This window comes from Spermophilus citellus (genome assembly GCF_964194105.1).
Source record: "Spermophilus citellus genome assembly, chromosome: 9".
NCBI lineage: Eukaryota > Metazoa > Chordata > Mammalia > Rodentia > Sciuridae > Spermophilus > Spermophilus citellus.
Window position 1 is genome coordinate 49,227,642 of NC_138191.1, and position 125,266 is coordinate 49,352,907.

General features: G+C 35.3%; 1 protein-coding gene, 1 long non-coding RNA gene and 1 pseudogene across 5 annotated transcripts; 2 read left to right on the forward strand and 1 right to left on the reverse strand.

The window, feature by feature from the left end:
- Positions 1-46,690: 46,690 nt before the first annotated feature.
- On the reverse strand, positions 46,691-84,297 carry LOC308656412. 2 transcript variants are annotated; one of them, XR_014023721.1, is made up of 5 exons: positions 84,162-84,297; positions 75,524-75,608; positions 70,300-70,354; positions 69,999-70,040; positions 46,691-46,975 (listed from the first exon to the last, which is right to left on the reverse strand). It is a non-coding gene; the product is annotated as an uncharacterized lncRNA (long non-coding RNA). The 2 variants fall into 2 exon arrangements; XR_014023722.1 differs by lacking the exons at positions 70,300-70,354; positions 75,524-75,608 and having other exon boundaries at positions 84,162-84,285.
- Positions 84,298-84,395: 98 nt separating this feature from the next.
- Positions 84,396-121,635, forward strand: DPH5 (diphthamide biosynthesis 5). Of its 2 annotated transcripts, none has more exons than XM_081307458.1 (8): positions 84,396-84,549; positions 84,733-84,881; positions 91,316-91,440; positions 98,273-98,381; positions 106,633-106,753; positions 112,314-112,353; positions 115,847-115,950; positions 117,358-121,631. In XM_081307458.1, exons 2-8 carry the CDS (start codon positions 84,747-84,749, stop codon positions 117,579-117,581), a joined length of 858 nt encoding a protein of 285 aa, XP_081163584.1. In that variant the 5' UTR covers positions 84,396-84,549; positions 84,733-84,746; the 3' UTR covers positions 117,582-121,631. The 2 variants fall into 2 exon arrangements, with proteins under 2 accessions (XP_081163584.1, XP_081163585.1); XM_081307459.1 differs by having other exon boundaries at positions 84,420-84,566; positions 117,358-121,635.
- Positions 113,089-115,838, forward strand: LOC308656411 (2-iminobutanoate/2-iminopropanoate deaminase-like; annotated as a pseudogene). Its single transcript has one exon. The product of its transcript is annotated as a 2-iminobutanoate/2-iminopropanoate deaminase-like (transcript).
- Positions 121,636-125,266: the final 3,631 nt, after the last annotated feature.

The window sequence follows — 125,266 nt, forward strand, 5'->3', positions numbered from 1 at the left end:
AAAAGGAATAAAATGCACAGTAAAAAAAAAAAAAGTAAAAAAGAAACAACGAAAGAAAGAGGAAACTATCAGCAACACCCCCCCCCCCCGCAAAAGGTTTCTTTTATAAGTGGGTTGGAGAAGAGGTCATGGCTAGTTCCTTTATATACAGATTATCCTTTTGATGATCTAAGGCTACAGAAAGAAATATTGAGCAATAACCTACAACATTCATATAGGAAATGGAGGAAAATATTGTTTATGAAGTTTGTTCATATTTAGGTTCCTCAGGAAACTGAATAATACTGAAATTTGAGTGCACTGGGGCATGAACCCAATGCAAAGTGCAGCTAACAGTTTTAGATTCAGCTAGCCAGGATACTCGAGTCAGCCACTCGGATTTTTCTATGTGCAGATTTTTTCAATCAAGCTTTTATTGTTTCAGCCTGTGAATGAACTGCTTGATTGTTTGAAGACTGAAAGTCATACATTATTATCCATCAGCTATTTCAACACTACAGGTATTAAAACAATTATCTCATTAAACTCCAGAATGTTTTAAGGCAGAAAAATTCTTTATCTACTCTTCCTTCCAAAATCATCTTCTTGTAGGCAGAGGTGAACGTTACCTTATTGAATAAACAATAAATTTTCTTCATGCTTATGCTATTATCTCAGTTGTAGGTGTGAAAAAGACATTCTATATTCTACAATGGGGGTGGGAAAATATTTATCAAATTTGGCGAATAAAATGTCAAATAATATACTTTATGATGAGGCTTCTAAAGATTTGTGAAGGATATAATACAGAGCATAAAAAAATTGCATAATAGTAAAGTAGTCCATTGTCTAGTTCGGTTACCTTGCAGAGGTAACACCTGACACGTGATTTTGTCCTTTATGAACCTACATTAAGTTGCAAGAAACTAGCTGAGATTAATATCCTGAACAAAAACAGAACTGCATGAAAAATCAAGCTATCATTGACTCTATTCTATCTTGTTACCTATCTGTTAGTGTATTCATGCAGGCACCTACAAAGAATATTGGATGTAGAATCTGAATTGAAACTTCTCCAGCCCTTTTTTACCTTATCTAATAAATAGGGAGTAACACCACATATGATCTCTTTGGTGGGGTCTAGTTATTCACGGCAAGTAACAAGCTTCCAGAGACTTTCTGAAAAATGTCTAATTTAAAGGATTGGGGGTCTAGCTCAGGTGTAGAGTGTTTTCCTGGCATGTAGAAGGCCCTGGGTTCAATCCCCAGCATCAAAAAAAAAAAAAAAAAATCAAGACTGACTCAAGATCTGTATTAGTTAAGATTAGGTTTGGTTTGGCAGCAAATGACAGAAAGCCTTCTAAAACAATAGCTTAAAGAAGAGGAAAGTTTATTTTTGTCTAATAGAACATAGAGGAAATGGTTCATAACTGGCTAATGCTCCATGTTGTCAGGAACCTAGACTCTGTACATCTTGATGACCTATACTCTAAGGCTTTGACTTTACAGACCCAACATGGCAGCATCACATTCCAGAGAAGAATAGCAAAAGGATCAGAGATCAAGGGAGAAGGGAAACACACCTCACCACCTCCTGTGAAAAACTGCCACAAGACATTTCCACTTACATGCAATGGGTCATGCCTGGCTGCAAGTTAGAAATGCTATGTCAATTGCAAATGGTCACAAATCGAAGGTCCTACTACCATGGAAACAACCAATGAACAACTAGCATCTTCTGCCACTTGACATGTAATTTAATTATTTTAAAGTTAAGACATTTTCTTCTTAAGTGGGTGGGGAAAGAATGGACTGGGAAATATGCCAGAAAAAAGTAAAATGAAGCTGCTTTGTGAGTATTTATCACCATTTTTTTATTTTTGAAAATTAGTGAACTCAAGACTTCCAGTTTCCAATTTCACATGTAAGGAGCTTAAAAATCAACTTTGTGTTCTAACAAGTAAAAATCTGAATAAACTGAAAAATCAACAACTTTCCTTGGGCCATTAAGAGAGAGAGGTCACAGGGCAAACTGCTATCCCCAAAATTGGGAGAGAAAGAAAAGGAGATATAGAGAATCATGATACATATCAGAGCAGAAATATTCATAAGAACTAGTGCTAGGACAGAAAACCATAAATTGTAATTGAAAAATTTTGGAAGCTAGGCATGAATAGTTCTGAGAATTTAAAAATCTGGGGAATTTAGTCATAAAAGGATCCCCATGTTATTATGAATTTTATCATCAAGAGGTTGACTAGGTTATTGAGTAAATATTAGTGAAAAATCCATTCAAGTTTCTGGGAGGAGGAGAGGAAGAGAAATCATTTTGGTACATACCAAAGTACTCTGTTCTTCTTAACAAGATTTGCCCTCAGGAGAAATTGTCTAACCAAAGCCTAATCTAGTTGGTTTTATCAGAACCTAACTGATCTGGGGGAAGGAAAATACTCAATATGTGTCTGCTCTAGCCATCCTATCCCACCTAAGGTGGGGTAGGGGACTGAGAAACATTTGTGATATTCCCAAATCCATGGGAATAGATTCCCTCAAACACTGAGATATAATCATAAGATCATACTATGCTCCCCCTTCCCCAACAGCTCACCACCACATTACTAAAGTAGTATTTACAATAGTACTTCCTTTTACCCTGTACATCATGGCCAGCTATTAAGAAAAAAATAACAGGGCATACTATATTGGTAACTTTTTAGTTACCAAAACAAAATAATGGGGATGATTGCTTATGAAGAAGTTTTGTTTTATTTAGCTCATAGTTCCAGAGGTTCAAAGGCATAGTGACTGCTCTCAGTTCTGTTGAGGCACCTCTCAGCTATATCACACTGTAGTACTTAACAATGGCAGCAGCACATGTGGAAGCAAACAATCAATATTGCCAATTAGAAAGTCAGACTGAAGGGGACCAGGATTTTATATCAACTTGCTGTTGTGTGAATTCACTCCAGGAGATCAATATTCCCTTCCAAGGGGAGTTGCCCCAATGATCTAAGGACCTCTAATTAGGCCCCGCCTCTTAAAGTTTCCACCCCCTCCCAATACAATCACCCTAAAGACTAAGTTTCCAACATATGAATCTCTGGGGAGACAAATAATACCTAAACCATAGCACATACTAAAAGGCAAAAGCAAAGTTGGAAGAGACAAAACAAGCAATAGAACCAAGTATGGTAAGGCCATTGGAATTCTCAAATAAGAAATTTAAAACACTGTAATTTAGATGTTAATAGTTGTAATGAATAGATTACATGTACAAGAGCAGATGAATAATGCAAACAGATCAAATCCTGAGAAAGAACATAAAAGAAATGCTAGATATAAATATATATATATGAGAAATTAAGAATGCTTTTGGTGGGCTTACTAGCCAGAAACATATATACATAAAGAAGTATATCAAGGAAGCAATATGTACAATTAAAATACAAACTTTTTTCTTATCCTTAATTGATCCAACAGGTAAGTTTGTTCAAAACAATTACAGCAAAAACACATTTCTCATTTAGTTAATACCATACATATGCTATGTATGGTATTAACTAAATGAGAAGAATGACAGTAATGATACACAGGATGGGAGGGAGAAATTAGGATTATTTTGTTTTAAAGAACAAGTACTACCCATGAAACAGTGTATTTTTATTTAAAAGTGGGCTTGGATTAATTCTAAGTGTCTTTTGCAAACTCCAGGGCAGCCACTAAAAATATATATATTTTAAACATAACTGATCTTCTAAGGAAGAAGACAGAATAAAACCATAAAATGTCCGATTAAAATCACAAAAGGCAGAAAAAGAATAACAGACAAAAATAGGAACAAAGAAAAGGGACAAGAAGAAAATTATAAAAACATAAATAATAATATCATCATATCAACAATAATTTTGTCAATGACCTAAATATCCCAAATAAAGAACAAAGATTTTCAGGGTAAAGACCTGACTCTATGTTGTATACAAGAAATCCACTTTAAACATAAAAGCACATATAGATTAATATTAAATGGATAAAGAAAAACATGCCATGTTAAACCTAATAAAAAGAAAGCAGTCTTATCTATGTTAATTTCAGACACAACAGACTTCAAAGCAAAGAAAAATATGAGAGATAAAGAGGGGTATTACTTAATGATAAAGGGTTGATTCTTCAAGAGGACATAACAACCCTTAATGTGTATGTACCTAACAACAAATCACCAAAATATGTGAGGCAAATATTGATAGAAGTTCAGGGAGAAATAGATGAATCACTAGTACAGTTGGAAGACAGAGAGATCTCTGTCAGAAATGCAAAAATCCAGCAGGCAGAAAAATCAGTAAGGAAGCAGTGGAACTCAACATCACCATTAATCAACTGGATATAACTGACATCTCTAGTTTACTTCATCCAACAATCATAAAATATACATTCTTCTTGATCTCATAGGAAACATTCACCAAGCCAGCACATTCTGGACCATGAAACATACCTTAACAGATTGAAATAAAAAGAAATCATATAATGTCTGCTACCAGATACAATGAAATTAATGGTTTAATTAATAACAGAAAAATAACTAGAAATTTCCCAAATAAATATTTCTAAATCACATAGGGGTCAAAGAACAAATCTCAATATTTTAAAATATTTAAAACCAATAACTTATTGAAATTTGTGGAGTGAAAGCAGTACTTAGAAATTGGTAGCACTGAATGCAGATAGGAGAAAAGAAAAAAAATGTAAAAGCCAATCATTTAAGCTTTTATCATAGAAAAAGAAGACAAAATTAAATAACTAAACCTAAAGATAGCAGAAGAAAAGAGACAGTAAAAAACAGAGCCAAAAATACAATGACATTGGGAAAAAAAGGAAATAAATAGAGAAAATTTAAAAAACCGAAAGCTGGTTCTTGGGAAACAGCAATACAGTTGATTAAACTCTAGCTAGGTTAACTAGCAAATAAGAGAGGACAAAAATAATATCAGAAATGAAAGAGGACATCATTACAGATCCTATGGACATTAAATTGTTAAAAGGAATATTATAAACAACTCTATGCTCACAAATTTTATATCCTAGATGAGCTGGATCAGTTTCTTGAAATATACAATTAACCAAACATCACAAAAGAAGAAATAGACTACTTAGACCTGTATCTACTAAAGAAATTGAAATAATACTTAATAACTTTCCAAAGCAGAAAGCACCAGGCACAGATAGGTTCACTGGTAAATTCTATCAAACATTTAAGGAAGAAATTATACCAATTCTCTTAAATATCTTTTCAAAGAAATAAGGAAATTGAATACTTCTTAACTTATTCTGTGATGCCATGTTATCTTAATATCAAAATGAGAGAAAGATGTTACAAGAAAATTCCAGACCAATTTCTCTCATGAGCAAAGGTATAAAAATCCTCCACAAAATATAAGCAAATTAAATCCGACAATGTGTAAAAAGATTTAGACACCAAGAGGGATTTATTCTAGGTATTAAAGGTAGTTCAACATAGAAAATCAATTAATGTAATCCAGCACATCAACAGCCTAAAGAAGAGAAATTACACAATTATATCAACAGATGAAGAAAAAAATATAATCAAATCCTACATTAATTCATGATAAAACTCTCAGTAAACTGAGAATATCTTTTTTTTAAGGAGAGAGAGAAAGAGAGAGAATATTTTTTGTAGATGGACACAACACAATGTCTTTTTTAATTTTATTTTTAATGTGGTGCTGAGGATCAAACCTGGATCCCGCCCGTGCTAGGTAAGCGCTCTATCGCTGAGCCACAATCCCAGCCCTGAGAATACCTTGTTAGAGAATATGTACAGGAAAAAACCCTACAATGAACATCATACTTATGGTGGGAATTTAAGAGCATTTCTACTCAGAAAATAAAAAGTTAAGAATATTTCCTCTCACAACTTTTTTCCACATCAGAATGGAATTCATAGCTAAGACAAGGAAAGGAAATACATATTATACAGATTGAAAAAGAAATAAAACTGTTCATAAATGAAATGAGTATCTACATAGATTATCTGAAAGAACCACCACCAACAACAACAACAGCAACAAAAACCCAGAAAAAAACAAAATCTGAAGTTTGCAGGATTCAAGGTAAATATACAAAAGTCAATTGCTTTCTTACAGATCAGCAGTGAACAATGGAATTTGAAATTTAAAACACAATTCCACTCACATTTTCACCCACCAAAAAATGAAATGCTGATGTAAAAATCTAACCAAATATACAAGATCAATAAGAGAAAGTGTACAGAACTCTGATGAAAGAAATCAAATAACTAAATACATGAAAAGATAGTCCATACTCATGAATAGGATGTCTCAATATTTTCAAGATTCTAGTTCTTTTCAATTTGACCTATAATCCCAATCGAAATCTCAGAAAACTATTTATGAATATCATCAAATCTATTTTAAATTTTATACAGAGAGGTCAAAACACAGGATAGACAACATGATATTGAAAGAAAAGAATGAAGTTTGAGCAGGGACATGATCCAACTTCAAGAATTCCTTCAAGCTGCAGTAATTAGGACAGTATGACAGTGGTGAAAGGGTGGACAATCAGATGAAAGGAATATAATAGCCCAGAAATAGACTTATATAAATATGGGATCTTTGACCACCGATATTTGACAATAGAGCGAAGGCAGTGCAATCGAGAAAAGAAATTTTTCTTTCTAACAAAATGGAACTGCAACTGGACATCCACATGTAAAACAAGGAATGCAGAAATAGACTCTATACCCTTCATAAAAATTAACTGAAAATGGATCAGAGACTTAAATGTGAAACACCAACCATAAAATTTCTAGAAAATAACAATAAAGAAAAATTAGAGGTCTGGGGCTGTAGCTCAGTGATAGAGCACTTGCCTCACATGCATGAGGCCCTGGGTTCAATCCTCAGCACCACATAGAAAGAAAGAAAGAAAAATAGAGGTATTGTGTCCATCTACAACTTAAAAAAAAAGAAAAAAGAAAGAAAAGAAAAATTAGACCACCTGTTTGGTAATGAATTTTTGAGATTACACCAAAAGCACAATCCATGAAAGAGAGAATTGATAAGCTGTACTTCATAAAAATTTTTTTTAAAATGCTTGTGAAACACACTAACAAGAGGATGATAAAACAAGTCAAAGATTGAGAAAAAATATTTTCAAAAATTCTCTCTTTCTGATAAAGGATTCTTATCTAAAATATACAAAAAAAAACCCTCTTGAAATACAAATATAAGAATTCAAACAATCCAGTTTTTTAAATGGACCAAAGAGCTCAACAGACAGACATGATACTCCAAAGTATGGAACCTTGGCATGCTGAGCAACTTGAACTGAAGGGAATTGCAAGGGTGTCAAAAGCAAAGTCATTCTGAGCTTCTTCCACTCTGCTTTTTTCTACTCCCCTTTCTCCTCCAAGGCAGGCCATAGAAACTAGAACTCTTCTCCCTCAAAGTAAGTCATGAAACTTAGAAAGGTCACTCTCTGACTAAAGTCCCCTTAGAGGAGGTCATGAGACTCTCATTGCAGAGAGCTCCTGCCCCCACACAGTGTGTGTGTAGGGGGGCTCTGTAAAGAGGCCAAGGAGAATGTGAGCAAAGTAGACTTGATAAGTCCTCAGGTTAGATCATTTAGTTCTCAGTTTAGACTATTAGATCACACCCTTTGTGTCCAATTATGTTTCTCCACAACTATCCACTTCTTTCAACAGACTTAGTATAAAAATACAGTTTTCCCTATGTCTTCAGATCTTCATTTCCTTATGAAACTTTTTGTGTCACATAAAACTTTTATTAATAAATTGATATGTGTTCTCGTATTAATCTCTCTTTGCCAGTGTTACTTTTAGACCTCACTAGGAATCCCAGGAAGATTGAGGAAATTCTCCCCTATATCATCAAGAAAGATATACAGATGGCAAATCAGCATGTGAAAATATGCTCCACATCAAATGTCCTCAGGGAAATGCAAATTAAAACAACAATAAGAAACTATTACACATCTATTAGGATGACCCAAATTCAAAACACTGACAGTATCAAATGTTGACAAAGATGTGGAGTAACAGGAACACTCATGCATTGCTGGTGGGATTATAAAATGATCATCCAGTTTAGTTTGAAAGATAGTTTGACACTTCATTACAAAATTAAGCATACTATTACCGTAAGATGCAACAATTGTACACCTTGATCTTTACCCAAATTGGTATTTCTGTTCCATGTTTTAATAATGACAATTATTTGCAATTAGTGTGTGTTAATTTATGGTCAAAAAAGTAAAAATAAATTTTTAAAAAAGGAGAAATTTATGTCCTCATAGAAAATCTATACACAGATATTTATAACAGTTTTATTTATAATTACCAATACTTGGAAGCAATCAAGATGTCCTCCAGTAGGTGAAGAGATAAACTCTTAAAAACTCCAGACAATGGAATATTATCCAGTACTATTATTCAAAAATGAACTAATATGCTTTAAAAAGGCATGCAGGAAACTTAAGTGCATATTATTAAGTGAAAGAAGACATCTGAAGAGGCTATATACTATCTAATTCCAACTGCATAATAATCTAGAAAAGGCAAAACTATGGAGACAGTAAAAAGATCAGTGGCTACTCGAGTTTGGCAGGGATGAGGGGAGGAAGGGATAAATTGGTAGAGTACAGAGGATTTTTAGGGCAATGAAAATATTCTATGATATTATATTTTATGGTGTAATATATATATTATAATGGTGTAATAAGTCATTGCAAGTCTTCTCAAGTCTTAAAAACATTTTGCTTTTCTTTTTGTGCCAGTTTTCCCAGCGGTGACTGTCAGAACAAAAGAAAACATTGGATTCTTAGTGATAAGATGGAGTGGTTATTTCTCTTTTTTGGCAGTCAGCATGGGCATTTATATTGAGAGCTTACTAATAAGAATTTTCTTTAGCAGTGTAAATGGTGTTTGAAAACAGAATATTACTCGCCATCATATCCACTCACTCTTCCACCAACATTTTTCTCTCTCCTATAATATGGAAAATACTTACGGGCAGTAGGCAGTGAAAAATGAGGAAAGCACCTTATACACCCTTGAATTCACACAGAAGCTTGGATAGGCAACAAATTTCCTGTAACTTGGCATTCTACTGTCAACAGGAGTAATCGTTTTCAGCTAACCTCATACTTTGTTTCTTCATTCATTTAATAAATTTGTTCTGTGCTCTAAAATAAGTACCAAGAACTGTTCTATACATGAACTTTTATGTAAATACTATTCTCAAAGAGCCTGTAGTCTTTTTGGGGCTCACTGAGGCAGAAATTGTTAGTCTCCTAAGTAATTCCATCCTCCTTTCCTCTCTTCTAAAAGAATATGGAAGGTGGAAAGGTGTGATTCCTTTTCTACACATGTATTTAATCAGAGTTTTATGTGACACAAGAGCCTTCAGAAATAAAGAAAAGACACAGGGAACGTGGTCTATTTGTGTGTTAAGGTTTAATGGAGAATGGGCAGTTTGCTGGGGCTGTAGCTCAGCGGCAGAGCACTTGCTTAGCACTTGTGAGGCACTGGGTTTGATCCTTAGCACTGCATAAAAATAAACAAATCAAATAAAGGCTTGCTGTCCATCTACAACTAAAAAAGATTTTTTTTTAAAAAAAAGAATGGACAGCTTGGTAGAAGTGTGATTGGAAAACAAGGGTATGACCTAATGGTAACAAACTGGGGGGTGAAACTCAGTAAGGCTTGTCTGTCCAGATTCTTCTTACTGTCTTTATGGGCAGCATTCCTTCCTTCAGGGTATGAACAGGACCCTCTCAAAGGAGAAAGCAGAGTGTGATTTGTTACGTTTTGGATGCCTTCAGGGTGAGGGGTTCTGGTTTCTATGACTCACTTTGGAAAGAAATAATTCTGGTTTCTATGACTTGCTTCAGGGGACAAAAAAGGTTAGAGACAGGAGAGCAGAATCCAGAGATTTTTGCTTCTGAGAACTTCTTATCTATTTTAGTTCAAAGTACTCAACATGCCAAAATACCATACATTGAAGAGTCATTTTCTGGGCACCAACAAAGTCTAATTGTTTTCTGGGTAGCAACGTTTCCAGCCCCAGATAATGAATCAAGGTTAATCTAAGCTCATGGTTCCCAAACTCAAGGGTGCCAAAGTAAACTATGGGAGTATCACGGCACATTCAAATTTTCAAAGTAAACAGTAGACTCAACACTTTGAATAGCATGCAAACTCCCAGCTTGGGGGTATCTCAGTTTCCACATTAGAACACACTACAATATATTCCTTTAGACTATGTTATGTCATTGCAAAACTGGATTTTCAGTGGTTGCTGTGATAAAAAGGCAAGGATGGCAAGAAATAAGGGTGGCATTGTTCAATCTGGTTCCAAGGTTTGAGAACTTATAGCATGCCCACCAGGTGTATATGTATATTCCCTTAGTAACTAGTTATTTAAGTACAGAAAAGGGCACGACTTATTTTTTCAATTTGTGTTTTTTCCACATATCTATTATGTTGAAAAGTAAACTTTCATGAAAAAATTACTGTGAACCAAGAAAGTTTGGGGAATTTTGGTCAGAGTCAGTCATGTCAATGCTGTTTCCTGTTTCTCCCCTTTCCTTGCAGCTAGGGGTTACTATGACCCAGTTCTAGATAAAGCAGAAGTCTGCTCGGGTAGAGCAGGGGAAGAAGGTCTGAAAGAGCATTTGCTTTCCTGATAATTGGGGATGACAGCTAACATTGTTTACTATCTTCTAATAGTTCTGTTTCTCTAGGAATAGAATCTGCTGAGTTTCTAGCCTCCTTTTCTATTTCTTCTGACCAACTAAACTCTAACCAAAAGTATACAATAGAAATGATGCATTCAAATTCTGGATCATACTCTTAAAAGGAATGGGCATGCTCTCGACTTCTAGTCCCTTTCTTGCTAAACCCCAGAGAATTTAAAGTCTCAAATACACATTGATGATCACAGCAGAACTGAGATAAAAGTGTCAGGCTTACTTATTTAGAATCTGTTCTTTTTATATACTATACTCATGAGGTATTGAAATTTTTCACTGTAATTTTATATGCTACATTCTATGTTAATTTGATAAAATCTATGATTTGAAGCTACATTATTTATTCAAAATGATAATAGGATAAACTCAAATTGTTCTAATACACAGATCATAGCATTTTTAGCAGATCAATTGAGTCGCTTAAACTACTAAGTTTAAGGACTAGACCCTAACTTGTGATAGGTGCCTCTACAAGGTACAGGTCATGTGACATGTGGGCAGTCCTATTACTAGAATCAGAAAAGAAGCAGAGCTATTGCTCTTTGAGGATTCTCTTAATCAGGGTAGAAATATGAAAAAAAATATTGCCTTTTATACTATAGGATACAGGGTATTCTGGATCTGCTTAACATACTACAACACAAATAAACATAACATCCAGAGACATAAAGATAAATGAACAACTTTAAAAATATATAACATAACATATACATCTTTAAAAATATATAACAACATTTCTATTAATCATCTGTTATGTTCATATTCACACCATATTACAAAATTACTTAAATACCTAAAATATAAAAAGAAGAGTTATTGAATCTCCAAAGAAATGATGATGACTAAAGATGTCTACAGGGCATGCCTGTGTACTCTGCACCAAAACCACCTACAAGTCTTGACATCCCTGTATGGTACTTGCTAAGCAACAGTCAATGAGCCACAACTGTGGTGATCCAGAGATCCTCGTGTTTTCCCGCACTGTCCCAGATGGATTCTCCCAAGAGAAATGTACAACCGCATATTTAGATATGCACCACCTTCTTTCAGTGGCTATACCACAATTTCATTGGAGTCACCACCTTAGAAAGTACACCAGAGAAACAAAGAAGGAAGATGATCCAGGGGATTACACTTTAATACTTCCCATTACCTTTGGATCTCTTAAGTCATTAAGATGATTTCTTCAAGTAATTAGTTTTTTAAAAAGAAGGTTGAAAAATGAATATGTATATGTGAATTTATCTAACATCTAAGTGAAAAAACAGGGACATCCTGCCTGTGTCTTTATAAAAAAAGAAGCACACATGAGATTTAATGAAGTTCATGGAGGAGGAAAACAAAGGTATATTTAAAAGAGACACAAAGTAGAAAGCACCTAAAGTTGTTTTTTTTAATTTATTTTTTATTTATTGTCATATTTGATATATGACAGCGGAATGCATTACAATTCTTATTACACATATAGAGCACAATTTTTTATATCTCTGGTTATATACATAGAATACTCACACCAATTCGTGTCTTCATACATGTACTTTGGATAATAATGTCCATCACATTCCACCATCATTAATAACCTCATGCCTCCTCCCTTCCCCTCCAACCCCTATGCCCTATCTAGAGTTCCTCTATTCCTCCCATGTTCCTGCTCCCTATCCCACTATAAATCAACCTCCTTATATCAAAGAAAACATTTGGCATTTGTTTTTGGGGGATTGGCTAACTTCACTTAGCATTGTCTTCTCTAACTCCAACCATTTACCTGCAAATGCCATGATTTTATTCTCTTTTATTCCTGAGTAATATTCCATTGTGCATATATGCCACATTTTTTAATCCATTCATCTATTGAAGAGCACCTAGGTTGGTTCCACAGTTTAGCTATTGTGAATTGTGCTGCTATAAACATTGAGGTGGCTGTGTCCCTGTAGTAAGTCCTTTGGGTATAGACGGAGGAGAGGGATAGCTGGGTCAAATGACGGTCCCATTCCCTATTTTCCAAGAAATCTCCATACTGCTTTCCATATTGATTGCACCAATTTGCAGTCCCACCAGCAGTGTATGAGTGTACCTTTTCCCCCACATCCTCGCCAACAATTACTGTTGTTTGTTTTCTTAATAGCTGCCATTCTGACTGGAGTGAGATGAAATCTTAGAGTGGTTTTGATTTGCATTTCTCTAATTGCTAGCTGATGATGAACATTTTTTCATATATTTATTGATTGATTGTACATCATCTTCTGAGAAGGGTCTCTTCAGGTCCTTGGCCAATTTATTGATTGGGTTATTTGTTTTTGGTGTTTAGCTTTTTGAGTTCTTTATATACTCTAGAGATTAGTGCTCTATCTGATGTGTTAGAGGTAAAAATTTGCTCCCAAGATGTAGGCTCTCTATTCACTTCACAGATTGCTTCTTTTGCATTGGAGAAAAGATAGCCTCTTCAACAAATGGTGCTGGGAAAACTGGAAATCCATATGCAACAAAATGAAATTAAACCCCTATCTCTCACCATGCACAGAATTCAACTCAAAATGGATCAAGGACTTAGGAATAAAACCAGAGACTCTACATCTAATAGAAGAAAAAGTAGACACTAATTTCCATCATGGGGGATTAGGCCCCAATTTCCTCAATAAGACTCCTGTGGCGCAAGAATTAAAATCAAGAATCAATAAATGGGATGAACTCAAACTAAAAAGTTTCTTCTCAGTAAAGTAGTTTGTTCAGATTACAATAATCTTAATGATTTCTTTCTGAAAATCATTAGTGTATGAACATTCATTCTCATAAGTGAGACGTAATCCCATTAGAATGAAAAGAAGCTCTGGGCTGGGGATGTGGCTCAGTGGTTGAGTGCCCCTGAGTTCAATCCCTGGTACCAAAAAATAAAATAAAATAATAAAAAATGAATGAAAAGAAGTTCTAAGTGGAGGAATAAAAAGGTGTTCAATGACTGTGCTGAACATCCAAGTACTGAGAAGCTGAATACTTGATTGACTGACTGAATCTTAGCACTAATGCTCTCTTCCCTCTTCTCTCCCCAGTATCCTTCCTTCCAATCCTGTAAATGAATCTAGACATTCTAACTTTCTACATTTTGAAAGAGAGGGAGTACTCCAGGACATAGCTTCATTTATTAATTTAAAAAAATGTTTTGCAGTGAGCAGTTTGCTTTTTGGTTTTAGTACCTTTCCATTTGCTTGCTAACCTGTCATGCACCTTGTGGCATTCAGTATCTGAAAAAAGGTAAATAAGGTGAATCCTAGGTGGGAAGCCCTCTATTTAATGATTAAAGAAAGAAATTGTGTAAGACTTTTTTTACTTTTAAAATTTTACCCACATTACTAATAGGAAAGTATTAACCCATAATAATTACCTAGAAAATTTATAATTTAGCATAAAATATAAGAATTCCATAAACAACTATAAAACAAGAATGACGATAGGAGATGAAAAGATTTTATAAGGTTAAGTGAGAAATGAGTTATAGGACACTTGACCAAAAGATTTCCCCTCCCATTTGGCTAATTCACCTCCTAGCACCTAGTTTTCTTCAAACTCATCAGGGTCTCTGAGAATTCTATTTCTTCCACTATCTCCCTGCTTTTATCCCTTCTCTCTCTGTACTTTCATTCCAATCCATTTTTAAGCCCATGTGTCATCTATCACTCTTTTATTAATATCAGATACTCCTGTTCCATTATTCACCACCCAATGTGGCTTCCCACACTGTTCTTCTCTCAAATGTTCAGAGTTCATTCCCACCTCATGACCTTGCATATATTTTTTCCCTCTGCCTAGAATACTCTTTCAAGATCTCCAATTCCCTTAATTTCCTCCTACTTCACCTAGCTAGTTCCTCTTCATTCTTCAGATCTTTATCTAAAACTCTTATCAGGGAGGCCTGTAATTATTTCCAGCCTAAGTTATATCCTTCTAAATATCTAGCAACAGTCCCTAAAAACCCATGAATGAAATGAGTTAACAATTCTGCTTTGTATTGGATTATACATTAGAATGGGTACCAATTCTGTCCTAGTCATTGCTGAATCCCCCAACACTAGTGTATCACTTCATATGTTAGGCATTTAATATCTGTTCCATGAATGAAAAATGAACAGAGAGAGACCCATACATTATCTGAGGCCATCAAGGAAGTCTTGGTGGAAGAGGAGGCTTGTGAGATTTATTTTGAAATATGTAAACAGCAGTGATAGGCAGTGGGAATAGTTGGTGCTAAGGCTTGTAGACAATGGAGCCTGTGGGTGTTCAGGGAGGAGTGTGCAGGTCACTTGGGCTATAGATGACAGGCTATAGAGAAGAGTGAGAAGAGATTAAGCTGGAAAAGACAGCTCAATGTGGTGCTGGGAAAGCCTGTTCTGTATATCCATACTTAATTTCCTAGTTGATAAGGAGAAAATGAAGGACTACGGTTCTTGAGCTAAATGAAAGGGGAAAGTAAATGCATATCGGAAACTTTCTTTTGAACTCACAGTAACACCACAGGCAAGAAATACATTTCTAAACTGGACTGCTAACTTCAGGAAATAAATAGGAGTGAAAAAGCAGGAGTAGGAAGAATTATATGTTTAAGGTAGAATCTATGGAAGAAAAGACAAAATATTTAAAATATTTGCAGGGAAACAAGGGAAAGAGATAAATTGGCATACTTCCTGAAGTTTCTGTGAGAATAACCAGAATGATAGGATAATCTGGATTAAGGGATGGTGAGGGGAGGGAAATGATGAGCATATTTTGCAACACTGTTGAGTTCGTTTAAAAAAAATGATCTAGAATATTGTATCCTTGGGATAAACACTGCAAATCAGAAGTTGAAGATTAATGCAGAACTTAAGCTCTAGTAAGATTTTATATGTACGTTCCTGATAATTCCCTTAATCTGTTTGCATGATTTTATTTATTTTTTATTGGTTGTTCAAAACATTACAAAGCTCTTGACATATCATATTTCATACATTTGATTCAAGTGGGTTATGAACTCCCATTTTTACCCCGTATACAGATTGCAGAATCACATAGGTTACGCATCCACGTTTTTACATACTGCCATACTAGTGACTGTTGTATTCTGCTACCTTTCCTATCCTCTACTATCCCCCCTCCCCTCCCCTCCCATCTTCTCTCTCTACTCCATCTACTGTAATTCATTTCTCACCTTTGTTTTTTTCCCTTTCCCCTCAAATCCTCTTATATGTAATTTTGTATAACAATGAGGGTCTCCTTCCATTTCCATGCAATTTCCCTTCTCTCTCCCTTTCCTTCCCACCTCTCGTCCCTGTTTAATGTTAATCTTTTTCTCATGCTCTTCCTCTCTGCTCTGTTCTTAGTTGCTCTACTTATATCAAAGAAGACATTTGGTATTTGTTTTTTAGGGATTGGCTAGCTTCACTTAGCATAATCTGCTCTAATGCCATCCATTTCCCTGCAAATTCCATGATTTTTGTCATTTTTTAGTGCTGAGTAATACTCCATTGTGTATAAATGCCACATTTTTTTATCCATTCATCTATTGAAGGGCATCTAGGTTGGTTCCACAGTCTAGCTATTGTGAATTGTGCTGCTATGAACATCGATGTAGCAGTATCCCTATAGTATGCTCTTTTAAGGTCTTCAGGAAATAATCTGAGAAGGGCAATAGCTGGGTCAAATGGTGGTTCCATTCCCAGCTTTCCCAGGAATCTCCATGCTGCTTTCCAAATTGGCCGCACCAATTTTCAGTCCCACCAGCAATGTACAAGAGTACCCTTTTCCCCACATCCTTGCCAGCACTTGTTGTTGTTTGACTTCATAATGGCTGCCAATCTTACTGGAGTGAGATGATATCTTAGGGTGGTTTTGATTTGCATTTCTCTGACTGCTAGAGATGGTGAGCATTTTTTTCATGTACTTGTTGATTGATTGTATGTCTTCCTCTGAGAAGTGTCTGTTCAGGTCCTTGGCCCATTTGTTGATTGGGTTATTTGTTATCTTATTGTCTAATTTTTTGAGTTCTTTGTATACTCTGGATATTAGGGCTCTATCTGAAGTGTGAGGAGTAAAGATTTGTTCCCAGGATGTAGGCTCCCTATTTACCTCTCTTATTGTTTCTCTTGCTGAGAAAAAAACTTTTTAGTTTGAGTAAGTCCCATTTGTTGATTCTAGTTATTAACTCTTGTGCTATGGGTGTCCTATTAAGGAATTTGGAGCCCGACCCCACAATTTGTAGATCGTAGCCAACTTTTTCTTCTATCAGATGCAGAGTCTCTGATTTGATATGAAGCTCTTTGATCCATTTTGAGTTAACTTTTGTGCATGGCGAGAGAAAGGGATTCAGTTTCATTTTGTTGCATATGGATTTCCAGTTTTCCCAGCACCATTTGTTGAAGATGCTATCCTTCCTCCACTGCATGCTTTTAGCGCCTTTATCAAATATAAGATAGTTGTAATTTTGTGGATTGGTCTCTGTATCCTCTATTCTGTACCATTGGTCCACCCACCTGTTTTGGTACCAGTACCATGCTGTTTTGGTTACTATTGCTTTGTAGTACAGTTTGAAATCTGGTATTGCTGTACCTCCTGATTCACACTTCCTGCTTAGAATTGCTTTTGCTATTCTGGGTCTTTTATTTTTCCATATGAATTTCATGATTGCTTTATCTATTTCTACAAGAAATGCCATTGGGATTTTGATTGGCATTGCATTAAACCTATAGAGAACTTTGGTAATATTGCCATTTTGATGATGTTAGTTCTGCCTATTCATGAACAGGGTATGTTTTTCCATCTTCTAAGATCTTCTTCTATTTCTCTCTTTAGGGTTCTGTAGTTTTCATTGTATAAATCTTTCACCTCTTTTGTTAGGTTGATTCCCAAGTATTTTATTTTTTTTGAGGATATTGTGAATGGGGTGGTTGTCCTCATTTCCATTTCAGAAGATTTGTCGCTGATATGCAGAAATGCCTTTGATTTATGTGTGCTGATTTTATACCCTGCCACTTTGCTGAATTCATTTATTAGCTCTAGTAGTTTCTTTGTAGACCCTTTTGGGACTGTTAGGTATAGAATCATATCATCTGCAAATAGTGATAATTTAAGTTCTCCTTTTCCTATCTTAATACCTTTAATTTCTTTTGTCTGTCTAATTACTCTGGCCAGTATTTGGAGAACTATATTGAATAGAAGTGGTGAGAGAGGGCATCCCTGTCTTGTTCCAGATTTTAGAGGGAATGCCTTCAGTTTTTCTCCATTTAGAATGATGCTAGCCTGAGGCTTAGCATAGATAGCTTTTACAATGTTGAGGTAAGTTCCTGTTATCCCTAGTTTTTCTAATGTTTTGAACATAAAGGGATGCTGTACTTTGTTGAATGCTTTTTCTGCATCTATCGAGATGATCATATGGTTCTTATCTTTAAGTCTATTGATGTGGTGAATAACGTTTATTGATTTCCATATATTGAACCAGCCTTGCATCCCAGGGATGATTTCTACTTGATCATGGTGCACGATCTTTTTGATGTGTTTTTGTATCCAATTTGCCAGAATTTTATTGAGGATTTTTGCATCTAAATTCATTAGGGATATTGGTCTGTAGTTTTCTTTCTTTGAGGTGTCTTTATCTGGTTTGGGAATCAGGGTGATATTGGCCTCATAGAATGAATTTGGAAGTTCTCCCTCTATTACTATCTCCTAAAATAGATTGTAGAGTATTAGTATTAGTTCTTCTTTAAAGTTCTTGTAAAACTCTTGTTTGCATGATTTTATACCATAAAAGTTATTTTTCTAAGAAAGTGCTTTAACCATAAGAATAACACAGTGTGCCTTCTTGGAGAAAAAACTGTACAGAAAATTTGAGACAACAAGCACCAACTAACTTAACTTCCTCTTTCAACTTAAAAATATTTTCATGTTAAAACAAATGTATCATGGAAGATAATGCAAGATTCACCCAGATTTTTAGATAACATGCTCAAAGAAAAGGCATGCTTAGTTTGGGGTCTGCCTTCCTTACCCCAACCTTCCAGCCTTCGATTTATTTACTCTGCTAAGTGAGTTCCCTAAATATCCTGTCCATGTCCATACAACTAGTGAGTGGTAGAGCAAGAATTTTAAACTAGATCTTTCAAGACCCTGCACTCTGAACCATTACAAGGTACACATATTCAATAATTCAATGGTCTTTGAATTTCAGCTAACGTTATATTTAGCATCAGTCACTGGTAAATGATAGCATAAGACCTTGATGTTTTTCGATAATGAACTAGTACTGGTTCCCAAAATGCAATCAGAGAAAGTGATTTTTCATGGTGCTTTAGAGAGGGGAAGATGGAATCATCATATAAGAGAAGAAAATATTAGTGTGGTGTTAGCGGCCTACTAATTAGAAGGCCATGTTAAACATGCTTAAAAGACTCAATCCATCCTTCACAGGATTTAAAACACAGTAGAGACATTATTTTCTTGTTCAAACCTCAAAAGAGCAGTTTAGAAAGTCCTTCACAATCTGATTCTAAATTTCCAGCAACTTAATTCCCATACAAAAGTTTTCCTGAATAAGTAAGCCAAGACTTCAGGATAAGTGAGGGTTGGTCAGATTGAAAGAGGGAAACGGCTAGGAGGGAGAGCACACCAGGGAGGAACATGCAGAAACAACCTCACAAAGGAAGGACAGCCTCGTTAGGATCCTTCAGAGCAATTCCCTTTAAGGACAAGCGAAGTCAAGGAAGAATGACTGCTCAGAGCCAATCTGTGCTTAAGTTCACTCTTGGAAATTGTATTAGCATGCATCCTAGCACCACTACTTATGCCCTTTACTGACTTCCAAAGGTAAATGTGGAAAGCGATTAATGCATTTAGCTAACAAATTAATAACTTTTGAATTCTCATCGTATTTTAAAATACGATAATGAATAACACAAAGACTTTCCTTTTAAAGCTTTGAAGTAGGCGTTAGTATTTTTAAACATTAGTAACCATAAGAAGCAAATTATTTGAAGCACTCCATTTAAAAAATGCTGTTCCATGCATAAAATGGGATAGTACTATATTATCGAGCCATTTTTTAAATCTTTTAGAAAATGTACTTATTTAAATACGAAAATATGACTAATGAATATAGAATTATATAATCACCAAAAAAGGTTCTAGAGTTTGTATAATGGTCTCTTGGCTTTTCCTCTGCTGATATTGGCGCCAAAGAAATTAGGTTGTAACTAGTGTTTCTCTTTGTGGCTGGAGAGACATTTCCAAGTACAGAATGAATGGAGTTCATTCAGAGGCCTTGCAAATGGGCTGTGGCCCCTTTTTATGCATAATGGGCCCATCAAAGATATTCAGGACAAAACCAACTTTTTAGTTTTTAACTGGTTGACAAGGCCATCACATTTTAAAAGGAACTCCTTTAAAATGCTAGGTTTACTCAGATTTATCTGTTCTTTCATCACAGTTTCTACATAAGAATATTAAGGATGCCAGACAGTCTCCCACTCAGGGAAGGCTGCTAGATTTTTTTTATTATTATTAATAACAGAGTAAAGCATATGTTGCTTAAAACCTAAATTGCAGGGGACACACTTATAATAAGTCACACTTATTCCAATAAACCTAATTTTTGTTGTTGTTACAATGGTACCTGAATACATCAGGACTTAATATACTTTTTTAAACTGGATTTTTTAGATGGCAAAACGTCACAACTGTTGGGAGAAAAGAGGTTGTAACCCATTTCCTCCACGCCCTCTTGATACTTGACATTGATAATTCCTGTGGTCTTTGGCTTATGCAGTATCCTGTCTCCTTATGACTGGACTTAAGATTGAATAACTGTCATCAACAATACATCATCAAATTGAAGGTTTTATTTTTTTGTTAGATGTAATCATTTTGTCAACTTACTCCTTTTTTTTTTTAACCTCCTGAAGGAGTCAAGTTCACAGCTGATAAAGCAACAGAAAAGTAAGCTGAAATCTAATGCTAGGGCTTCAGTACAAAGTCCAAAGATTTTAATGTGAAAGGAAAGGGATTTCAAATTATTTGACCCTCAGGTTCAATACGCAAAGGTTAGTTCACTAGTATTTTTTTTCTCTCTAACTTAGCAGGAGAATTAATATATTCCTCAATTGATCCAGGGTTTATCTCTCCTCCAAGTAATTTGCAGGTTGAATTACAAAAGAGACACAGTAACCCAGTGAGAAGAGAGTAATGAGGTAGAAAGGAGACAGGTTCTTGGCATCTGCTCACACTCCAGCCTGTATTTCTGCACACTGACTCAGGCCAGACCTAATACAGCATCCAGTGGTGACTGGGGAACCTGTGTCCTCCCACTTCCTTTGCCAGAAGGAGATCATTAATGCTCCTTCACACTGTGTATTTTTGAGGCATTTGATAGAAGCTTCTTCTAATAGAGATATTAAGGTTCAAAATTCTAAATTTTCTTAAAAAAATTTAAGCTGTAGATGGACACAATACCTTTATTTTATTTATTTATTTTTATGCAGTGCTAAGGATCACATCCAGTGCCTCACACAGGCTAGGCCAGTACTCTACCACTGAACTATAACCCCAGTTGGAGTGGGAGGTGAGTGAAAGTGGGGGGGAATGCTGAGGAGTGATATTAGCCAAATGATATTGTTACATTGTGGGCATGTATAAATATGTAACAACAAATCCCATCATTATGTACAACTATAATGCACCAATTTTTGAAAGGTATAATGGAGCTGAAAAATTCCTGTCGATCACCTGGTGACATCATAGCCATTGAAACTTCACATCGCAATGTGTGTAGTATTTGTAGTGATGCTTTAAACCAGCCAACAGTGGTGCCAGTCATGGAAAAGAATAGTACATACTTCATAATAGTAATAAATTACCATGTTACTGGGTTATGTATCACTATATTTTTATTCATTATTTTAGAGTATATTCTACTTATTAAAAAAAAAAGTCTTGTGACTTTGGCAGTAGCCTCCTACATCTCAGGTTGACTGTCTCTTAATGGTATCAAGAGGCCAGGTTGAATGATTGATCTCTATCAACTAGGTGTATGTAAATACATTCTATGATGCTCACACAATAAAATCACCTAACATTGCATCTCTCAGGATGTGATCCCATTGTTAGGTCATGCAAAACTGTTAATCACAAGAAATGAAGTCACTTTGTTCATCTCTCAAGGGTTGCATGGCCACTCTTACATCTCATCTTTGCTTCTCTCTGTCAGCTGTTTCCTCTGCTTCTCACTGTGGGCCCCGGCCTTACATTACATTACATTATGGGACATTTAAGCAAAAAGTCAATTACCCTGTTTGTTTGTCATCTCTGAATTCACATTCTCAAGAGAAAATTTTGGTGGCTTAATTTGCCCGCAGATTACCCATAAAACATGTTGTAATTTGTCCACCATCTCTTGATTTCAATTTCCAATTTAAAAAACAAAACTGTTTTCCAATCCTAGAGTTGGAATTCTCAATCAACTTGGCTTAAATAGATTCTAAGGAATTTGAATCTTGAGTGGAATGCCTGGGAGTGCCCTAAATCAAAGGATGCATGAGATCTCCATGCTCAAGTCCTCAGAATTGTCCTGGTTCCTAACCTCCCTATACATGCTTGCCCAGTGATCTTTTGATTCTGCAAGCTGCTCTAGTTACTTTCCTCTATAAAGATACATAGGCATTCACCTTTTTCTTGCAACCAAATATCCTAAGTGGCTAGATTTCCTTTTGGAACTTTAATCAGCTATGGACAACTAGAGATCTGGGCAAAACAAATAAATCTACAGGAGATGCCAAATATAGTTAGTAATCTAATATAATCTATAACAGGGTAGATAGTGGTTGTAAGAGTGGGACTTGTGTCTATATCTCTATATTTTTATCAGGATATAACAAACCTCATTTAATTTATATTCACTTTAAGTCAATAGGCATTACAATTAGACCTTTTCTTAGTATTTGGTGAATATTTAAATATGTAAACCAGCTAAAACTTTACTCTCAAGAATTACCCAGTCTGAGTAAAGAGTACATGTACACACATAATTGAAATATAGAGTAGGTATGCTGACTGTTATGACAAGATGAAATAAGAATACAAAGAAAAGAGCAATTAATTTGGGTTATAGCATTAGTCAAACAAGTCTGTCTGTAGAGAGACTCAAGTATTGTGTTGTTAGCCACAAATACAAAGAAGAGAAGGATCCATTTTCAGGAACTACAGCACTTTGAGGTCTTGAGTAACCTATGAATTGCAAAAAGACTCCCCAGTCTTATACGAACTTGAGAGATACCGCTTTCTCACTTTTAACCTCACTAAAGTATAGGTCTAACAGCAGAAGTCCTCTCTCACCAGCAAGTGACTCTTTGCTCTCTAAACCAAGTCCTGGGAAAATAGAAAATACCTTCTCATCAGTGCCTCATTTCCTCACTAAGCCTATTCTCCATTCCTGAATTACATCAACAGGGAGGAAATCTGTGTAAATGACCTCTATACCTTTGACATAAAAGAAAGTGTCATTTTTCTCAGATATGGAATCTGACGACTCAGCACAAATTCTAGCCTTGAGTGTATCCACCAATCATACTGAGTATCCACTGAATGAGCAATGACCCAGAGATTCCAGTGTAATCCTGTCTCCTCACCTCCTGCACTGACCCTGTAAGATTGGGATTCTATACAGGATGTAGGCTCTTTCGCCTAAACACTGGTTATTTTTGACAGTCCTCCCTCTGGTTATGATAATAGACCCAAGTTCAATAAGCAATTCTTTCAGAGTTTGACAATAGCCTCCTTACTCTGGAGAAGGTATTTCAAAGTTTTTTTTTTCTAAAAAGTGCCCAATAGTAAATATTCTAGGTTTTAAGGACCAAAGGGTCTCTGTCAAAGTATTCTGATTGGCATTGTATACAGTAAAGCTGTCACAGACAACACTTAAGCAAATGTGTGCCCAAGAGCCCAAGAGGCAGTACAGGACAGTGATTAAGAGGGCTAGAGAGGAGTCCAAGACCCATCTCTGGCACTTTTGGCTATGCAACTTTGAGAGAGCTATTGAACTACTCCTTGCTTCATTCTCCTCATCTGTAAAACAGAAACGACAATGGTACTGTTATCATTAGTTCCCTATTCTCCCCTAAGTGTGTCAATTGAATGAATACTTACTTACTATCCAGTTTTTAAGTCTGAATCCTTATGGATGAGATTTTCACAGAATATGATTAGTTTATTTCTTTCTTTCATGCTTTTTCTCATGTTCATGCAACTATGCTACATAAAATAGCTTCAAAAATAAGCCCAGTATTGTGATATGTTAAATGATATTTTATAAGGGAGCAATCAGTGATCATCACAATATAAAATGAACAAGGAAATACATCAAGATGGCTTTCATTATAAAAATGTTATTTCAAAAATATTACCTCTCCAATTTTTCTATTAAATTTGATTTAGCCACATGGCTTACATAAGTTATAATAACAAAACAAAGCCAACTATCTTGATCCATTTAAAGTATGATTATTTCAGAATTGTGATATGATTACCATTTAAACAATGTTACATTGTATATTTAAACAATGTTACATTGTATATACACATATCTGCCTATCTAGTTTAAAGGTAGAGAATATATTGAGATGATAGGAAATCTCTTAAGTAAGTTTGGATGTCCATTTACCCTTATCACCATAATTGATTATAATAGTTTATGAGAATCCATTTCTCACAATAGAAACTCTCCTACTGTTTCTGGAATGCAAAGATATCTAAATTGTCATCTTAGAACAACATACACATAGATAACACACATTTCTTTAGGGGGTTCATATCATGCTGAGTGTTTTGCCCAAGGGAGTTGTGTGCTATAATGATTGAGAATAAGAATGCTGAGAGCCTGGATTCAGACTCAGGTTCTGGAACTCAAATGCGTTGACTCTTTTTTTTTTTTTTTTTTTAATGTCAGGGATTGAACCCAGGGGCACTTGACCATTGATCCCCATCCCAGCCCTTTTTATTTTTTATTTTGAGACAGGGTCTCACTAAGTTGCTTAGGGCCTTGCTAAATTGCTGAGGGTGGCCTTGAACTCTGATTCTCCTGTCTCAGCCTCCCCAGCCACTGGGATTACAGGCATGTACCACCATGCCTGACTCAACTATGTGACTCTTGATAAAGTTCTTACACTAAATGTATTATGTATTTAAATGAATTATGTATGCAAACTCCTGGAATTTGGTAGGCACTCAGTAATAGTAGCTAAAAATAAAATAAAATAATATGTGCGTGTGTGTGTGCGTGTGCATGCATGTGTATAAAATAATGCTAAAGTTTAAAAATTAAAATCCTCATAGAAAAGACTTCAGTGGGAAAGGAAACATATACAAAGGACTAGATAGACACCAGAAAAATACTACACTTCTGGAAATTAATTATTTTATTAATGCTTAGCTAAGCTGCCCCAATACATTTTCAGTTCAAATGTGATATTAAATGCTACTTTGTATGATGCTCTACATTTGATTTTAAATAAATAATCATGCTTACTAATGGAATTTGAGATTGTTACTTTTTAAAAAAATGTTTTTAAATAGTTGATAGTACTAAGTTATTTCAAAAATATTACCTCTCCAATTTTTCTATTAAACTTGATTTAGTCAAATGGCTTACTAAGTACTAAGTTGAAGAATTAGCTTTTGTTACACAATTACAAGATCTGTTCATCACAAAATTATTGTTAAAACTGAATGTGTTTGTACAAATGCTCAAAGTGTGGACAGCTGTCCAAACGATAAGAACTTTATGTATCAGAACAGGTGTTGTTATTATCCCCTAAATCCGTAACACACTTGTTGTTTTATAAAAGATTTGGTGGGAAAAAAAGGGCTTGAAAACAAAAATGAATAAGTAAATATTCCAGTAGTAAAACAGAGCAACAAATTTCAACTCCTTCTTTGCGCAAGAATCAATGCTTGAAGCCAGGCATGGTGGTACACATCTCTAATCTCAGAGGCTCCCTAGGTTGAGACAGGAGGTTCACAAGTTCAAGGTCAGCATCAGCAACTAAGTAAGGCTCTAAACAACTTAGTGAGAACCTGAGTAAAAATAACTAAATAAAAATTTAAAAACCAGCTGGGGATGTGGCTCAGTAGTTAAGTCTCTCTGTGTTCCATCCTCAGTATTCACCCCCTCCCCTACAAAAAAGAACCAAGTCTTCAATGAGAAGTTAGAAGAAAATGATAGGGTATTTGCACTGCTTAGAGGTATTTTGGTACACCTAATAATACCCAATTTTGGATATTCATTACAATTAACCTAGGATGCTCAAGGCACTGTTTCAAAGAATTTTCTAGTTGTAAATCACAATGACTTACAAATTTTTAGACTGTAGGTTACTTCAGGGCAAGGATCTCCTTGCTCATCATGGTTCTGCTTATACCATGAAACAAACTAGGCACTGAATAAATGAAAGATCATAGCATACTGAAGACCTACATCTACCAGAAGAAAGACTATACCTCAATCACAGGCATGGTCCTATCTACCTAAAACCAATGGCCAGATCAAAAGCAGTGGTTCTGACCTGGAGACAACTTTACTCCCATGGGATCTGTGGAAATATCTGGGGTCATATTTGGTTGTCACAACTGTGGAGATGCTGTCACAGATTGGGTAGAGAACAAGAATAACCTATAATACACAGGATAGCCCTCCCACTACAGTTGCCCATCTCCAAATGACAATAGAGCTCGGGTTGAGAGTCCCTAATGAAATAGTTAACGGAATATTCATGATGGTTTTGGCCAGGCATCCAGAGCAGAACTCACTAAATCATACCTTGTTTAAAGAAGTTTCCATTGTAAGATTCAAAAGAAAAAAAGAGAGATTCACTTGAGTACTCATTTTCCAATGGAAAGGTGTGAGCAGAATGAAAAACCCTCTAATTTCAGCTAATAGCATACTGAAGACCTACATCTACCAGAAGAAGTGCTTATTACCACATATAATATTTAGGAACTATGGAGGAACACAAGTGATAATGGTATGCTAACATATAAGAAGTCTCATTTTACCGAGAAAACAAGTTGACTTTTAATAATGAGACATTTAAAGAGAGCAAATATTTAAGGGTTAGATTTGTACTCAATACCTGACATGAGAATACTGAAACAGGAAAGGTAAAGGTGTCAATGATAAAGATAGCTAGCAGGGCTGGGGATGTGGCTCAAGTGGTAGCGCGCTCGCCTGGCATGCGTGCGGCCCGGGTTCGATCTCAGCACCACATACAAACAAAGATGTTGTGTCTGCCGAGAACTGAAAATAAATAAATAAATATTAAAAAAAAAAGATAGCTAGCATCTTTTGTGTGCTTCCAGCCTACCACAAAAATTTAGTACCTGATAAATACATGTGTTCTCAATTAGCTGGCAAACTCCATCAATTTCAGAAATTGAGAGTTCCAGAATGATATTTTTTACTCACTTCGATAAAAATGTATTACAGTTTCTCTTTCACATGTCCCCCTTCTCCGCTAGACTTCTCTGCTTCTGGAAGCAGGTTCTCTTGTCTTACTCATTATCAGGACTTACTACTTTCCCACCAGATAGACCAGTCATTAGAGATTTATCAAGTGAAGAAGGAACAAACATAGGAAGACTATCTAAAACCCTCTCAATTCTGAGGAGCTGTCACAAGGCTAGTCTGTGAGCTCTTGCATAAGCAAGATCTCTCATTCATCTTTGTGTTCACAGATAATAATTAGTGAAGAGTCTAACAAATAGCAGCCACTTAATTAGAATATTTTGAATTGAATTTTTCTTGAACTGTAACTATTCTTAGAAGTTTTCCAAGATGAGGAAACATGATGTTTTCCTTTACATAGATCTTGACTCAGAAAACACGGTTACTCCTTTTTTGTCACATGTATTTGTTTACCCCTCTTGTATGGTCTCTGCCATTTACTTGTTCCGCTTTGATAATAACAATGAATGAATGGCAAACAAGGTCAAAGGGAGGAAATATGTCACCTTTGCATTTTTTTTTCACTCAGCTACAAATGTTATCAGTGTGAGATGCAGAATGGGTTACATAAGTAAAGACAAGTATTCCTTTCCAATCTGACAGGCAGATCTACAATTTCCTATTAGATTGTTGCCTTATCTGGAGGGCCATCCTGTGGTGCTATGGTGGATACTGTGGGGGAAAAAAATGAAGAAACAAAAAGTAAAAACAAGTTCAATGTGTTGAGGCAAAAGCTACATTTCTATTGTGGGCTTCTTATTCCAAATACCACTGTCAATCAACCCTCCTGATGTTTTATCCACAAAGACAAAAATTACATCTCTTCTCCTTTTAAATCACTCACACATACTCAAAAAAAGAAATGTCATTAAACCTCAAGAATCAAGCAAATTGGCATAACGCAGCAACTCTAAAGCACTTGCTTGCTGTTATTTTGGTTTAGAAAGATGTTTACTTCATTCTCTTCATGAATTAATATTTACTAAATTCTCTCATGTTCATACCTATCTATCATATCTATCATATATCACTCTGAAAAAAGTTAAATGGAGAAATTTCTGTCCTCTGAGTTCCTGTGGGTTGTAAGAAGGAGAAAGTAGAAAGAAGGTCATATACTCTCCCTCTCAAAAAATCAAGAACATGGTATCAATTATTATTGTAGCCTGACAATAGCATAGATCTGACCAAACCAAATGCAGACCTTCAAGCATGAAGTGGGCGAGGAAACGTAAAACATCACCTTCCCAGTTCTTTCAACACAAACAATTCTGAATTTGTTGATCCAAAGATGAGAGAGAAAAAAGTCTCTCAGCTAATCTCTCACATCTTAGGGTCAGTCTGTAACAAGAGATCCCTTCTCTGTCCGCTAACCAGTGGGCAAAAAGGCCCCAGCATGGGCAGCCAGAGAGCTTCGACACATGCAGAGCACTTGCGACCCTTCTTGTTTTCTTATTTTTCCTGTTTTCATTGGCAGAAATTTTTCCCTGCCCAAAGCAGAGCTGCAAATGAAAGCAGCTGTCCCAAGTGGAGGAAGTTCAAAGACCAGAGAAAAAAGAGAAAGGAGGTAGGGGTCAAATGAGGAAAACAACTGAGGACAACAAGAAGACTCTTGGCAACTCTGCCTGGTACAGAAGTCTAAAGCAGAAAGCATATTCAAGGACAGATGGACCGATGGCAGTTAGGGGCAAAGCGGTGCACCAATCGGATTTCAAGTGACTGAGCAACTGACGATATTTTTACACAGATTTGAACACTTGTAATGCTCCCGGAGCAAGAAATATTTCCAAATATTTTTCTCTGAATTTTCAGAAGTCACTTTTTTTATATCTGTCATATATTCACTCATGTCTCTGAATCATGCAAGAGAGTTAAATCTATTTGAAATTATTGAATAAATTTTCTTTGGTTATAGAACTTAGAAGTTATCAAGAAATATATAGATATGGTTGTTTTGGAATACAGGAATTAGTGTCCATCTAGCATTTATTTTTTAGCCACAAAAATTAGTGCTTCATTAGATATTGAAATTGAATCTTGAAATTATTACAAAGGGATAATAGTTATAACATTGCAATTAATTACTTTCTTTTGGAGAAGAACTTAAAAGCAGTAAAATACTTTATAAGACATTTCAGAATACAGTTTAAAAACAGATTTAAAAAAACATAAAATACTACACTATGTTTTAGGATTTTTAGATATGTGTTATGAAAAACAATTCACTCATAATTCAGTGCTAATATATGAATTCTAGAACGTTGGAATTCCAAAACAGATTGAAAAACTCAATGGAGTGGACAGATTCTGGAAGGCAATTTGTTTGAATATATTTGCAAGTTCAAGTATCTACATTTTTAGCACAAAACCTTTTCTATTTCCCAAGCTTCTTTAAAAACACATACATTTACATGTAAGAATGACTATGAAGTGAGATCTAAAAATGTTTACTCTATGTAAAAATTTCATAAATGTAACTGTAGAACAGTAAACACTTTATACAGAATGACTGCCAAATCTAGAAGCCTTTTCTTTCAGTCAACACTTTCCCACCGTGAGAACCATTTCTCATTAACAACCAAATTGTTTTCAGATGCTGTGCTATAAGGGGTTTCCTTAGAAACCATTTGGTAAAAGACTGTGGCTTTCTTCCATAGAAATCTCAAGCAGTGAAAAGGCAGATTTTCTGGCATAAATCAAACCCAATTTCTAGGGTTCACTAAACCCTTTCTCCTCAAAATAATGTTTTGTGACTTGATCTTAGCAGTTAATAGTACATGTAGGAGAGCTGGTGTGAACCAGTTTTAAATAAATTTTATTCCATTTCTTTTGTCATTCAATTGAAATCACTTCCAGGGCTTGTTATACCTTGATGAAGGTTTAACTGCACAACTAATGGATAAGATAATATATTATACTGTGTGGCAAAATCGGTAATTTTTTTTTCCACCAAGTGAACTCAAGTGAATTAATCTTTATTTTTGCAGACAATGCTAGCTGCTCTGATTTTAGAGTTGTTTTTTTCTTGCAAATATATGATTTTAAAAGAAACTGGTACAACAAGAAGTCTCTGTGTTAAAAATGTAGATATTTCAACTGGCTAGTATATGAAAACATATTTCAACAATGTTGTAGGAAGTTTCACTCATTCATTCAATAAAATTTTACAGAGCACCAACAATTTGTGATTCTGGAATGAAAAAGAGAAATAATGTCCGTTTCTCATGGAGATAATGATCAAATGTGAATCCTTTCTCCTTTCCCAATTTCCTCAAATAATCATGTGATTCTCAGTTCTATCATCATTCAAGTGTTTAATGAACATCTACTGCATATAGTTATTTGTCATATCATCTTATAAATTTTATAAATCTGCTTCACCTAATTTGTGAGCTCTTTGAAGAAAGAGCCTTTGTATATATTTATGTTCCCAGTACCTCGTATAATTCCTGGAATATAGTTGGTACAAAATAAATTCGTGTGGAGTAAATGATTGAAGTAAACTAAAATATTCTAGTTAACAGAACAGGTTTTCTCAATTTGAAAATTATCAATAATACACTATAGCTTACAAATATTTCAGCATTGTTTGCTAAAAATTTCTGCCATGCTTAGAGAAGTAAAAAAAAAAATGAAAAACCTGAGAAATAGTTAAGTTATTCTAAGAAGCCTGGCAAGTACAGCCCCATGAAATTAGCAGGCAAATCTTTCCCAAAATCAAATTAGAAATCATACAGAACAATCCATCTAAATTCAAAAAATAATTCAAAGTAGAACTCAGTCTCACTAGTTAGTTATGAAAGGTATTGTGACAATTTGGTTTGGGGATCATGTGAGTCAGCTTTTTGTCACTGTGATCAAAACACCTGACAATAATTAGAGGAGGAAAAATTTATTTTGGCTCATGGTTTCAGAGATTCAACTCATGGTCAGTGGGACTTTATTGCTCTGGGCCCAAAATAATGCAGAACATCATGGTAGAAGGACAAGATGGAGGAAAGTTGCTCACCTCATGGCAGACAAGAAACAGAGAGAGAATGGGGAAAGGCTACAGGGAAGCTGAGCCATTCCAGGGCACAAGGCATCTACTCCAGCCATAGCCCACCGGCCTCCAGTTACCATTCAGTCTATTAAAACTAGGATGGGATGATTAGTTTATAGCTCTCGTAATCTAGACATTAAATATCTGATTAAAATGAAATTGAGAATATTCTATTAATTTTCCTAGTTATTATGCTGTCTCTTAGTTGTTATATTGTTACTACTTTAATTTTACTAACTTTCCTCTTACCCTTATACACAAATACACACATACACGTGGACATGCCCATTTACTCTGGTAAAAGCCTTCTTTTCAACTCTGCCAGGGAAATCATATAAACCTTTTAATCCAGCCCTCTGAATTCCTTTCCTGGTCCCTAAATTTTATTAATCATCAGGGTGTTTTAATTTCCAACCTGATATTGCTTTTAATTTCAAACTGGCTTAGAATCCTCACTCAGTACTCATTCATATATTTCAGGATCTCATTTCTCATGTGTATTATATCACTCAACCCTTGAAATGTTGAAAAGACTGTCAAACTCAGATTAAGCGAAACTGAAGGTTTGTTAAGACTTCAGGACCAAGGGCTAGAAGTGTAGAGGAGAGGTTGGGACTGAGGATGACCAGCCCATTTTACTTTGCCTGAGATTATCCTAGTTTGAGCACTGAAATTTCCAAATCCCAGGAATCCTGAGACTTGGGCAGAAGGAGACAATTAGTCACCTTGTGGATAACAGTGTGAAAGTAACTGAAATGTTAGGACCTGATCTTTTCTGGTAGTCAATAAACTACCTCCAAAAGAATGGTAAGTGTAGCCATAATTGTGAGACAAGTCAGAGTCAATGGGAAAAAAATTTATTTGGTGAGGCAGGACAGCACTGCTTGTATAGACAGGAAGAACTGAGCCCAGTGGTCTGGACTGGGTTAACACGGTTTTAAAGGCATCTGTGGAGCAACAGGTAGAGGGCCTTTTGTGGGGAATTCAGTCCAGGCTCCATTAATTTGCTAGTATTGGTGATGGCAAAATGCTTTCTAACCTGATAGGAATGGGCTTGCTGGTGGAGTTTCTGCTTATTATCTGTGAAATACAGTGGAAAACAAACACAGATGAAATTAAGACTCAACAGGGCTCAATGGTACACAGCTAAGAAGAGGCAGAGCTAAGTATTAAACTTAATTCTTTTTAACCCCAGTCTGTTGCTCAGGCAACCTTTAAATAAAAGATTATGATATAGGGCTGGGGATGTGGCTCCATGGTAGAGTGCTTGCCTAGCATATGTGGGGCACTGGGGTCAATCCTCAGCACCACATTTAAAAAAATTATAAAATAAAGTTTGAAAAATAAAGATTATGATACAAATACTATTCATAAAAATCCATTCTTGTATAGTAGTGGTATCAATGGCATTCCTAATTTCCCAGATTATTAAATTATTTTTTTATTAAATTTTTTGAAGGGAAAACTATTTTTTATTTATCTTGGTATCCTTTCATTAGCAAAATATTCAGAAAAGAATAAACTTTTGATAGATATTTTTTAGTTAAACAAAATTCACATTCTATTTGTTTGTTTTACTTCTTCTTCTTCTTTGCTGGCCCCGTGGACTATTCTTTAAATCTATTCAAACAAAGCCCATCTTAAGTTCTAGAATCTTTGACTCTTGAAGTCACAGAAATTTCTTCCTCGTCTGAAATCCATCTCAGCATTTTATCTTTTCACTTATTTACCTCTTATCGTCTGGCAGGTATTACTATCTACTTTGCATCCTTCACTTTTATACTTGCAGGAGTCAGCCAATCAATACTGATAATTTGAAATCCAGAAGCAAAAGCCTGTCAATAAATATGTTTTCTCAATCAACAATTCAAAACAGGAATACAATTCTAACATTAGTTAATTACTGTAGTCTCAGTGTTGCTTAGAAGTGTACAAAAGAATTCCTTTTGCCCTTTATTAGGGACTAAGCTCCACCACATATGAGACTTCGGAGACTGTCATCATGTTGATAAGGTTATCTTTACAAGAACAAAACACTTCCTGGTAAAAAGAGATTCTAAGCATTCTCTATAAGAGAAAACTATTAATAGACACTTGATATCAAGCTGCTAAAAATGAAATACTTGTAATGAAATCTAAAAAAGACTAATTGCTTTTTAGGCAGCAACATTGCAACAAATTAGATTGTGACTACAGTAAAGTTTACACCTTCATTATTTCTTTTTTGTTTCTTTATTCATTTAGCCATTTTTATATTTAAACTGTTATTTAGTATCCAGAATATATTTTGCATTTTTACCAAATATATGTGTAATTTATAAATATCTAAAGTATATATGTAGGTTATATTTATATTTATGTATAGATACTTAAACATGTATACATAGGCAAACATGCATGTATTATCTATGTATAATATGTACATTTTATGTGTATTTTTAAAATTTATTTTTATTCTAATTTGTTGTATATGACAGCAGAATGCATTACAATTCATATTACACATATAGAGCACAATTTTTCATATCTCTGGTTGTATACAAACTATATTCACCACTTGTGTCTTCATAGATATATTTAGGGTAATGATAGCCATCTTGTTCCACCATCTTTTTTACCCCCATGCCTCCTCCCTTACCCTCCCACCACTTTGCCCTATCTAGGGTTCATCTAATCCTCCCATGCTCCCCCTCCAACACCACAATGAATTAGCCTCCTTTTATCAGAGAAAACATTAAGCATTTGAGTTTTGGGGATTGGCTAACTTCACTTCGCATTATGTTCTCCAAATTCATCCATTTACCTGCAAATGCCATGATTTTATTCTCTTTGGTTGCTAAGTAATATTCCGTTGTGTATATATATACCACATTTTCTTCATCCATTCATCGACTGAAGGGCATCTAGGTTGGTTCCACAGTTTAGCTGTTGTGAATTATGCTGGTATAAACATTGATGTGGCTGTGTCCCTGTAGTATGCTGTTTTTAAGTCCTTTGGGTATAGACCAAGTAGTGGGAGAGCTGGGTCAAACTGGGTCCCTCTATTCCTCCCAGTTTTCCAAGGAATCTCCATACTGCTTTCCATATTGACTGCATCAATGTGCAGTTCCACCAGCAATGTATGAGTGTGCCTTTTCCCCCACATCCTCACCAACACTTATTGTTGTTTATATTCTTAATAGCTGCCATTCTGACTGAAATAAGATGAAATCTCAAAGTATTTTTGATCTGCATTCCTCTAATTGCTAGAGATATTGGACATTTTTTCATATATTTGTTGATTGGTTGTGTATCATTTTCTGAGAGGTATCAGTTCAGTTCCATGGCCCATTTATTGATTGGGCTATTTGCTTTTTTGGTGGTTAGCTTTATGAGTTCTTTATATACCTTGGAGATTAGTGCTGTATTTGATGTGCAAGTGGTAAAAATTTGTTCCCAAAATGTAGGCTGTCTGTTCACATCACTGATTGTTTCTGTTGTCATTTATTGATTCTTGATTTTAATTCTTGTGCTATAGGAGTCTTATTAAGGAAATTGAAGCCTAATCTGACATGATGGAGATTTGGGCCTACTTTTTCTTCTAATAGGTGCAGTGTCTCTGGTTTAATTCCTAGGTCTTTGATCCACATTGAGTCAAGTTTTGTACATGGTGAGAGTCAAGGGTTTAATTTCATTTTGTTACATATGGATGTCCAGTTTTCCCAGCACCATTTGTTGAAGAGGCTATCTTTCCACCAATGTATGTTTTTGGTGCCTTTGTCTAATATAAGATAACTATAGTTATGTGGGTTAGTATCTGTCCTCTGTTCTGTACCATTGGTCTACCAGTCTATTTTGGTGCCAATACCATGTTGTTTTTATTACTATTGCTCTGTAGTATTGTTTGAGGTCTGGTATAATGATGCCACCTTCTTCACTCTTCTTGCTAAGGATTGCTTTAGCTACTCTGGATCTCTTATTTTTCCAGATGAATTTCATTACTTCTTTTACTATTTCTATGAGTAATATCATTGGGATTTTGATTGGAATTGCATTAAATCTGTATAGTGCTTTTGGTAGTATGGTCGTTTTGACAATATGAATCCTGCCTATCCAAGAACAAGGAAGATCTTTCCGGCTTCTAAGGTCTTCTTTAATTTCTTTCTTTAGCAATTTGTAGTTTTTATTGTAGAAGTCTTTCAGCTCTTTCATTAGGTTGATTCCCAAGTATTTTAATTATTTTGAGGCTCTTGTAAATGGGATTTGAGGATTTGTTGAAGCCACCTTGCATTTCCCTTTCAGAGGATTTTTCACTGATGTACAGAAATGCCTTTGATTCATGAGGTTCATTTTGTATCCTGATTCTCTGCTGAATTCATTTACTAGCTCTAGAAGTTTTCTGGTGGAATTTTTTGGGTCTTCTATGTATAGAATCATATCATCAGCAAATAGGGCCAATTTGAGTTCTTCTTTTCCTATGTGTATCCCTTTAATTTCTTTTGTCTGTCTAATTGCTCTGGCCAGTGTTTCAAGAACTATGTTAAATAGAAGTGGTGAAAAAGGGCATCCCTGTCTTGTTCCAGTTTTTAGAGGGAATACCTTCAATTTTTCTCCATTTAGAATGATGTTGGCCTGGGGCTTAGCATAGATAGCTTTTATGATGTTGAGGTATGTTCCTGTTATCCCTAGTTTTTCCTGTGTTTTGAACATGAAGGGGTGCTGTATTTTGTTGAATGCTTTTTCTGCATCAATTGAAATGATCATATGATTCTTATCTTTAAGTCTATTGATGTGATGAATTACATTTATCGATTTCTGTATGTTGAACCAACTTTGCATCCCTGGTATGAACCCCACTTGATCATGGTGCACTATCTTTTTTATATGTTTTTGTATTATATTTGTCAGAATATTATTGAGAATTTTTGCCTCTATGTTCATTAGAGACATTGGTCTGAAGTTTTCTTTCTTTGATGTGTCTTGTTTTGCCTGGTTTTGGAATCAGGGTGATATTGGCCTCACAGTATGAGTCTAGAAGTTCTCTCTCTTTTGCTATTTCACAAAATAATTTGTAAAGTATTGGTATTAGTTCTTCTTTAAAGGTCTCATAGAACTCAACTGTGTTTCCATCTAGTCCTGAGCTTTTCTTGGTTGGTAGGCTTCTGATTGGCATCTTCTATTTCCTTGCTTGAAATTGATCCATTTAAATTATGTATATCATCCTGATTCAATTTGGGCAATTTGTATGTCTCTAAAAGCTTGTCAATGCCTTTGATATTCTCTATTTGATTAGAGTACAACTTTTCAAAATAATTTCAAATTATCTTGTGTATTTCTGTAGTATCTGTTTTGATATTTCCTTTTTCATCACATGTGAGTTATTTGAGTTTTCTCTCTCCTTCTCTTTGTTAGCATGACTAAGGGTCTGTCAATTTTATTTATTTTTGTGAAGAACCAACATTTTGTTTTTTTCAATTTTTTCAATTGTTTCTTTTGTTTCAATTTCATTGATTTCAGCTCTGATTTTAATTATTTCCTGTCTTCTACTTTTTTGATGCTGATTTGTTCTTCTTTTACTAGGGTTTTGAGACGTAATGTTATGCCATTTATTTGTTGACTTTTTCTTCTTTTTTTTTCTTTCTTTTTTTTATTGGTTGTTCACAACATTACAAAGCTCTTGACATATCATATTTCATACATTAGATTTAAGTGGGTTATGAGCCCCCAATTTTACCCCAAATGCAGATTGCAGAATCACGTCGGTTACACATCCACAATTTTACATAATGCCCTATTAGTGACTGTTGTATTCTGCTATCTTTCCTATCCCCTACTATCCCCCGACTTTTTCTTCTTTTAAGGAATGAACTCCATGCAATGTACTTTCTTTCCTCTTAGTACTGCCTTCATAGTGTTCCAGAGATTTTGATATGTTGTATCAGTGTTCTCATTTACCTCTAAGAATTTTTCAATCTCCTCCTTAATGTCTTCTGCAACCCATTGTTCATTCAGTAGCATATTATTTAGGCTCCAGGTGTTGGAGTAGTTTTTATTTTTTATATTATCATTGGTTTCTAATTTAATTTCATTGTGATCTGTTAGAATTCAGGGCAGTATCTCTACTTTTTGGTATTTGTTAAGAGTTACTTTGTGGCATAATATATGGTCTATTTTAGAGAAGGATCCATGTGCTGTTGAGAAGAAAGTGTATCACTTGTTGAAGAATGAAATATTCTGTATTTGTCAGTTAAGTCTAAGTTATTGATTGTATTTTGAGTTCTATAGTTTCTTTGTTCAGTTTTTGTTTGGAAGATCTATGCAGTGGTGAAAGAGGTGTGGTAAAATCACCCAGAATTATTGTGTTGTGGTCAGTTTGACTCTTGAACTTGAGAAGAGTTTGCTGGATAAACATAGATGCTCCATTGTTTGGGGCATATATATTTGTAATTTTTATGTCTTATTGGTGTATTGTTCCCTTGATCAGTATGAAATGTCCTTCTTTGTCCCTTTTGATTAGCTTAAAGTCCACTTTATTTGATATGAGGATGGAAACCCCTGCTTGCTTCTGCAGTCTGTGTGAGTGGTATAATTTTTCCCAACCCTTTGCCTTCAGTCTGTGGATGTCTTTTCATATCAAATGAGTCTCTTGGAGACAGAATATTGTTGGGTCTTTTGTTTTTGTTGTTGTGGTTGTTGCATTTGATCCAATCAGCTAGCCTATGTCTTTTGATTGGTGAGTTTAGGCCATTAACATTCAAGATTACTATTGAGACATGGTTTGTAGTTCCAGCCATTTTTAAAAATTTTTGTTATTTAACTTGACTTGGTTTTTCCTTTGATTAGCTTATCCTTTAGTGTAATATCTCCCTCTGCTGATTTTCATTTTTGTTTTTTTATTTCTTCTTCATAGAATATTTTGCCAAGGATGTTCCATAGTGCAGGTTTTTGAGCTGTAAATTCTTTTAACTTTTGTTTATCATGGAAGGTTTTTATTTCATCATCAAATCTAAAGCTTAATTTACTGGATACAAATTTCTTGGTTGTCATCCATTTTCTTTCAGAGCTTGATATACATTGTTCCAGGATCTTCTAGCTTTCAGAGCCTGGGTTAGAAAATCTGCACATAACCTAATTGGTTCCCCCTGTATATAATCTGATTCCTTTTTCTCTTGGCTTATAATATTCTCTCCTTAATCTGTAGGTTAGGCATTTTCATTATAATATGCCTTGATGTGAATTTGTTGTGATTTTGTACATTTGGTGTCCTGTAAGTCTCTTGAATTTGGTTTTCCAATTTGTTCTTTATATTTGGAAAATTTTCTGATATTATTTCATTGAATAGATTGTTCATTCTTTTAGTTTGGAACTCTATTCCAATGACTCTTAAATTTGGTCTTTTTATGCTATCCCATATTTCTTGAATGTTCTCATGGTTTTTTATCATTTTCACTGTGTGGTCTACATTCTTTTCAAGATTATATATTTTGTCTTCATTTTCTGAGGTCCTGTCTTCCAAGTGTTCTAACCCATTGGTGATGCTTTCAGTTGAGCTTTTAATTTGGTTTATTGTTTCTTTCATTTCAAGGATTTCTGTTTGGTTTTTGTTTAGAACCTCTATCTCCCTATTGAAGTAATCTTTTGCTTCCTGTATTTGCTCTCTTATATCATCCTTTAATTCACAAAACCTTTTCATGTTGCTCATATGTCTTCCTTCCTAGCTCTGTGGATCTGAAGCATTACAATTTTTACCCTATAGGCTTATAGCGTAGAGTTCCAATACCCCACCTGTGAGGGGAAGAACAATGTTAATGGATCCCAATAGAAACAAAATGCCTCCTAAAACAAATAGTTTTTATTAAGACATGTACAGTTTGATCACCATGTACAGAAATGGTGAATTCAATTATTATCTACCATATAATCAGTAGGTTTGTAAAAAGATTTACAGTTCCTGATGGTAGACAAAGAACTGGGGGTGAGGTGTAGAAAGATATGCTGAGGAGGCAGGAGATGAGGTTATAGAGTTATATCTTAGGAAGTTTGAAAGAGAAATCTAAAGAAGAAGGTTAGTAGCAGGAGAATAGAGAGGTAGTAATTTGGGGTAGACAAATAAGAGGGAAGACAGTAGAGTACATAAGATAAACACATATATATATTAAGAAAAATAGAAAATGTTAAAATAGTAAAAATTTGAGAGAAAAACAAAAAAAGGAGGAAAAAAGAATATATAATACAACTCTAATATACAATTCAGTCATCTCCGTCCTCAATATCCTGATTCATACAAAGTACTTGGTTTTCACATCAGTTGGGGATGTGAGGGTGGGAGAATAAAGAGGGAGAAGAAAGAAAAAAAATTGGAAGGAAGAAACAAGGGTTGTTTGGGTTGGAAATCAGTATCTTTCCTGTTTCCCTTCTCATCCAATAGGTGGGGTTGTCTGTTCTTAGTTGGTATCTCCGCCCTAAGATGGTGGGGGTTACCAGGGTGTGAGGGTTGGTCTTGGGTTCAGGGCACCTGGAAGTGGGGTAGCGCACTTTCTGGTCCCAGTGGGAGACTGCACCTCAAGGATCTCTTTTTGGGGCCTGCTCCTGTGACATGGGTACCAGGTCTTATCTCCTTATCACACTTGTAGACCTCACAGTTCTTGCCTTCTAAATTGTCTCTAGAGTGTATCTCCCTCACCCTCTCCCTTTCTACTTCCTAATCAGGAACATTTCTCTCCAGGGTCTTGTGTGTGGTACTCTGGTGACTGTGCACCTGACACAGAGGGCTGTTTGGTATTGGGCAGTCACTGGGGATTGGGCAGCTGCTGGGGATTGGGGGGAATTAGAAACTATGGGTACCTGGCTATCCGGTGTTCCAAACTGGTAGTTGCCCCAACTATAGATGGTGATAGAGGTGACCCAAGATGGAGGTGGCTGCTTTCATCAATGGGGTGTCATTCTGTGGCATGCAGTGTTGCGGCTGTGGGCTCCTCAGAGCCTGTGATGTCCCCAGGTGCAGGCAGGCTATGGCGAGTAAGGGCCTATGGCAGTAGCCATGAAGTCCCAAGATGGAGGCAACTCGGGGAGCCCCACGTTGGTAGATGGGGGTCCACACGGGAGTGGAGGCAGAGTTCCTGTGATGGCTGAGTGCCCTTCGTGGGAGTGGCATCTGGGAATTCTGCGTGGGTACTGATGCCAGTGGTCCCGCTAAGGCACCCGTGACACCTGCGTGGGCAAGTAGTCGGGAGTCAGGAGTCCTGCTCTAATGCCGAGGCCTGGGCCCTGTGCTGCAGCAGCTGTGGAGGGGTCCTCTGTCACTCTCAGTGAAGCAGTATTCCCACTAGTTAAGACCCTGGTCACAGAGCGATGTAGAATGCTGCCTCCCTCTGGCCTGTCTTGGATCCTCTTCTACATCTTCATTATTTCTAAGTGACAGAGTTGGGTAGCAGGGAGAGGAGACCATAAACAAAAACTATGCCACTTAATAGTATAAAAGTAAAATGAAACACATGTTTTTTACTTTTTAATAGAAGTTTTAGCTTAACTTCTTTCTGTTTGGAAATCATCAACACCTCTAACTGCAAAAGGAATTTTTTGCCTTAACCCAAACCCTTACTAAACCTTATTTTTTTATTAGTTTTATTTTTTAATTATTTTTATTTGTTCTGATTAGTTATACATAACAGCAAAATGCATTTCAATTCATTGTACAAAAATGGAGCACAACTTTTTACTCCTCTGGTTGTACACAATATAGAGTCATGCCATATGAGCAGTCATACATGTACCTATGTAATGATGTCCATCTCATTCCACAATCTTTCCTGTCCCATGCATCCTCCCCTTCCTTCCCTCCCCTTTGCCCAAAGTTCCTCCATTCTCCCCATACCCCTGTCCCCATTATGGATCAGCATCCGCTTATCAGAGAAAACACTTGGCCTTTGATTTTCTGGGATTGGCTTACTTCACTTAGCATGATGTTCTCCAACTCCATCCATTTACCTGAAAATGCCATAATTCTATTTTTTTAATGCTGAGTAATATTCCATTGTGTATATGTATCACAGTTTCTTTACCCATTCATCTGTTGAAGGGCATCTAGGTTGGTTTCACACTAAACCTCATTTTTTCCACAGGGCTGGTATGTAACTAAGAATTAATTTCATCTCTGTCAGCATGATATATCTAAACTAAGAATCACACCAAGACCATGTTTTCTGATTCCTGCTTTGTTGCTTAAAAAAAAATGAATATTCTGGGGCTGAGGTTGTAGCTCAGTGGTAGACCACTTGCCTAGCATATGTGAGACACTGGGTTCAATTCTCAGCACCTCATATAAATAAATGAGTAAAATAAAGGTCCATCAACATCTAAAAAAATTCTTAAAAATTAATATCCCAATTCCAAAACCTTAAATCTATATATGAGATAGATTCTAACCATGCTTTTAAAACACTGATGGTAAAAACCAGAGGCAGAATTAGTGGCAAATGAATGAGGCACAAGAGATTAGTATTCTTGGAACAAGACCCTTCCAAGTTTCTGAGAGAAACCCTAGCAGTGTACTTAGTGATCACATACTTTTTGTATAATTTGTAAAAGTAGGATACACTAATTCTGAAAAGTTAAGACCAGTGTCTCTTTCATTACAATTTCTCTATTATCTTGTCTCATTTAAGTTTCTAGAAGTAGTCACATGCATCTTGAGATCCAGCAACAAAAAGGTTGAATTGAAGTATCCTTGTTTGGTTTTAGTGGAATAGGCTTATGTGGTTTACAGAGTCTTATGTCAGGTAAAGTATAACCAGACAAGTGAGTTCAAGACTGGCTTCTAGCAATACTCCTATCACCCTGTGAACTAACTCATTCAGAATCATGACACAAAGATGAAGGTACAGAAGTCATATTAAAGTATGAATGTGTCCCACCAAGTCTAGCACTATAATTATGTGTTTAAGCTGAGAAGAAATTCAACAGAGGTTTTCTCAAACTGGACAACAATTCCAAAATTTTAAAATATATTACTAATAACAAGTTATAAAATTAAAGAAAAACAAAGCTTTTCTTCTATCAATAATCAAATTAGGACTTCTGATTGTACACATAAACTATTACCTGCTATTATGGTCTAAATGTTCATGTCCCTCCAACCCCCAAGTCATACACTGAATCGAATCAGCAATGTGACAGTAGTAGGAAGTGGGCCTTTGGTAGGTGAATAGGTCATGAGGAGGGACCCTTCATGAGCTTTGTAAGGGATTAAGGCCCTTACAAAAGGAGCCCCAAGGAACTGTCTTGTCCCTTTCACTCAGAGACCACACAGTGAAAAGGCATCTTCTATACAACAAAGCCTTTTTCAACACTAAATCTGATGGCACCTTGATTATGGATTTTATAAGTGCTTTTATAAGTCACTCAAATTCTGGTATTTGGTAATAGCAGCAAAAACATAATAAAACCCCTGACATTGGCATTGCCCTGCCACTATAAACAAATAGAAAAACCACACAGCATTTATGAAAAAATAATTTTCAGATATTGCATCCAAAATAAGCACAGAATTGTGATCTTTGAAAAAGGGTCATGCATTAGTAGTGGGATTAAATTAGTTCCAAAGTAAAAAAAAAATAACAAAGTTTAAACGCAAGCCTCGAAAGAATAAAACTGATGTTCAACTTATTAACTGCACACCAGAACAAATCTAGCACCGTTTAAAAGAAAAGCAGCAAAATCTAGTAATGAATCAGTAAAATTCACTTGTCTGGTATCCCATCAGGAAGTTAGGTATACAAAGAAATTATAATCATGACAAGGAAGAAAGTTAATCAATTGGAAACATAACTAGAAATGAAACAGATGATGGAATGAGTAGAAAATGACCATAAAACAGCTATTTTAAGTATTATAAATATGCTCAAAGATGCAAAGGAAGATATGGAGATGATGGGGAAAGAAATAGCAAGATATAAAAACTATCCAAATGCAATATACAAAGATAAAAAATGCATCCGGGTGTGGTAGTACATGCTTGTAATTCCAGCGACCCAGAAGTCTGTGTCAGGAGCATCAAAAGTTTGAGAACAGCCTCAGCAACTTTGTGATGCCTTAAGGAATTTAGTGAGAGCCTGTCTTAAAATAAAAATTAAAGGGGCTGGGGATATAATTGAGTGGTTAAGTGTTCCTGGGATAAATCTCTAATAAAAAAAAAAAGCAATTTCTGAAATGAAGAATATATCAGAGAGAATACCAAGCATTCTAACTTATGAATAATTAGAATTCAAGGACAGATATAAAAATTTATAAAGGACATAAACATTTTTGAAGAAGTAATAGCTAAAACTGGTACTAATTTGATAAACCTTAGAATTATAGATTCAAGAATCAAAATCATTTGAAGCAGAAGAAAATCGTGATCAAATTGCTAAAAACTAGTGACAAAAAAAAAAATCTTAAATGCTCAGAGGAAAACAGATATTGTATTCAGAGGGACAAAGAGAAGGCTGACAGCCAATTTCTCATCAGAAGCCATGAAAGCAGAACTTAATGGAAAGATCTCTTTAAAGTACTAAAACTAGAAAACAAAATAAAACTCAAACTACAATTATAACCCAACCAAAATTTTCTTTCAAAAATGCAGGCAAAACACTGATTTTTTCAGATGAGCAAAAGCTGAGAGAATTCACCACAGCAGAACCACATAAAAAGAAATGTAAAAGAAAGTTCTTCTGTCGAGGAAAATGGTATCAGACAAAATGGTATCAGAGGGAAGCAGCTCACATGGTGATCCTGAAGCAAAGAGAGAGATTCCAGTCTCCAGATACAAATATATATATATATACCAAAGCCACACCTTAATTCTCACCTCCTCCAGCCATACCCTACCACTTCAGTTACCACTCAGTAAGCCCTTAAAAGGGGATTAATTCACTGATGGGGTTAAGACTCTCACAACCCAATCATTTTTCCTTTGAACTGTCTTGCATTATCTCACATGTAAGCTTTTTGGGGACTCCTCACATCCAAACCATAACAATGCCTAAAGCTAAAATAAATATATTCATTCTTTTAAGTACCAATGGAAGATTGACCAACAAAAAGCATACTTTGGGCCAGGAAACAAGTCTCAATGAATTTTTAAAAAATTAAAATAAATAGGCCATTTTTCTAACCAAAATAGCCATTAAACTAATAATTGATAACAGAAATACCTAAAAAAATTTTCTACATATTTGGAAATTAAACAAAACTCTCCAAAATAATGTTACAGAAAAAAATAATAAATAATTTAAAAATACTTTGAACCAAATAAAAATGAAAGCACTAAAACTTTATTGGCTATAGCTAAAGATTATAGGGAAATTTATAGTATTTGATAGTAATATTTAAAAAAGAAGGTCTGAGGACATGGCTCAGTGGTAGAATATTTACCCTAGCATGCATAAGACCCTGGGTTCCATCCCCAGCATTAACAACAACGACAACAAAAAAACAAATATAGTATATATATATATTATATATATATATATATATTATATATATATAATATAATATATATATATATATAATTATATATTATATATAATTATATATTATATATAATTATATATTATATATATAGTCTCACATACACACATATATACATACACACACAAAATAAAGTATAAATCAATAACTAGCAAATAAGATAAAAATCAATAAAGAAATTTTTCTAACAAGATCCATCACAGGGCTGGTGTTATGGCTCAGCAGTAGAGTGCTTGCCTAGCACATGCGAGGCTCTGGGTTCGATCCTCAGCACCACATAAAAAATAAATAAATAAAATAAAGGTATTAAAAAAAGATTGAGCACATTAATAAATTTTAAATGGACTGATCTGGGGAAAAAACAACTCAACAAGTATGAGAAAAGAAGAAGAAGATATAATTATAGATCCTACAGACATTTCAGAATTTCTCTATTTCATTATTCCAGTCACTGTTGTTCCAAGTCATGTCATTGTTTTGATTTTTCTATTTCTCACAGAAATCAGTCAATTATTAGGTCCGATATTTGCAATGTTTTTCTTATTTGTTCAGTGATTTTCCATTATCAAAAATATTTTACCACTTGAATTTTCAAACTTATATAACAATTTAGTAATGTTCTAAGTTCTAAGAGAATTACATTTGTTAGTTATTACTTAAGTCAAGAGCAGTTTTTTGAAAAACAATGCTAATGAAATCTACACATTACCACCTACTAACAAGTCACAAGTACACAGATCTTCATTTATATGCATGCATATCCAGTCCAAGAAATACCAGTGCAAGGATTCCCATGGTTCCTGTGAAAACAGCTGACAGCCTGAGCAGCTCCTTTCCTGTTTGAAAATGTGAGTGGCTTCCTTTTAGAACAAATGCCTGAAATAGTTCCTGCCTATTGAATAAGTCATACAGCATTTTTTCCCTTTCTCTGCTTAATTTTCTTTTTTCTTTTTTTCTTTTTTTTAAAGAGAGAGTGAGAGAGGAGAGAGAGTGAGAGAGAGAGAGAGAGAATTTTTAATATTTATTTTTTAGTTCTGGGCGGACACAACATCTTTGTTGGTATGTGGTGCTGAGGGTCGAACCTGGGCCGCACGCATGCCAGGCAAGCGCGCTACCGCTTGAGCCACATCCCCAGCCCCTCTCTGCTTAATTTTCATTGGAACTTGAAAATTACAGAAATTTTGTTTTCACCTGGTTGCTTTAAAAAGGATAAAATGGTTTTTGGTCTCAACACAGACCTTTGCAGAAATTGGGAGCACAGATGACTGTGTTGATTCCAGGAAGATTATCCGGGTTCTAATCCCAGTGCAGTCACTTCCCAGGTGGGTGTTCTTAGATGATGTAATCTCTGAGTGTCTACTTCTGGACTGTTACATGAAGAATTAAATAAGTTTAATATAAAAGCATGGCATATAGAATCTAGTATATAATTCTTTTTCTTCTTGACTCTGTGTAACCCACCAAATTGTTCTGAACAATCCTTTTATTTGATACTGGAGATTGAACCCAGGCTCACTTAACCACTGGGCCACATCCCAATCCTTGTTTGTGTTTTATTTAGAGACAAGATCTCACTGAGTTGCTTAGGGCCTCACTAAGTTGACAAGGCTGGCTTTGAAATAATGATCCTCCTGCCTCAGCCTCCCAAACCGCTGGGATTAAAGTTGTGTGCCACTGCGCTCTGCTGAACGATTATTTCTTAATCTGAAAAAAGGACAAAAATTGATTACCTCTGAGGTCCCTTACAACTCTAACTGCCAGTTTTTATGAGCATATAAAATATAAGCCTTACATTATCACGAGAAATCACTTTTGTTCTATTATATTTTTATTTGTTATTTAACAAAGCTCAACAATGTAATAACAGTTCATTCTCTGAGAAAGTATTATTTATTGCATTTTAGTCTTTTTTTTTAAGTTGAGCAAACCTATAAGATAAAAAGCTAGAAAGGAAGGTTTTATGTAAAAGTGTATAATCTGAATATATTTAGTCTCCATGAATGCATATTTTATTCATTGATTTGTTTAAGGAATAAAACCAAATCAAGAGTCACAGAAACAAAGCCATTTCGTTATCAGGAAACTTGACTTATTTAAGCTCTGCTCCATCATGAAGATTCCACAAAAGATAATCTCAAACTGAATCCAGCCACCTAAGAAAGAATATGAAGTTAATGTTAACATTGACAAAGCTTTAAAATAAATATATAATCATAGACATACACATTTTTCTATGGGCTAAAATCCAAGCACATAAGTATTTTTTTGTTAAGACCTTTTTTTTTTTTTTTAGAATGCTTAACCATTTTTTCCCCAATTTTTAAAACTGCTGTTACTAGTACAATATAGTTATACATGATAATAGTGGGGTTCATATTGACATAATCATCCATATATAGAGTACAATTTGCTTCATTTTCAGTTTCCAAGCTTACTTTTAAAGAGTGTGATATTAGTACTGGGGATGTGGCTCAGTGTTAGATCTTTCTCCTAGCATGCAAGAGGCTCTGGGTTCAATCCTTAGTACCAAAAAAAAAAAAAAAAAAAAAAAAAAAAAAAAAAAACCATAACAATAACAACAACAAAAGTGCAAAATTACAGATTCCAACACCTCTGGATGAAGTTCTCTAGAATGATCTAAAATGATATTTTCTGTAGAAAAATTATACTGACTTTGAATTCCAACATGTTGGAGTCCATTTTAATTGTAAGAAATTATTTTAGAATTTGTTTTGAGAGAGAGAGAAAAAAAAAGAATCTGTTTGAGAAATATATAACTGACATCTACAGTGTAAAACTAGACCAAACACTAAGGCAGATGCTCTTTGAGAGAATGTGTGATTAATAACAGTCATTTCTTTCTTGAACAGTTATTGAAACTGCAAAATGCAGTCTGTCCTCTTATCTCAGAGGAACAGTTGTCCTATCTCCTTTCCAACTAACCTCCACCCACCATTGTACTTGATAACCTTCCTTCACTCACCGACTTTTGCCTAAAAATATGCTTAAATTTATAACTATATCAATATCTGTGTCTATCTCTATTTCTGAGTTTATCTCTATCCCTAGATAACTTATTACCATTTTTATCTTTCTCAAAGTGGTTTTTTTGCCTCAAATTATGATCCTATTTTTCTTTCTTTTTTACTAAAAAATATCCAGAAAAAAAAAGCAATTTCTGCCTTAATATGTCACTCATTCCTTGGTGCCCTGAAGTATAGCTTCTTCCTGCATCACAACTCTGAAGTAACTTTGTAAGGGATGGAAAAGTGCCCCCTTCAAAATTCATGTCTTTCTGGAATCTGCGAAGGTGACCTTATTTGAAATTATATATGGAATTATTATAGATGCAGTCAAATTAGGATGAAGTCATACAGTATTCAAGGGGGCCCTAAATCCAATGACTGGTATCCAAATAAGAAGAAAAATTTGGACACAGAGACACAGACACACAGAAGGAGAGTGGGTATGTGAAGAAGGGGCAGAAATTGGAGTGACATGGTTGTAAGCCACAGAATGACAAGCAAAAGAGACTGCCTGAAACCACCAGAAACTAGGAGGGGCCAGAAAGGATTCTTCCCAAAGGCGTTAGAGGGAGTGATTCCCCCTAAGCCTTTGATTTCAGGCTTCTGCCCTCCACAACTGCAAGAGAATAAGTTTCTGTTGTTTTTAAGGCACCCCATTTAAGGTAATTTGGTACTAGAAAACTAGTACATTCTCCTCATCACGATATCTAGTCCATTCATGTTCTTATTTTTCTTGGCTTAAGCAAGGCTAAACCTTACTTTTTATAATAAAATTGTTGCTTTGGATTTTCAGATACTATTAACTTCTTCATAAGCTCCTTTCTCTTTATTTTGGGCTTCATCCAAAGTACTTTGCCTTTCTCTTCATTCTTTCTCTTGTAGTGACCACTTCTATTTCTGTGATTTCAATCACTGCTTCTATACAGATTGCTCTAAACCCAAATCTTCAAATGTGACCTATCTTTTGAGGTTTGAATCCTCCATTTTCAATCACAGTCATTTTCAAGTTCTGTGTTTTATATTTTTTTGTAGGCACTTTTCTAATAAGAGCTACATTATTGTGCATTAACTTATTTTGTATTCTCAACAAACCTGTAAGGCCATTGCTCTTACTATTCCCCAATTTAATGATGAGAAAGCTAAATGAGTCATTGAGTTGTTAATCTGCCCAAGTTCTTATGGTTAGGAAATTGTTAATTGGGATACAAAACCAATATGGTGGATCTTAAGTATCCTTTTGAGAATTTGGTGAAAATTATCATCATTCTTCCTAGAAAAATATACAAGAAGTTTCCAATAAAGTTTTAGAGAGTTCATAGATCTGTTAGGAGTCTATTTTTGATGCCAGGTTAAGAACACCTATATTGGAAAGAACTGAATTGCTACAGAAACACTAAAGGAAAATATAGCTGAATTTAATTGTCTAATTTTATAGATCAATTTTATTATCTAGGAAAGTATAATTTCTACTTTCAGCAAATAAGTTCATCTTTCTCCTAAAGAAAATGGTGAATTTCATGCTCATGCATCATACAAATGTAATGAATGATTTCAAATGTGGAAGGGAAGACAAATTATTTGTAAGGAATAATTACACAGCAATGCAATAACTATTGCAAGAACAATAATCTTTATGGATTTGTGGAGGATGATATAAAATGCTGGGAGGGAACAAGGAAATGAGGTTAAAAATATTTAAATCAGGTAAAAAAAATTCATGCAAGGGATGACTGAGGGGATTCTAACCTAAGATGGTAGAAGTATCAGAAAGGAATTGATTCAAAGGTTACTAACAAGGGGCTGGAGATGTGGCTCAGCGGTAGCGCGCTAGCCTGGCATGCGTGCGGCCCGGGTTCGATCCTCAGCACCACATGCCAACAAAGATGTTGTGTCCGCCAATAAATAAAATTTTAAAAATTCTCTCTCTCTCTCTCTCTCTCTCTCTCTCTCTCTCTCTCTCTCTCTCTCTCTCTCTTTAAAAAAAAAAAGGTTACTAACAAGGAAAAAACTGTCCAAGTTTAGAGGCTGATTAGATCAAGATGAAAGAGGAAGAATCAAGAATAGCTTGGAGATTTCTATATAGGATGATTAGGTGAAGAAATGCAATTGAGATGGTAAATAAGAAGAAAAAGGAGTTGAGGTAGGGCACATTGGATTTAAAATGGTGTTGAGGTATCATTATAGTTAGAAATATGATTAGGACTTCAGATAAGAGACTGGTAAATATTCTGGAGTTAAAAAATATATTCTGGACAAGCTGATAAAATGAAGTGAATTATAAAGAGACAACATGATGAATAAAATGCTGCAATCTTTTTTTTTAAAGAGAGAGAGAGGGGAGAGAGGGGGGAGAGAGAGAGGGGAGGGGGGAGAGAGAGGGGAGGGGGAGAGAGAGGGAGGGGGGAGAGGGGGGGAGAGAGGGAAGGGGGGGAGAGAGAGAGAGAGAGAGAATTTTTTAATATTTATTTTTTAGTTTTCGGCAGACATAACATCTTTGTATGTGGTGCTGAGGATTGAACCCGAGCCGCAAGCATGCCAGGCCAGGGCGCTACCACTTGAGCCACATCCACAGTACCTGATGCTGCAATCTTGACAGACATTTTCTTTTTCTTTAGGAAACTTCCGTTTTGCTCTTATTGCCTTCCAACTGATTACATGAGGCCCACCACATTATTTATTTAAAGTCAACTGACTTCAGATATTTACCATATCTACAAAATATTTTCAAGTAACACTTAGATTAGTGTCTGATTTGTGTCTGATTTTGATACAATGGCCTAGTCAAGTTTCTACCTAAAACTAACCATCAAAGAAGTGAAAACAGAATCCATAATTCAATGGGAAAACAAAGTATGCAAGTATTCAGAGAGGGAGAGAACTTGAAAAATGGTTCACAGAAGCCACAAATGTAGAGTTCTCCAGAGAAATAGAACCAATGGGGTGTGTATTAGTATGTACACATACATATGTACATGTATATTTTTACAGAGATTTATTTCAGGGAATTAACTTACATGAATGTATGGGCTGGCATCCTGAAACCAGGCTAGTTAGCAGACAGGAACCTCAGAAACTCAGAAGTTGAAGTAACAGTGTCACTGTTAAGGTGTCACATTACATAAGAGCCTAAATCTGTTCATGGATTTTGACATCTAAGAATTCTGGTGACCTAGCAAGATCTGTTTCAGTGGAGTTTAGGGAAAGAGGTGAAACTGCAGTGGGTTGAAAAACGAAAGGGGATTGAGGAAGTAAAGGCAGGATTGCAATATATTTATAGCAACAATAATTGAAATATTCCAAAAAGTATTTTTCCCTTCCTCCAGCTGGAGCTTCTCCAGTACCAAATTTTTTGGATCTTCTCAAATGCTAAAACCACTCCCCAAGGGGCTGGCCTGGCAACAGGTGTAGTCATGGCTATTTAGATGCCAAGCATTATGGAAATTAGTTTCGTGTCACAGATGACAAAATGGGCATTACGATAGTAATATTGGTAACACTTTTAATGCACAGGAAAATTTCTAGAAAAGTCTTCAAATTTTTTACAGAAAAAATGATAATATATTCCTTATTAAATATTACCTAATATACCAGAATCTTTTCTGATATACAACTATAATATAATATAATCAGTACCTTTTGGTGTCAGGAAAGAGGCAAACTGTCCATCACATGCCTAGTTTAACACACTATATTACAGAAAGATCCATGAGTGGTCATATTTTTAGTTTGGCTGACTAAAGGCAAGCACGCTTAATAGAGTGCATATAGGACAAATGGGTGTATAGGATTATTTAAACCATGATAACTAAATAGAACTTAAACTGGTTGATTACTGAGGTAGACATTATTTTGTCTTTAGTGAAGTGAAAAAGAAATATCATTGGGAATAAAAATAGCATCTAAAGTACATGAGTTTCACAATTGGTAGAAATTAATACTTTTCAATGAGATCATAATCTTTATGCACGTTTTCTCTCTTTTTTTCCATAGCTTTATTGAGGTAAAATTGAAGTGCAATAAAATGCACATATTTGGAGTATGCAATTTGGTTTGTTTTGACATGTATGTAACCAATACAATCAATATAAAAAGCATTTCCATTGCTTTTTTATAAATTTGAAATAATGTAGACTGTGTTTCCTGTATGATTTATTACATTAGAAATCAATCACCTTAAGATAAATATAATCCCACCCCCAAAGGTCAACTATTTCAAAAGTAAATGGCACATTTATAAATATCTCAGAGGTCAAGGAAGAAAGCACAATAAAAGTAAATAAAAAGTGTTTTGAACTAAGTGATAATAAAAGCTTAAAATATCAGGATCTCTGGGATGAAACAGTACTCAGATGAACATTTATGACTTAAAGCACTTCTATCAGAGAGAAGATAAAATAACAAATCAAATTATTTTAAATTATGTAGTAGGAATGAAGCAAAAAATAAAGAGGAGCAGAAACATGTGACATAGAAAAAAATTATATAACTAAAATTTTATTTAAAAAGAAGTCTAATCAAGAAAAAAGCAAGAACACAAAAATTAATATCAATGAAAATGGAGCTGTCAAAATAACCCTAAAGATGCTAAAAGTATATTAAGGTAATAAAACAATTGTGTTATAAAAAATGCTTTTATAACATGGTCTATATTACAGAAAGATCCATGTGCTGCTGAGAAGAAAGTGTATTCAGTCATTGATGGATAAAATATTCCATATGTCAATTAAGTCTAAATTATCAATTGTATTTTTTACTTCAATACCTTCTTTATTTAGTTTTTGTTTGGAAGATCTATTCTAGAGGTGACAGAGGCATGTTAAAGTTACCCAGTATTATTGTGTTGTAGTCTATTTGATTCCTGAAACTCAGAAAGGTTTGATGTACATAGATACTCCATTGTTTGGGGCATAAGTATTTAACAACTGTTATGTCTTGTTAATGTATAATTCCCTTAAGCAGCATGAAATGGCCTCCTTTGTCCCTTCTGATTAAGTTTGGCTTCAAGTCCACTTTATCTGATAGGAGGATAGAAACCCCTGCTTGTTTATGCAATCTATGTGAGTGATAAGTTTTTTCCCATCCTTTCACCTTCAGTCTGTGGGTGTCTTTGCCTATGAGGTGATTCTCTTGAAGGCAGCATATTGTTGGATCTTTTTCTTAAATTCAATCTTCCAGTCTGTGTCTGTTGATTGATGAGTTTAGGCCATTAATGTTCAAGGTTATTACTGAGGTATGACTTGTATTCCCAGTCATTTTGGTTTATTTCTAGTTTTTAATTTTAATTAATTTCTCCTTTGATTGACTACTCCTTTAGTGTAGTTCCTCCCTTTGTTGGTTATCACTTTTTTTTTCATTTAATCTTCATGGAATATTTTGTTGAGAACATTCTGTAGTGCAGGCTTTCTAACTGCAAATTCTTTTAACTTTTGTTTATCATGGAAAGTTTTTATTTCATCTTCAAATCTGAAGATAATTTTTTCTGGATATAGGATTCTTGTTTGGCATCTATTTTCTTGCAGAGCTTGGTATATGTTATTCCAGGACCTCCAGCTTTGAGGGTGTGGGTTGAGAAATCAGCTGAAATCCAAATTGGTTTCTCGCTATACGAACCTGATATTTTTCTCTCACAGCATTTAAAATTCTGTTCCTATTCTGTATTTCTGTATGTTAGGCATTTTCATTATAATGTGACTTAGTGTGGGTCTATTGTAATTTTGTATATTTGGGGTCCTATAAGTCTCTTGTATTTGATTTTCCATTTCATTCTTCGGGTTTGGGAAACTTTCTGATATTATTTCATTGAAAAAAATTTTGCATTATTTTGGTTTGTATCTCCACATCTTTGTCTATCACAATATGTCTTAAATTTGGTGTTTTCATTTATCCCATAGTTCTTGGAAGGTCTGTTCATGATTTCTTAACATCTTCTCTCCATAGTCAACTCTATTTTCAAGACTATATATTTTGTCTTCATTACCCAAGGTTCTGTTTTCCAAATGGTCTAGTATGTTGGTGATGCTTTCTATTGAATTTTTAATTTGGCTTATTGTTTCCTTCAAGGATTTCTGCTTGTTCCCCCCCCCCAATCTCTGTGTCTTTATTGAAGTGATCTTTCACTTCCTGTATTTTCTCTCTGACTTCATTTCTTATACCATCATTTATTTCACAGATCAGTTTAACTATATACATTTTAAACTCTTTCTCTGACATTTCTTCCACTGTGGTGTTGTTGGATTCTGTTTTTGGAGTATATTAGTTTGTTTTGGGCAACTTGTTTCCTTGCTTTTTCATGTTGTTTGGCTACTCATCTAAGAGTATGGATCGGAGGCAGTAGAGTTTCTATCCTGTGGACTTATAGTGTCCCTGAAGTTTTCCAGTACCTCACTGTTTAGGGGAAGACAAATAATAACAACAACCAACGCAAACAATATACAGTATTAACCAAATCATTCCTACTATGATGTCTACAATGTTAATTATCACAATAAACAGAAGTGATATGATCAGTTATTGCCTGAAATAAAAATAGCAAGTTTGCAAAAGGGTTTATAATTTCAGGTGGTGGACAGGATGTGATGATTATGAGGGAAGAGGCAAGAAAAACTTAAAAATTAAAGGAAGAATGAAAGAGTAAGCAATAGAGATTGGCTGTTAGCAGAAGAAAAGAGAGAATAAAGGGTAACAGGTAGGAGGAAAATATATATAAAGTAAAAATTTAAAAATATTAAAATAAAAATAAAAGAACATAAAACAAGAGTAAAATATACAAATGAAACATCCTAATTCACAAAAAAAAAACTAATCCATGAAAAATAATTGACTTCAAAAATGCTAGATATGAGGGAAAAAACATGAAAATGTATAAATGTCCATGTACCATTAAGGTCAGAATTAAACAGAAAAAAAGAATTTTAAAAAAACCATCTCCCATGCCCAGTACTTGCTGGGCCACACAGGAAGACTGCAGGGATATCCCCTGGGTTCCACTCATATAGTGGGGGACCCAATTCTTAGTCCCCTACGTTGCCTCTGGACCCCACAATGACTGGTCTCAGAATCAGTCTAAGTAATCTTTCCTACTTCTGCACTTCTGAGTTCCTGGCCAGATGCATCTCTCCCATCCAGTCCTGCAAGGAGTCAGATTAGAGGGGGAAGGGTAGAGCTGGGTGAGTTTCCATGACCAGTTGTCCCCTGTGTAAACATCTCTCCATGTTTGATTTTCCCCTTAAGTGTAAGCACACTCCATGTCATGCAATGTATGTTTACTGAGTCTGTATATTAGGCCAAATTCAGGTTTGCCAGGAACCAGCCCCCTCAGCTGCCAGCCCCAGTGCAGGGGCTGCAAAATGTTTCTTTCTTAATCCTCTGCAAGCTGCCTGGAGAGCTGGTCCCTTCTTTCCCTGAACACAGATATTGGGCAGCATGTCTTTCAGGTTTGCTGGGCAATGTCCTTGATCTCTAAATGCTCCATACCCAGATACACCTCGGGCCTCCCAAAATGTGGGTTCTTTTAATTCCCTTATCCCTCCACTATGATCAAGGAAGGATTGCTCTGGCTGGTGCTTCTGGCTCAGCTGTGGCAGTGGCTGTACTACTGGGATTTTTTTTTCCTTAGTTTATTATATCCAACCTCCTGAATCTCTGATCTGCTTTGAATGTCCAGTTTTAAACTCCAGTAAAGTCCCCCCACTTTTTTATATTTTCCCACTTGCTGAGAAGCTGCCTGTCTGCTTTCTTGGTTTTACTCCATGGAGCAGCCAGGAAAGTGATCTCCTCTATTCTGCCATCTTGAAAACCTCCACTTGTTTTTCCTTAACTAAAAATAAATCCATAAATTATTTGGGCTTTCAACTATTCTCCAAAGGACTTTTTCCAGCCTTCAGGAGAAAGACCATTGGATCTCGGAATTAAAAACAATTAAAAAAAAATTCCTTTCTTAACACTAGTATTGGGGTAGAGTACCTTCATTTAGTTCACAAATCATAATACATAGGGGTTTATTTTTGATGAGTACTATTATTCAATAAATATTTTTGTGGAATCAACATTCAAATGCAATGGTGAATGAATAAGTGCCCTATTATTATTTCTTATTAAAAATGAAAGACTAAATAATACAAAATTATTTGAAAAAAGGAAGAGAAATATTTTTTGAAGACAAAAGTAAAAATCACTATCAGAAGTACAATCAAGGTCATTGTAATGTCATGTGTAACTAATTAAAACAAATTTTTAAAAAAGAAAATATAATTAAAAAAAGAAGTACAATTAAGGGTAAAGCAAGTATCTCTGTAATAAATAGCAAGAGAACACCTTAACAAGTGGAAAGATGGAGAGAATGCAGAAAGGGCTTCCTTTTTTTCCCCACAGTTTTTATTAAGGCATTATAGTTGTACATGATGAAATGTTATTATATATCCATATATGCACACAATACAACAAGGGGCTTCTAAATTATAGCTGAAACTGTTTAAAGATATCACCACCAGAGAGGACAAGACTTGGCCTCCAAAGGAGTATATGCAATTTGTTTGTGCAGTGGCAGGCAGAATCAACTATTCTTCCCCTATTCCCACCCTCATCAGCAGTAGAAGGCTCTGAACTTACCCTTACCTCAAACTCTTGTCTATTATCCATTTGTTCATGTCAAACAGCTTAAAAGAAAGTTTTGAGTGTTTATATGTATAAAAAAATACACACACACACACACACGTACTTTTAGGCAAGCAGAACTGATAATTTATTTTAGTCTTTTTCTACCTGTAGTCAACCAAAATTTACTGAGAATCATGTGCAAAATACCATGTTAAACATGGTGAAAAGAGGACAAAGTTGTAGCTACAAGAAAGAAATCATAAAATACAATCTTCCTTAATATTATTATTAATTGAATTTGACCAGGCAGTTCTTCACCTCCAATCTTTGTCTGCTTGGTTTTGCAAATGAAAAGCAAGATAATAATCAAGTCCTCTGACATTCAAGGATTCACATCTAACTCTACATTGGTCATACCCACAGGTAGACAGGATAAAACAGTGGTAAAAAGCTTTGAGTAGCCCAGTGGTAGGGTGCTTGCCCAGCATGTGTGGGGTTCTAAGTTTGATCCCCAGTATGGCAAAAAATTAAGTAAATAAAAATTTAGACTCAAGTGGAGTCTCAGGTTCAGATCTCAGACCTAAGCTTTCTGGGTTTTATTTTTCTTATTAAGAAGCTAAACACATATAATCTCATAAGGATGCCAATTAGATAAGAAAACTTATTTGAAGCATCTAGTATGCATCTAGGATCGGGAAGACAATAAGTAAAAGGCAGTGATCATTATTATTAGTACATCTCGTCTAAACCTCTCATTTACTAGATAACATGGAGACTCAAAAAGAATGTTTAAGGCTAGCTTGAACACTTTAACTGGGAGAAACAGGCTTCACTCTAAGAACTAAGCATTTCCAGAAACTGTGCTAATTCAATTTTCATATATTTCACAATAGTCTAAGCTTTAAAAAAATTAATCAGTTAACCTCTTTTACTAAAATAACAATAGTCCACAATTTTCTCTACTTCATTTCCAACACCTACACATCTATCAGTATTGTCTCAGAAACAATAACTATGCTAATTTTTTCATTTGCTTTTCACTGGAACATAGGTTTTTGTTGTTGTTGTTTTACTTTGTTTTAAAGCTAACCTTCATAGTAAAATATTCTTGTTTCAGTATACCTTCAATTGTCTTTGAGTGGACTTTCCCTTTTGTCCTTGTTTCTCTGTTTTTATTTTTGCTACTCCTTACCACACTATAGAGACACAGCTCTTTTCCCTGCTTTCAAAGAATATATTGTGCTGACTTACCTTCACTCTTCCCTGTGGCTCACCTCTGTTTCTTAGTATTTATTGATGGAACTGTAGCTGAACTGATCAATGGAGCAGCTGCTGATTTTCATGGTACCGAAAGGAAACAGATCAAGTTCAGAGATTACTTGGGGCCTGTGGCTGGCAGTGGAAGAAGGGGCAGCCAAGAAGTCAAGGCCCTTGGGCCCCTCTGGAGTGATCAATCCATCAGACCCTACAGGATTCCAGTCTATAAATCTTAAGCTGCTTTTGAATCCACTCCTCATTGATATCTGAAAGAAGGTACTGTGGAAAGAGCTTAAATTTTGAAATAAAAAACCTTGGTACTACTTTACTTGCTTTGTGTCTTTAAGTCTCCTTCTTCAATAATAACAATTTTATTTGTGATGTGTGTTGAAAATCAAACCAAATTAAGTCAACAGCTTAAAAAAAGTAAATGGAATGGCATACACGTGCCTCACACGTGTCAGGCAAGTGCTCTACCACTGTGCCACAACCCCAGCCCTAAGTTACATATCCTTTCTAAAACTCGGTATTCTATCTGTAAAATGCAACTTAAAACTATTTACCAGGATTAAGGTTAACTGAAATAATGAACATAAAATTCAAACAAATTTAAAAAATAAAATAAAACTATATTGTAACAGGCTCTTAGAAAGTTTTTTTCCTATGATCCTGCTTTTGACTTGACAGTTCTGTATTCTTTTAATTTAATGATGAACATTTAATTTCTGATGAAGGCATACTGGAGAGAACATGAATGAGTTATTAAGATATTTTTAGACAAGTTGATTTGTCGCGACCCCCTTGCCCGCAAGGAAGACGCAACAACAGGAATCTTCTTTCAGCCGTTTATTCAGGTCCTTGATATTTCTTCTTCTTCCTTTCGGATGCCTCTCCCAGCCTTAATAAAGCATCTCAAGCCCCAATGCGAAGCTGCCACGTGGAGCTTTCTCATAGGGTGTTAAAAAACCATGCGCCAACTCTCCCAAATAAGGAGTTGTTTGTTACAGACCACAGCGGAGCCAGCGCCATCTTGTAATGGCGACCACAGTCCGCAGAAACGGCTCACCACAGTTCCCCCTTTTGTTTTCCAAAAACAATACAGGCGAGAGTAGAGGTCCTATCCCACTGTGCAGAAGTGGCTGCATAGTATGGCTCAGCCCCAAGGAGGGCCCTTCCCCAGATCTGAGGCCATATCAGCCGACGCCTTTTTTCGTGGGACGGGGCGTGGACGCGTCTAACCCGCATGCAATAGGACATGCTCTCCTTGAGGTCCACTCCAAGGATCACTCAAGTGCAGTGCCTTGCCTCGCATCCTGTATCGTGATGATGGTGGACGAAGGGGGATGGCTGAGGCTGAACTGTGGCTGTATAGAAATACGACGACAAACAAGTTGGCAACACCCTAAAAGAAAGGCACGGGTCTTAAGGCGATAGAAAAGCACTAGTGTGGAAACCCATCTGCGTGCAATGGCAGTAAAGCCGGCAGAGTGCAAGGGCTTTCCAACACTAAGAGAATAACAAAGAAAGACATGTCGATCCCAGTGCAATGTTCATAAAACTTGGGGTGCAACGACCATGTCAAAGATTTACTGTTTAATCTGCGCAAGCCAGACTTGAGATGAGATGCCATTTTCTAAAGCTGCAAGAGCTTGTATGATCATAGCTTTATCTGGACCAATTTCCGGCCAAATATTCGCCAATGATACGGGAGGCATTCCTGGAATCATTAAATCATGAACCGGCATCGGCATTGGCCAAGCCCGTGCCGCTGCCCACCACTGCATTGGTGTCGTCCATGTCATCGGCACCAGCACCAGAGCCAGAGCACTCAGCAGAATGAAGATCCTCATCACGGGGTTGCTATGGTATTTCTTGTTGCTGAGTAGCTGGCGTCAAGACTCTTCTTGTCAGGCGTTCAGGGACCCACAATGGTTCCATGCTATCCTGGGAAAAAACACATACAGATCCTCGTGCCCATGTCAGCACGGGGTCGGGGCCGTTCCATTGGCCCGTAAGAACATCTTTCCACTTAACATAGCCAATCACAGAGGGCTGAGGGGACACATGTCTATCGGCCGCAGAGCGACCGTGAATATCCAAATTCAAAAAATTAATGGTAAAGAGAGCTAAGGACAGGCGTTCTTTAGGAGTATGTTCAGCTCCTATTCCCCCCTTTTGTTTTTGTAAAGTTTCCTTTAAGGTGCGATGAGCACGCTCAACAGTAGGCTGCCGCATAGTGGCAAGCACACATAATTGGAAAGGTTTATCACTCTGGAGCCTGCATAAAGTAGCATGTTGTATAGCTTCTTCTACTGTCATAAGAGCCGCTCTAGCCTCTTTAGTGAGGCTACGAGGGGAAGTAAGATCTGGATCACCCCTAAGAGTAGCATACAAAGGCTGTAGCATAACATTAGAAATATGTAAATATCCTCGTATCCAATTAATATCTCCCAGCAGTTTTTGATAATCATTTAGAGTTTGGAGATCCTGAGTTCGTATGGTGATTTTTTGTGGTCGTAATTTGCCATACCCAATTGTTGCTCCCAAATACTTAATAGAATCCCCTGTGATCATATACCTCAAGAGGGAATCCTGTCTGTTGATTAGCAAATCTACCTTGCCCCAAAAGCATGTCCTTATCCCAATGAGGATGTCCCGCCGCATGGTTTTGGGCGGCCTGTTCTATTGCGCCCTCTAACACAAATGTTCTCCAGTCCAAATATTTACCTGGGGAAACACAAGCCCGAACAAGGCTAGCCCAATCAGAGGGAGTCATACAGTATCTAGACAGACTCTCCACCTGAGTTAGTGTGAAGGCGGCATCCACCCCATAAGTGCGCACAGACTCCGCCAGGGTCTTCACAATTTTAAAATCTAAAGGCTCATGGAATCTTCCCCTATTATCGTCCTGAAAAACTGGATAAGCAAGACCCATCTCAGCGTGAACAGCCCTCCATGTTTGAGCATGGAAAGCTCTCCCCGAAACACCCCCACCATACGGCGGTGGATCCGGAGGATCACATTTCTTGAGCCCCTGCTTATCTTTGCTCCCTTCTCCTACAGCTAAACTCCCTAGCTGGCGAGACAGCCTCCCAAGCTCCTCCTCCTCATTCTCCTCTTCCTCTGACCCACTTTCACATGGAGGTGTGCGCAGCGCACTGAGATCTGGATACAATCGCCTCTTCCCCTGTTTCACGCTCCGCACACTTCCATCCTCCCGAGATACCTCACTTCCTGCCGTCTCTGATTTCTCCTCATGTAATTGTTCTAGAACTTCCTGTCCTTTAGTAAGTGCGTCATGACATCTGTCCTCTGTGAGGCAACTACGGACTATTCTCCAAAGGGGTATCACCCCGCCCTCTAATATGCCCTGCTCAGAAGCAAAGTCAAGATCTTTGCCTAATTTATCCCAACTAGGTATGGTAAGGCTGCCCGAAAATGCAAACCACGGTGCAGCAATATCTATCTTCTGTAAAAATCTCTGTAAAGTACGATGCTTCACTTCCAGGCCCTTGGAACGTAACAGGCCATCTAGGGCCAGGAGAAGCGGACTTGAAGATGCGGCACCCATGACACAACAACAAAAGAAACACAGAAAACAAAAGACACAGACGACAAAAGAAACACAGAAAACAAAAGTGAAAGTACACATTGCAGCTGCAATAAAATATGAGGCTCTCTCTTTCTTTGTAGAGGAGCTGACCCCGCTTTGGTCGCGGATCCCACTTACTGGGACTATCCCCGCTTTGGTCGCGGGTCCCACTTACCTGGGACTATCCGGTGCACCACCCCTGACGTCTGAAAGTTCTGGTTCCCGGGTTTCGGCACCACTTGTCGCGACCCCCTTGCCCGCAAGGAAGACGCAACAACAGGAATCTTCTTTCAGCCGTTTATTCAGGTCCTTGATATTTCTTCTTCTTCCTTTCGGATGCCTCTCCCAGCCTTAATAAAGCATCTCAAGCCCCAATGCGAAGCTGCCACGTGGAGCTTTCTCATAGGGTGTTAAAAAACCATGCGCCAACTCTCCCAAATAAGGAGTTGTTTGTTACAGACCACAGCGGAGCCAGTGCCATCTTGTAATGGCGACCACAGTCCGCAGAAACGGCTCACCACATTGATTTTCATTAATAAAATAAATTATTCTAGATCATATCACATAATGTCATTTTGAAATAAACTGCAATATATGTAATAATGAGGTATTAATAACTAAAAAGTTAAGAGATTTGTTCTGAGTTAATCTTATAAATGCTTTGTTTATATGCTTTGGTATACTGAGTTTTTGTTTAGTAAATTCATACAGTAAAATTCACAAACTTTAATTGTAGAATTGGAGAGGTTTTGACAGTATATACACCCTGGAACCAGAAACCATTCAAGACTATTACCCCAGAAAGTTCCTGACAGCACTTTTCCAGTCAAGCCTCATGCCCTATAGATTTGCCTGTTTTAAAATTTCACATAAAAGTGATCAAACAGTATTTATTCCTTTGTGTCTTACTTCTTTTGATCAATGTTTGTGATATCTACCATCTTTCGATGTGTGTCAATTCATGTTTAAAATGCTTATAGTATACTATTCCATTCAGTTTATGCTGTTGACCTAATTTTAAGTGTCACACCAACTTCTAATGTGTATATGAATGAATTCCAAATTCTTTTAAGTTCTTTGTTAATGATCATGGTTAAAATAGACAAATGAACAGAAATTGTGAATATAATTTTAGTTTCCATGTTTTATTTTAGATGGTCTAAGGCTATTGTATAATAAACAATGTCATAGGCCTTTGTCTCTCTCTGATTCCTGAGAGGTAGCCCCTAAATCCTTGAAATTTCCTCATGAAAGGAATGTCTTTATTATTTATGGTGGGCTAAAAAATAGTTCATTATTTTTAATAACTTATTTTCATTGACACATACTAATTGAACATATTAATGGAGTTCAGGAAGGTATTTTTATACATGCATACAGTGTGCACTGATCAGATCCAACCTTCCTTTTTCCAACCCTGTTCCCATCATACCCTTCCCAATCTCTAATAACCATTGTTCTACTTTCAGATCAACTTTTCATATGAGAACATGCAGTACTTGTCTGTGTCTGTCTTATTTCACTTACCATGATGTTCTCCAGTTCCACACATTTTGCTATGACAGAATTTTATTCTTTAAGGCTAAATAATACTCCATTGTGTATATATACTATGTTTTCTTTATCTTTTCAAATGTTGATGGACACGTAGGCTGATTCCATATCTTACCTATTGTGCATAGTGCTGCAATAAACATGGGCATGCAAGTATCTCTTTGGTATGCTGATTTCATTTCCTTTAAATATATATCCAGAAGTGGGATAGCTGGGCCATATGATAGATGTATTTTTAGAGTTTTGAGAAACGCCTATAGTGACTCATTTATATTCCTAACAGTATATGAGTACCCTTTTCTCTTAATCCTCACAAGCACTCACAAGCATGTTGTTATTATTCTTTTTTTTTAGAGGGAGGGAGGGAGGGAGGGAGGGAGGGAGAGAGAGAGAGAGAGAGAGAGAGAAGAGAGGAGAGAGAAAGAATTTTTAATATATTTTTTTTTTTTTTTAGTTTTCGGCGGACACAACATCTTTGTTTGTATGTGGTGCTGAGGATCGAACCCCGGCCGCACGCATGCCAGGCAAGCGCGCTAGCGCTTGAGCCACATCCCCAGCCCTTGTTATTATTCTTATTATTATTAATAATAACCATTCTAACTGGGGTAAGATGGTATCTCATTATAATTTTGATTAGTTTTTCCCTAATGGCTAATAATAATGAGCATTTTTTTCACATATTTGTTGGCTATTTGTATTTTTTTTAGAAGAATCTATGTAGATAATTTGCCTATTTTTAAACTGGAAATTACTTGTTTTGTTATTGAAGATTTTTTTTCTCATTATTTTTATTGGTGTATTGTAGGTGTGCATAATGATAGGATTTGTTGTTACATATTTATACATGCACACAATATAACAATGTAATTTGGCTAACTCACTCCCAGCACTTCCCCTCTCCTTTTCCTCCTCCCATCCCCTGGTTCCTTGCCTCTATTCTGCTGATCTCCCTTTGATTTTCATGAAATCATTCCATATTACTTTTCCTTTTTCTTCTCTACTTTTCATATATGAGAAAAAAACATATGACCCTTGACCTTCTGAGTTTGGCTTATTTTGCTTAACATGATGATCTCTAGTTCTATCCATTTTCTTTATGGCTGAGTAAAACTCTATGCTATATATGTACCATATTTTCTTTATCCATTCATTCACTAATGGACACCTAGGTTCATTCCATAGTCTGTTCTGAATTTATATACTATAAACGTGGGTGTGCATGTATCACTCTAGTATGATGACTTTAATTCTTTAGGATAAATACCAAGGAGTGATATACCTGGGTTATATGGTGGTTCCATGCCTAGTCTTTTGAGGAGACGCCATACTGATTTCCACAGTGGTTGTACTAATTTAAAATCCCACCAACAGTGTAAAAGTGGTCCTTTTTCTCCATATTCTCTCCAGCATTTACCTATATATGTGTATATATGTGTATGTGTGTGTGTGTGTGTGTGTGTAATATGTATACACACACACACACACACACATACACATACATAAACTGTAACTTCCTCCTTCCAGTAGTATGGCCTTTCTTTCTTTCTCTTTCCTAATTGCTCTGGCTAAAGCTCCTAGTACTACATTGAATAAAGACAGTGAAAGTGGACACCTTAACTTGTTCCAAAGAATTCAGAGGAAATGTTTTCAGTTTTTCTCCATTCAGTATGATGTTAGCTATGGGTTTACTACATACAGTTTTTGTTATTTTGGGGTATGATCCTTCCATACTTACTTTGCTCAGGCCTTTTATCATAAAGCGACGTCAAATTTTATCAAATGATTTTTATTTTTCTCATTCTATTGAAATGATCACTTTTTTTATTCTTCATTCTGTTGATGTGATGTATATTGAAACATCCTTGTAGCTAGGGATGAAATTGATTTGATAGTGGTGAATGAACTTTTTTTTTTTAGAGAGAGATAGAGATAATTTTTTTAATATTTACTTTTTAGAGAGATCTTTTTTAATATTTATTTTTTATTTTTTTTAGTTTTCAGTGGACACAACATCTTTATTTTATGTGGTGCTGAGGATCAAACCCAGCGCCCAGCGCATGCCAGGCGAGCACATTACCGCTTGAGCCACATCCCCAGCCCAGTGAATGATCTTTTTTGATGTGCTGTTGATTAAATTTGCTAGTATTTTGTTGAAATCTTTTTCCTAATGTTCCTAATACTGGATATTGGCCAGTATTTTCATTATTGTTGTGTCCTTGTCTGATTTTGGCAACAGAGTATAGAATGAGTTTGAAATGATTCCTTGCATTTCAATTCTTTGGACTATTTTGAGAAGAACTGGCATTAGCTCTTCTTTAAAAGTTTGGTAAAATTTAACAGTGTTGCCATCTGGTTCTGAGCTTTTCCTAAAGATAGTTTTAACACAGTGTCTCATGATAGAGGTTAGATAGGTCAGAAAGACCAACCATTTTGGGACTTTAAGCCATGTAGTAATAGCCTGATTGACGGGAAGAAAGGATATACAGAGATTGAGTTCAACTGTATGGCCAATGATCCAATCCTATATACATAATAAAACCCCATAAAAACTCTGGACACCAAAGATCAGGTGACTTCCCTTGGTTAATGAATGCCACATATCAATGTTTTCAGGAGTGTACCATGCTCTTTCTTTATGGGGGGAGAACATGTAATCCTCACTTTCAGTGCCCAGATTCATTGGTTGGTTCTGATTTGTACCCTTTTTTTGCTATAATGAAACTACTATAATTATAGTGTTCTCCTGAATTCTGGGAGTTGTTCTAGTCAATTATTGAAACAGAGGGGATCATGGGGACTCCCCAAATGTGTTTCTAGCTAATCAGAAGAAAGTGTATCTCTGGAAAGCCCTAAGCTTTGCAGCTAATATTAGAAATGGGGGCAATACTTCAACTGTGCCCCTAAACTATGACATTTGTCCAACTCTGGGAAGTGTCAGAATTACATCACAAAGTCTTTATCACATTTATTGTAACTGGTGGTCACATGTATCTCGAGCTACTTCCATATATCTCTAAGTTCATATATGAATTGTGATCATTTTTGTTTATTTAGTTTTTTTTTAATGTGGTGATAGGATAGAATCCAGTGCCTCATGCGTCCTATAGTTTACAGATAAGAGCAAGCGCTCTTATCACTGAGCCACAACCCCGGCCCTGAATTGTGATAATTTTTAAAGGACAGACCTACTTTGCATCATATAATGAGGCGGGGGAAACAATATAATCGTATATAGAGTATTTCTGAAGGAAATCAAATATCAAGTATAATTTTCATTTAACAAAGTTTATTAAGTATATTCCAGAGGCATAGTCTAGTTGCTGAGATACAAGATAAAACACAATTCTTGTCAGGGAGATTACATACAGTACAGCAAGACTCAACACAAATCATTACCAGCACCACTTAATAAAGATATTGTGTCCGTCTACAACTAAAAATATTTTTAAAAATTAATCAGTGCCATAAAAAAATGACAGAGGAAGGATGACAATGTTAGATGAGTGAACAGGAAAATAAAGCAAAGACATGGCAGTCACACATCAGGACTGAAATATGAGAACAGAGCAGGGGATAGTGAGAAGGAAAGGTAAGATGGGGAAAGAGGGTAGCATGCAAGGTGGAGAGTGAAATGCCTCCTAAGACCTGCTCTAAAGTTGGCCAGTACACAAGGGAAACAAGAACTGTGGTTAGACAGAAATACTGGGGCCACATTATAAAATGGCATTGTTGTGGTTTAGATATGAGGTGCCCTCCAAAACCTTCTATGTGAAGCAAGACAAGAATATTCAGAGGTGAAATGATTGGGTTGAGAGACTTAACTCATTAGTGAATTAATATGCTGATGGGATTTTTTAATATTTATTTTTTAGTTTTAGGTAACACAATATCTTTATTTTACATTTATGTGGTGCTAAGGATGAAACCCAGTGCCTTGTGCATACTAGGTGAGCACTCTACCACTGAGCCACAACCCCAGCCCCTGCTGCTGGGAATTAACTGAGTGGTAACTGAAGGCAGGTAGGGTGTGGCTGAAGAAGGTGGGCACTGGGGGTGCCTTTGTGTTGTATATTGTATATCTGGCAAGTGGAGTCCATCTTTCTCTCTCTGCTTCCTAATGTGATGATGTCTTGAGACACTTTCTTAAGACACATTGTGTCATACACTTACATATATTTCATCTCTAACATAATTGAAAAGCAATGAAAGATTTCAAATGCAGGAATAAGATAACCAAAGATGCTTCAGAAAATAAACATTTGGGAGAAGTGAGGAAGAGATTAAATATCTAGAGACTAGGATCAGCCTTAGTGATGAGGCATTTGTGGAGGAAAACAATAAGGCCTTGGAATTAGGACAAAAAGAAGAATTAAAGTAAAACTGGATTAGATCTCATTGAATTTGAAAGGATAACTAGGGAGGCATTATTGGTTTTGATTGCACTTCTCTTTACTGAACTTATCAGGAAAAAAAAAAAGCAGACACAACAGGAGAAGGAGTTCATTTTTGCACACATTGAGATGTTACGGCACATCCAGGTATAACAGACACTCAGATGAGCATATAGAGTGGCAGCTCAGGAAAGAAATCCCAAGTTAAAACACAAACCACAACTGGATTGATGGACTGAGTCAAATGCTACAGAGAGATCTAGTAGTAGAATATCTCCTTCTTGAAAACGTGAAGATCATTAGAGATCACTGTAAGAACAGTTTCATTGTACTATGAATGGAAATCAGATAAAATGAATTAAGAAAACAATGGGAATAAAGAATTTGAGATGATTGCTGAAGCCATTTTCAAAATGCTTTGGTGAAGAGAAGGAAAAGACTTGGGAAATGGTTACAAGAAGACAATGATTAGAGGAAGATTCTCCTATTAGATGGTGGCAGAGGTGCTGAAGGAAGAAAGCTAGTGGGGATGGAGAAGCTGTAATTATGGGAGAGGATAATAGATGAAGGAAGGTCTCTGGGAAAGCAAAAGGAATTCAGAAAAGAAGTACGGGGATATATGTTTAAAAAGATGAGGAATATTGGGTAACCAAAAACAAAACAATGATGAGAGAAGACATCACAGAGAGAATAATTATAGTTACAACTTCAATATAAACTAGTTATAGTGACAGTGAATTCACTAACAATGGACATCCCATTAAGCCTGCAAAAAATTGATATAAACAAGCAATCATTTATGTACATTATAAAGGGATACTATGCACAAATTTCAAGATCAAAGAGTAAGCAATTTCCACAGCATGTTTCCTTTTCCAGTAATTATTAAAATGGGCTACCGTGAAGGTATACTTACAATACTTTAAATTAGCAATCACTATTTATTTATCTGCAATTTAAATTTTTTCCTCTGCAAATTACAAGTTACCACATGATAGACCTTCAAGGATGCTTGCAACCTAGAAAATTAAATCCAGAATACTAAGTATCTACTCTATCTCCTTCATTCAAAAGAATAATAATAATAATAATTATTATTATTATCATCATCATCATCATCATCATCACTGTGTCCTAGATATTGTGAAAGTTGCAGAAATGAAGAAAACACTGCCTCTACCTCCCAAGTATACAAACTCCATTGGTAAAACTTCAAACAGTTATTACAGGAGGGTTTATTTGCTGAGATGTAGGAATGCGAACATAGAAAAGGAACCATTTATGTCTGAGAGTATAAGAAATGTTTCTTGGAGCACAGAGCATTTAAGCTGATTCTTGAAAATAAATAGGAATCCACCTAGAAGATGGTTTTGGCATGAAACACTTGACTTCAGGAGAGTGAGTTCAGCTCTCTGTGGCTGGAGTAAAAGGTGCACAACAGGAGAATGGAGAAATGATATTCAAAACCTAAAAAAAAAGTATCTGTATACTATTCTAAGGAATTTGAAGTTTTTATATGCTATCACAGGAAAAAAATGAAAAAGTCCAGAAAACAGGATTCACAAAAGGAACTTATAGATGAGGTTCAAAAGAATTTCATTAAACGAACAATTTTAAGGATATTACATAATCTCTTTAATGAATTTTTTTGTTTTTAAAAAATATTTTCAGTTGTATATGGACATAATGCTTTATTTTGTTTATTTAGTTTTATGTGGTACTGGGGATAGAACCCAGGGCCTCATACATGCTAGGCAAGTTCTCTACCATTAAGCTACAACCTCAGCGCCTTAATTAAATTTTTTATTAAAAAAAATTGGTGGGAGGATACCAGGGATTGTACTCAGGGGCACTAAACCCTTGAGCCACATGCCCAGCCCTATTTTGTATTTTTTATTTAGAGACAGTGTCTCACCGAGTTGCTTAGAGCCTCGCCATTGCTAAGGTCGGCTTTGAACTGGTAGTCCTCCTGCCTTAGCCTCCCAAGCTGCTGGGATTACAGATGTGCACCATGGTGCCCAGCATGAAATTTCTTTTTAGACAAAATTTATTTTTAGATAAAAATACTTTATAAAAGATGGATTAGGACTATACCTGAGAAAGAGAAACCAATTAGGAGGCTTCATAGTGTAGATAAGAAGTAACTAAGGCCAGAATTAAAACATGAGTACTGGGTATGGAGAGTACTAGAGAGATTCAGGAGATATTTAGGAGCCAAAACTGAGAAGACATAGCAGTTGATAGGCAGAGGGGTCAGAGAACTCTCCACAGTGACTCCTCTTATGATTAATCTAGGTGGAAAAGCCAGTGTTATATTAGTGCCACTGTAGTTCCAGCCAACAAATTTGAAGCAAAACTTTTGTATTAAATGGAATATAGTAAACGGAATCTCTATTAGTAGTAGTAAAATTTCAGTTATTCAGCATAACTAAAAAGTAATAAATCAGAACTTAATTATGAACATCAAAATTTGTGATAGATTTCAATAAAGGGATAAACTGAGGAGGACTGACAGCTAGTCATATATATCTATACATAATGTGATAAGGCTAAATTTTTTCTGGGCCCTCAGGAACAGCAATTAGACTACAGCTTAATTAGTACCTTTAATAAATAGGAAAAAAATGAAAAAGTCCAGAAAACAGGATTCACAAAAGGATCTTATAGATGAGGTTCAAAAGAATTTCATTAACTAGTATGCTGTGTGGGAGACAGATATTTATTATGATGCCTTCTTATGTCTTATGTTGTACCCACATACCTGTTTGGATGTATGTTCATTAAGTAATCTCCAAACTGGTATCTGAAAGAAGAAATGTATTACTTGGAATACATATTACTTCTCTCTAAAATCTAACAGAAGTGGACAAAACGGTATTACAGAAACAGGTAAACATAACTAGTTCATTGCCAAGGTATTCTGAGTAACCTAAAATATCCAGTTAACACGTTTGTTAGAATGAAGACCATCTGCAATGCTGTCCCATCTGCAACAATTTGTGCACCTGACAATATTCAACCAATACAATCCAAGCAAACCATGACATAAATAAACATGTTACCTGGTGATCAGTATTCAAAACCATCAAGCATCCAGAGAGAACTCCTACATTCTACCTTGATATTATAAAGAAGTTAAAATTAGACGACGCTCTTAAAGCAATATTCAGTTTAATTAATCTTCCCCATACCACTTCCCTTACTGCTTGTCTCTCTCTCTTAGCATTTATTACTGGATAAGCTGTGTTATCCTAGCATAGCTATTAATGATATCTTCCTGTTATGGTATAAATATGAATTTCTCCAAAACATATGTAAGACAATGCAAAAATATTCGAAGGTGCAATGATCAGGTTATGAGAGCTTTAACCTAAACAGGGGATTGACCCATGAATATGGATAACTAGATGATAACTGTAGGCAGGTAGGGTATGAGTGGAAGAGGTCAATCACAGGGGTATGAATTTAGGGTTTATATTTTGTCCCTGGTGAGCAAGGCTCTCCCTGCTCCCTTGTTGGCATGTCCTTAGCTGCTTTCCTCTGCCATATCCTTCCTTCTACCATGATGTTTTGCCTCATCTCTGGACCTCTCTAAAACTGTGAACCAAAATAAACTGTTCTTCCTCTACATTGTTCTTGTTAAGTCTTTTGGCCATAGCAATGAGAAAGCTAATGAAAACAGAAATTGGTATCAAGAAGTCATTTCTATGACTAACCTGACCATGTGGTCCAAAAGCCTCTGTAACTGATTTGCAGGGGGAAGAATTTTGAAAAGAGATGCAAGTTGGAAAAGCTTTAGACTGTTGTAAGTAGACTTAATGGGCAATTCTGAAAGGAGTGCCAAAGACCAGAATACTGATCAGACTGTGAACAGTGAAATTTGGGCTCATGAAGTATCAGGGGAGGAGACTTTATTGGAAATCGAACTAGAGACCATTTATATTACATTTGGCAAAGAATTTGTCTGCATTTTCCCCATATCTTGAGACTTTAAATTTTGTGACAGTGAATTTAAAGGTGATGGATTAATCAATTGGGGGAGGGAATTTCCAGGGAACACAGCATTAAGGCAGTGGCATGGATACTGGTAGCAGCTTTTAGCCAAGTTTACTGACATAACCAGGAGTAGAAAGCAGAGCAGAAAGATTTGAAAAACTTTCAATTTGTCCAGAAAAGTGTGACTAATATTGGGGCCAAAAAAGATATGGCCACTGAAGAGATGCTAAATACTTTACAATGAGACAATACAAAATATGGCTTGAAGGCATAAGGAATTGGCAAGACATACCATCTCAGGCTCAAGAATGTAAAAGTTCCTTGTAGAAGAGAACATGGGGGTACCCTACTTGCACAAGGAGGCCCAGCAAGTGGTGTCACTATGCTTAGCTACCCAGGCACTTGGAGGCTGCTGTAGCCATGGTCTTAGGAAGCTTGGCTCCTGCTCAAGATGGTGTCAGACTTGGATGTCAGCCGTGTGGTGCTGGTTCTGAAGGAATGCAGGATGCTGGAGTTATGGGGGTCATGGAGGCTTCCAAGGAGATTTCAAAAGAAGATCTGGGAGGCCAGGCAAAGTGTAGCAGGGTCAGAATCCCTGTAGGCTGCCTCTGAGACAGGAGTAGAATTGTCTTGAGAAGGAAATAAAGTTGCAAATGGAGACCCCCACAATGAAAGGATGCCAGTAAAATGGGATGCCTGCTGAGGAAAGCTGCAGGAATCAAGTAGAAACAAGCCAAGAGAGGTCATGTGGGCTGCAACCAGCAAGGCCATCAGGCAGAGCTACACAAGCCCTTTGAAGGAACATCAAATGCTAGACATAAAGCTATAGGACTTGCTTGCCCAGTTGGATTTTGTCTTGCTTTGGTCCCATCCCTTCTTTTTATTCCCCTATTTTTCTAAATAAAAAGTTTTACTCTGGGCCTTGATATATTGGATATATGCAACTCAGTTTTTATCTTTATAGTGGGGAACATCTAAGAGTTTGCCTACAGTCTCAGAGGAAACGTTGAATCTGGGTTGGAATTTTGGGCAATGATGGAATTGTTAGGGCTGTATGGATTCTTGAAAATGGACTAAATGCATTAATGCTTTGGGAGATGGGCATGAGTTTTTAGGGCCTGGGATGGAATATTATGGCTTAGATATGAGGTGCCCCCCAGAAGTTCATATGAGGGACAATGCAATAATGTTCAGAGATGAAATGATTAGATCATGAGAGTTTCAACCTAATTAGTGGGTTACTCCACTGGTATGTATTATCTGGGTTTTAACTGTAGGCAGGTAGCTGTGACTAGAAGAAGTAGGTCTCAAGAGGTATGCCTTAAGGGTTCATGTTTTCTCCCTGGTAAGCAGAACTCTTTCTCTGCTTCCTTGTTTCCATGTCTTTCTGCCTTACCTTAGGCCGGGTGCTACTGAGTCAGCTGACTAAACCTTAAAAACTGTGAGCCGAAATAAACTTTTCCTCTCTATGTTATTCTGATCACATCTTTTAGTCATAGAAACAAGAAAGCTGATGAAAATATTTCCTCACTTGAATATAATCTCTGTATGGTAGATGGTGACTCATGCTTCTCTTTATCCTGAGTACATAGCACATAGCCTTTAGTATAACACTTAATAAACATCTGTTGGATTGAACAAGGTACAATTGAAGCCAATTAGGCATCATGGAGCTTCAAATAAGTTGTGTAAAGTATTAAGTTGAATCTTTGCATGTGTTGAAACACATGCATGTGAAAGAATCTGTCAAAAATGTGATTCATCAAACATAAGTAACTAGCATTCAGAATCATTTCAGGAAGGGTGTATAAAAGTATTTCAAATGTTTTACTGAAATAATAATCTCAACTCCAATTGCCTATTTATTTCTGTGTCTAATTGGTTGCAAGGGAAGAATGACCCCATAGTCCATTTCAATTTTCTTGCAAATTTGACCAAGAAATGTATATCTGTACTCTTCAAAGGTTAAAATACCCCTAAAAGGGCTAACAGAGACCTTTTAAAGAAATATTTCTTTATGATTTTAAATATTATTGAACTGAAGGCAGAGTACTGTTATTTTGGATTGACATAAACTTCTAAAAGTTAAGAAGCATGTTGCAGTTGAGATCACCATCAGGTTTTGACCAAGCCCTGCCTTTTCCTTCTTGTTTATTTATGTTCATGATCATCATTCTGATATGGATTTTAAATGTCTACCAAAGGCTCATATGCTAAATGGTTTGTTGCCAGCCTGTGGCACCATTGGGAGGTGGGAGGAAATGGGCCCTAGTGGAAGTAAGTTAGGTCCTTGCGGGTGTACCCTGGAAGGGTATTTAGGGACCCACATCTCCCTCCTTTGCTTCCTTGCCACCATGAGATGGAGCAACATCCTCTGCTACATGTTTCTACTCTGATGTATTTTCCAAAGCAATGTGGTCAAGTGATCATGAACTAAAATTGCTAAAATTGTGAGCCAAAATACGCTTTTCCTTTTTATAACCACAGCAACAGTAAGTTGACAAACAGTCATCTCCATTGATTTCTTCAATCAACATATCTCAACTTACTTTGCCATTGAGTATATAAATCATTACAATAGCATATCAAATCACTTTCCTGTTTCTAGTCTCTGCCCTGTTGGTTCATTAGCATATCTTTACTTGCCTGTTCTTGTTATAGGTAGTACTTTCAGCAAAATATTTTACAAATATTTATTTAATATATAATATCAGTTGAGCACTATATAGATGTTACAGAGAATACAAAGATAAAACATTGCCTGTGCCCTTAAAATCTAGTCTAACTAGAAAAATAACATGTAAGAACACTAACATTTTAAAATAAATCAATAAAATGTTAAAGGAAATCAAAAGATAAAAGAAGGAAAAAAAATCATTGCTTAGGCGAAGTGGGAAAACACCATGAATGAAGGGCTTCTGAACTAAAATTAAAGGATAGGATTCCCATGAGATAAAGTGGAGAAGGAGTATTAGAAGTATAGGCAACAATATTAAGTAAAGGGCGAAAATGGAAGTTGAGACAGTCAGGAAGCAAGAAAACAAAGCAGATGAGATCACATGATTAAAGAAACTAAAGACTGTAAATTACTGGGGCAAGAATCTCACAATAGGCTGCCCAAAGAAGACCATCAAACAGGGGCATAGCAGGTGATCAATTATAGTTCAAGAAATAGGCAACTGGTCACCAGGCTGCCTCAGTTGAATGGGCTGTACCCAGTCTATGTAAATGGCACCTACTGAAGTTACTTCAATAACCTGCTCAGAAGGGCTCAGTGACCTTGACAGTTTCAGAAAAATGAGTGTCTATTCAAGGAGGTCTAGCTATGCAGAAGAGAACTCACTCAGAGGTAAGGGTTACAGAGATACAGGGGTAGGTGTTACCTCTCTGAAGGTGTTGCCTCTCTGAAGGCAAATCAGCTGTAAAGTTCAGTTTCTTGAAATAACAGGGCAGAGATACAGGCCGTGATGACTATGTTCAAGGCAAGGAACTCTATTACCGAGAACACTGGCAGGGCCAGATAGAAGCACAGGGAATATAGGAAAATGAATAATGTCTGAGTGCTACAAATATCAGAATCAATGTCATCCTGAGTAATTTTTACATAAACACTTTCTCATGGCTTCTCTGCTTAACAGAAGGAATGGCCTGGTGTGGTGGAATACACTTGTTATCCCAGTGACTGGAAAGGCTAAGGCAGGAGGATTGCAAGTTTCAGACTAGATTCACTAGTTTAGTGAGATCCTCAGCAACTTAATGAGACCCAAAAGAAAAAAAAAAAGTGTTAGCAATGTGGCTCAGTGATAAAGCACCAGTGGCCCTAGAGACCTACACTGTTAATGCCCCAAACACCCCCAGTCTACTAATAGGGTTTAATGGTCATAGAACAAAATAATTAGGAACTAAAAGATGTCGTCACATTGTTACTTATAACATTTTAGTTACATTATAATTTTTAAATATTTGAGTTTTAGCTTGAAAATACAGAGTTTTTGAGCACCAAATATTCCAATTGCAAATTCACTTCTTTAAGGTGTGCATTTGGAGAGGTGGTCCTGAAATGCAATTTCACCCAAGAACACATACAAATTATTTAACACTCACTAACTGGCCAAAGAGAATGTTTGGTAATAATACTAGCTAATGTTGACTTTGTACTATATTGCAGGTCTTTTAATATACACTTATATTATCACATTTATTCCTCCTAAAGCTTGTAAAAGTAGTATACTACTTAATATATTACAAGTAGTAATTTATAAAGATAGCTAACACTTACTGAATACTTACTGCTTTCAGTTTGAATATATGTGTCCCCCAAGGGTTTGTGTGTTCAAAGCTTGTTCCTCAGTGTGGTCATGAGGGGATGGTGGAACTTTTAAGAGGAAGAAAGGAGTTAGGTTATTGGGGATACTGCCCTTGTAAAGAATTAAGGCAGTTCTCATGAGTTGTTAGAAAAGAGTAAGCCTGACCCCAGAATCCCTCCCTGGTGTCCTGTCAGGCTGTGTGATCTCTTCCTCTCTCACCATGATGCTGTCTGCCATGTTACAACCTAGTGAAGTGGCTCCTCACCAGAGCACAGCAGATGCTGGCACTGTGCTCTTGGACCTCCAGAATTGTTAACTAAGTAAACTTCTTTTCTTTATACATCACCAAGCCTCACCTATTTTGTCATAGCAATGAAAAATGGATTCATATACTTCTGAAGCACAAAACTGCTCAAAGTATTATGAGATAATGACAGTCCTATGAGATAAATACCCTTATTTTCCTGCATTTTACAGGTGACACAATTAAGTGTTCAAGAACTTTCCTAAGGTCACATTGCTTGTAAGAATTCATGTAGTCTGAGTTGAAAGCCTGGGCTCTTAACCACTGCTTTTTGCTGCTTCTGCAATTGGAATGCATGTTTACTCCAGGCACACATATATCAAAAACACTACTGATGAAATTTTATCAGGTATTATTTAATGAATACCAGAAAAGAAGCAATAGCCACAAGCAAAGATATGATTAAAATACATTTCATATGAGTCTGAATTCCAATAAGCTTTTATTTTTAGAATTGAATGAGCTCTGATATAAGATGTTAAAAACTGTTATGCTATTTTATTCTAACAAAAGGAAATACTACTACAAAACAAACAAAAATTCAAATAAAGTAAAATAAAGTAAGGATATAAGATTACTGTAAATCATATCTTACGTGTGTCTTGGAGTTAAAAATGCAAACCAAAATCCATTTTAAAAAATTAAGATTTTTATGAAATTCTATAACTTGATATACAGAGGTTGAAAAATTTCAAGATTTATGATGAAAATAAAATCACTCTATGTATCATAAGAGACCATATTACTAAATCTTAAGAATAACTCAAGGACCTTTCAGTTTACTAATATAAAATAACAATAACAATGTGCATGATTTGTTTAAAAGTACTTATATTTTATTTATACTAATTTTGAAGCCCAAGAAATTTCTTATTGCTCACTACTTCATATCAAAATCTATTGACAGGAAAGATAGGAAAATGAAAACAGGAGTAAGAGATGACATAGTGGGATTTAGAATCACAGAACAAAGTAAATAATTACAAAAACACCACCTTGGCTGATTCCTGATTTAGTGTTCTTTCTATTTGAATCTACTTCTTCTACAGAAGTAAGACTAAATCCTAAAATGTGACTTAGAAACAACATGTCAAAAAAAAAAAAAAAGACAGAAAGAAAAACACATTTAGCTAACAGTTTTCATTTCCTGATAGCAAAAATAGTCCAATTCACCTATTACTGGCAGCAAGACAAGTATGTGAATATGAGGCATCCTGACTAGAAGTATTCTCTCTGGACACAACTATATTCATTTAGCACACATGTTCATTGGGGACACAGTAAGGCTCTTTTAAAGAGACTGCTTTATTTGCAAATATATCTACTCATCCTAAGTATAAACTCTGAACTTAAATGGTGGGGTGTGGAAAATACATACTTTTCTTTCAAATATAAATTAATTTATTTAGAAGTGGAATCAATTATTACTGACTAAAAACATTTTCATTCAGTACAAAGTATTTTATTAGTATTAAAGAATAAATTAATGAATAACTCAAGAATGAAATGATTACATATGAGGCAGTCAATATTTCCAGTCATCAGAGAGCTGCAAATTACCACCTCATAGATACCCCTACATACCCAATAAAACAACAAAAGAAGGACTTGCAATACCAAGGGTTGATAAGAATATGAACAACTAGAATTCACATCCACTGCTGTTGGGAAAGGAAACTGTACAAACACTTGGAAAACTATTTGGCAAGATCTATTAGAGTAAAAACACATATAATCTAAAAGTCAGTAATCCCACTTACTAGATATAGAACCCAACAGAAACTGGGGCTTATATACAACAAAAAACAGATACAACAATGTTCACAGCAGGTTTATTCATGTTAACCCAAAACTGAAACAATTAAATGTAGTATATTCGTATAGTGGAATCCTTAATGAAATGAAAAAAAAAAATGAACCACTGCTATACAAAACAACATGGATGAATCTCAGAGATACAAAGAAGCCAGACGTAAAAGACAACATTATCCTATGATACAATGTTTAAGAACAGGCAAAACTAATTTATGTTGTCAGAAGTCAAACAATGGTCAACTGTGGGGAGGGGTGGGGCATTTATTGGAAGGGGCAAAAGGGAGTTTTGGGGTGCTGGAAATGTTCCATACTTTGATTTGGGTGACAGGTACATAATTTACACGTGTAAAATTTACATAAGTAAAAATTCATCAAATTGTACTTAAGGGTTTGTGGAGTTTATTATGTATAAGCTGTATCTCATTTTCTTTTTTTAAAAAAATGTTTTTAGTTGTGGATGGACACAATACCTTTATTTTATTTTTATGTGGTGCTGAGGATTGAACCCAGTACCTTCCACATGCAAGGCAAGTGCTCTACCACTGAGCTACAACCCCAGCCCTGTATCCCATTTTCAAGGTTTTCTTTTGCTGAAGTGATTCATTTTTTGATGAGATTCATCCATGTTGTTTGTGTAGCAGTGATTTGTTCTTGTTCAGTACTGTATAATATAAATTTACTGTGATAATCTTTTTCATTTTTCTTGTAAATTTAAAAGATTTTTTTAATTTAATCTTTAGGTCCCAAATGAACTTTTTTTTTTGCTCACTGGTAGATTTTTTTTTTAACCCATTTTCTACTTTAAATTGTAACAAACTGCCAGGCAATATTTCTTTAGTGCCAACCAAGTCTGTTGTGCTGAACATAATGACAGAATGATAGAACAAAGGCAGTTTTTCTCAGAAAGAGTTCCTTGGAACATAATGATTTTTACTTAAGATAGTTTTCCTTTGTGAATCAAGAAAATGTTATAAGTAGAACATTGGTCTACAATTCCTGAACAAAGTAAATGATTTCATAGAATTTATGTTGAATCTGAAGAAGATGGATAAGGCTGACTCATAATTGGATGGGACACTGTAGATTACTATAAACTTAATTTCAAACTCTTTATCCATATCTACTAATGTTTATTAAGCCTCAACTCATTGTTTGGTACTGCGTTAAGCCCTTTATCTATAATTTTTTAAATTTATACTCATCATAATTCTATGAAGGATGATACTACTATCTCTACTTCACAAAAGCAGCAACTGAGGTTGAGAAAGGGAATGCACCAGAGTGGAAGGGCCTAGACCATACCAATGTCTGAATGGCAACAAAATCTGAGTTCTCAACAATTATGCAATCCTCCTTCTGCCAAGTTCCTCCTGCCAAGAAACTTATTTATAATTAATAACCACATACACTGATTCATTCAACATTTATTTATTGAGCATATGGGCCAGACACTGTTCTAGGTGTTTGCTCATATTAGTAAATAAAATGGAGAAGAAAAAAATTTTCCTGTCTTTGTGGAGTTTATATTCTAATAGAATATGGACAATAAAATTAATATATAAATAAGTAAAGTGTATACTTAGGTGGTGAACAGTCCCTAATGATGGGGGGAATGAACAAAAAGTGATTAAAAATGCTGGTTGTAATTTTATATAGGATAGGACTCCTTGAGGAGATGAACCTTAGGCAAAGATTTCAGAAACTAGACACAGAAAGCCACAGAAGGCTGCAGTGGTTGAGAGCAGGGAGAAGAGTAGGAGGTGGAGTTAGAGAAGTTGGGTGTTCTTACAGAGTCTATTTTGAGTGAAAGGGAAACCACCCACTGTCCTTTTCCCACCAGATATTGGCTATCTAAAATGTTTCCCTAAATAAAACTTAGAAGGACACCATATAGCTTTTTAAGCAAAGAGAAAGTAAAACTACGTATCCCTGACCCTACTTATTCAGTAATAGACTTGGAAGGAACTGTTAAGGATAAAATGGCTTAAAGAAAAAAAAGGTTTACACATATAGGCACGTAAAGGAACATCTTGGGGAGCTACAAAAACAGGGCTTTTCGTGACTTTATTTCACCTGGTTACTCTCAATTTAATAAGCTAGAGTTAATAAAAATAATAAAATTTCCCATAGAAATTATCTCTAGATTTTTTTTATTATTTGTGCACTTCACATCACATAATTGTAAAATGTGATAAGTAAATAAGATCACTGAGTAAACAAAGTGACTTTTTTTCCTAGATAAATTAATGTATAATAAAGGTAACTTCAAAACTTTTTCAACCTTGGTAAATACAGTTTCTTCTCCTAATGTGACACTACCTTTAACTATCACTTATTTGTGAATTGTTAGAAAATAATGACTATCAATCAATTCAAGGTCTCTAGACTTTACGAATATTAATCAAGATTCCCTCTAACAAAGGCAACCTCTGGGAACATGTAGGTTAAAAGGCCAGCTTCAGAGTAAAATAATATTCTCTATTCACAATAAGGTCAGATGGAGTTTAGTCAGTCCCCCTGATGGCTTCTTTTCATTAGACAAACAACAAGCTCAAATAGAAAAATTGAAGGATGACTTCTTTTAGATAAGGTAATTATAATTCGTTCAAAAGATAATGCAGCATTTCAACTATGTTATTACTTTAAACTGAAAGTAGTTTATGATGTGCTTATGACAATGGAATGGAAAAGTCATCAATATTACCATCTTATGATTCTGTGTGTCTCTTGTATAACTGACTATCGCCTGAAGGTCTCAGACATAAGGAAGAAATTATTATAGTAAGGGTACTGAAAATGAGTTACTGGAAAAGGTTATAAAAACACTTTAAATATCTTTCAAACCTTAGCACCACCAACAAAACAAAATAAAACCTTTCAGAAAATGCACAAATGTTCACTCTCAGGAATGATTTAGTATTGTCTTACCTGAAAGTAGGAATATGAAGCAGAAACTCTTCAGACCTCATTCATCTTTAGTATTCTTTAAATTCAAAATGGTTTTTAATTCATCCATTTTTTTGGTCCTAAATTTGCCACTCTCTACAACCATCCTCTCCATATCTCTTCTGCTATCCATGAAACTTTAAATTTGCTATCAGAATATCTGTATTCTGACTGCTTTCATTATCATTAAAGTAATGTTACAATGTGTTTTTAAAACTAATTGGAAATTGTTTTAAATTAAAAATTTTAAAGCCACACCTAAACTGGTGAAAAAAATGATAAAATTTAATCAGCTACATGCCTAGATATGTTTTGTAAATCTGTTACCTAGAAAGAAGTTTATCCTTCAAGTAAAATACAATAATATACACATTGTTTGCAACACCCTTAGAAATTCATCAAAAATAATGTTGGTTGATGTGTGATAAATACAGTAAACTGTTAACAACTATAGAACTTAGGAGGTAGCTATGTCATGTTTACTGTAAAGCTGTTTCAACTTTCTTATGTTTGAAAGTTTTCCTAATATTGTTGGAGAAAGTGTTAATCATATTTGAAACCTGTTTTAAATGGCAAAGGAGAAACATCCAAATCTACAGCACAGTTCTGCACAAAATAAGAGGCAAAACTTTGCTGCTTATATTTGTTGAGCTGAGGAGGAACAAGATTGCCAAAAACCCTTTATTTTATCTATTCACCTCCAGAAAGATACACAAAATTTACACTCCTATTGAAAAATGAAGGCAGGTAGAAAGGTAGGTTTGTTGAGAACTCTATAGCCAAAGGAATTTCTTCTGGCGAATTTTGAGGCATAAAAATACAAATTTCCTTTGTCTCTAAATAAAGAATGTCTCAAATCCTTGCCTAAACAGAATAACTCCATTTACAGTATAGATTTATTTCCTAAGAGGCAATAAAGCATTCCTTTCTTTGGATTATTCTTTTTGGTAATGTCCTTTCATAGTAAAACTACTTAAGAATATTCAGACAAAATGTGAAGAACAAACACACAAAGAAATGACCAGCACACTGGAAATAATCTATTCAATGATGGGCACAAGAGTTTATGTAGTATCAAAAGCTTTTCACCACAAATGGCTTCCAAAGTGGCAGGGGCAAGGCATGTTTATATGTGATATTCTAGTGATGACATTTTGGTAGTTACTTAGAACCTATTAACCCCTATTTTCCTAAGATATAAAACAAATTATAACTCAAATAAATTGCTCAGCTACTAGTGGATACACAATGATCAACTTATAAGCAAACATTTATTGAAAACTTTCTACATGCCAGGTAAGAGAATATGAACGTAGACTGACTTCATGAAAGTGCTGGTTTAGGAAAGAAGAAATACAGATGAACAGTTACAAAAAGACTTAAATTAACTGTTTCTGTATGAAGTATAAAGAGGGGACATAACTCGGCTTAGTGGGTTGTAGATCTCTGAGAAGACTTTCTGTACTTAGTCTTAAAAGAATGAGTAGTGGTTACCTACTCAGGAAAGAATAGGAGACAGTATTCCACACCCAGGAAGTAGCATAGAAGCAAAAGTAATAGGTTGTGAGCACTGAGCTATAGGCAGTTCAGTACTGCTGGAGAACAAACTTCTCTCTCTATAGAGAGATGAAGCTAGATAGAGAGGCAGTAACATCACCATTGATGATCCAGTGGGGATGTTAAGGCACCTGAACATTCTCTTGGCTTCACAAGGATTTTTAGAAAGGGAATGACATTTTCAGATTGTATCTTTACAGAACTCCCTGGCCTCTGAGAGAAGGCTGAACGCAAAGGAGACATGATGCCCAGCTAGAGGAGTGACAGAGTGAAGACCTGAACCAAGACAGAGAAAGTAGATATGGTTTCTATTGAGACAGACAAAAGTAACAGATTTGGTGCCTTCCAAGTATCTAGGTTGGGTGACTGTATGAAAGACAATCCTGCCCCTCCCCTCCCACCAACATATTTAATACCAACAGAAAATCTCAAATAGAAGAGAAGATAATGAATTGCACTTTGGATGTGTTGAATTTGATACACCTCTGGGTTATCTAGGTGAAAATTTCCTGCAAAAAGTTATATACTTGTCAAAGGGAAGAGGCCTGAATGGGAGTTTGAAATTTGAGTTGGCAAAATATTAGGAATAACCTAGAATTACATAAGTAGATTGTCAATTTTGGGGGTTTGTTTTTTGTTGTTGTTGTATCATTCTTATAGGTGTGTAGTGGTATCTCATTGTGATGTAAATTTTTATTTTCCTTAAGTCTGATGTTTACCTTCTTTTACAATGATTTTCTTATATTCACATATCTTTCTTGGCTTCAATCTTTTTTCTTGGTTTTCAATCTTTTCCCACGTTTTTAAGTTAAGCTGTATTTTTAATATTATGAGAGTTCTTTACACAAGTCCGTTATCAGATCTATGCTCTGCAAATGTTTTCTCAGTGTGTAGCTTCATGGCATCTTTTGAAGTACATTTTCAGTTTTTATTTTGTTTTCTTTTCTGCATAGTGCTTTTTTTTATTGATTGTTCAAAACATTACAGAGCTCATGATATATCATCTTTCATACATTTGACTCAATTGGGTTTTGAACTCCCATTTTTACCCCAAATACAAATTGCATTACCCACCTGAGCGTGGTAGCGTGTGCCAGTAAGACCAGTGAAATACTGGCAACTCAGGAGGCTAAGGCAGAAGGATTACAAATTCAAGGCCAGCTTCAGGAGCGAGACCCTCTCTCAAAATCTCAAAATAAAAAGTAAAGGAACTGGAGATGTCGCTCAGAGGTAAAGGCCCCCTTGGGTTCAACACCAAGTACCCCAGCCATTTTTTTTTTTTTTTTGGTAGTAATGTAATATGGTGTGAGAAATAAATTAATGTAATGAAAGCAGACAGAATTAGGAAGAGTGTATATAGCATGAGAAGTATAAAGGGTGGGTTGAACTCAATACAAAAAGGCACAAGGCCCTTTCGAAGAAACACAAGGAAAATTCCTAACAACCAATAAATATTGTCTACCAAAATAAGCAATGAAAACTGTTGTCTTTAACTTAAGATAGCTAGTGAATTTAGGGACAACATTTTTATTCACAGCAAACCGATACCGGAACTATATCTAATCAACCTCTTTATAAGAATTCCCCTTGTGCAAGCACTTGAGATGAGCTCTGAAATCCCTAAGAACTCTTAAAGGTCATTTCTCTAGGTACAGAAGAGTCCGGGATTCCCGACACTTCGATGACTAAGCCAGATCCTTGGGGGATTCCAGCCTCAGTTCTTGGGGACAGACCCAAGGAGTCACTGCCCCTCTGGGAAAATCAAGACTACACTCACCGCCGGGTTTGCCACTCTGACACCGCGCCTGCAGGCAGCGGCTACAACTACCGACCCAGAGGGCGGGGATTAAAATAGAGCGCTGGGGTAAACCCGGGGCAATTGAGGGGAGTCCCTCTCGTCCGCCAGCCCGCGTGAGGAAGGCGTAGCAGAGGCGCAGGGCGGGGACCCGCAGCCCAACTCGGGTCGAGCTCCTCGTGTGCAAAGATCCACCGCACTTACCCCGGACCAGAAAGGGGATGTTTAAGTCACTGATTCGGAGCAGCGTGTGTACGCGGGGTTTTTTTTTCCCCAGAAGTAGGCTGGGGGCGTTCGACTGACTGCCCCCGCCCAGTGACCTTTAGCCTTCCAACTGCGACAGCCCGCGAATCTCCAGCCTTGGAGTCCGGGTCGGGTGCCCGGCAACCGCCAGCTGGCTCTCCCACGCCTCCCGACTAGTCGTAAAGTGCAGCAAAAGGCGCCTGCGTTTTGCGGCGCCGTAGGTGAGGCCGGCAGCGTGGGACCTGGCTCCTCGCGGCTCTACCGGGTCGGAGCTGCTTCACCGGAAAGGCCAGCTGCAATTAAGACTTGGTGGAGCACAGGGGACCCCCAGCTAGCATTCTGCCATCGGGTAATTGGACCCAACTGGTGAGATTGTTTAAAACACGGCTCCAGTCCTTATTTGTGACTCGAGAGTCTCAAACCTCATTCGTGCCTTGTCGCTCTTCGGGAGCTACTCTGTTGTTCTGTTGCCATCACTAGACTTCAGGTTTCCTCAGGATAGCTGACATTGCTTTTCTTGTTTGTCCCGCAGTCACCCAGTTCGAAATGCTTTACCTGATCGGCTTGGGCCTGGGAGATGCCAAGGACATCACAGTGAAGGGCCTGGAAGTTGTAAGACGCTGCAGTCGAGTGTATCTGGAAGCCTACACCTCAGTCCTGACTGTAGGGAAGGAATCCCTGGTAGGTGATTTAGGCTCCCGTCTCAGGAAAAGAAAACTACCTGACGTCTGACTTTGATAAACTAGGCTGAATAGAATGTCTGCTGCTTGTTTAAAATGTATCTCCTATTCATTAAGGAGCTGAGAAGTACAAGAAAGAAAGAAAATCATACACCAACCAAGTGACTTGAAAAATCGAACAGTGGTTTCGCTACTATAAAGAAAAGTCTCATATTGTGGTTTTCTCCAGCAAATAAAGGAACATTATTTTACACTCCTGGGGGAATAGTTATCAAAATCCCTTATTTCATGAGATAGCCAAGAAATCCTTTCTGAGTTGAGTGTTAATGAGGTGCTGACACCTTAATGAGTTGGTTATATATTCAGAAACCAAGCTGAAAGCCTATCTCTTTGAAGTGTTTCCACAGGGAATGTTGATCTCCTGTCTGTAACATCCAAAGAGATCTTACCTTCAAGTAGACATTTCCCAGTAAAGCTTACACGTATATATTAAGTGATCCTGGGACTAAATAACCAGAGAATTTGTTAGTGTAATTATACATTTACCTAGTTCTCTTTAAGGGCTCATTGTCAAACTCCAAGTAGGGTATGAGTTAAGCTCAAAAGACTGATGGATGTGTTATGGAGTAGATTTTTAGAATTGTCTTTGTCATGTTGTCCAAACAGAAAAGTGACTAGAAGAATTTCAAGTCTCTTTCTCTTAGAGTCATACCCTAGAGAATTCTGAAGTTCTCAGAGTTACTTTAAAATCTTGAAGGAATTAAGGCATGCTCCTTGAAATAAGCATGCATTTAAAAAATTTTCTAATGACCAGCTTTGATTTGTTGGCCCCATTTTTTCACTCTTTAGATGGAATCAAAATATCTAACCTCAGGATGATGGAAATATGTCACTGTAATCAGTGATCAAGACAAATTAGAATGAACTTAAAACCATCTAACAGAAAAATAACAAATCAGCAGTTTTATAAAGAAGGTATCAATCAGTATGGCGTGGAAGAAAGTTTGGATCTAGTTTTTCTTTGCTCTATTATGTGTCAGTGAACAAGTCCTTTAACTTTAGTTTTGTTTTTTTTTTTTTTTTTATTGTTGGTTGTTCAAAACATTACATAGTTCTTGATATATCATATTTCACAGTTTGATTCAAGTGGGTTATGAACTCCCGTTTTACCCCGTATACAGATTGCTGAATCACATCATTTACACTTCCATTGATTTACACATTGCCATTCTAGTGTCTGTTGTATTCTGCTGCCTTTCCTATCCTCTACTATCCCCCCTCCCCTCCCCTCCCTAGCTTTAGTTTTTTAATATGTAAAATGGGTCAAAAACATCTTCCTTATAGGTTCTTAGTACAGTGCCTGGTACAGAAGTATTTAGAAATGGTAATTGTCACTGGACATATTTCTAAATTTCTGAACACTATTTTCTTCATTTGTCAAATGGAGTTAATCAATTGGAAGGTTATGTAGGGTTTTATTGAAATGTATGTGAAAGTACTTTGTAAGTTTTAAGTACTAGCTAAATGTCAATTTTGGTTACTCTAATTTTTTAAAGTATTTTTTTCCCCAAAAAAACATAGTTATTGTAGAGTCAAGATCTGGCCCTAGCCTTATCTATTAGTAAATTATATATGCACTGTTGAGATGCAAGAATATTAGTTCTCCCACAGTAAAAAGTACTAACGTTTATAGAACAACTGCTTTGCACTGTTTTAAATGCTTTACATTTAGAATAGGATTATTATTCGCTAGTTACTGTTAACATTTTACAGGCGCAGAGAGGCTAAGAAACTTGCCCAATGTGTGAATGGTAGAGACAGGTTATTAACCAAAGCAGTCCTGAGTTGAGCTTTGCCACTCTAGATCTTTATACTGTACTGTGTCTCTGCAGTCTTACAGACAGATAAAAACTACACTAGGTATAACTTTAGAAAATATCTAAAAGAGAGGGTAGGATTCAAGCAAAGTGGCTTGTCTTTAATCCCACCATATCACAAAATTTCTTCTGGTATGTGTTCCATATTCTTCTCCAGGTCCTCAGTTCACATTCTTCCCTGAACACCTTGCCTATACACAACTTTATCTACCATAAGTGACTCATTTCTAGACTAAAGTAAGTTATAAATAAATTCATACCTTTATATTACCCAGTAAAATCTCAGAGCCACTTTTATGTCAACTACTTTTTTTCTTTTTCTTCTTCCCTTCATTTCTATCTTTTCTCTTTAAAATAAATTGATTTTTTAGAGATTTGTATGTACTTAACATACCTATACATACAATCTGGTCTCAACTACAGATAACTATTACACAGTGAGAAAAAATATAGAAAATTTTATCTGTTTTCTACAATGAAATGTTTTCTTTTATCATACTCTAACATAATATTTTAAAAAAGGATCCACCACATCATTGTTTTCTTTTAAAAAAAGGAACCACCACATCATTGCTAAAGAAATCTGAATTTATGTGCTCTTAATAATGATTAGATTTTAAAGGAAATGGTTTTTAAACCATATCTAGATGGAGTTAGGTCTTGGAACAAGAGCCTCATCCCACAAGTCATTTTGGCAATTTTCAAATTGCCAAAAAGGTAGTATTATTTATATGTTCTCTGGTCAAAAGATAATTGATCTAGATATAGTAAGTCTAAGAAATAATTTAAATAACAATTCATAATAACAGTGGGAGGAAGAAGCTATAAAATCATATGTTTGGAAAGAACTGAGATGAGCTTATCTAAATCATTATTCTTTCCTTTGACCTACTAAAAGTAAAAGTGGTCCCAAATGTAAAATATTTATTAGTTATTAATTATGAGAATACATGTGAGAAAGATTACTTCAGGGTGTGGTTATCAGGAAATACTAGATGGATTATATGGAATTTGAGCTGTGTTTTAAAGTAGTATATATACACCAATCTTTTAAAATTTTTGTTTGTTTGTTTGTTTTTACATTATAATCCAAGTGCAAAATGATAATATCTGTTCATCATTGTGGATAAATGGAGAAAATTGCTCACAGCCAGAGGAAGCTAACTTGGACCCCCACCTACGTTGTAAAGTAGAGATCATTATTCTCTGTCTATCCCCCATTTGTGGCATATGTGAGGTTCTACAACCAAGGTTCTACCTTTGAGCAATCACTTACATTTCTTTGCTCTGTTTCTTACTTATAAAACTGAGATTAAAATAGTGCTGATCTCACATTGAAGTCAAGATTAAATGAATTCATATGCATAAGGCTTTTAGAACAGTGCCTGATCACAGAGTAATCCCAATGTAAATGTTTTAGTAGGGACAATGTTAACATAGAATGAGATTTGATAAAGAGCATTCCACCCTGAAGGAAAATCATTGTGAGCTTAGAGGTGGAAAGCACAAACATTTGCTATATTTGTCATTGGACTTCATTGAAATGGCTTTCATTTTTTTCCCAGTGTATCTGTTCCCTTTCTTTGTAACTTAAATAACCCGGATACCACCTCTTTCTTGTTGCCTTGTTTTCTTGTCTAGCGGCTGTGATTGAGATCAGGAAGACAAGAAAGAGGAGAAAAGGACTTCACACTTAAAATTTGAGGCCATTAGCTATGAGCTTTTTTAACTTCTTATCTGCCCTTACCACAAATTTGACTCTATCTTCCTTCCACTCTTAGAAAATGACTTGTGGGATGATGCTCTTGTTCCAAGACCTAACTCCATCTAGATATGGTTTAAAAACCATTTCCTTTAAAATCTAATCATTATTCTTTATGTCAACCTATTACCATGTATTTCTCATGTTTTACCTCTGTTTCTCATTCTGAAATCATATTCAAGCTTTGATCACTTTGAAAGTCTCTTTTGAAACCTGTTTTCCCTACAGTTATTATTCTCTTTTTCTTTTATCAAGTATACCTTCATGGTCCCTAGTTCCACTTGTGTCTCACACTCCTGAAGGCTTACTCCCTTTTCTTAGAAGTATTTTCAACAATTCTTTCATAGTTGAGAACTCTAGAGAATAGTTTTGAATTCTTACTTCTGTTACTTCTTTTGATGTAGTTGACCACTACTGCTAGAAGCTGGCTTTTAAGACATGACTTTCTCTTAATTGTATTCTTGCATTTCCATTTTCTCTGTCTCTTTGTAAACCCATTTCTTTGTTTTTAAACAGTATTTTAAAAACACTTTATCCTCCCATTTGTTTCTGAATAGTACTTTTAGCCTCTATTATTATTATTTTTTGAATAGCTGGTCCATTAAATGGTTTACAATTCAAAATGTACTAAAAAAGATATAATAAAACATAAAGAGATTTCTATTCCACTTCCCCTTCTTGGAGGCAGTCACTACTAATTTTTGTGTACCTTCTCGAAATACCTGAAAACAATTTAAACTTACCCTGTTCTGTTCAAAAACTGCCAACTTATAGCAAGAGTGAATTTTAACTTTTATGTTCATTTTCATGAATGATTAGGGCTGAGACTACAAAAACTGGCTAATCAGTCATTGGATGATATATAATCCAAATTTAAAATTATTTGTTAAATAGTACTGCCTGTTTTTCTTATTTTCCTTCTCTTACCCCTGATTAGAATGGATGCTTTTAGTAGTGTCTATGTGCTAGTTAATTCTCCATTGGACAGCATGCGTCTTAAGAGCAATAGCAATGTATGTCTCATTCACCACCGTCTCCCAACATCAAGCCTAGAATTTGGTATGGAGGATGTGCATAAGAAATATTTCTGTAGTGAGTGTATGAATGATTAAATATGTGGGTAAATTTGAAAATAATTTAACATCAGCCTCTTACTACATTTGTTATCTTTTTTAAATATTATTTTTTTGAGAGGATCAGCAATTTGTATATGTAAACATTGTTGTCTCATTAGACCATGAACTGTTTATTAGGTTAGAATAAGTGATATAAGGAGTAATGCATAATACAAAATCATTGTTGTGAGAGTGGCTTTTTTATTGTTGTTAGATCATTTATAAAGTATGAAATAGAATTATTACTAGCATCATGTGGTTTCTTGGTCTTTAAGAAATGTTAGAAGTTCAGCCAGATATGGTATATTCCTATAATCCCAGCAACCCAGAAGGCTGAGGCAGGAGGATCACGAGTTCAAGGCTAGCTTCTGCAACTTATCAGGACCCGGACTCAAAATAAAAAATAAAAGGGGCTGGTGTAGCTCAGTGGCAAGCCTCCCCCTTGGGTTCAATCCCCAGTAATGGGCAGGGGGAGAATGGGTTCAGTAAAGGCCATTGTTTTCTTCAATTCATAGTAATCGTGTGTGTATTCTCTTAAATATGTAAGTGTTCTGCAACCATTAAGCTTTCTGGCTCATAAAGTCAAAGTAAAGAATATAAAAATTAATGATTAAGAAAAAAGTACTTGGTAAAAGTGAAATGAAAGCATTTTTTATCCATAAGAAGATGGTTATTGTGAATTTCTAGAACATTTCTCTAGGAAGATATGTTTTCCACATTTAAGGAACAGGTTTTAGTCAAGTATTAGAATATAATTACCAAAATTGAAATTTGGTAATTTCATTTGTTCATTTACTTATTTGTTTGACAGATATTATCAAGTACCAAACTTTTCTACTACAGCACTCCGAATAACTTTTAATAACTAAAATTTGTCAACATATAAGAAATAGTATTATTTATCTGTGTATCCACCTTAACTTCATTGAATTGCATGTTACTCCATAGGAAATCAGTTATAAGATTGTGATCTTGCAAAAAACTTTTAACCACTATGATATAATCATCAGCTTATTAACTTACTCTCTCCTGGGTTTGTTTCTCTAGAGCCCCAAAGGCATTTGTATGGAAACTTCCTGTATGTTTCTCCTGAAACTCTGCCTTTCTAGCAGAAGCAAGGGAATACAATTTTAAATCTGAATTTCTTGCATTTATGTAGGAATGTTTACTGGTTTTATAAATAGTCAAATCATCATTTTCTGTTATTTCTTTTATGTTGCCTTTTATTTTAGTCAGAGTGTCAGATTGTCCCATAAAAATTTTAATAAAACCAGAACTACCATGTATACTCATTATTAATATATTTATTCTGTATTATCATGGTTTTGAAGTAGGAATCATGCATACATATTCTCTACTCATCCTATAATGTTCTGCCTGGTCTGTTACAGCCAAATATAGAGGTAAATTTAAAATGCAAAAGGCCTCAGATGTTAGAGGTCTCTTCCTCCTGGGATATTAAGATAGCCTCAAAGACAGTTTAATTGCAACATAGTATAGTGTGCCAGCTCATTGATGAGTTGTATCAAATGATCTGTGTTTGGATAGTTGCCAAGATTCACACCAGCCCCAAACACAACAATTGTTTTTATTGTTGTTGTTGTTGTTGTTGTTGTGTGTGTGTGTGTATGGAAATGGTCACCTGCTTTCCTTCATTTTTAAATTGGACTTAAATCTATAGGAAGACTTTTATGGAAGAAAATTGATTCTTGCTGATAGAGAAGAAGTGGAACAAGAAGCAGATAATATTTTAAAGGATGCTGATATCAGTGATGTTGCATTCCTTGTGGTTGGTGATCCATTTGGGTAAGTTTAAGCAGACGTTTTGAGTTACTTATTAATCAGTAATAATTATTCTATTACATTTAAAACTTACCTGCCAGATAAAAGACTGTGGTTTATCTAAGCTCTATCTAAAATTTATAGTTTAAAATTTCATTATATTTTGAGATTAATGAGGGAAATCCACTTTGTAAGAAGATACCCATTATAAGTATCACAACATTATAACATGTCAACTCTAAAATTTGTATCTTTGATTTTCTTCTTTAGAAGATGATGTAGGTTATCAAAGCCTTAACTAGTGTATCATTATTAAATATGTCACTATATTCTCCAAAGTCATGCCTGCCATTTGGTGCAGATAATTACAATCATCTTTGGCTTCCTTTGTTTTAGGCTTTTTTTTTTCTTTTTTAATCATGTAATATTTGATTATACTACTGTCATTTACGTGTCTTGAATTTATAATTTTTCAAGCTTCTGATTTCAATTTCTTATATCCATTGGGAGCCTTGTTCTTCCTCATTACCAAGAAGATGTGCTTCTACTTGTCTAGTCAAGCATCATCAATCTCTGATGTCAAGCCAAATAGAATAGTTTTTGTCTCCAGCTGGTGACCCAAGATTTATGTCATAGATTTAAGGAACATAAGGACAATTAAATCACTGTGAGCCCACCATCAAGAATGTTTCTCACAACAATGGAGTTACATGTGTATGTGTCTGCCAAAAAGAAAGTAATTTATATCAGTGTGATGGGCCATACTCTACAGCGTGATTAAACTTAATTGGAATAACTCTGGATAATCACACATTTTTGAATATTTAAATAGTTTGTCTTAACCTCTGACATTGTTTTCTTAAACTTAAGACTTTCTCAAAATTAATAGTACCTATCTTCTTTTTTTTTTTTAATCATAGGATGGGAAAATGAAAAATCCCATAGAGAAAATGTCTTCTAATTCTTACAGAATTTTTTCACTAAACACTGACTCCTTCTGCATAAAACCTGAGTTTCTGTAGGCAAATCTCTCACTAAACTTCCCAACTTGATATACTACAATTCTTACAGTCACCTAGTTGAGCAAACTCAGTAGCTTTTTACTTTATTGGCATCCAATCACTGACAATGTCCATTGCACAGTAAAAACACTACTGGAAGTGAGGTTTGCAGACAGATGCCAGACCACAGATTGTGTGTTCTAGTCCATAATGAGATAAGATTAGAAACTGGGAGAAAGCATTTAGAAATTTTTGTAGCTATCTAAAAAGCAAATTTTATGTCTACTGAATTAATAAAAATTGAGGGCTCATATTTGGTATCACTCCATTTCATGTTTTGTTTTTATAATAGTTTATTTTTATTGCATTTTACAAAACTGTTGTTCCATAATAATTTGGAATCTAAAACAAATTAGACTTTCACCATAGATAATTTGAGAAGCATTGCTGTTGAATTGTGTTTTACCAAGTTTTTCTTATTCTTTCATTCCTTTTTACTCTGGCTGCCACTCTTATACCTAATCTAGCCTCATGCACCTTACACCTTTTGGCTGGTCTGTATATAAACTCCTTACCCATACTGTAGTAAAATCCATATTTGTAAAAACCATAATTTGGAAACTCACTAGGTCTCTTATAAATAAGCAGTTTATTAGCTCTATCATTAGCCAGATATTAAAAACACTGCCCAACTTACCCTTCCATCTATAACCTACCATTCTTTTTGAAGCCCACATTTATGCTAACCAGTTTGCTTTTTCCCAGTTATCATGCTTTGTCACCTTCATACCTTTGTTCAGGGTCCTTCATCTTGAGTGACTTGTGAACTACCTGTGACTATCAGAAACCTACTTATCCTTCGAAGCTCAGCTTTCCATGCTATAGTCCCTTATTATTCCAACATGAAGTTATATCTCCACTGATGGCATATATCATTCATACTCATTTCATATAGTACCTCACACTTTTTTTATAACCTCTACATTTACTCTTCTTTTATATTTGTAGGCTGTCCTTCACATTTTTATCTCATTAGCTTCCTTCACAATACTAGATATAGAGTTGGCATTAATTAAATATTAATTGAATAATTTTGGTATATTTTGCTTAAGGTCAACAGAGAAAAACCAGAAATATCTTGAACTGACATTTATCCAGTTAACAAATGACTTGTGTACACCAATCTTATGAATTCCTACATGCTGGATGATAAGACATGAATTTATATCTCAGTGGGGGAAGTGACAATAATCAGAGAAAAATAAATTTTAAATTTTGGCAGGCCCATGTAGGGAGAAAAAAAGAAATAATAGACTTATTTATATAAGGTTATATGGAAAAGACAGTATCTGAAGAATGAAAAGGTATAGAAGGAAAGAATATCCTAAGCAGAGGAAACAGTAAGATTGTACATATGGGATTGAAAAGGCTAAGGTGGCTATAGCATAGTGAGTTAGGGAAAAAAAGGAGTATGTGAAAGTGTCACAGATATAGGCAGCAGCCAGATCATGGTAGGCTTTGAAGGGACCAGGAATTTTACTTAGATTTTTAGCAGGGACAGTCTGTTTGACATTATTGAAAGAATACTAAATGTTTAGGTGAAATGGATTTTGGGGAGGCAGGACATATTTAAAAGGAAGAATGTCAGGATGGTCTGATAGATGGGGAAAAGAAAAGAAGTAAATGTGACTTTGAGGATTCCAGCTTTATACTTTAGTAGTAGGCGCCAGTTCTTGAAATAATGAAAAGTGGTAGACAATAGGATTGGGGCGGATAATAATTAGTTCTAGAAACATCTTAAATTTGAAATGTCAGATAGACTGTTAGATTATCTGCTGCTGGAGCTCAGGAGAGGATTCATCCTGGGAATATGGCTTTTGAAGTTATTCATATGTAGATGGTATTTAAAGCCAGAGGAATAGATAGAATCATTTTAGAAGAGAAGGGAAGAACAAAGGACCAAGATTCAAGCCCCTAGGAAGCTTGTACATTTCATGGTCTAGCTATAGCTAGGGGAGAAGGAAAAATAAGAAAATATGTTGTCACAAAAGCCAAGAAAAGACTTTCAAAAATGGAAAGACTGGTGAACTTTGATATACTGCTGAGAGTTTGTATAGAAGATGAGGAGAGAAAAGTGTGTTTGAAGTTAGAGGCATGATGTTTGGAGTTCAAAAGTGCTAACTTTATGGGGGAGTTTGTACTTGAGCTAGCTTTGGATAGGGTTCACAGGTAGAGCTTAAAGGCCTGGTGGAGGAAAGTGAAAGGGGGATTCCATGTAAATGAACAGACTTGAATTAATCATTAATTTAGAGATTGAGTTTCACTATGTTGCCTGGGCTGGTCTCAAATTCTTGGGCTCAGATGATCCTCCTTAGCCTCTTGACTAATTGGGACTGCAGTCATGTGTCACCACATCCAGAATATGTTATTAAATCAAGCCTTGAAGAATCATAGTTTCAATGGATTAAATGGAGATATCAGGAAAGAAATGTGAAATGTGTAACACTTCCTATTTACTTGAATAAAACATGAAAATGAAGATTGTTCAGGATGTTTAATCTTAAATTCTTTTTAAAAATATTTTAAAAATTGTGAGAGAACACACAGCAAAATTTACCATTTTAACCATTTTTTAAAGTATTCAGTTCAGTGGCATTAAGTACATTTACATTGTTATGCAAACATTGTCACTATCACTATCCATCTCCATAATCTTTTGAAGAAGATAATTAGAAGTCATAATTAAGCAGGTTGATGGAGTTCTCATCTGTACCCTTTTATCCAGATTATTGAAAGGAATATGGAAATTAATCACATAAAGAATGTAAATGACTCTAAAGAAGTACATCAATAAATCTGACTTAATCATGTGAGAGATGATAGTCTCAAACATTGTGTCCTAATGGAGTTGTTGCATGGGGTCTTTATTAAACAAACTATCTAATAATGGATTTTTTTGTTATTCTATTTTATATTTTAATATATCTGTAAATATAGACATATAAATAATAAAGTGAACACATATTTTATCCTTACTTTATATGACTTTCCTTTGATGCAGTGTATACACACAAAAATGTACCTTTATTTACTTTTCTCCTGTGTGCCCTAATGTAGGCCATTTGATTATTTCCATTTCATGTAATGCACAGGAACAATGTTTAGCACCTAATAATTGTCTAGTGATTTTCAGCACTATCAGTAGTCCATTTTTTTTTCCTCCAGTAAAGTTGTTGTTATATAAATTGATATGTACAGTCCCTTAGTTCTCCCCTACTTTTCCACATTTTAGATTGTTTCCTTTATGGTAGATTCTCCCAAATAGGTTTTCAAGATCAAAAAAATAAAAAGTTGTGGACTTGGACATTTTCTAGCACATAAAACACACACTATCAAATTATCTGTCAGAAGGATGAATACCAGATTATGGAGCTTCCAGTAGTTCATGAGAACATAGTTTTTACAATGTTATTTCAAGTTCTAGTATATTTTTGGACCAACAGCACCCATATGTCAAATATGGTGATACTTTATTTGCAAACTGATATTATTATAAATAAAATTTAAAACATACTCAGTCTTATATATTCAAACTGGTTACTTTTATGGACCATTGATTTTTTTCTGATTTTGAGACAGGTCTTGCTAAGTTGCTGAGGCTAGCTTCAAACTTGTGATCCCTCTGCCTCAGCCTCCCCAGTTGCTGGGATTACAGGAGTGTACCACTCTGCACAGGTCTAGTCATTTCAAATGAACTTGTGACAGATATAATTGTAAACCAGTTTTTCATCTACTTAAATAACTCACCAATAACACATCTAAAATTGAAAAAACTTAATCATTCAGTACTCTTTAATATAAGTAAAAAGATTCTGATCAAGGTGATACTAAAAATATTCTTTGCAACTGGCATTTTTTTAAAGCTAATGTTAATCAGATTGATGCTTATTTTTATGCTTGTTTTTATTTTATTTTCTAGCACATAAAACAGGCTTCCCTGGTGGGTATGTGTTAATCAGTATCTGACTGACTCATGGGGGATAAGCCCTTGATCTTCCTGCTTGATATGCATTGACCAGTTGAAAGGTTCTGCTAGTTTATAAGTAGTTTCTCAAACATGCTAATGTTGCTTTCCCCAGTAGGGCCTGGAATTTTTATCAAGAGGGAACAAAGCCTTCAGTAGTACTATTCTAAACTGATGGGGTACATTTCACAGTATTCATATTTGTATTTGTGTATATCTTTCTGTACTCCCACCTACCTAATTTTAGTCATGAGATTTATCTCAGGAAAGGAAAGGCAACAGGCAGAATATTCATACATACATACATACATATACGTGAAACCTAATTATAAATAGTAGCCAGACTGAAAACAGTTATATATAAAATGACTGCTAGACAGATGTAAACCCCAAACAGAATTCTGTCAGACAGAACTGTAATATAAAACTGAGAGACTAACAAGCTATGCAAATTATGTATTCTACCTCATGTTTTAAAATGCAGAAACAAACCCTTCAAAATAGAGTAGAAACAAAGAATTGGATCTAGTTGTGCTACAGTTTAAAACTCTGAAACTGTAATTTTAAGAATTTAAAGGATTTCACTTATGTAAAAACTAAAAAATTGATCTCAAAAGAAGTAAGAGAGTAGAATAGTGGTTTACAGAGCCTGGCAAGGGTATATAGTGGGGGAGTGGAGAAAGGATGTTTAATGGGTACCAGGATGCAATTGCATAGGAGGAATTGCTTCTTTTATTTTATAGCATAGTTAGATTCAGTTACTTGGTTATTTTAAAATAGCTGGTAGAGAAAACTTTGAGTATTCCCAACACAAAGAAATGATAAAGCACACCCAACTACTATGTATAATTATAAAACTCGACTTAAAAAAAAATGAGCCGTTCACAGTGGCACACACCTGTAATCCTACTGGCTTTAGAGACTGAGGCAGGAGGATCATGAGTTCAAAGCCAGCTTCAACAAAAACGAGGCACTGAGCAACTCAGTGAGACCCTGTCTCTAAATAAAATATAAAATAGGGATGGGGATGTGGTTCAGTGGTCGAGTGCCCCTGAGTTCAATCCCTGGTACCTCCAAAAAATAAATAAATAAATAAATAAAAAGAAATAAATAGCAGTTGGGTATGGTGGTGCAGGCTAAGGCTGGAAGATCACAAGTTTGAGGCCAGCCCAGGTAACTTAGTGAGACTCTGTCTCACACTAAAAAAATAAAAAGGGCTAGTGTAGCTCAGTGGTAGAGTACCCTGGTTTCAATCCCCAGTACAAATGAATAGATGAATGGATGAAAGAATAAAGTGTCTGAAGTAATAGATGTGCCAATTACTTTGATCTTTACATGTAATACTGAAATGTCTCACTGTATTCCATAAACATGTAAAACTAAAAATTAAAAGATTTTAAAGGGGCCATAGGATCAAAGAGTTTAAGAATTTGCTATAAAAGAGTTAAATTGTAAAAGAGTTAAGTTCTACAATGGACAAATAAACTTCCTTTTTTTTTTTTCAGTAGCTGCTTGTGTTATAGTTGTAGTTCAACCTTGTGAAAGATGTGTGTAAGCTTATATTTTGTTGCTAAAAAAGCACAGATAAGATGTGGGGATGTAGCTCAGTGGTAGAGTTTTTATTACTTAGCATGCCTAAAACCCTGGGATGGATCCCCACCCCCAAAAAAAGAAACAAACAAAAATCAGATAAGACATATGCAGACAACTAGTAGAATTTAAGGAAAAGTTTACTGATTGATCAGTTAGAACTTATGAAATAGAAGACTTCTACTGTTTTAAAAGTAAGTAGCATTAACTTTAATACAAATCCACTGATTTCTCACTACAGAGCTACGACACATAGCGATCTCATTCTGAGAGCAGCAAAGTTGGGAATCCCTTATCGTGTTATACATAATGCCTCCATCATGAATGCTGTAGGCTGCTGTGGTTTACAGGTAATGCTGTCAAGGCAGTTTTAAAATGGAATTAACTGAAAATGTTTTATTTTTCTGAAAATTGCAAGTAGATTTTAGTTGTTCATGAATTATAAGATATACTATTATTTGATAGCATACTATTTAATATATACTAAGTTTTTTTATAGCAAATTTTCCTATAACTTACGTTTTCTCTCTTTTCTTGGAATAGCCATCTAGATTTAGCTAGAGACTAATTTTGATTTTATATCCAACTTGTATGTATATTAAAAGGAAAACATAAGCTAATTATGTTGCTTAAGTTATCCTAGAGCCTTTTTATATTCATTCAAATGAGTTAATCATCATTGCCGAGACCCATATTAATCTATTATTTCTGCAGCATCCAGAGCATTGTTTTACTGGGTGAGATGGTGCATATCTGTAATCCTAGCTACTTGGGAGGCTAAAGTGAGAATTGTAAATTCAAGACCAGCCCAAGCAACTTTGTGAGACCCTATCATAAAATAAAAAAGGGCCGGGATATAGCTCAGTGGTGGTGCACTTGCAAGAACCTGAATCAAATCCCTAGTACCACAAAAAGAAAAAAATAGTAGTATGATGCTGTATTTCTTAAAAGAATCCTTAAAAGGTAAAAGCCAATCATGTTAGGCTTTTAAGCCAGCTTTGCAATTATTGATGTGTAAAGTTAGTTATTTTTAACTCCATCAATCTTCGTTTTGAGCAGCTAAAAGAGTGCTCCACAACTATTTTCTAAGATTTTTTTCTAAGCTGCTGACATGAGTTTTCCAATTTTGGTGTTTGTGTTCTGATGTTCACATATGCATAATCCTCGAGTTTTCCAATTTTGATGTTTGTGTTCTGATGTTCACATATGCATAATCCTCAACAACTATGACTTCTACATGACAAACAGTGGTTTTAAGATTTCAGTGATTGTTAAGACACATTCCAATTTCAGATAATATTACAATAGAAAAATGTGCATCTTAGACTCTGTGATATAGTATGTCTTCTTGAAATGCATAATTTAAAGATAGATATTTACAAGGAGATACATTAGCATCAGACCCTAGTGCTATGTTTGTATCTGTAGAGGACACAGTATTTCCTGTATTACCTAGAACAATAGCTCAGTTTAGTTGACTTAATTAATTGTGCAGAACCAGAGAAAAGTATACATGGTTCATCACTTACTCTTAGTTGTTATGTTTAAATCGGCACAGAATTTTGCTCTCTTTTGTCTAAAGTTCATACTTCAGAAACCCTCATCAATTCAAGTCTTTTTAAGAGTTGATGATTGCTGGAAGAATGGAAAAAAGAGGGAAATAAATTTCTATGTGATAAAGACGTGTAAACCTTAAGCTAGTGAAACATTTTTAAAACATTGATTTTAATTAGGAAGGTAACTAGCCCTTTCATGTTCTGCTCTAAATTATCATAGCATTTTATTTAAAAATTTTTCTCCTTTTCTTAAGCATTTAAAAAAAAATTAAACCAAACAAAAATATTGACCTTTTCTTCTGGTCTCCTACACTGGTAGAGAAGCCATTGTTCTCATGTCTAGAATGGATGAAGGCTTTTGAGAGAATTTACTGTGAGAATTGGAAGTTTCCATATAAGTCCCTAAATTTATATCCATGTTTACAATGTTAGTTTTTAAAAATATTTGGCTTCCTCATAGTTGTGTTTAGGATTTCTCTAAGCAGCCACAAATCATTTTCTCCTCATCTTGGTTTTATTATCTAATCTGGATATGAAATGATTTACTTGTATCAAAAACAGGAAGTGCCTTTCTAGATTCTGTGGACTGGTGAAATTTCTGCGAAGATATATATTTTGTACCACTCAAATCATTAGTGTCCTAGAAAAAAAAAGGCAATTATTGATTCTTTTTTTTTTAATGTAAAATGCCTTAAAAGATTACTTAAGTTGTCCCTCAGTGTCTTGGTTCCAAGATCCCTGTAAATACTAGATTTGTGAATGTTCAAGTCCCTTATATGAAATGGTGTAGTATTTACATGTGTAGCTACACACATCTCCTGTTATTTTAAATTATTTCTAGATTACTTATAATACCTGGTATGATGTAAGTATGTATTAATAGCTGGTAGGCTGTATTATTTAGGGAATAATGACAAGAAAAACACAGAAGTAGTTTTCCCCCAAATATTTTTGATCTGTAGTTAGTTGATATCCTGCAATATGTAAGAACTTTGGCAAAGTTCCCTTCCTTACCATAGCTGGCCTTTTTCTCTTTACTATTTACACTAGTATTTATAGAAAAATAATAGTCTTAATGAATGGTTCTCACACTTTAGTATTCCTTAGAGTCACCTAGAGGTCTAGTAAGGCTACTGAGTCTTATCCTTAGACTTTCTGATACAGTAAATCTGGGATGGGATATAAGAAGTTACATTTCTAACAGACACTCAGGTGATACTGAAGTTATTGATACAGCTACTACACTGAAAACCAACAACCTAGATGAATAAAAATTTAGAAAGGGAAAGAATTGTATTATATGTCTTGTAGCATAGCAGGATTGGAAAAATAAATTACAGTATCTAGAAATACCCTTGCCAAATGTAGAAATGTTATAGGTTACCTTGTCATGCTCTCTTGCTTAAGATTTTAAAAGGGAAGTAGATACTACTTTCAAAATGCATTCTGTCATCTCTGTGAAAGAGCTTTCCCATGATTTCAAAAACAGACATCTAGTTTGTTAAGCATAGGTACCACTTTGTGTGCTGTGCTAGACCTGAACAATTCATGCTTTCCATCATCTTTGCCTCAGGTTCAAGAGTAGTAGTATGAAATTCCTAACCTAAGAATGGGAACAGACTTTTAAGTTATCAGTTTATCGATCCTTTTTGAGCTATTCTATTGATTTGTTGTTTTCTAAAGGAATAGTATGGAGAGTTTAGAATCAAATCATTTTTCATTACATTTGCAGTTTATTATTCAACAAAAGATTCTTGTTTATCAGTATTTATGATGATTGGTATTGGCATAACTAACATATTTGTATATACATACAATCACATATATAGGTAGTTTTATATACTATATTACAGACGTGCTATAAAAAGAAAATTCCTCTATAATCTCAGTGACTTGGGAGGGTGAGGATTACAAGTTTGAGGCCAGCCTCAGCAATTTAGTGAGACCCTCAATTTAGCTAGATGCTCTCTGAAAATTTTAAAACATACTGGGGATGTAACTCAGTAGTAAAGTATCCTTGGGGGTCTTTGAGTTCAATTTCTAGTACCATAAATAGGTAATTTAAAAATTCCTTACCACAAACCCCATATTCCTAATGAAAGTTTTTCTTATAAAATGTAAACTATACGAGAGGCTTCCAAGTTAGACATCTTTAAGATAAATAATGATTCATTCATTCAACAGTTAATTTACTTATAATTTGCTTAATTAAGGTAAACTTGACCTATACAGACTCTGTATTTAAGGAGTTTATGTTTTGGTGGAAAGAAGAGGCAATAGCCAATAAAAAATGGTTGTGTAATTTTCTCATCATTATGAAGTGCTCCCACTTTCTCTGGTTGTTGCATGAGTGACCTTGAGTATTGCCATATGTGCTTTGGTTTATGTAATCTGCTTTGAAAAAAAATGTATATCACTTTCAAAAACTAGCAACTCATTTCCTTCTTTTCATACCACAACACTCATTGTGATAATCAGCATTGTTGACCTTGTAGTTCTTGCTGTTTGTTTTCAAAAGCATGAGCTGGTTTCATTGTTTCCCAAGGGCTAATGTAGGAATGATGACAGTACAAAAACACTTAAGTGGGTACTAAGTCTAGTAGAGCTCCACATGGTTATCTAACTTTATAACTCATCTAGCTGTTTATTTTCCTTTAGTCATATAAGAACTTCTTTGACTACCTGCTAAATCACTGGTATATTAAAAGTTTTTTTTCTTTTCCTTTTCATTTCTACTTACTACTCTTTCTAATCATTATTTTAATAGCACCTTACCAATTCTTTTTCAGTTCATAGTTTTATCTTTAAACTGGTTCCAGTGTGTCATTCTTCTGAAAAAAAAATTCTGGTAAATACTTTGTTTTTACTTTCTTTTTTCTTTCTTTCTTTTGGGGGAATAGGATTGATCCCAGAGCACTTTGCCACTAAACTACTTTCCCAGCCCTTTTTATTTTTTAATTTGAGACAGGGTGACCTTGACCGTATGCTTCTCCTGTCTCAGCCTCCTGAGTTTCTGGGATTACAGGAATGTCCCACCACCCTGGCCAGATGTTGAATTACTTATGCTTTTGCCATATTATTGGACTCTTTGATTTCTCATATTTACACCTTTCATTGCACTTTATCATAGTGGCATGCATACAATCAGTGTGCAGCAAATATTTCATTAGTTGAATTGTTTGTTTATCTCTCCACCCAAGTCAGAGCTTGTCTTTGGAATTATGTGCTTTAAATGTAATTTTTTTTTATTTATTCTTAAATGAATTCTGTCATCTTTATGTGAGAATATAAATTTTATAGCTCTTCTGTTTATGAAGTCAGACTCAACTTTTAAGTCTCTTTCTATATGTTGGCCAGGTTCATAATCTTAATGTCAGCAAAAAATAGTATTAAGCAAAATTCATTTGAGATAAAAGCAACAACAGCAGCACAACTCTCAAATCTGTATTCTGTGTAGAAGAGAAAACTAGCCACTTTTTATTATGTGGTTTTGTGGTGCATGTTTTGACAATTCTGCTGGTTTGGCTTTCCCTCACCCTTCCTGGATTTAACTGATTTGATTTAAGACACACATGTGTCGCCTCGTAGATTTAACAGATTTTTAAACAAAGAATGATAGAAAATATTTTTATTTGTAATACACAATAACAAAAGCATTAAAACCTAATGATAAAATAAAGTGTTACAAAGATTTACATTTCTGAAAGGAAGGAATTATTAGTGGCTATAAGATGAGTTGGGAGACTGTTAGGGTCCCTTAGGTAATTGGTGTTTGGGCTCAAAGCAACTTGATAGGGAATGAATTGAGTGTCAGGTTCTGTATGAATTATATAGCTGTAATGAATAGGAATTGGCACTTTGCAGAATGTCAGCAATTAGAGATACAGATTAGAGGCCAGTCAAGGATATTAGTTATTTCTAGGTAACTGCTTTATGCTATTCTGCTGCCTAGTTCATATTATATCATTCTTCCCCCATGCTCAAATTCTCTACTCTATCTTTTGAAGTCCAGCTCATACCCAATCTTTTCAGAAGTTACTTTCAAGTGCTGTCTAACGGGGAAAATAATGAACTCAAATTATCCTTATGCCTCATATTTGATATTTATTATTTATTGCCCATTATTTTTTTTCTTGTGCGTCTTCTCTAACTAGATTGTGCCTTATGCATAATACGTAGATGATCTTGAGTTGAGGGTTTTTGTAGTACTTATTTTTTTCTTTAATAGATAAAATAATCCAATATCAAATTAGATAAACTGCATTCTCTAAATTACTCCAGGTTTAAATGTAAAGGGCCCAGGTCTATTAACTGTTTCTTAGAAAGTAACCGATTTTATAGTCTTTAAATTTAGATTTGCAATAATGATGTTTTGGAGAAAATGATCACAGCACAAAGGTTTATAAAGCAACTCAGTATTTAGGCTTCTGCAACTTCAATTCTCCTCTCTGTATGGTTTTGCTCCAGTTTCTTTTTTATAGTTTACTGGTAAACCCTCTGGTTGTGAAACATAAAGAACTGGTCCTTCTGTTCTCTGAGGTACTGACATCTAAATGGTGAAACTGTTTGCATAATGTTCCAGGATTCATTGAAGAAGTTTGCTCCACAGCCACAGAAGTAGTTATAGTTTATAAATCAGGGTCCTGGAAAGTAGTACTTCTGTGAGGTTGTCTTTAATCCTCCAAGTGAGACAATTCAAAGACACTTTTACACAAAACACTTCAGTTAGTGTTTCTATGTGACTAGCATCTCAATTCTCTTTTAAAGGAGTTTTTACTTTCTTTTTGAATGAAATACTTAGTTATTTGTTTCCATGACTGTATTTCTATGTCTCTTAAAACATATGGCCCATTTAAAGCATTTATATAGAATTTTCTTCAACTTCGTTTTCCCTTGAAGTTTCTCATGAACTAATGTTTCAAAGTTTGATCAGAGAAGTGAAAAATATTTTTTTTAAAAGAATGTATACAGTTGAATATATCAGAATTAAGTCATTTGTATCGGAATTATAGTCTCAAATATATAGTAATATCATTAAGCTCACTCCAACAAGGAATGGAGCTAGGTTATATCAGGGCATTGTGTTTTAGAACATCTTCATATCATAAATATTATCATTATTGCATCATTAAATCTGTGTCATTTACTGAGTCTTTACAGTGTGAGACACTATATATTTTCTGTTATTTAACCTATAAGATCTCAGTTATTAATGTTATAGTTATTTATACTCATTTTATAGGAAGTTTTCTCCCAAGGGTCAGGGAGACTATTTGACTTGTCAGCCAATACATGTACTAGATGACCTATATTAAATATTGGATAAATTTGCCTCTCATCAGACAATAACAGTCAAACTTCAACAGGTGTAGGGCCATTCCTGTGATCTTGGTTCAGGATGAGTTTATCCCAGAAATCCCACATTGGAACTTAAAATACATTTTTCACAGAAAAATTTTGTTATATGTGACGAAAAGATTCATGACTCTGAATACTTAAGTATACTGTGTGTCTCTGCACAGTACCATGTAAACAGAATGGCTACTGAATACCATGACTTCTCTGAGAGAATACCTTGTTTAGACAGTTTTCAAATGGACTTGAGGAATAAAGCCCCTATTTGATAGGTAAGTTGGAGGCTGTAGCTTATAAGCAACATGATGAACCTTCCCTGTAGAACTTGAAGTCATGTTATAAATATTGGTTATAGATTTTGAGACCTCAAAATATAAAGCCTGAGAAATTTTGAGCTTCTCTAAGGAAATATGGATGAAGAACTCTAAATACCCCTCCTTCTCTGACTTCCTTCCTATCTGCTTCCCCATCACCTCTTGAGTTGAAGCGACCTCTGAAACTAATCTGAGAAGCCTAGGTTGCTGGAAGCAGTGGATGACTAACCCCTGCTTTAGGCCAGTTTCTTCATTTCCAGATGAAGAACACAAAGCTTACAGAAGCTAAGTGACTTCCTGAAGTCACAGAGCTATTTCAGGCACACAGTTAATTTCTGACAGGACTAGATGTGATGATCAGTGTTCAGTACTTTCTTGCTGTTATGAATGCCTTCAAGCATTGCTTAACTTGAAGAACTAAATCTTCACATAACAAGTTTAGTGTTATTTTTACCATACATCAAGTCTTTGAAAATAAACTTCCTTTTCACAGTGCCCAGATAAGAACTAATATTAGTATATCACTCCACTGTTTGAGTAACACTTTTTATATATTATTTGATCCTTCCAACCCTAAGAATAGGAGGGACAGTGTTTTATCACTCTTCCTACTTTAGAGATACAGACTTAGAATAACATCATACAAGGTACACAGCCAGAATTTAAAACTAGATTTTCTTAGCATAAGATTTGGAATTTGACTCAACTTAAGTGAACTGGTCCGGCAAGACTGGGTCACAGAAACAAACTGCTTGATTGTAGTGATGGTGAATTAGAGTGGGTCACTTGGGTGGAAAGGGTGAGATTTGAGAAAAGGCCTTGATCATTAAACTTTATAGTGAGGGAAAATTTGCTAAGCTAAAGATGTATAAGCTTAAACAGTAACTGGAGTTTGTATGCAATTTGTGAATTTTATTGAGATAATATGATAGGAAGGAGCATTCTCTCACACCCAAGTTTGAATATTTCTTTTTTGTTATTAATTAGCTATGTGATCTTAGATGAGTCAGTTGACCTTTCTGAGTCTTGGTGGTTTCATCTATAAAATGAGAATAATAATATTAACCTCATAAATATAATGATATTAACTTCTTTTGACAGTACTCAAAAGTCTTATTTTCCTCTGTAGGCTCTTCATATTTCAATATTTTCAGTGATTACATATCCTCTCCAATACTGACTGCAGGACTGCTAGGGACATCAGAAAGAGACCAGCTTATTTTTGTGGTACTGGGGATCCAAGAGCCTTGGGCTTGCTAGGCAAGCACACTACCAGCTCTGGTTTTCACTTTTTATTTTAGTTATAAAGGGATTAAATTTTCTATGAATTAGTAGTGAATTGTTTCATCATTAATTAATGTTTTTATTTTTTCTAGTTATATAAATTTGGCGAGACAGTTTCTATTGTTTTTTGGACAGACACTTGGAGACCAGAAAGCTTTTTTGACAAAGTCAAAAAGAACAGACAGAATGGCATGCACACATTATGCTTACTAGGTAAGAGTTTGGAGTTTCCTTAAAGTCATAATATGGTGTTGGTGGGATTAGAAATTAGCATTGTCACTCTGGAAAGCAGTATGGAGACCCCCCCCCACTCCCAATTAGGAATGGAAGCACTATATGACCCAGTTATCCCATTCTTTGATATATATCAAAAAGATCTTAAAGCAGCTTACTGTAGCCATACAGCCACTCAGTGTTTATAGCAGCATAGTTCACAATAGCCAGGCTATGGAACCAACCTAGGGGCCCATGAACAGATGAATGGATACAGAAAATGTGGTGTATATACACAATGGAGTTTTACTCAGCCATAAAGAAGAATGAAATTATGGCATTTGCTGATAAATGGATGGAACTGGAGACTCTTCCTAAGTGAAATAAACCAGACCCAGAAAGTCAAGGGTTCAAATGTTTTCTCTTATACATGGAAGTAGGACTAAAATAAGGGGAAGAAAGAGAGAGTCTGGGGAGAAGGGGGGTTTGATGAAAATAGAAATCAGTGGAGTAAAGGAAGGGGATTGAGGGGAGGGAAGAGGGAAGGTGAAATAAATAGGACCAAACTTTCCTATTTACATATGTGAATATGCCACAGTGAATTTCATCTTTATGTGTATCCATAATACACTAATTTAAAAAACTATACAAAAAAGTCACATTATGGAGTTGTTAGATTGATCTGATTTAGATTTTGTGTTATGGTGAAAACTGTTCTGTGGTTAGTTAACTAGAAGTTAGAAGGACACAGTCTAGCAATTTTATGTGTATGTGTCACTTCTTGTACTCTCAGGGAAACACTGTCTTCTCCATATACCACATCTTCTACTTACTATTCCTGCATATATACAATAGTTCATGCTGTTACCTCTTATGACCTGTGGATCCTCTTCAAATTTCCTGTATCTTACCTATTTGTCCGTCGAGGCCTTCTTTTTGTTAACTTATTGCAAGTCAGCAGACTTATATTTATTCTTACCATTAAATATCCTGCATCTTCCTACAGTGTTTCTTGAAGTTTATAGTATTGGTGCTTTCAGAATTACAGAATGATAAATCCAGAAGAGACTCTGAAACTTGTTTTACAGATGAAGTTAAAACCTGGTAACAGCAAATAATTTTCCCCAATGCCATGCAGCTAATTTGTGGCAAAACTGGTAAAATCCAGATAGTCTACTATTCATTGTTCTCTTCACTGAACCATCCTGTCCAAATCCTATTTCCTGTTTGGTATAGAAAGAGCTAGGATTGTTTTCTCTGTATAGCAACATCATGGAAGCAATAGGACATGGGCTATGTTCTTCAACAGAGGTCCTGAAAATGTACTGACTCAGATTTGTTAGTCCCTATTCTAATAGCAAACACTATTCTAACAGAAACACTAGTACTAAAGCTTTATTCTCTAGCTGATGAGCAGAGCACACTAACTGACATCTTGACCCCTGAAATGATACTTAGTTAGAATCAGAAGATAAAATCTCAGTGCTTCTACTTACTATTCCACTTACTGGCTAGACAATATCATGGAACATTCCTTAACTTTTGTCTTCATATTTATTGAATAGAAGAAATCCCTATTGCCTTATGGGATTGTTTAAAGCAGTACTTCTCAAACTATTTCTGATAAAGGACAAGGGTTTGTTTGTTTGTTTGTTTTGTTTTTGTGTGTGTATTTTATGTGTGTGTGTGTGTGTGTTTTAAATATTTTACGTCCTATTCTTTTATTTCAGTGTTAGATAAGTGTTTGTAAACAGTTACTCTTCATTTGTTGCTTTGTCAATTACTGGTAACAGAATGCTCACATAATGGCATCAGTCCTAAGAACACACTTTTAATTATACTGTTTTGTTGATACTGTGAAATCACCCAGGAGGATGAACCCGTGATTTTATCCTCTATAATAATACAGATATGCAAAACATTGAAAAGATTTTCATTTGCAAAAACTTTTCATTTATTGGCGTAACATGTCCATTTTATAACATTATTCAATAATATATACTTTTGTACAACATAATCACTATCAAATTCAATCAATATGTCTTAATAGAAAAGATTATAACTCTCTTTCAATAATGGGTGGTGTTTCCTGTGGGGTACAAATTAGAAATTAATGTCCAGAGCAGGAGTTAGCAAACTGGTGCCCATGTGTCAGCTCTGGCCTGCTGCCTTTTTTTTGTGAAAAAAGTTTTATTGGAACATGGTCACACACATTCATTTCTGCATTGTCTGTGGCTACTTTTGTGCAACAGTGGCATTGAGGAGTACTAGTAGCAGAGACTTGATGATGTTCAGAACCTAAAATAATTGTCATCCAGACTTTTGTAGAAATCTGCCAGCTACTGACCTGGAGTGAAATTTTATCTAATCCCATGTGTTGCACCCTGTATCTTCTCAGTGACTCTCTTTCCATCTGAATTATTTTATTAACTTGGGTTGATTTCTTTCCTGCTTCATAAGAACAGGGATTTTGCTTGTTTATTATTCTCTTTAAATGCCTCAAATTCTAGCACAGTGAAGCTGTTCAGTAAATATTTATGGAAGTTAATTGGTTAAAGTTTTTTTTTAGTTTATTTTCTCAGACTTGGTCTTATTACCCATTAACACAGAAAATGTTTAACTCTTTCTAGTGCATTTAGTTATAGCCAGATTACATTCCCTTTATTCTATTCACTTTGACACCTAATTAATTCTCAATTTTGTTTGGGCCATAAGTATTTATCTGGCTTATGTCTCTATCCCACAATTAGCTGTTTGATATATTTTCTAATTTTAGTTTATTGCCAGTTGGATTTAGTGCTTTTATTAGCAATTAATTAGCTGTATAGTTTTATCCTTGATTCCCATGAGAAGATGCTGGTCTTTACTTTTTCCTAAGCCTTACTATCAAGAACACTGTAATAAACTTATTAGTTTGGTGTGGCCTGCACCAAAATTAGATATATCCATCAGTGGGTTGAAACTCAGAGTAGACTGACAGGGGAGGACAGTCTACAGCTGTTAAAAGGAATTTTATTAAAAGAAGAAATACATGTATATAAGTATATTTAATTGAGGAATAAAAATGAGGATTCATTGGTGCTCAGATACTAGAGTGGATATATGCTTTACAATAACGATCTTATTGTCAAATGACATTTCTGAAGCTTAAAACTGAGAGTTTTTAAAACAGGGAGAAAAGTATCTAAAAGTTAGGCTACTTTCTATTCTTCCCATAAGTCCATTAAAGATGAGGGAAAGCAGAGTCAGCAAGATACATCTTTTGGAAAACTTTGAAAAGGCAGGTAGAAAATGAGCTTATAAGGATATTTATATTACTGTGCTATAAACAATGTTCTCTGTTTAAAAACATAAGAAAAAATGTAAAAAAGAAGAAAATCATAGGGTATTTATTGAGCACTACTTCCATGCCCAATGTGGAATCAGGTTCTTTTGGAATACTAGGGAAGTATTAACATGAGTTCTACTCACAGAGTTTTGAAATCTAGCTTGGAACTAATGTGTTATGCACATGAAAGTTTAAAAAGCAATTAAGTTCTATTGTATGGAGAAACAGGAAGGACAAACAAGAACTTTGGCCCTTGAATTCTCTAAGAGGTGTCTCTTAACTTTCCTGGGAAAAGACAAACAAGGTTAAACAATGTATCTTCCTTGCTTCATTAACAAAAGCAGGAACAGGGTATGAAGTATAGGATGTCATGATTCCAAATCCTCAAACCATAGATCTCATCATTTAATCATCTGGCATTCTCATCATTTAAATTAGTATGTATTTATTGAATGCCTCCTGTCAGCCAGTAAACCATGAGAATAAATCATCGTAGGAAACCACAGAGAATTTAAAATTTCCTTATCCAACACCCATACATATGATGTAACCAGTGGTTTTGTAAAGATAGTGTTAATTGTATAGATATTTCCAAGACCAAAGATAGAGAAATTCTGAAGATTAAAAAAAAAAAGAATTACAATGTATATTGTTTAAAGTGTGGGTAGTAGGAGAGCCACCTAAGTAAATTTATCCAGTAAACATTTATGAAGTATCACCTGGGTGCTTCACATTAAGTACTGTGACTAAGTCCTGGCACTAAGATGAGTAAGAGAATCTCTTACATTCTAACAAGTAGAAGAAAAGAGGAAAATTTATGACTTGGGATGACAAGGAAAAAAATAGTATACCTGATTGGCTAAAGACTAATTTGCTGATACAATCTTATGTTCAACTAAAAAGCATTTGCCTGTAAAAATTCTCCTCAACTCTTTATTATAAAAATCAGATTCTATAGAGCATATCATTAAAAATATTTTTTAAAAATTGAAAATATGAAAAACGATCTTATTGTCAAATGACATTTCTGAAGCTTAAGGTGAATAAATTAATAAATGTGTTATACTTTTCAAAATCTTATAAATATCACTGAAAAGTAATCTTAAAGTCAACTTATACCATTAACTGTATTAGAGGGCATGTTTTCAATAACATTGCCATATGTGCCAGGCAAGTGGAAGTATTAAATAATGATATTTTAAATGTGAAAAATATTTCACCACTGGTTTCAAGAACATTTAAATCTTACATATAGAGATTAATCTCTCCTGTAATTTTTAAGCAAATTCGTTAGTATCATTTATAAGAAAAACTTTTATATTCACTTAAGAAAGTTGTAGAAGTCTATCAAAGCTTCCTCAGTTGCACTATATTTATTTTTACAAAAACAAACTTTGGCTGAACCATTTGTTTTGGCATGTAAAACAGGAAGCAGCTGTTGCTCTTGCTGTTGTGTGCAGAGTTCCTGTGAGGATGTAAAAGATTCTGCTTTTTCACCTTTTACCAAATAATTCATCCAAACCATCAGTGATTAAAAGTGTAAATGATCAAATATTTGTGATGTGTGGACTGTCAAGCTTCATGAGAGCCAGCATGATGTCTGAGCAGGTTCCTGGATGCCCCAGTACTGGGACAGTATCTAACAGACACTCAGTGCTCCGAAGCCATTAAAAGTACGAGTACTTGGTATTAAAGTATTTCTTCATAATTATGACATGTTTTGTCATTCATAAGAAAGTAGAAGTTTCTTTGAAAAATGTGATAAGAATCTTTTTTCTCTTTAAGTTGCATCCATTAATTCTTGTGCCTGACAAATCGGTCAGAATAGCAATATGACAAGACTTTTCAGTTGAGTCTATATAGTTACCAGCTAGTAAAAATGAAAACAAAGATTTTGATTAGCTGTTAGGTAGTGTACATGCCAACACTTTTCTACTTCTTTCCTTTATCTTCTTTTCCAGTAGGAAATTAGATCCCTGCAGGAGGGTCTCAGTGCCAAGCTCATGTTTGTTTTCTAACTAGTGGCCTTCACACAACCACAAGCTGTTCTCTGATTTCCTTAAGAAAATGACTGGACACAGTGTGACCTTATACTCTCACACGAACATTTTGGAAACATTTGGGAAGAATGTTTCCACAAAATTTAGGTGACTCTTAATCAAAGTTTACAGTAGGGTTTTGGATAAAGTATACTTAATTAAAATTAAAAGAATTATTTTTGATTTCCAACAGACATCAAAGTAAAGGAGCAGTCTTTGGAAAATCTAATCAAGTAAGTTCTTATTCTGAGAATGCTTACATATATTTTAATGCTTTCAACTAGTCAACAAGTTCTACTTAAATGATATGAGTTCTAAAGATTACTGAAAATCAGCTTTTATTTTTTATTTTTTTAAGGTTTTTTTCTTTTTTTTTTTTATTGGTTGTTCACAACATTACAAAGCTCTTGACACATCATATTTCATACATTAGATTGAAGTGGGTTATGAACCCCCAATTTTACCCCAAATGCAGATTGCAGAATCACGTCGGTTACACATCCACATTTTTACATACTGCCATATTAGTGACTGTTGTATTCTGCTATCTTTCCTATCCCCTACTATCCCCCCTCCCCTTCCCTCACATCTTCTCTCTCTGCCCCATCTACTGTAATTCATTTCTCTCCTTGTTAATTTTCCCGTTCCCCTCACAACCTCTTATATGTAATTTTGTATAGCAATGAGGTTCTCCCTTCATTTCCATGCAATTTCCCTTTTCTCTCTCTTTCCCTCCCATCTCATGTCTCTGTTTAAAGTTAATCTTTTCTTCCTGCTCTTCCTCCCTACTCTGTTCATAGTTGCTCTCATTATATCAAAGAAGACATTTGGTATTTGTTTTTTAGGGATTGGCTAGCTTCACTAAGCATAATCTGCTCTAGTGCCATCCATTTCCCTGCAAATTCTATGATTTTGTCATTTTTTATTGCTGCGTAGTACTCCATTGTGTATAGATGCCACATTTTTTTTTATCCATTCATCTATTGAAGGGCATGAAAATCAGCTTTTAAATAACAGCTAAACATTACTTTTATGAAATGGTAAGCAGTGTGATAGAGTGGAAATTGCAGTAGGTTTCATAGATTCACCCTGAGAACAGCGGTGAGCATCTAATAGTAAATCAGCATTTTGGGGATGAATTAACACATTGGGAATCAAAAAACATGAGTTTGAGTTCCAAGTTTTCCTCGAGTATTGTGCTCTTGGGCAGTACATGTTCGTCTCTGAGACCTTATTTCCTCATATGTATATTGATAGCAAATATTCTTGTTTGCTTAGAGATGGTAGCCAATATAGTAGATACCACCCACACAAGACTCATGAGCACTTGAAATGTGGCTAGTATGACTGAGGAACTGAATTTTTCATTTAATTAATTTAAAATGGATATTCCATTTTTTGGAAAACTTGTAAGTTGTTTGGAACAACTTCATTATATAAATCTATATGACCATAAATTTTATGAAATTTAAATACAGATCAAGTATTTCCAAAGAAAATTAACATCCAAGATGTTCTGTATGTATATGCCAGATTTCAAAAACTCAGTATGAATACAGTCTTTTTAATAATTTGTATGTGAATAAATATTAAAATATATTTTGGAGATATTGAGTTGAATTAAATATATTATTAAAATTAACCTTGCCATTTTTTTTTTCATGCCAGAGATTGAACCCAGGGCCACTTAACCACTGAGCCACATCCCTAACCCTTTTTTATATTTTATTTAAAGAAAGGGTCTTGCTGAGTTGCTGAGACTAGCTTTGAATTTGTAATCCTGAGGCTGCTGGGATTACAGGTGTGCACCACCACGAGCAACTTGACTTTGCCTTTTTAAACTTTTGTTATTGTTGCTGCTGGAAAATTCGAGATTATGTTGTGGCTTATATTGTATTTCTACTGAATAGCACTGACTTAGAATTGTTTTGTGAGCTAGTAGAATAATCAAAACAATTTTGTGTTCTTGGGCAAGAATCAAGCAGAGGTAGTGTAGGGATTTCTTCTCCCAAAGAAAGAGAAGGACTAGAAATGTTGTCCCTGATGAGAAAGGTGATAAGCATTGTGAAAGCCCCAGGGGCCATTGGTCCCTACCGTCAAATAGTGTTAGTGGACAGGACCATTTACATCTGTGGACAGATAGGCATGGACCCTTCTAGTGGACAGCTTGTACCAGGAGGGACAACAGCAGAAACTAAACAAGCTCTTACAAACATGGATGAAACTGTGGAAGCTGTAGGCTGTGACTTCACTAATGTGGCCAAAGCAATGTTTGATTGGCTGATATGACTTTAGTACTATCAATAAATCTATAAATAGTATTTTTTAAGGGTAATTTTCCTGCTAGAGCTGCTTACCACGTTACTGCTTTAAAGGAATACACATTGAGCTGGAAGCAGTAGTTGTTCAAGGACTTCTCACAACAGCAACTCTATAAATGTGTGACATGTCTTTAAATTAACACCTTGATTTTTACAATTGATGTTGGAAAATGTACATGTGACTAAAATATCTGAAGTTACCATTTAAATACCATATTATAGAGGGATTTGACATGAATTGAATATTAGATAATGAATCCAGTTACTGATGCTATAAATTACACTTATGTGCACTCATTGCTGAATATGGGAGAAGAGATGATCATTATATAGTCATTTAAGTAAATAAAAGTACAGGGGAATTAACATGTAGGAAAGATAAGTTATTGTTCCTGAAAAATAATAAAAGGCAAACGTAATTCAGTTAAATTCTATTAATTTATTGGGTGAAATATTTAGTTCTCATGTTAGACATGATTCTGCCTTTTCCTGAATAAATTTTCAATCTTGAATGGTAGAAGTAAAAGAGAAGAAAGTGGGCCAAATTTTTATAGAGACAGTATTTTTTTTTCCTAATGGAAATAAAATAGACAATCAGATTTCCCTTAAAAAAGTCATAAAACACTAACATCTAACTATTTGATTACTATGATTATTAGGTAAACCTGGTAGGCTTTTAAGACATACAAAAGGAGACATATATCCAAGATTTTCAGTTCTTTACTCCTTTTGTTTTCTTAGGGGTGAATTGAAAAAAGAAATATGTAGTTTAAACATGTTAATAAAAAGATGCCTAGCATGTGCCAGGCTCTAGAATCAATTCCCAGCATGAAAAACAGTAATAATAAAAAATAAAAAGACTATAGAACCTGATTAAGCTACAATATAGGCCACATTGACAACTTTTTAAAAATTATTTTTGCCTGAGGAATCACTTTAAATGAAGAACACATTGATTTAGACATTGATTCCTGTGATCATTTCAGTGAGATCAGAGGACAGTTGAAATAGAGCAGTGTAAAACAGCTTAACAAAATTTGAACATCACTGTGTACTTAAAAGTCATTATCAAGTAGCCAGGTGAGGTGGCACATACCTGTAATCCCAGGACTAGGAGGCTGAGGCAGGAGCATTGCAAGTTGAAGACCAGCCTCAGCAACGTAGTGAGACCTTGTCTCAAAAAGAAAAAAAGGGCTGGGCATGTAGCTCAATGGTGGAGTACCTCTGGCTTTAATCCCCAGTGCTGCCAAAACAAGAAGGGGAAAAAAAACAGTGAGTACCAAGTGAAAACTCCAGACAAAATGTAGGCTATACGATTTAAGTATACCTGGAGGAGTAATTGCATTAGTAACGTATTGTGTAATTTCATGACTAAGAACAATGACTTCTAATTTTGTGCATATAGGGGCAGGAAGATTTATGAACCTCCTCGGTATATGCATGTAAACCAAGCAGCCCAGCAACTTCTGGAAATTGTTCAAAATCAAAGATTACGAGGAGAAGAACCAGGTATTCAAGACCCTGTATGGGCCTTCATATTATTATTCCTCTGGTGCTACATTGAGATAGGTCTATAATTTAATGCCTGACACAGATGTACATACATATATCTTCCTCCACTGAAATGTAAATGTTTTTGCATTATACTATATTTCTTGTCCTTTTTTTCTAACCTTAACTGAATATCGCAAACTTTAAGTTTTAATGAAAAAAAAATAAGAGCTCTTTACAGTAAAATCAGCATAATTCCAGAAAGTGAGGATTTTTCACCAGCTAATCAGATTTGATATAATTATGTTAATGTATAAATAATTTGATAAAATAGAGAACTTTGATTTGGGCTCTAATAAATGGTGAGATCAGTCCTGTAAAAATATTTTTATTTGCCTTATACTCCTTCTGAACATTGAGATCAGAAATTTTTTTTTTCAGGGTAAAAACAAAATTTATCTTTATATTCCTAATAACTAGATATAGTGGTAGTATAGAAAAAATATGTATTGTCAGTAAATCTTTATTAAGGATATTGTCATGTAGTGTCTTTGAATGCTTGTCCTCTGATAAGAAAGATAACATTAAGAAATTCTTGAATGACATTGCATATTTTATTCTCATTAGTAATCTTGCTAAATTCATGAAACATAGTTTGCAAGAATGTTTTGCATTCATAACTTCATGCCAAGTTCTTTGCATGTCTACTTTTCCTGGTATAAATCATTTCCCCATTTTGATCACTGTTCAATCAGGACTATTTTCCCAACTAAACAATGAAACCAGTAACAGGTCAGCCCTTCAACTGTAGCACCATAGTAAATGATACTAAAATTCACTAAAGTTGGTTATTCTGAACTTAAAGCATAAATAATACCAAAATGCCTATTACTTGTAAAGGACTCTATAGTTTACTAAATACTCTTATATCCATTGTCTTAGCCTTCACAACTACCATTTAAGAGTGGTGGTATTAAATTTTTGAAAATGAGAAAACTGAAGTTTGTCACATAGCTAATGAGGTGGCCAACCAGAAACACAAAGCTATGTATTTTTCTTATAATCCCATTGTTTTTCTGGTATATCTTGATTAATATTAATCTCAAGAATTTATTGAAAGTATGTCACAAACATGTTCACTTAGAATCTGTTTTAAGATAAATATTATGAAATTGTAAGGAAAATAGATACATCTGTTTATTAAATCCTTAAAATGTAAGCTTATGTTAGTAATCCCTTGGAATTCTCAATAAAATAATTGATCTATAGTGAATAGCTAAGGTGATTTAAAGATAATGGGGGCTTCTTTAAATGTACTTGTTGTACTAATATTTTTGCATATTGAACAGGATGATGTATTTACTGAATTAAATGTCAGTATCTTTTTTTTTTTTTTTTTTTTTTTTTTTTTTTTTTTTTTAATAGCAATCACAGAGGAGACACTCTGTGTTGGCTTAGCCAGGGTTGGAGCTGAAGACCAAAAAATAGTAGCAGGCACTTTACAACAGATGTGTACTGTGGACTTGGGAGAACCATTGCATTCCTTGGTTATCACAGGAGGCAGCTTGCATCCACTTGAGATGGAGATGTTAAGTCTATTTTCCATACCAGAAAACACCTCAGAATCCCAAAGCATCGATGGACTCTGAACATGGACATTTTCTACTCTGGCACATTAATTTCAGTTAGATATGGATATACACATCTTTGTATAACAAATTAAGCAGGTCTTTTGTTTTAACTAGTAAGTATAAAACAAATAAGCAAGAAGAAAGAAACCAACAATGCTTGATTTCCTGTGGCAATAAGTTTTTCCCCATGTTATCATCAGTTGTTGCTATTTTGTCAGCTTTTCAAGATGTACACACATGGAGCAAGTTAAGCTGGAAAACTTGTAAATTGACGTCCACAGAATCATTTTAAAAGCAGATTTTGTCTTTGAGAGCAGTGATATAAGGTAGTTGGTGCAGAGTATAACTTAGAGGAGGTGTAAGGTGAATCACTTGAATCCTAGTTTTAAAGGGTAAGAAATGTAGGAGTGGCAAGTAAAGCAAATAAAAGAACTGGTAACAAACACTTCGCATATTGATTTTCTTTTTTTCATAAAATGTCAGCTGTCCTGACTGTAAGATGAGTTAATCCTGACAGCGCCTGGTATCGGGACTTCTAAACAATGGTGGGAGGAATAGCTGTCCACCCAGCAACCTACTCAGAGCTCAACTGAGCACATGGCATACAATGACTGCCTTCTGAACAGGGTGTCTTGGTTAGTTGACATCTTGATTATGTGACTCATTTTGTATTTTGGAAGTTATATAATTGTTGAATTATAAATGTTCAGCTAGCCATGTACTGTTGCTATTTGATTTTAAATAGACTCTTTCACACCAAGCAGACAGATGGAAAACTTGCTGACTACAAAATAAATTTTTAAGAATTCAGATTTGAAGACAACAAGAGATTGGTCAAAATCCATCATAGCACTTAATTTAGTAAAGATGCCTTCATATTTATGCAGGTAGTTACATTCTCCTTACTGGTTCTAGATAACTCTCATTTATTGTACTTCCTGACCATAAAGTTTTATACTTTGGTCAGTTCAGAATAGAAATAGCTTTGTTACATGTTAGTTCAGTTAGTCCAGTTTTGAGTATTTCCATGGCCTAATCAATTTGACCTCTTTGCTTAGTAAGTTCATTGAAAGTTGAACAAAAATTCCCCAGTTTCATGATCTTATCAATTATCAAGAAATTATTTTTACTTATTGGAGATAAAAGATTTTTATGTATGTGATACATCCCATTTTCTGTCTGTGTACATAAAAGGGGAGAGAGCTGAAGACCTTTCAGTACCAGTTCTACATTATTTTCTCCTGAGGTATTAAACCAAACATTTAATTTAAATGAAGATCTTCTTATTTTGGTAATGGTAGAATAGCTTATAATGTACATACCCTCCCAAGTATAAACTTCAGGCAAAGTATAACAACAACTGTCTAAAGACACTAGGGAGAATAGGAAAGACAGTAGAATGAATTGGACATAACTTTCCTAAGTTCATACATGAATACAGGACCAGTGTAACTGCACAGCTTGTTCAGCCACAGAAATGGGGTCCTAATTAGAGTAAGTTTTGTGCCATGTATGTATAATATGTCAAAACACTTCCTACTGTCATGTATACTTATAAAGAACAACAATAAAAAGACTAGGGAGTCACCAAAAACAGGCTGAGCACTATGCTAACCTGGCTTTCCTCCTCAGGGCATTCCCAGGCTGGTGAAGAGTGGCTAGGATGCAAGAGAAACTTGCGTCTTATGTCTTGAGGTTTTAGAGGATGGGTTTGGGGGCTGCTAGAGGAGCTGGAAATTGAAGTAGTAGATCTTAGAAACAAAGGTGCTGTTTTAGTCAGCTTTTTCACTGCTGTGACTAATGGCCCTGATAAGAACAACTGTAGAGGAGAAAAAGGTTATTTAAGGGCCCATGGTTTCAGAGGTGTTAGTCCACAGAAGGCCGACTCCATTCCTCCAGGATTGAGGTGAGGCAGAAGAACATCATGGAAGAGGAGTGTGGCAGAGGGAAACAGCTCACATGACCATCAGGAAACAGGGACTCCACTTGCCAGATATGATTATATACCCCAAAGCCACACCTCCAATGCCCACCTCCTCCAGGTACCACACAATTAATCCCTATCAGGGGATTAATTCACTGATTGGATTAAGGCTTTCACAGCCCAATCATTTTTCCTCTGAACTTTCTTGCATCGTCTCACACGTGAGCTTTTAGGAGACACTTCACATCCAAATCATCCAAATCATAACAGGTGCCAAATAGGGAGGAGTTTCTAATCTGTCTCCTTAAATCCTTGGCTGACTCTTGGACTGTACATGTATAGAAAAGACACCATAAATCCACTAAAAGTCATGACTGAAAGGCTAAGAAGCAGAGCAGAGATTGCTCTCTATTGCAAGAGAAGACACTTTCAAGTTTGAAAAGCCCTTCTAACAAGGTAGAAGGGCTTAATAAGCACTTGGGCTTTTCATCAAACCCACAGAATGGTGATATATTAGTAAGACTAGGCCCAGGACTAGGGTTCTGTAGTAAAACTAAGGATAAAACTTTTTAGATAATATAGAATCAAACCTTCATAAAATCAAAGTGATTATCCATTAATTTAAATGCATGCTAGAACAAAGCCTAACACTTTGAATATGATAACAAAATGAGTCTCAACATATTCACAATGACCAGAGACAATAAAATGTTATGAGGTGTGACTACATAGTTCAAAAAAAAAAAAAAGAAGCATATAATAGAGAACATAACCTAGCAATTGGAATTAGTAGACAAAAATTTTAAAGCATACTTCAGAACTATTCATAGATAATTTAAAAAGGGGGAAAGGTGAAAATGGATGAGTATAGATGAGTACTTTCAAGCAAGAAGTGGAAACTTAACAAAAGAGAGAAGAACCAAATCATTGAACATAGCAGTAGACTTGCAGCAGAATAGAAATTGTCCAACCTGGGGAAAAAGAGATTGGAAAGAAAAAAAAAAAAGCATGAAATCTCTGCCATGTAGAGCAGTATCAAGTAGTTTAACTGTAGGTTATTTGATTCCCAGGAGAAGAGGAAATGGGGGGGGGGGAATTACATTAATAAAGGCCAAAATTTCCTCAGCTTTGGTAAAACTATCAACACACAAATCCAATAAACTCATTCAATTCCAAGTAGAATAAATAGAAAGAAAACCATACCTCATATAGCAATTAAAACTGATGAAAACTAACAATAGAAACTAAAATCCACTAAGGGCAGTAGTAGGGAATTCACTAAATTTTTGTGGTTGCAATTAAAATTTAACTAGGTATATTTATTTTTTGCAAAACTTGACATTCCTATTCTGTCTATAATTTAACCACTATATTAATGAAGTTGCAAAGTGGAAACTACATTATTTATCAGCAGGAAAAGAAAGAACAAAATTGGTTTTGATCTACTATCTTGAAGTCCCAATGTTTACCAGTTAAAATGGAAAGAGCTGAAGAATACATATATTTGTTCAGTAGATTTTAGCTTTTTAATACTATTTTGTTTTGCTGTGCTGGGGGTTGGACCCAGAGTATTCAGCATGTTAGATACGTGATTTACCACTGAGCTATATGCCCCCCCCACTAAATTTTAATATTATTTTAAATTATCTTACAGCAAAACTTCCCCATAATCTTAATACATAAGATTATCATAGCCTGGCATGGTGGTGCACTCCTGTAATCCCAGCGGCTTGGGAGGCTGAGGCAGGAGGATCAAGAGTTCAAAACCAGTCTCAGCAACTTAGCGGAGACCCTTTCTCTAAATAAAATATAAAAAGAGCTGGGGATGTGGCTCAGTGGTTGAATGCCCCTGGGTTCAATCCCAGGTATCAAAAAAAAAAAAAAAAAAAAAAGGTATCATCATTCCCCCCCACCCCAATTTCCTTCCACTGCCCCTTTCTATTTATCTCGCTGCCCACCCACAATCCCTGGCAACCAATGATGTTTTTTCTTTTTCTGTAGTTTTGTCTTTTTGAGAATGCCATATGAATGTTTAAACATAATGCTTCTGAGATCCATCTAAGTTGTTTTGTGTATCAAAAATTCATTCCTTTTTATTGCTAAGTAGTGTTCTCTTATATGAATAAACTATAGTTCACAAAATGTGATACATTTGAGATTTTTTTTATGAAGTCTAATATTTGGTGTGTTTTTTTTTCTTTTTGGATATACTGTTGATGTACGATGTTCCAACACTCTTTGATAAAAACACTGTCCTTTTTTTCACTGAATTGTGTCAATCCATTTGTCTTTTTGCTATTGCTTTTTTCTATGCCTCTTCCTTCTGTCATCAGTTACTTATGTCTTGATTACTTTAGCTTTGTGGTAAATATCAAAAACAAGCTGGCATATATGTTGCACACCTGTAGTCCCAGACCTGCTTGAGGCCAGCCAGGGAAACATAGCAAGACCTCATCTAAAAAAAAAAAAAATATATATATATATATATATATATATATAAAATCTCATAGGGTGATTCAGTTAACTTCTTTTTTCAAGTGTTTTGGTTGTTCTAGTTCCTTTGCCCTTCCATATAAATGCTAGAATGTCCTTGTTGACATCTACAAAATTTCAGATGGTGTGGATATTTGGGGGTTTATTCTATTTGGAGTTTGATAATCTTCTTTAATCTGTAGATTACATCACCAAACCGGGATGTCTGCAGCCAGCCTTTCTTCAAATATTTTTTTTTAGCACTGTATAGTTTAGCCTCTCATTTTGGAACTCTGATAATAGAAATGCTACACATTTCTTGGTCTCATAGGTTCTTGAGCTCCATTCATTGTTTTGTTTTTGTTTTGTTTAAGTCTGTTTTCTGTTATTCAGAGTGAGTAATTTTTTTTCATCTATCTTTAAGTTCATTGCTCTTGCCTCTTCTCTGTTCTGCTGTTGAGTCCATTCCGTATGTTTTTCTAAAACTTTCTTTTACTGTTCTAAAATTTCCACTTGGTTCTTTTTCATATCTATTTCTTATTTTAACATTTGTTGAAAACTTATTTGTGATTGCTTATTTGAGTATTTTTATAATAGTTAACTTGAGGTCTTTGTTAGATAATTGCAACATTGATGTCTCAAGTCTTGGCATCTATTGATTGATTTTCTTCTGCAAGTTAAAAATTTTCCAGTACTTTATCAAGTAATTCTGATTTTTCCCCCCTCATGGTACTTTGTTTTAGCACTCCTGGGGATTTAGCCCAGGGCATTAGACATAGTAGGCATATGCTCTACTAGTGAGCTACATTCCCCAGCCCTGTAGCTGGTACTTTAAAGAAAATTTAAAAAAAATTTTTGTAATTTTTTATTAGTACATTATAATTATACATAGTAATTATGGTATTGTCAAGTAATTTGAATTTAACTTGGGTGTTTTGAATATTATGTATAGATTCTGAATCTTGCTTAAATTCTGTTGAGAAGTCTTTTTGTAGATAACAGGTGAGGTTCAGGACACAAGTACCAGTCTGCCTTCTGTGGCTGTGGTTCCAAGGTCAGTTCAGTTTTAAAGGCTACAGATCTCAGGATCTATCTTGGGTTTGTGCCATTTTGTTAGGAACTTAAGATGTATTCTATTGGAGAGTTTAGCACTTCAAGTGCTTTGGTACACTAAATAAGATTGACATAAAAATAGTAGTGATTTGAGAGTGATCCTAGAGGTTCAGTAGCAATTTTATGAAGTTGCTCTTCTGGGTTTCTCCCCTTCCCCATCTTTCACCATATTCTGGTTCCCTGGGCTCCCTAGTTTCCATCAGTCCTCAGGCCAGAAACTTGGGGTTCTAGTTATTCTACTCTGTTGCATTTGATTTCATAATTTTAGGAGTGATTTGCAGCCTGACCCATGTGGAGGGGGAACAGAAAGAAAGCAACAAGAGTTCGCTCTGCCCTTTTGAAACAGTTTTCCCAATCAGAAAAAACTGTCTTATCTCAAAAGTTTTGAGCTTCTATGGCATCCAAGCTGCTGGGCACCACCAGAGGATTGTCTAGGGAAGTCTTTGTTCTAACTAATAAATGTATAAACTTTGCCTTCTTTTGAACTCTATAGCAACCAGTATGAGCTATGGACTAGTTATTGCTCAAGAAGAAGTTTGATGCACGTACAGGATAGATGATCTCTGTAGAGTTTAACAACATTATGATCTGACTTACTGCTTAGGGTGGGAAGACATTGATGGCTAATGCTTGTATGTGAAACTGATATGTGAAACTTACATATTTTTGTTTAAAAATGTCATGCTTTTAAAATATTACTTTGTGCCTATGTTCAGGAAATACTCTTTGGAATGATTTTGGTTCTGGATTGTCTGATCTCTAATCCTTTAGTTCTCACAGTGACTGGCTTACAAAAAGTATAGTTCACTTCAGCAATTCATACAGAACCTTTAAAGAGGATTTAAACTTCCTATTAAAAGGCACAATTCTGGGGCTGGGGTTGTGGCTCAGTGGTAGAGCTCTTGCTTGGCATGTGTGAGGCACTGAGTTCGATTCTCAGCACCACATATAAATAAATAAAATAAAGGTCCATCGAGAACTAAAAAATTATATATATATATATATATATATATATTTTTTTTTTTTTAAAGGCGCTGGATCCACCCACACTGGTCTGTGTGGGACCGAGGCTCACAGTATGTCTGATACACCCCTCCCCTGGCAGGGTAGACACCTGCCAGAGCCTAGCCTCTGGCACAGGACCACCTTTCCCAGCAGCAGACTACCACAGGAGGTCAAGCCCAGCGGCCCAGATTTACTCAAACCAACTTGCGCAGGACCCAGATTCAGAATGCAGTAGTAGCATTCATTGAGGGACACCAGCAGGGTCTGGAAGCCCAACATCAAGGTGAGGTACAGACAATCTGCATGAGTACTACAAGAATATAGGGAAGAAACTGTAATATCTCAGATTCACACTGCAAGAAAGGAAGATACATAGACAACATGAAAAAACAAGGGAGGAAAGTGCCCCAAACAAACCAGGACACTATACTAACAGAACCCATGGACAGCAAAGTTGATGAAATGTCAGACAAGCAGTTCAGAAGGTTCTTAATTAAAATGATCTGTGAATTAAAGAATGACCTAAACGAGCAAATATAGGCAAAAATTGATCACTCCAACGATGAGATAGAGAGCAAATGCAGGTAGTAAAAGATTACTTCAAGAGAGAGAGAGAGAGAGAGAGACTCTGAAAAAAAAAAAAAAAAAAACAACAGGCAGAAATTCTTGAAGTGAAGGATACAATAAACCAAATAAAAATCTCAATAGAAAGCATAACCAACAGACTGGATCACTTGGAAGAAAGAGCGTCAGATAATGAAGACAAAGTATACAATCTGGAAAATAAAATTGATCGCACAGTGAAGATAGTAAGAAATCATGAACAGAACATCCGAGAATTATGGGACAGCATCAAAAGACCAAATCTAAGAGTTATTGGGATAAAGGAAGGCACAGAGTCTCAAGCCAAAGGAATGGACAATTTCTTCAATGAGATAATATCAGAAAATTTCCCAAGCATGAAGAATGAATTGGAAATAAAAGAGGCTTACAGGACACCAAATGTACAAAATTACAATAGATCTATACCAAGGCACATTATAATGAAAATGCCTAGAATATAGAATAAGGATAGAATCTTAAAAGCTGCAAGAGAGAGGAATCAGATCACATATAGGGGGAGACCAATTTGTATCTCCAGATTTTTCAACCCAGACCCTCAAAGCCAGGAGATCGTGGAACAACATAT

Coding starts and splice junctions, on each gene's coding strand:
- DPH5 (XM_081307458.1), top strand. CDS start 84,747: ATGCTTTACCTGATCGGCTTGGGCCTGGGAGATGCCAAGGACATCACA. Junction 91,441..98,272: donor GTGGTTGGTGATCCATTTGG/GTAAGTTTAAGC, acceptor TTCTCACTACAG/AGCTACGACACATAGCGATC. Junction 115,951..117,357: donor ATTACGAGGAGAAGAACCAG/GTATTCAAGACC, acceptor TTTTTTTAATAG/CAATCACAGAGGAGACACTC.